At 37.3% G+C, this 120,332-nt stretch overlaps 2 protein-coding genes and 1 long non-coding RNA gene across 5 annotated transcripts in view; 2 read left to right on the top strand and 1 right to left on the bottom strand.

Moving 5' to 3' along the window:
* Positions 1–4,770: 4,770 nt before the first annotated feature.
* LOC140341380 (uncharacterized) lies at positions 4,771–45,706 on the bottom strand. Of its 2 annotated transcripts, none has more exons than XR_011922863.1 (5): positions 45,604–45,706; positions 38,496–38,630; positions 12,072–12,224; positions 5,103–5,303; positions 4,771–5,028 (listed from the first exon to the last, which is right to left on the bottom strand). It is a non-coding gene; the product is annotated as an uncharacterized lncRNA (long non-coding RNA). The 2 variants fall into 2 exon arrangements; XR_011922862.1 differs by having other exon boundaries at positions 38,546–38,630.
* Positions 40,900–68,638, top strand: IL11 (interleukin 11). Its single transcript, XM_072427088.1, has 5 exons — positions 40,900–41,077; positions 56,908–57,071; positions 59,149–59,235; positions 62,974–63,132; positions 64,203–68,638. Exons 2-5 carry the CDS (start codon positions 56,937–56,939, stop codon positions 64,368–64,370), a joined length of 549 nt encoding a protein of 182 aa, XP_072283189.1. The 5' UTR covers positions 40,900–41,077; positions 56,908–56,936; the 3' UTR covers positions 64,371–68,638.
* Positions 68,639–97,097: 28,459 nt separating this feature from the next.
* The window catches only part of LOC140340326 (C-Jun-amino-terminal kinase-interacting protein 4-like), a 58,590-nt gene continuing 35,355 nt past the window's right edge, over positions 97,098–120,332 (top strand). The window contains exons 1-7 of one of the 2 annotated variants that reach the window (XM_072425430.1): positions 97,098–97,407; positions 98,022–98,392; positions 113,339–113,459; positions 114,525–114,595; positions 115,131–115,222; positions 117,019–117,115; positions 119,587–119,731. In XM_072425430.1, coding sequence (XP_072281531.1) covers positions 98,054–98,392; positions 113,339–113,459; positions 114,525–114,595; positions 115,131–115,222; positions 117,019–117,115; positions 119,587–119,731 — 865 coding nt within the window. In that variant the 5' untranslated portion in view covers positions 97,098–97,407; positions 98,022–98,053. The remainder of the gene's footprint in view (positions 97,408–98,021; positions 98,393–113,338; positions 113,460–114,524; positions 114,596–115,130; positions 115,223–117,018; positions 117,116–119,586; positions 119,732–120,332) is intronic. The other variant, XM_072425431.1, reaches the window with a different exon arrangement.

Genomic DNA, 120,332 nt, shown 5'->3' with positions numbered 1-120,332 from the left:
TTTTTTTTTTCTTGTTTTCCCGTGCGGAAAACCTGGTGCGTCTTATAGTCCGGAGCGTCTAATGGTCCGAAAAATACGGTATATATATATATATATATATATATATATATATATATTATTTCTCTGTAACACTGAATAGATATTTCTTTAATCTATGTAATCTATGTCATAACTTTAACAGATGGTCTCTTCTTCAGTTCACGGTAAATAAAAGACAAGCTTGCAATAAGACAACCAGCAAATTCTCTTTGATACTTTACCATGATATTCGTGATAACACTGTCTGATGACGCTAAGGGAAGTCTGTAATGACTAAAAGAAAAAATCAAAGGCATTTTTTTGACAGCTAGTTACTAAACATTTGGACATCCTGCCTTATAAACCGGTTTGTTTTCTTGCTTTTTAGGAATCCAGCCAATCAGTTTAGATAATTTACAACCTTGTTTTTTTCAGATATGTTCTATCTAGTAATTTTCATCTTTTTTTCAAATAAACTGACATGATTAGCCTATGCTGACTGTAAAAAACATGCTTGATTTCCACAGATCATGAAATCCCCATCGCATAGATAAGTGGCTTGGGAAACTGATAGGAGATTTGGATTGGTTGTCAAACAATAAGCACAATGGGCCTGATTTATGAAAGCTCTCCAAGGCCTAAAGAGGATACACTTTCATCAGCGAACCTGGGTGATCCAATACACATGGAATGGATGGAAGTCATTTGTTAGCAAATGTTTTCAATCCTGGACCCAATCCATTTCAGGTTTTCCAGATCATCCAGATTTACTGATGAAAATGTATCCTATCCAGCCTTGGAAAGCTTCTATAAATAAGGCCAAATGTGACAAGTAAAGGTAAGTACAAAAAGGTGCCTTGTAGCCAATGTGGTTTTCAGGTATTGTGCAGAAAGCTTTTTCTACTCTTACTATGGCAAATCCTTCTAGTTCAAAAATATCCATCAGAGTTTAATTGTACTTACGTTTTTTAACTAAAAGGCTATTACAAAAACTTAATGTGTATGTAAAAGCAAAAAAAAAAAATTGGCTGTTTACACAGCAAAGTGAATTATTATTATATAATTATCTTATTGCAAGGGATAATTCACTTAGTTTAGTGAATGAGGTGAGGCTCTGCTTACTTTATTATCAAAACATGTGCAAGGAAAAATCTTATTTTTATACTTTTACTAATACTAGTGAATTATCCCTTGCAAGGTGATAATTTAACTTGATGATTGAACAACCTAAATCAGCCCTCACATAAAGAGATATGAAAAAAGTTATTTAGAAGGAGAACTCTTAAAGGAGACTTGGTGGATCAAGAAACTTAATACCTTACCATCATACAGTTCAATACACATGGCTCTTCACAGCCATGTACAGTTGGTCCCTGGGTTACATACGAGATAGGGACTGTAGGTTTGTTCTTAAGTTGAATTTTTATGTAAGTCAGAAAAGGTACATTATTTTATTAAATGCAATTAGTACAGATGTTTGTCTGCTCCTATTATTATTTTTACCTTTCTGGCCATGCACAGTAAATGCTTAAACATTTTCAAATACAGTACAGCCGTAAACAGTGTTGCTAGAACTTGATAAAGATGCACAGCACTGTACAGTACACACTATCACAGTATGAAGGCACCACTTGTTAACGCGTCTGGTGTACTGTACTGACGAGAGACAACTTCCTGCTATGTACATACAGTACAAGCACGCTTCCTATTGAGAATGAATGGGGACAGAGAGGGGTGGTTCACCACCTGCCCACCACAGTCGCCTCCACTGCAAGGCCGTGTTGTGGGCAGGTAGTGAAATGGCCCCTCAGACCCATCCAGCCTCCATTCAGCCAGAAGTAGCTGCAGGGCGTGGGTGTGGTGGGTGGGCAGTGAACCACCCCTATCCCCCCCGGTGGATTTATAACTTTTGGGTTGTTATTATTATTATTATTATTATTATTATGGGTTGTGTTGTAAGTGGTCATGATTTCAAATGTTAATTTTTTCCCAATAAAACTGTCTTTGGTGATATTGGTCAATGAGTTTAAGAATTGTTTCTTCAGGGTACATACCTTGGTTGTAAAATAAAACATTTTATTAGCATTTCAGATCTTTTGACCTCAGCTTCCCTGAAAGATGGACTTCAGATCAACAGGTACACTCTGATTTATACCTTCCCTCATTATGCCAATTTAAAAAATAATCTTCCCTGGCTGTCAAATACACTGGACCTACTAGTGCCTTCATCATAGTCACTAGGGTGTCTTCAGATGAATTGTATTTTTCTTTGTTGTAAAACATCCATATTATAGCACAGTTGTAAACTCATGGCAACCTATGCTCTCACCATAATAAAGACTTTTTTGGATTATACATGTAATAGAAAATGTTTTATTTATGCAAATATTTTTGAGAGAAGGATGACAATACCAATAATTTAGGATTTACTGAAATGAAATATTGATAATACAAAATACAGATTATTTACCATAACATTTTTAGGCCATGAAGGATTGTTTATGAAATTGTTTATTAGGCTTATTATTGTCTTGTGGTACATTAAAAAAAGGTTTTCTCCTCTTATTTGCTGTTATTTCAAGAAATACTTTGTAAACCTGATCGTGTTCTTTATGTTCAAATGATATCTGCATTTTGCTGTTCACATTCACTTGTTGTGTACAAATCACATTTTCTATTTTATTGATTAAAAATAAAAAAAAGTTTTCGGCACTAATTACAAAATATAATTGTCCATATTAGTTGAAACTGATCCATGTTTTATGGTGAACCTTTTATAAAATGATAAATGGTGAATGCTACTTAAAAGGACACTTAGTATATTTTAAGCATACAGAAAATTATCCCTGTGAACCTGCAAAAAATAAAATGTGCTTAATAAATAAAAAATGACATAAGTCTGGTTACACTTGTGGGATGTCATTGCTACATCAACTGTTTTGAAATCCCACAAAAATGGCCTTCTCATGGGATTCTTGAAGGATTTCAAGCCACTTGGACTTGTGGTTAAGTAATCTAGAGATATGAAGTATGTAAGTATTATTTCGATTTTTTTTAATGTTTAGGGAGAAGGTGCATAGAGGATGCATTGTGATGCACTATAGCATGGTTGCACTTCCAAAAAAATGCAGCATATCCTACTTTTACCCAGCAAACGCCAATAAAAGATTGAATGTTATTTGTTTTTGTCTTCGTCATTGTATTGCCAAACTGAAGAAGAACATAACTAATGCATTTGATATTAGAATAATGCATTAATATATAATTAAAAAAAAGGGGGGGGGGGTCCATATCTATATCCAGTACTACAGTTTATTTTGTATACAATAATATTTTTGTGCATCATCTTCCATCCAACTTGAAATAATGAGGCAGCACATCAAAGTCACAAGCATAGCAAACACACCCAAAATTAAGTTAGCAGACTGTGCAGGTTACTAGACTAGACATGGCCTGTAAAAGCTGACTTACTGTACAACAGGTTTAAACAGTTTAAAATGGGCACAGGGTGTGAACATTCATCTCCAGAGCAAAATTCATTAAAAACTGTTTTGGTACGGACGATCATTCACCTACCCTTCCAAGGCATTACAGTAGGTGTCTCTGTGTGTTCAGTAGTTTAATGAACATGTATTCATCAGATGCCAGGGCATGAACACTTGCCAACCTCCTTTTTTGTTTTTTATATTGGCTTCAGCTCGTGTGGAAGAAAATATGACACAAGTATCCAGCTGTTCCAAAATATCATATTTCCCTGCAAGTTCATGAAACACTTTTAGTTGTCCTAAACGTCTACCTAATGGCAATTAAAATGTGTTTCATGAAACATCTATTATGTTTAAGAGCTAGAGCAGTGCAATAAACATTTATACAAATTAATAAAAGCAAACAGAGAACATATGAAACCATTGAGAATGGTTTGATGCAACAAGAGCTACTCTTGCTAAAATCAATTTTACCTATATATAAATATAAATATATCAGATCTCAGGGAGTCATTGTTTTCTACCTGTACCTGTATTTGTGTTGTGCGGTTGTTTCTTCAGGTATGCTGAATAGCAGGGTACTACGGCATTCACTTAGTACAACTGGTGCATCCATGTGTGAACCTGTGGTGGCATTAACATTATAACAAATCCATCTGAATTCCTTGAAAATATCTGTAAAACCAATGAAACCTAACTTTTTAAATTAAGAAAAAAAAAAAAACATTGTGTAGCGTAGCCTTTCTATAGCTGTGCACCTATCCACATTGCTAGGACTTCCAGTTAAGAGATTGGGGTCCTACAATTGCTCACCAGCTACTCCGGCAACTTTGAGTGTGACATTGTCTCATCTGATTGATTCCTCCACCAGCTGAATCCAGAGATGAGACACAAGCACATTTGACACATGAAACAGATATTCTGTCCAGCAATTTTCATATTTAAACTGTTTGTATTTATTTATCAATTTTTCAAAATTTAGTATTACTGTAACACTGTACCAGATGAAAGCATCAAATAATGTCACTTATGTGTTTCATACCAAGTTTTCCTATAGAACGTCAAAACTATCTCTGAAGTGAGACACAAACAGCAGTAAAAACCTTATATATTCACCCTTTGTCACTGTTGTGTGTCACTATTGTTTGCCTTCATTGTTTCAATTTCCTCCCCCGTTCTGTTCTATTTGTCACACATCAGTTAGGCAAGAGATGAGAGTAAACTTCCACAATCGAGATTTAGCCAGCAATAAAAAGTTTGTTTCAAGTTGGATTTTAATATATAGTTTTAATCAATATTTAAATAAATGTGTAACCAATTCCAGATCCCTGTAAATGATGAGTAATCTTAAAATCAAGGTGCCACATTTCTCACTTAAATGTACAAGATTACTTTTCTCCCAAATGAAGGACCAGTTGCACAGGGATATGTGAGTACTCTGGGTTACTGGATTCTGATTGGTCATCACCGGTTTTCAGGTAGAAGACTGCAGAACAAAGCACTCATCACATCTTGTCAGACCACCCTGTGAAGACTGTGGAGATGATAAGGCATATTCTACATGAATGATTAGTGGATATGAATCGAAAAATAACTTACCTGTAGCCATTTTTACATCCCATCATCTTCTTGCAGACATAACATTTAAAGTCACAGCCTTCCCTGGGGCCCTTCGACTGTCGGGGTGCCTAGGAACTGGATGTTCCTCAGGATCAGGGGAGCACCACTTCCCAGTTTAGAAAGTGAGGGACTTTCTGTGTCGGACTGTTGTCCTCTGCCTCAGCATTACCTGTTGAAAAGCTAAATACACAGACAAGCAATATTTATGATATTGTATTAGAGATAACATCATGATCTGTGGGCTGTTTCTACTAATAAACTCTCAGAACACAAGCAGGGGAGATACTATTCAGCTTGATGTGCCAACTCACCAACATGCAATTAGTTTATGTTAATGTGTTAGCTAAACACGTTACTTTTTCCTTGTTTTATTGTTAATTCAAAAAGAAGAGCACAACTCACCTAAACCTGTACCTGTAACCTGTACCTGTACGAATGTCAGAGCTGACCTCAGTGATCGGCCACAGACACCCATTTTTGACTTCAGCAGATCGCATGTAGAATGTACCAGCTAAAGAAAGTCGTTCAGCACTTCAAAGCCTTCTTTCTTGCTGAAAGCTGCTGGTGACACAGGTGTGAAAATTTTCTGCCACCCACACTCAGTTTACACACGCTCAGGCTCCTATGTGTCGGGTCCATTTGGAAGCCGAATGTATTTTTTAGGACACATTTCACATTTTCCAAACTTTTTCAGCTTACCCGGATAGATTGTATTATTATTAATTAGCTATATGATTTCAGGGTTGTAAGTTGCACAAGTGTTGGAGCTTAATAATCTACAAATCTTAGCTGTAAATATTAACACTTTCAAGATTGATAGTTACATAGACTGGATGCTCTATTGCTTGCAAAGAAAAATCCCATTAAACCGCCTATGCCTTGGCTGTGGCTTTTCCATGGAAAAAATAAGCACTGATATAAAATGTTGTGTATATGATTTTTGAGGCTTTACATTTTTTTAAACCTATTCACATATTTTAAGGAGCATCTGTGAGCATAATCTCACATAAGCCATAAACCAGCTATCCAATGATTAAAAGTTACAAATCACTAGGATGAAGGCAAGGATGCTCTTTTACTAGTACAAACATCCGAAGAATTGCTAAATAAAGTCTTGTTTGATGAGTTATTGTACTGTTAGCACTGACAGGTCCATGTAAACAGATAAAAAAAAAAGAGTCTGCCTAATTGTCTGTGCAAGTCTTGTGTTAGCAGACAGTATACTGTCTAGGGAGGTTGTACAACAGTAGGAGGTTCATCTAGTTCAGTACATTCAGCATGAATATCCGTGTCCGACTTGCATGACTAATATGCAAATATCACAATGGATGTTTAATGAGTGACCTTCTGAGGCTCGTCCAAAATTTCCACACACTGCTGTGTAAACTAACCAGTAGAAAAACTTTGATGATACAGAGATTATTACATTCTGTAGCAATGAGAGGTGGGCAGGTGTACCCATTCAGAGTTTCAACACGTCTCCCCAATGCCCTCTGGTAGGGAATGCAGCCTTTTATGAAGCCATGTGTTGGTAGTGACTAAAGCCAGGCGGAAAATTCTATGGTTAAGCAAAAAGGCAAATCTCTGAGCGCATAAGGAAATGACAATCATTTCATCGAAGCGGGTGCTGTGCCAACTGTAAAGAAAAAAATGCCAGACATATTGCATATTACTAAGACTTGAATGTGTGCTATTTTCCTTGCTATATTTTAACACACATCATCCATCTTTTGTTCTCGTCTGTTATATAGATTTTATTCTCTTTTTATTACGTGATACAAATAAATCCTTGTCTCACTCATTTTATCCGTACAGCTTGCAGTTTGTTCCTACACGTCTTTTTTTTTCAGCTATGCTCTTTTATATTCTCTCTGTGATATCATCCATCTCACTCTCTATTTTGTCTATCCGGTTCCCTCTGTTTGTCTTCTTGCCTTCCCTACCTTTTTTTTTCTGTGAGAGGAATTTCTGATGGAGTGTTTACTTTGGCATTTTGGTGTTACTATGGAAAGATACTTTATGACCAAGTTAAATACACTAGAGCTATTCACGTAGCAGCCAGGCTGTGCAATGATGGGTTTTTATGGTTCGGTTCTGTTTAGAAAATGCTCTAGGAATTTTATCAGCGCAGTATGGTATGCAATTCTTATAATTGCCATCAGGAGTCAGTGTGAGTGTCACTGAGCAATAATTTACAACCACACAGAATTCTGTGACTTTCCACTTTTCGTGCCAGTTACAGCTGTAGGGAAGGTAAAAAGGTTTAAGAGAGGGATTTAAAACATTTGCAGTCCAAATAACATTTGTATTATTTATTGCTCAGATAATATTTTCCCTGTTCAATATTATAAAAGTGGCACGCAGGATGGATTTAGACTTCAAACATGGTTGCCAAAAAAATGACATCACAGTTTTACAGTAGATCTGCCACCAGCATAGATAAAGTCATTGGTGCATCTGCACTGGCTATGCAAGACATTTAAAGGGGACCTGTTCTTTTATTTAATGAAATCTTGGTTAGCAGAGGATAGCACATTGTATTTAATGCAGGGCTTGCTCTTATAAAGCATTCTAAATTGTTGAGTAGAGGATTCACCTAAAGCAGATTTTGCAGTTACAGTTCAATTTCTTATATTCATGTACTCTTTTTTTATTTGAAGTCTTCAATAAACACATGGGCAACCTTAGCAAATCATGTTTAGTCCACTTCTTACTGGCACTTTATCTCTGGTTCTTCCCCATTTTTGCTTCTGACATGATCAGCAGACAGCTGTCCCTTTCTAGATTTCAGTTGCCTGTTTGATAATGCAACATTGCCATGATGTGTTAATAGGTCATGCGAGAGGCCAATATCCCTATGGAACATTTGAACATGCTGCCTCTTGGGATATATAATGTTGGTATCCCAGGAGGCCATCAATTAAAGTAACCTAAACTAAAGAAGAGGAAGGGGTGGGTAGAAAAGAATGTTCTCCAATAGTTAAATACATCTCTAAAGTTTTCCCCTGAATCTCCTGAGGAAGCCATAGAGCGAAACGTGTTGGGAAATGAGTTTCATGAATGTTTAATTTGATCATATGTAATGTGCAAACACTGATCTTTGAAACACCTTGTTAGCATAGGAGAAGTATGTTTAGCAGAGGATATGTGTAAGCACTCCACTTTTCATTTAGGTAGTAAAAACTTTTATTATTATTGCTAAAAAGGCCATCTTTTGCTTCCTTCTCTTTTTTTTTACCTTAATAACTAAATCAGGCTTGGCAGCAGTACAAACTCTGTATCATAACAGTCCCTCCCTTGGTAAGCCACCTTTTAATTATCCTGTTGTTTCATAGTCCTGTCTGATGCATACTGCTGGCTTGATCAAACTCATTGCCAGAAGGACCACCAGTGATATCTATGTCTTCTTAAAAAATATTACAAATTTAACAAGGCATGTTTTTGTTATTTGGAATGGATTAGAAGCAAGCAAATTTAGTACTAGTAAACTGACATCAACCTTAAGAGTGCATACTTTGTAGCATTCTTCATGGAATGTCAGTTAAAATAGTTTGTGTTCTTTCATAATTATTACCTGGCCAGCTGCCCAGAACACAGATAACATTTCAATGTTGGTAAACCTTTTGAAACAAAATTTAAAAACTTTAAAGATGTATTTAACTATTTGAAATCATTCTTTTCTATCCACCCTTCCTCTTATATAATTTAGGTGACTTTAATTGATAGCCTCCTGGGATACTAACAATTTATATCCCAGGAGGTAGCAAGTACAAATGTTCCATAAGGATATTGCCCTCTCGTCAAGCTCTCACCAAGCTACATTTAGAAGCTTCTTACAGAGGTGTGATCCTACATACATTTGGCACCTGTGCCACTATGTACCTGCCCATTCTCCTTGGCCTCCATTCCATGTTTATGGACTAGAGATGTATTCTTCCATATTTTAGCCTCAGCGGGGATGTAATCATTTTATTGCCATATTCTACTACTGAAAGTCACTAAACCTGTTTTACACTACAAAAACTGTTGCAAGAAGCAAATGCAGATCTGTCACATCAAGCAACTAACCAGCTTTTAGGATAAACCAGAAAACCTTTTGCTCTATTTCTGGTCCAGAATCTATCACCAGTCTTAGCTCTTGTTAATTGCTTGACAATTAACACTGAGGATATTCAGAAATCTAAATAGTAACTGATTTTTTTTTTACATGGTGAACAACTAATGCATAGTAACTAAATTAAAACATGATAGACAACGCTGATCTAATACTCCTCCTGTAGTGGATTGGTTTTACAGCAGTCAGAAAACACATTGCAAACCACACAGTAATTCAACTCATAAATGCAGATAATTTTGGTATTAAAGAGAAGGTTATAATATTGTTACACGTGTGCAAAGTGCAATTTAATTAAAATTCAAACTCACATTTGGATGACAAACTGCCTAATATGTGTAATAAAACTACACGTGTTTAAATATTGTTCCTATTTATTGCTGTTTATGTATACTATAGTATTCAATTTTGTATTTGAGATTTGCATTTTAAGCTTTTGACCTATGCTTAATGCTAATTGAATAGAACTATACTTAGACCACAGAAATGATTATGACATCATTATGATTATTTTTGGCATACACAATGAAGCCAATGTATTAAATCTGCTTTCAGGCACTTTTGTCATCACTAGTGGTGTTTTTTTCCCATAAAACCGTGAAGTCATAGATTTGTACCCCTGCTTAATCGCTGCTACTTTGGTATGTGGGCTGTGATGACATTGGAGCAGATCCCAAAACTAAGGCTGTTATCCTTTGTTTTAAAGAAACAAGACAAAGGAGTGAAAAATTCAAGATCAGAAAAACAAGATGAGTAAAACTGAAACTGAAGGGACGAAAAGGTCTTGAAATCGAATTGCCCATTTGGCTAAGACAAAACAAAAATATGATTGAAAAAGAATGTATTCAATCAGATGTCCCAGATTATACTTTGCAAGGACAATCAAAAGCACCACGTTTGTTAAATAGATTAATTTGTGAACTTGTTAAGACATTATGTATTTTAACCATAAAACATCAGCATATTTTAAAGAATTAAAATGTCTGAGATTAAAAGGTTTTAAGTCAAAAATCATCAAATACAAAAGTGTGCATACTGTTTTATATCTATAAACGGCAAGCAAATCAACCCAACAATTTTCAAAATGGCTATTTTTACAGGCTTTGTATTTCTGGTATATACCTATAAAAAGTGCAATACGGGGTAACAAAAATGATGGACAAAATACTTGATGTGAATAAGAACATCTAGACAGGTAAATATAAACAAACTATGAGCAAAATATGCTGTCTCTGCTGTCTGTCATTAAACCCTAACTCATTTTTATGAATGACTTTATATAAAACGCATTACCCTGCATCAGTTTAAACAAAAAAGTGTGTTAATACACACTCTCCTCCATTTCCTACATCTCCTTTATGAAGTTATTTTGTAGTTGTAATGTACAATCATTTTTGTAAATTTGTAGTGAACCTTTGGTAGAGGACGTTGAGGGATCCTGTAACTGTAAACTGCAAACTGATAATCAGCTGATGGTATTTTCATTATTCCTGTACCAAAATCACTTTGGGACCAGCTTATACTTGTCTTCAAGGGTTGCTCTACAATTAACATGTTGAGAAATTCTGCTCTGTAGGGATGAAGCTCTCTCTTGATTGATGATAACTTGATCACAGCTACCCAATTTAGCATTAAGAAAGTACAGAATGAGATCTAACCATGTATGAGCGGTCAAACAACCTCCAACACCAATGAGCAGCAAAGTAATGGCAGTTCCAATTTCTGAAATATCTTTTGAAAATAGAGATGCACTACTTCTGGCATTTGTTGAAAATAAACATTGAACTTTGCATAAATCATTTTGGATAGGGTAGGAATGAATTAGAACTCAAAGCATTCAATGTTCTGTCCTCCACTAAGAAAATTCACTTTATATTTGTTGTAGTGCCTAGGTATGAAAGTATAGAGGAATCTAAAATTCTGTATTCAAGTGGGGACATTGGCCTAAGGCCTAGTACACACAAGCAGATATGTTGCCAATTTGGTAGTCTTAAGAAGTGTACATACTTCTGTTGTGTTTATATTGATGTCCTTGACCCTATTAAGGAGATTTTACCCTACTTCCTCTCCCCTTGACAACAAGACAAGAAATGAGTAAAATGAATCTCATTGAGAAGATACATACATTTATAGTAACCTGTTCTAATCCTTTCCCACTTTTTACTGAACTGGAGTTTTCTTTTAACCAGCATCCACATAGTACAAATTTTTCTTGTCCCCACTAATATTGCTTACCATAGAGTTCTGCTCTTATCTGCCAATGAAATTAAAAGCAATTCTTCCAGATTATTAACCCGATTATAGATACTGACTATATATATTTACTGACATGAAGCCTATCTCCAGGCAAAAAATCCCATCCAGCACATTTTACATCTAACCTTGTAGTCACCTAAATCCAATGTCCAGGTGTTGATTGTGTCTTTACATGGGTAAAACATTTCTGCCAGTGTTCATATAGTTTGCTAAAATCATTGTGCACCATGAACAATTGGCTTTTTACATATTATACAAAATTGTTTTTGTTTTTTTTTGTTGCTGCTCTCCCACAGCTTTCTGCAAACTCTAGTGTACTTGCATGCACTCTAGAAATGTGGCATTTCCTTGGTGGGTCCCCTGATGCTGGCAACATTGTAATATGTGACAGGGGGACAACAGCACAAACTATAAATAAACACTTCCAGAAACGGATGTGTATGAAGTAAGATAGCTGTGCCAGGCAATTGATTCATTTTAGAACAGTCAAAGTTTTATTGTTTTCAAAAGTTTTGCAATGTGTAGCAATCATTAGCATTTAAAGCAAATATTTAAATATTTGTGGCCAGTATTCTTACCTGCCTGATTGCTCTTATCTGTCTAAATCACTGAGCTCTTCATTGTCTGCCAGGATAGCCGGCACATCCAAACATCCTCTGTGGTTGCCAGGATTGATTGAGGTGTGTGGGAGTTATGTCATCCTGGCCTGGTCAATGAAAATGGCCACAGACCTAATCAAGAAAGAGATGAAGGAAAAAGATACTGGCACCAGCAGTGAAACAGGGAAAGGTAAATATAAAAAGGGTTTAGTTCTGCTTTATTTGCAGGATATTTAAGGAGGATGGTCACTAAACCAAAATCACCTGTGTGCACCAACCTTATTCACTAATGAAGCCCTTATCCTAAACATCATTTTATTAAGCGGTGTTTTTAATCTGCACTAGAAAAGAACCGTACTATCATTTATTTTTAAAATCATCTATGTGAAAGGTTAGAACATACAATAACCTACGGAACAAATGACCACTGCCATGAATATTTTGTCTACTATTTCACATTTTTCCCCATAGGCATTTCAGAGAACTCACAGTAGCCTGACACGTAGGCTTGTGAGATAGCTGAACCCAAATGAAGAATTTAAAACTGAGATCATTTATGCTTTGATGATTACACTCATGTAGACCATCATAATCTTTGTTTTTCAAAGTTTAAACACTAAAATGTTGGCATGTAACCTTTCTAAAGAAAAAGCACTTGTTGAATCGTACACAGTTCACTGAACTATAAATATAGATTTATAAGCTATAAATCTTTTAAAAATCAGTATCTATGACATCATTTAGAAATCTTAACACATGCAGAAAAAGTGAATACAGAATTGTTTGCCTAAAATGGACATATACATTACTTTTTTTTTCTAATATGAAACAAAATAAAGCTACAGTATAAAAAAGCAGTTATTGAGATTTACTTAAGATTCTGCTTGTGCAAATGACAAATTTGCTAAAATTGGAATAAAGGTTTGATTTTAGATCAGAAAGTTATAATTCTGACAATTTGAAAATATAGGAATTAATATAATCCCTATGAGAGACATCACCTGGCATGTGCCTGCACCATTATCTGGCAGAAATTAGACAACGTGGCATAGTTACACTTCAACTCAATCTGACATAAATAAGCACAAGGCCTTAACTGAGCTCTGTCCACTGACCCCACTTGAAAAATAATGTTTTTTAGCCTATTCTGGTAAAGATTAATTTATTTATCCTGGATCTACTCCTGTGGTGACAACTTGCCTTGAACCTGTTATCTACTCCTGACTTGCTTAGTGTTTGATTTTTCAGCTGCTTTTGGATATGATTTAGATTTGTTATTTTCATTCATTTTTCTTGCTGATGGTCTGCTACCTAAATTCCAGGCTGCCTGTACAATATATATACCGCTCCCTGTGTATTTGAAGGTGGATGTAAGCTATTCCCCATGTCTGCTTATTACAGTTTAAACAATAACTGGTTATATTTAATCATAGTTTTTAACACATATGGCAGAACAAAACTGCATGTGAGACAATTCCACAGTTACGACCATCTCACTCTACTTATATATGTTCATCATGTTGCTAATTTTGGAAATTTATGGATACCGTCATCTGGACATACAGAGACAAGCAACAAAATGATTGAATTACTTTAGCCACAGTGGTGCTCCTTAGTAAATTAGGCTCACTGATATTCTCTTCTCTCTGGCGGAATCTAAACATCAAAAGCCCAGATGTGGTGTATATGTCACGTCAGACATTATTTATGAGTACCCACTGGATTTTACAAGAACACCTACTGTTGCCCTATTATATCTTCTGAACACATCCATGAGCTGGTGTGGGCTTATCCCAAACACAGCAGATCATTTTAAGGATCTGTATATAGCCGGAGTATCTGTAACATTAAACAGTGGAACAAGGGATTTCCTGTTTTGCTATTTAAAGTGCGGTATGTTTATAAACCCCCGCAAACAGTGTTACCAGATCTATGAGAACATATACTGCATATTAACGTCTGTATATCAATTCATTAATATATATGCATGTATATGTATATACGCACACACAATTTAAAAGACAGCTCACTTCTTCCAAAATAAAAAAAACAAATCCAGTGTATCTATGCAACAAAAAAATGTTTTAACTGTTGGATATATCACCTAAAACTTCAAGCTGGGATATAAAAGCAGTATTGGTCATATTATAGTCCAAAAATGTAAACTTTTTTGCGATTTCTAGCAATCATACATTACTGTTGAACATTTTGCTTTAAAGAATTCTTTTTTTGGTTTTTGGTGTTGAAATACAGACCCAGAAATAGTGTTGCTCAGACAAGCCTCTGTTTGGTTCAAGCAACGTTCTGCTGAAGAGAGGCTAATGATCTGCTTTGGCTGAAGCGGAATAGAAGTTTACCTTGCCTTGGTGGCAAGGAAAGTAAATTTATTGGATAGCCCTTAATTGGCAGCTACTGCTTGCAGTGTACATTGAAGAACTACTCAAAGTTAGCTTGAACTGTGCTCAGAACAGTGAGTGGCTCAGAACCAAACTGAATGTTAGTTGCTTGGTCCAACTAAAAAATGTTTACAATTTGCCTAAATGCAAACACTAATTGAAACTAATTATTAATTACCTTGTGATTTAATAAATATTAATTTTCAGTCATACTGTTTGCTTATGTGTGCTTGTTTGTTTAATCCAGTTCATGCATTTTGTGCAGCTTAGCTTTGCTAAAAAAATCAGGTAAAGCAAAAAAAAAAAAAAAAAAAAAAAGCTATGTGTCTAATTTAAACCCCTAATAGTGTGGCATGACAAACTAAAAAAGGCTTATGCAAAATTTTTAGGGGTTTCCTGTAACTAAACATATACAGAGTGGGTTAGGGAAGCAGAGTGTCAAGATAGCAGCAGCTTACCCCCAGATATTTTAACAAAGTCAATACTGACAGCTGACCTTTGGTATCCTTGCAAAGTATCAGGTAAGTGTTCTTCCTCTTGAGTGAGTTCCTCCTGTGAATAACAGTGCCAAATTCAGCACCAACGGTATCCCATTCAAAATACTTCTCTTCAGGGTGCCATCCCTTAACTAATTCTTACTGAATCATAGCCTAACCAGACACCAGGGTTCTTTCCTGATTCTCATAGCTTCTTCAAAAATCCATAGTGAGGGCCCCTTTAGCTCACTCCTTCACACATTTACCTTGTGTCAGAATCCCGTGTAAAAAGATGCCCTATATTATAGACCCAACAAATGATACGCCAAGGTAGTGATTGGCTGTGCCCTTGCCATGGCTGGGATCCTCCTATACAACCGAGCGTAGTTGATCATTACTCCCCAGGGAGAACAAGTTCTAGAAGTGTCCAGAATGGACTAAGATTAGACTTGCAAACAATATAGGAACCTTGCTATACTTACAAGTGTCTGCCTGGGTTCATCTCTATTACATTGTGGATGAAAGTAATGGTAATTAAAGTGGAAGTAAACTTACCACCCCTTGCTCCCTATATGTCAAGATCAGTGTACATTCTAGAGAAACAAGGAGGTAAGTTTGTGTTTTTGCAGGAGAGATATTGTGGGTCTGATTTATTAAAGCTCTCCAAGACTGGACATGATGGACCATCATAAAAGAACCTTGGTGATCCAACAAACTTGGAATGGATTTCTGAAAAATTATTTGCTATTAGTTTATAAATATTTTTAATATTGGACCAGTTGTTGGAGAGCAATAATAAATCCAGCCCAGTATGTCTCTTCTGCAATAAAGAACCTGCCTGCAATTTTTTAAATTTTCAGTGTAAATCATCATGAAAGATAACAGTCGTATGATTTCAAATCAGCTCTCAAGAAGTAACAAGGACACTGCATTTTTGACAGGAGCAACATTGATTTTCTGTAAATGCTCTAGCCTGAAAACAAAACCCAAAACATGCAGCTACTAAACGTAAGTACTGGTAATATGCAAAATGTTGTGTTATCCTATCATATAACAGCAGCATGTATCAGAGTCCCCCAGAGGTGAATGAGGTGGCAAAGAAGGGGGCTTCTGTTCTGCTGTAGTTTAAACCATTTTGCACAATTCTTGTTGCTTTCTTGACTAAGCATGTTTTCTTGATTAGTATTCTTGTAATCAAAAGGAAAATCATCGCATTTGAGGAAAAGAAAGCTGCTAGGAATTTCCCAAGAAGCAGTTATAGCTTCAGCTAATCATGTTTGAAGACAACCAGTACTGGTTTGAGCAGCTTTCTGGTGAGCCATGTTCAGCATACAGTAAAAGCTGTAATCGTGCAACTCTGCTCAGCAATGACGGAGATCAGTGCTGCTCAGGAAGAGAAATTCACACGTGACAGTGAAAGGATTTCATGATCCTGCTACATTTATGATTTTGGCTTTTCTCCCAATGTATAGTCATGATGTAGTGTAACCAGAGACCCTCCTGACATCACATCTATGACGGGGAGAGTAAACAGTGTTTTGATGACTGAGATTTTACTAAGATTTCCTGGTGCTGATAACTGAAAATGAGCAGACTTTCAGACACTTATGAATAAGCATTTCTTAGTACATTCTGTCATGTCTATATTTTTGACAGACAATTCGATTTCCTAGCCTGCACTATTATGACAAGGTCTAGAAAAACTGCACTAAAACCTGATAATATAGTTTAGTGCAATCCTTCTGTAGGAAAAATTTAGTGCACCCATAGTGTTTTATTACTGCAAAATAATTAGCACGTTTAGCATCTATTCAAATGTATTTTTTACATAGTTCCGTTGAAAATTTCTAAACTAAACTAATTAAAAAAAATAAAATAATAAATAAAAATTTTTTTATGATGACAAAAATTGCAGAAATCAAATCGGGTTAAAAATAATAAACAAATGTCTTTTTTTAAATTAACCATGTAACTAAATTCACATTTACAGCCATGAAACAATGCTTGATAACCTTTTTTGAGTTCACCGGCTAATCTTAAGACAGAACTAAACAGAACTTCTGCTTTGAAAATTTACGCAAAAAAAATAAAAAAAATACTTTCCTGCCTGACCACTATCTTTTTTTAAAAAAAAGAACCTGTCTTCTCACAATATTTTATATGTTAGGATTTAGTTCTATTTTAACTGCTATAGGTAAAGCTCAGGAGCTGGGTCTCAGAGGATCAGAGGACTGAACCATCCTGCCTCCAGTGCCTGTTCCATACAGACTTTTAGGAACAATTTTCACATAGTAACTACAGACCAGCTAGCTGGCAGCCCATTTGCCTCCTTATCCTCATCTCTATACCCATCTCACATTATTTAGTGGGTAAGTACTTGCCATAGCAGTAATGAAGGGGGTGGAGTGGCTGCCAGAAAGCCGGTCCATAGCCACTCCTTATAAATTGTCTCTTAAGGTGCGAGAGACAGTGTGAATAGTAAAATGGTAAACACAATTATTTCAAAAACTAGGACACTTAAAAAAGTAAAACATATAAATATACCTATTTGGTTAAATGTATTAACTTGTATTGTATTTGGACATGTTGGCATGTTCCAGAAGACTAATCTTCTTTATGGCATTATGTACATTGAACAAATTGAATACAAATAAATAGTAAAAAAATAAAAAAATGTTGAAAACAAATTATATCAATCTTTAGGTAATAGATTGGTTTAACATACAATACGATGAAATGAATGAATACATAAAGTCCACAAGCAGCTCAGTCCACTGTGGAAAGAAACAGAAATCAAGTTTCCAGTGCGCCAACACAGTTGGAACAACTGGCAGCTGGAAGATTGATTTCTGTTTCTTTCCACAGTGGACTGGGCTGTTTGTGGACTTTATATATTCATTCATTTTCTCTTGTTGTATGTTGATCCCATTTATTATAGAAGGGTGTGTTTCATTTTTTACTTTTTTTCACATAATTAAGGTAATTGTGGCAACCATCTAGTCTTTTTTACGGCTTTCTTAAATGTCTTAAATGGTTGAAGAATATCCTTGTTTATAAATACATCTAAAAACTGATTATACTTATAAATATTCCAAAGGGTTAGAGATTCCAGTAAGTATTAAATGGCATCTCTGTTCCCTCATTTACTTCAGTGTTGTCTCCCGCCTGTCATCTGTACAGGAAGTAAGTACACAATCTTGCCCCTGTACAAAGCATTGATCAGACTGTATCTGGAATATGCAGCTCAATTTTGGGCACCAACAAGGACATTGTGGCATTGGAGAGAGTACAGAGGGCAAATAAACTAATAAAAGAAATGGAAGAGCTCAGCTATGAGGAGCGATTAGCTGAACTGAATCTATTCTCTCTTAAGAAGGGATGTTTAAGGGGAGATATGACCACCTTGTATAAATATATAAATGGTCTATATAGAAAACTTGCTTCTCAATGACCAAAGGTCATTACAAAAGACAAGAGGGCACTATTTCAGTCTGGAGGAAAATAAATTTAAACTCTGGATAAGGAAGGGATTTGTCACTGCAAGGTCTGTGAAAATGTGGAATCGTCTCCCTCAGGAAATAGTTTGAGCAACTACTATAGATTGCTTTAAGAAAAAGCTGGATGCTTTTCTAGAAGCACAAATTATAACCGGTATTAAGGCTTTAAAGACAACAGGAACTGTTGATCCAGGGAACATCCATTTGCCTCATGGGATCAGGGAGTATTTTTTTTTTTCCTGTTGGAGCAAATTTAACCAGTTTTTTTCCATCCTCTGGATCAACTATGTCTATAGGGTTTCATTATCTGGTATATTTTTATTTCCCTAGTAGTTGAACTTGATGGACTACCTGTTTGAAACACAATCAGTGGTAAACAGTGCCAGATAATCTATTTCCTACCCTACTAATATTTTCGTACCTTTGGGCTCACTTCCATGCACAACTCCAAAACTAGTCACTGAATTTTTGTACCAACTCCTTGCTTTCCTAAAGTGTATATACTATATGCATGATACATGCAAAAACATACTCATGTCAGAATCAGCAGATGAAAAATTGGTAAATATATAAAAAGGAAAATGCATCCAAAGTCTGGTTAGTTACAGTCCAAAGTTACAGTTTATTACAGTTCTGTTTTCTGTTTAAATATGTGTTAACACCTCAACAGTGTGAAATTACAGCCTTAAGGAAAAGGGAATCCCTACTCATCAGTTCTCATACACTCTCCCACAGTCAGATTGTTGCAACATTAGGAGAATACAGGAGTAGGGGTGTGTATAGGGTATGCTTCGATAGCAGGCAAGTGTTTCTTTAATGCATGCTTGGAAACACACGTGGCCTTCTGAAGTTTTGTGAGAGGCATCTTGTAACAACGGAGTGATGTAACTTTGATGGGATAAGAATATAGCCTGCATTTTTAAAAAAGACAAAAAAACTTACCGTATTTTTCGGACCATAAGACGCTCCGGACTATAAGACGCACCAGGTTTTCCGCACAAGGGAAAACAAGAAAAAAAAAATTGATTTGATTTCCCCTGAGATCCAGCGTGCGGCACTTGTGCCCGCCCACGAAGGCGGCGCCGATCGGCATTCATCAAATCAATCGGCGCCGCCTTCGTGGGCGGGCACAAGTCCCGCACGCTGGGACACAGGGGAACACAGACACTGGCTGCTGTCAGCCTCTGTCTGTTTTCCTCCTGTGTTCCCCTGAGATCCAGCGTGCGGCACTTGTGCCCGCCCATGAAGGCGGCGCCGATCGGCATTCATCAAATCAATCGGCGCCGCCTTCGTGGGCGGGCACAAGTGCCGCACGCTGGATCACAGAACAGGCAGAGATCGGCGCAGCCGGGGACCGGCGGGGACACAGGTAAGTAAAAAAATATGCCCCTGTACCTCTGCATTCGGACCATAAGACGCACCCTGATTTTCCCCCCACTTTAGGAGGAAAAAAAGTGCGTCTTATGGTCCGAAAAATACGGTAATTGGTTTCAACTGACGATGGCCAATATTATTGGTTTATTACCCAATCCTGGTCAATTTAATAGATGACAAAAGATCAAGATGAAGGAAATCTAATCCATTATCAGTAAAGTGAACAGGATCATGCAAATTACCTTATTACTGAATTGCTCACTTGTTTATGGTAAGTCATTCACATTACATTCATACACAGCCCTGTCATTACTGCTTGCAATGGTTGTATAACTACCAATTAACTTATGTACTGTGATTTTACAATAAAATAATCTACAGTGCTCCAAACACGAACACAGATGTGTACACTACTATAGACATTAACCTCCCTAGCGGTTCATTTCTGTCTGGATTTTTATGTCTAAAAGTGGAACGTTGTTTTTCATGAATATGTATTTTACAATATATTATAATAGTATGAGTATAGTAAAAATTCTAAACACAAAATCATGTCAAAACAATAATCAAAAAAATTAAATGTACCCATTTTACACATATAAATCTACTGTATTGCATTCAATACAGTTATTTTGTATTGAATGCAATACAAATAGATTTGAATTTCCCGGCCCGCCCTGAAGAAGGAAGAAGACGAGGATCGCGAAGGAGGACGTCAGCTGATCAGGTAAGCGCTTTATTTATCACTGTTTTTTATAGGTTTACCTATTCCAGTTACCGCTTCCAGCATCTTTTTTCTACCCCGAGTCACACTGGGGGTTACCGCTGGGGAGGGTAACACCCAACTAAATGATGACCGGATTCAGGTAATTCTCATAAGCCCTCAATACTATTGGCTCATATTACAAAGCTAACACATGAAGGTAAGGTTGGTAATTTAATAAAAATATAGGTGTAAGTTATTTTTAAGGAGCCCAATGGGATTCAGTTTGGAGATTGCAGTCACAATGTTTTATGAGTGTTTGGGTCAGATACACTAAGGCTCTCCAAGACGGAGACATTAGACTATAATGAAAGAACCTGGGTGATCCAGCACAACTGGAATGGATTTCCTAAAATAATTTCCCATGATTTGGTAAATGTTTTTAATCATTGACCAAATCCATTCCAGGTTTGCTGGATTACCCAGGATCTCCCATGATAGTCTATCTTCTTCAGTCTTGGAGAGCCTTAGTAAATCAGGCCATTTACATCTGCCAAATCTCTACTAGATCTCTACTTCTATTGAAAAAAGCAAGCCTCACTTCTAAAAAACATTGGTAAATAATTCACAAAGCTTTAACACACCTTTAGAAGGCTCAATTTTTTAAGCCACCAGGGACCTTTAATGGCTAGGAAGGAACAGAAATGCTTGCTGGATTGTAAGGCTTTGTGAATACAGACTGATCTCCATGGACACATCAAATAAATGTCATTTTTAAAAAAAAATGACTTGCTCTTAAATAAAGCTTTGTAAATTAAAAAAAAAACTGTTAGTCAATGTCATTGGTCTGTCAGCGTAGCAAACAATTGGCTAGGAAGGCACACATGATCACTGGATTGTAAGGTCTTGGGTAGACAGGCTGCGCTATGGAAATAACTGCCATTTTTCAAGTTGGGATTACTGGCCAATGGTCAGACAGCTGTGATGTCATGGTTACCATGGCTACACCGATGCTTTCCACTACTTGCTGAGGAGCCTTTCTTGGAGCATCTCCAAAGCATTTATCCTGAGAATTTGTGCAGATTGCAGATTTCTATTTGTTTTGTTTTGTCTTAAATCCCCTACAGGAACATCTGATACCATCTGAGTGCCAAGGCGGATTATCGGAGGCCGTTCACGGGCCAACATCCTGGAAATGCCCTCACATGAGGAGGTAGGCCCAACAGGCCAAAATTCTCCAGTAGCTCACAGGACAAGATCCAGAGTTACACTTCAAGGCACAGTTTCTGAACATCAGCTGCCTGAAAGACGAAGAAGAAGAGGACGTCCAGCCAACAACCAGAGAACTGAAGATCAGCCATTCTGCAGTATCTGCTTGATGGTGTATGAAGAGGGAGACCAAACTGAACAACTCTCCTGTTCACACCTATTCCACCAGGCCTGCATCAATACCTGGCTGAGGCAAAGTCGTACCTGTCCCCTCTGCCGGACATCTGTTCCTGAGATCATTGAAGGTATGCAGCCTGCTGTTATTAGAATGATCATTGAGCACACTGGCAATGAATCTACTCGCCGAGTTAGTATTTGGTCTGAAGTAATGCATCAAGAACAGTCATTCATCGTCTCTGCAGAAACTGAGAGCTCACGTCCATGGTATTTCTCCCTTACAGGTCAAGGTGATGACGTTTATATGCAATTGTCACCAGGGGTTACCATCTGGATTGCAGCTTTTCCGGCAATAGAGAGACCTGTTGGCTAGATCCCTTGCCAGCCTATATCCTATCCCAACCAGGTATGTGCTGAATTTTTTACCTAATTTACTTTTATCAAGAACACTAATAGGTGGTATCTGCAGGGCAAGGAAGCCATATTTCCATATCCCATATTTGGATATTGCTGGGCCCTGCAAAGGTTATTAATTAGTAGGTAATCTGCTTTTGCAAGAGGGAAGGAGCTACTGACTTTTTGCAATTTTTGCAAGCCGCATTCCAGAGGGCTATTCGTGGCTAGTAGAGGGACACACATGCACCCATTTCCTATCCAAAAAGGTCCCAAGCCTGTAAAAGTATTTTTAATTTTTATTTGTGGTAGTTAAGAGTTTAGAATGTGTAAAGGGTATTAGGTATTCCTGAACACATTCCACAGGGTGAAGGGACAAATATTTCGGGGCCACATGTGTAGGATTTCATATTAAACAACGCCGGAACATGCAAAGTAATTAATGGTAAAATGTAGCAATATAGAATTTTAAATAACCAATAATTTTTAATCATACTAGATATGTAGATAGTGCTAGATGGATACAGACAAACAAAAAAAACATAGAGGATAGAGTAGATAACATACAAATGCACACTTACATATCTACACACATAAACAAACGTACACATATAAACGCACATCAAAGCACCCACACACCTACATATATATAAAACACAAATGCATACACACACACACACACACACACACCTAGTTATTAGATGAGGTCTAATGAACACACATCCAACATTAGAAGAACGATGATTAGCATCAAGTAGGGTAGCGCAGTGTAGATTAGAGTAGGTCCTGCCCTAAAGAGTCTACCTTGTCGTGGTGGGCAGGCTTGTAATCATTTGGCCGAAAATGTGTCACAGATTGGGAGACAATCATTTCTCTCCAGTGACTCGTTTTTGGCCAGATGATTAAACCAAAGGACTCTTGATCAGGGCTAACACAAAATAGGATATGTTTAACATCCAGCAATAAACTTCTCAATATAACACGAAAGTAAAAAAAAAAAAAAAAAATCACATAAATTAATTATTGTTTACTATGTTTTTTTTCTTTTTTTTTAATTTGCTAAACTCCAAGCAAATATATATGGCACAGATTACTGATACTTTGTATTTATTAACCCCCCTAGCATTCTAATTCTGTCTGTATTTCCACGCAAAAAGCGACATTTAATAAATTTAATAGTAAATTTTAAATTAAAAAAACACAATAATAAAACACACTAGTAAAGCCTGTAATATAACTGTACAGTAGCATGTATAATATATGGTATATTAATAATTACCGGTATATATATATATATATATATATATATATATATATATATTTATATAAAGATTTCTTTTTATTGGACTCAATACAGCTATTTTGTATTGAATCCAATACAAAATTATTTGAATTTCCCGCTGCTCCTCCCGCTCGCACCGACGTCACCAGGAAACCCCAGAGAACGTCTCTGCAGTGGCCGACTAAAGATCGAAGAAAGAAGACATGTCCCAAGGAGCTGCTGGGACCAGCAGGACGCCAGGGGGACGACAACAGAACAAGGTAAGTTTGGGCTTTTTATGTTTTAATATATGTTATGCTAGACAGCCACATCCAAATACCAATGAATGACCAGTAGTGTGTAAAAGAACAATTGGATGAGGAAGTGCTTCAATGTCATGTAAATACAAAAACCACAACAAAGCAATGAGGATTGATACTGGGATTAAACGATTATCAATGTAGAAACAGACAGAGAAGAAACTGTGATGTCATAAATGAGCATTAAAAGAATACCATGTCAACTATGCAAAAAAAATGTATTCATCATTTGCACAATTTGTGGCTGCCATGATGAAATTCCTAATGCCCGCCATGATGAAATTTCTAATGCCCTATGAGGAGTCACATATCTGATCATTTTCTTCCACACCCTTAAAGGGAGAAATAATTTATAAGCTTTCTGATTCTGAAGAAAAATCTTAAAAATCTTGTTATTAAGAAAAAAATGTATGTACAGGGCAAAACAGAGCAGAGAAAATGTTATAGAAGCCAAAGAGTCATTTCTCTGATTATTTAGCCTTGTGCTTCCAGACCCCATGATTAGATTCTTGACATGTCACAATATACAGAAACAATATAGTTTAAGTAGTTGTGTTTTTTTTTTTTTGTTAAAAAAAACAGCCCTGCTCATTTGATAATAGCTCAATCTTGGCTATCACCTAATATGTATGTTATTATTCTAAAAGTTAAATTGGATAATGACCAACAATAAACTAACGTGTATTCCTAACACAAGTTTGATGATACTTGGGATCCTTGGATTGTATATTAGGCTTGTCCATAATGTCATTGCCTAGCAGTGGTTCACCTACCTTCCTTCCTATTTTTCTGTTGCCCCCTTATATGTCTTTGGACTTTTTTTCTCCTTAAAATGTTTTTCCATTTTTAAGTGTAAAACTGTCAAACTGACTAGTTAATAATCTTGATCTGGCACATTTTTAGTACCTGGACTTTTAGGATTGTTCTTCAACTCAAATCTTCTATGCGGTACTGCAAGTATTTGTACCATGTTGTTTCCCTTGTTATTTATAAGATTGATATATTTTTGAAATATTATATTTCTTTGTAATTCCCTTATTTCTTGAAATTTCATAAAAAAATATTAAAATATATAAAAAATCAGCCCTAATATACCACAGACATGTCCCTTTGTAATGCTATATTTATTATCTTCATATTCTATTCCCAATGAAGCTTCATATCCATTAGACAAAAGCAAAAGGACCATTTGGTTTGGTAACTATGGTAGCTAAAATTTGATTTTTTTCATGATTTGTTCTAGTTGTTTTTTTCTTTTATCTTTGTACCCTCTGTATCTGTACTTTTATGCATTTTAGTACTGTTTAAATAAAGCATAATTAAGATTCCTAGCTCAATTTATGATAGGATTTTGTGTTGTCTTTTATATATATATTTATTGGAACTCTTTATAAGACAGATCTACATTGTGGCTGAAAACGTAAATAATAAATAAAGTGTTCATATGCAGTTTTTCTGCAGTTTTTGTAATACTAAACATAAAGTAAATATGTACAAAAACACTGATTCCCAATTTAAACCCAAGAGGTTAATGTTAGTGATACCTAAGTGGGCATTGTTACTGGTTTCCTGGCTACCTACTTGGCTATGAGGAAATGTGACATTATAGGTTACCTCCAGTTAGCTAACTGCTCCCCTCCTACAATAATAATTAGTTTCTCAGTTTTATGTCCCTATGTGGAGGAAATAATTATTAAAAATCAACGAGGGGCTCCTAGTTCAAGGACATCACTGGTCTTGCAATGTCTATCAGGAATCACACTGATTGGTTTCCAATCATGTGATCTTCATGGCAGCCAGTCACGGTAATCACATGGAATTATTTCAGGTGTGAGTGTGCACAGAGATGTTTAGTAATATAAGACACAGATTGATGTTAAAACATGAAGAAGGTATTCCTTTAAATATTTGCATCCATTTGTAAATATACAATAAAAATATTTACTAAAAACAGTTTAGCAAATAAAATCCTAATTTGACCATAAAACATATGAAAACCAATATTTTGCCCGGTAAATTGGTTATAGCATAACAGTCAGGTAAGATAACTCATTCTAACTGCTCAAGTTTGTCTGTATTTATGGGCTTTAATGATCACTTGTCCTCACAGAAGGGTTAAAACAAATATTTAGTTATGTTAGAAAGTACATTGTGGAAATAAAGGGGCTTCCAATATCTCTAAATCTCAGGTACTTTTTAGCAGTCCTTGTCTGCCCGTATATTACGTACTTTAAAAGGCAGATGTTAGCTCTTTGATGGGAACCTTCCCCAGTCCTGAGAAGCACTCCTGAGAAACATTTCTGAACAAGGAACACAATGTGCAGGCGTTCTGGGGCTGCCAAAAGACAGTAGAACACACAAAGGATGGCAAGGAACGAGTGCAGCCTTCATAGTTATTTTCCAATTAACTAGAAAAGCCAATTAATGTGTGAGGGGTTAAAGGAGAAGGAAAATGTGGCTATAAAACATTAACATGAAAGAAAAATATCACGCACACAACCAGTGTGTGGCCAGGACATGCTAGTGAGCAATGGAACTCAAAATGTAGACATGCCCACATGTTTTGGCACGCTTCACCTCCTTTTCCAACAGGCCTCTACTGCAAGTGCCATTTTTCTGATACTAACTCTGTAGTGGTAAATGAACTGGAAAAATTATGGAATAAAGATAGAGGTATTTGTATTATTATTACACAGTATTTATATAGCGCCATCATATTACACAGCGCTGTACAGAGTTCATAGTCATGTCACTAGCTGTCCCTCAAAGGGGCTCACAATCCAATGTCCCTACCTCAGTCATATGCCTTTAACACAGTCCAAGGTCAATTTTGAGTAGCAGATAGTGTCAAACTCCATGCAGATAGTGTCCTGGCCGAGATTCGAACCTAGCACTGCAAAGACCAGAGTGCTACCTCTGAGCCTGTGCTGCCCAGGTATGGGATATATTACGTAGGACAGGGAATTGGATTTTTCTAATTTCGTTGCTTTGTTCACTTTTTACAAATTCTTGATAAATGGCATCAGATAATTCCCACTATTATCCTGTGTCACTGGAGGCTGACATAAAGATGAGCCATTGCCAGGCTCAATTCAGGCTTGGAAAATCCACATAAAAATTTTGAGGTTCCAGGCATCCCACCTATTTGTCCTCAATGCATAGATACACATATGTTTATCTAAATAACATAACCTTGAGGGGAAAAGTACCATACAGAATATTTCTTTATTTATTTTGTTTTTGGAAGGGTCTGCCTTGTAAAGTCCTTTGATGTACCAGAAATGCTCACTGAGAACAACTGTTCTCTACGCTGACCTATGCTGCTCTGTGTTTTTTTCTCACCTGCTTTTTGTAAATATGACGGAGCAGATGGGGGAATTATGCCTGTGTGAACATATCAATACACATTATAGTTCTAAGAATCTTGTTTGGGCTCTGTAGAAACATCCAAAATCCAAATCCTAGTAGATCAAACCACAAAGAAACATTTGGAGATTGTAGCCAACACTTGCTATAACATGCAATATGCAGGACATAGTCGCAGCTTGTGACACCCTTACCTCTGGGTCCGCTGAGTTTTGCACTCCTGTCCTGTATTTAGCCAAATTCCCACTGGTGTCATTTAATTTTCTTCTTTTTGTGTTTGATGATTTCTTAATTCTCTAGATATGCAGTGATAATGTAACCTATGAGAATGCACCCCACAGTTACTTTTTCTTAGTCCCTGTGTTCAAACTCAGCATTTGTTAGATGTTATGTGTCACTCCTATGCACTAGGTCAGGGGTCTGCAACCTGCGGCTCCAGAGCTGCATGCGGTTCTTCAGCCTCCTTGTTGTGGCTCCCTTCGGCTGCCGCGGGGAGATCTCTGATGGGGGATCCCCTTCCTCCCAAGACACTGCGGAGGAGGGGGATTCCCTATCCGGTGTTCTAATGAAAAAAATCTACCAGTGAAATAAATCTACCACGGGGCGTGTACAAATGGGTGTGTACAATGACATCCCCCTCCTTTGAACCCCAATTCCTCTGGAATGGGGAGGTGTACAAAACCAAAAATGTAGTTGCAAGTGGGGGACACCTGTGAATAACACCCCCTAAAATTTAATTGTTAGGCTATCATCAGAACATAAAGAACTCTGCCCATCAAAAAAATCTACCGTTACACATTGCTGGAGGCACTTGAACCCCAATTTCTCTGGAACAGGAAGGGGGTACAAGTGAACAAAATTAGAGGTGCAAGTGGGGGACACCTGTGGCTAACACCTCCTAAAAACTCCACCCATCAAAAAACCCCTACCCTGTTACACATTGTTGGAGGCTTCTAGCACCTAAACCCCAATTTATCTGGAAACGGAGGTTCAGGTGAAAATAATTTGAGGTGCAAGTACGGGACACCTGTGGCTAACACCTCCTAAAAATTCATAAAAACTCTGCCTATCAAAAAAATCTACCCTGTTACACATTGCTGGAAGCTTCTAGCATCTGAACCCCAATTTCTCTGGAACGGGGGAGAGGCGGTACAGGTGACCAAAATAGAGGTGCAAGTGGGGGACACTTATGGCTAACACCACCTACAATTGAATCGCTAAGGCATCGTCAGAAAATAAAGAACTCTGCCCATCAAAATAATCTACCCTGTTACACATTGCTGGAGGCTTCTAGCACCCGAACCCCAATTACTCAAGATTGGGGGGTACAGGTGAACAAAATTAAAGCTGCAAATGAGGGACACCTGTGGCTAACACACCTTAAAATTTCATCGCTAAGGCATCGTCAGAACATAAAGAACGCTGCCCATCAAAAAAATCTACCCTGTTACGTTAGAAGCCTCCAGCTAATGTAACAGGATGATATGTTAGAAGATGGAGGCTTCTAGGGGCATAGTTCAGTGTTTAATTTATTTCAAAGTAGGCCTACACATGCACACTTGTTGTAACAGGTAAAATAAAAAAATATTAAAACTTTTAAAAGTTTATAAACTGTGTTATGTTTTGTGGCTCCAGACTATTTTTCTTTAGTGGAAGAGGAGGCAAAATGGCTCTTTTGAGAGTAAAGGTTGCTGACCCCTGCACTAGGTCAATGCATCTCCAATAAGCAAATGTGCTGCACTGCATCACACACAATGCAACACATTACTATGTGTACATGTAATTTTTCATCTATTCTTGTGTGTTGCCAGCCATAATTAATTAACTACTTTATCAACACACACACTAACTTTTTACAAATTATACAAGAACAGCAAAGGGTGAATGGACCCTAACTGTTTGAAAGACAGTAACTGTATACTAATTAAGATATTCAGCTTTTATGTATTTTTATATATAAAACACAATACAACAAAACATACAGCACATAAAATGTTTCAATTTCCAGATTCCAAAGTTAACATTACCATTTACATTTTTCATGATGTAACGAATATTACATCAAGTTTTACGTTTCCTTTTAGATTCGTTATAATTAATCCAACTTCAAATGGAAATGGAGTCATTTGGAAAAATGGAGTCAAATGGAAACCCTAAACCATTGCCCAAAAACTTTTACTATACTTTGATTTTATAATTAGCACCCATAAAAATAAAACTAAATATTGATTACCAAGTATTCATTTTAAAACAATCCATGTGTGACACACCAAGTTGAATAGCTAAACCTATCATATATAATTCTTCTTTCTTGAACATGTAATACTTTCTCCTTAAACTTTTCTCACACCTTCCTTTTTGGGCAATCTCAATTTGGATAATGATATTCTAGCTCTCTTACTTTGCCAAAGGAACCTACTAAATGCCCTATCCAGCATTTGTATACCTTTATGTCTTAGTAACAGAGGTATTGTTCGCATAAAATAGAGCAATTTCGCAAAAGAGGCAAATTTTATTAAATGGCATCTGCCAAACAATGATAGTGGTAACCTGTCCCACCGATCTAATTCTTTAAGAATTTTCTGTATTAGCTATTCAGCTTTTGATTAGTATTAGTATTATAATCATACAAAGCCCTCCTGAAGTCACATAAATAAATATGCATCCATATTAACAAATAACAACCTCCATTCTCAGTCTTATCTCAACTTCCATGGTCTACCACACCAATTCTATTCCTATTGAAAGACAAGTATGTGTGAGGAATCCTGTGTGGAAGCTTGTGTCTGATACTTAGGTATGCATAAAGCACTGGAGTGTGAGTATTAAAAGCATATTTTTTACTAAGAAAGTAGTACTTACAGTGGTACCTAAAGGGAAACTAAACCCAAAACAAAAAAATCACGCTTACCTTCAATCCCGCAGATCAGTTTATCCGTCATGAGCTTTCTTTCATCGGCTCCCGTGTCGTCCCGGTCACTGTCTTCGACTTGGCATAGAGGGAGCGCCAGGTGCTGCCATCCTCTTCTATCTTCTTTCTACGTCACCCGATCTGTGCAGGTGCAAGATCAGGTAATGTAGATTGGGAAAAAACTTGCCGATCTCACGGTGCATGCGTGAGATCCGCAATTTTTTTCCCTATTGATGAAAAGGCTCCTTCTGCGCATGCCCGAGAAGGAGCAGCCAAGAGCCTCCTGAGATGCGTGACGTAGGTATCCTAGGAGGCTCTGCGCTCCCAATCATTCTTGATCACCTAGGCGATCAAGAATTAAAGAGTGCAGTGGTGCACCCTTTTTTTTTTTTTTTTTTTTTTTTTTTTTAAAAAAAGGGTGTTGCATTTAAAAATAAATCAGAAACAATTAAAATATTTACTTTAAATGAAAGGTTTGTCTAGGTATTTAGGTACGCTTTAAGGGTTTTCTTAAGCAAAACATGCAGAGGTAAAATACTATAATGAGATAAAACTGCACAAGGCTTTACTGAGGCAAAAGTAAACAATTGCACATACAATTACATAGTTATATAGTAGATTAGGTTGAAAAAAGACATAAGTCCATCAAGTTCAACCACTAGGTAAATAAACATATCCCAGATATAAAACCCTATAAGACATAGTTGGTCCAGAGGAAGGGAAAAAAAACCCTGGTACAATTTGCTTCAACAGGGGAAAACAAAATTCCTTCCTGATTCCATGAGGCAATCGGATGTTCCCTGGATCAACAGTCACTGATATTTTTACTTTAAAGCCTTAATACCTAATTTTATTCTGTGCTTCTAGAAAAACATCCAGCTTTTTCCTAAAGCCATCTATAGTAGTTGCTGAAACTACTTCCTGAGGGAGTCGATTCCACATTTTCACAGACCTTACAGTGAAGAATCCCTTTCTTATCTGGAGCTTAAACTTCTTTTCCTCCAGACGCAAAGAGTACAATCACAGTATAAAAAAGGATCAAACATATGTGTCACATATATATACACCCACATTATAGAAAAACACAATACACATTGTAATCCACAGCTACAGTGATGTCACATTTTGGGGTACAGTAATACAACTTGTTTAACCTGGAAGGTGGTAACACATAAACAAGTTCTCCACATTTGACACAACATGCTTCATTTTGAAACTTTAGTAAAATATTATTACTCAAATTGTTGCTACAAAAATAACTTTTAAACAAACAAGTATTTTTCTTGCATAAAAAGCAATGCCTCAAGCTAGCCATTGACTTGGATTTAAATAAGGAGTGATGATTTGTCTTTAATTTCAACTATCTGATATAGTGTATGTTTGTCATAAAACCTAGCACAACAATTAGTAAATGTGTAAACCTGAGGTCAGTAGCATATGGACCTGAAATCTATTTTGCAGGGATGGATATTTCAAATTTATCAGTTTTGCCTTTTTAGAATAAATAAAAAGGCAAAACTCTTCTCATCTCACTCATACACAACAGTAACTCTCTAATTTCTTATTTATGATGAAAATGCATAATCAGATTATTTAAAAAGGCAATATATATATTTTTTACTGGTTCACTTCGATCTATCTCTACAGTCTTCTTTACTATAATCTATTACTATATATATTTTAATGCTAAGATTTTAAATCTTTAGGTAGTACTCTATTCCTAATATACTTTAAAACATACTTTCTTATGACTTTTATTCATTGAAAGTGTTTTAAACATATAAACATGATTAAACATATCTTACAGTCCATTGGTACACCTTAGTTTATTTGCATGCAGTGATGCAATTTCAGTGTGTTATACCTTTGCTGAGCATTCCAAATGCTTTCAAAATAAGTCATGTATAAAAGTAACACTGCTACAACATCTCCAAATAGAAATGCATATTTTACATAGATTCATGTTACACACAGAGATGTTGAATTTGTAGTCTATATACACAATACTGAATGTACAGCCCTGGTACTTGGAATGCATCTTATTATTATTAAACAGGATTTATATAGCGCCAACATATTACGCAGCGCTGTATCTTGAAAATTCTCACTTTTAATATACTCTTTAATAAAGCACTACACAGTAGTATATTTCCTATTATCTGTGCTGTGATGCCAACATATTTCTGGTATATAGTCCTTATTTATTAAAACTCTTTAGGACTGCAGAAGATAGACTATCATGGACAAACCTGGGTGATCTAGCTTACCTGGAATGATTTCTTAAAAATCTTTTGCTATTAAATGTTAAATATTTCTAATTTTGGGCCAGATTTGCTGAATCACCCAGGTTCACCCACAATCTTCTAGATCCGTCTTCTTCAGCCTTATATAGCTTTCATAAAATCAGTCATAATGAGTGAATATGTGGTAAATGTAAAGCAAATGAGATTTACATACGAGAAGGAATGTGTTCTTCTTTTGAAGTAGCTATTTTAACCTTGTGATCGGTAACCTCACAAAAAGCAAAAAGTGTGGCTCCGGGTAAAAAAACACGCGCAGTGAGAATTTCAAATTATTTTGTATTGGATTCAATACAAAATAACAATATTGAATCCAAAGTAATCATTATAATATATATATATATATATATATATATATACCGGTATATATATGCCGGAAATCTTTAAGGAACTGGATTATCGATGGCCGGATTTTTGAATGTTAAAATTATGCTACTGTACAGTTATATTACAGGTTTCAGCATTTTTTATTTATTTAGGCACCCTTGTTTTAACAGATTTTTGTGTTTTTTTATTTAAAGTTTATTAAATATTGGATATATTTCAGTGAGTTATGGCTAGGAATTACAGGCCTACAATGTAAAATAAATTTTCATGAAAGACAATATACTGCTTTTAGACATAAAAATCCAGACAGAAATGATCTGCCCAAGAGGTTAATTTCCTCCAAGAAAATTAAGCTTGCCCTGAGACAGATAAGAAATTGTTAATAAAGCTTGCAATGAAATTAGTAAAATATCCCATGAATGCCTCTCTGTCCACTACACCACCTAAATGATAACATGCTAAATTAATCAACACCTATTTTAAACCAACCACACTGACCTCTCTAGCTGCTTGTACGTCCAATTAATCTTCAAAGATCAGAAGATTATTCAGTTTCAGTCCTTTCTAAGAGTTTAGAGAAGCTTCTTTTTGTTCACATTATGAGACTGACATGATTCTATGTAAAATATAAGGAAGGGAGCTTTGATTTCAGTATTGCTATGAAATGTAAGAATGACTGGTCTCTTGACCCCTGACCGACCACATAGTTTCAAATATCACATATATCTGTACCACTATAATTTGTGTTTAAGTTATATATTAAAAATGGTTGTCCAATTACATGTGAAGTTTGAAACTATGATCAGTCTGGGGTCAATAGACCTTGTCTGGAGGTAATGTATGTATATGATGGATACAACTTGTTATTTAGAGTCTGTATTTTACATCATATTATGTCATAAAGCAATAATAAAACAATTAGTATTTTAAATTGTTCTTTTAAGGAACCTAAAATATATGTTGATGCCTGAAAACTCCTATTGATTTTGAAGAAGTTTACTATACATATGTTGTGTTAAAAACATGGCATATTTAATAAATATACTTGATCTTTCTGAAAATTTATCTTACAAAATACACAATATTAGTAGTGCAAATAAACAGTATACATTTACATGATAAAGGATTTCAAGAGCACTATGCAATAGTTAAATAGGTGGAACAGTACTAGCCATTTGCTTCAATCTTTGTCTAAAGCAGTGGTCGCCAACCCTTTCGGACCTACAGACCACTAAACTTATGGGCCCCGGACCGCATATGTGCAGGGGGCCATGTGTCACTCAAAGGGGAACAGCCTAGTGACGTCATGATGCCAGAACCCGCCCAGGTCTGAGCCTGTGATGGGAGAGTGAGCTCTCCCATCACAGGTCTCCCAGGCACTGAGCCTGTGATCCAATACGAGGGTCATGGTCTGTGGCTCTGGTTGGTGCGGCCCCCCAGTGGGGTCTTTCTTCTGACACCGCTGGGGGCGCACCGGCCAGAGCTGTGGACCACCAAAATTTTCTTGCAGAATTACTGGTTGGCGACCGCTAGTCTAAAGGAAAACTGGGACTGATCAATCCTATAATAGATGAGTCAGTATGATAAATGCAGGCTGATGTACTGTTCATTGTACACAACAGATTTTTTTAAAAGGTTGCATGGAAATTGTATCACTACTTTTGAAATAATAAAAATGCTAGTCAGTGGGTGTCTCAATCTATCTGTCTCTACCTTATAGAGGTTTGGATTTTTCCCATGCTCTAAAATGTTGCTATTGCTGCATATGTCCCCAACAGAAAATGTTCCCCTCCTTGCTTGATTCATGATTATTGTAGGCGGGACAGAAGAAAAATCCTCCCCACAATACACAAAGAAGGCATTTAAAACCTTACAGAATATATCTGCACTGCTGGTTTACCAGACCTGAATTATCTGTAAAAATACACACGTATTAACTTTAGTGCATATAAACAAAATATATAATCACCAATGTTTCTGCAAAATATTAAAAATGAGGTTGTATAGCTCAGTGCCACTAGGTGAAAGTGTTATGTTAAATTTGTGTAAAATGTTCTTCTCAGTGGAACTCTATGTTTATGATGTCATTTTCTGTCCCCATGGGGGCTCAGCCAAGGTGAGTCTTAACAGGTAACAGCCACATATATCTGTAGCAGCTTCCAAAGCTAACTTTCATTTCACCCCCTGCTATATCTACAAGAAAACATGGATGCATGAATGAATTCAATAAATATCTAAGTGGATTACAGGTTTTTAAAAATACAGAAATCTTCTGTCAATGGCTTCTTAACCCATCTGGAGTTGTTCAGACTAGGGAGATCAACAACGTTAATAGGGGATTACTAAAGATATTAAAATTCTATAGCATTTTGAAGTAATAGAAAAAATACCAGGGTTTTAAAATTTGTGCAACAACATTTACTAAAATAAGAAGATCTGGAGGAAATAAATGATGATCCTCTGGGAAAAGTGACATATTTCCTTCCACCTAGTACCTTACCAAATTGTAAGTGTCAGTTCTTCAGAAGGTGTTAAGTGTGAAGTCACTGGGATGTGAGCAATCAGGATCAGAGATAGAACAGTGAATAATGTCATTTTGCAATGTTACTCGGGTAGTGAACATGACTGGAATACCATACCTAGGAATTTCTAGCATCAAATGAATCAACTACGGAAGATTTAATAGCAATCCTAGTTGTGGCAGTTTAGGCATTTTAGTTACAAAAGGATGTCACAAGAGGGTGTGATATTGCATTTTTTTTTCTATATTTATGCATTTGGGTACTAAGAAGAAAGAATATACTTTATATACATAAATCTAACCTTTTTGAATATATTTCAATATATATATATACACACACACATACATATATTTGTAGTTTTAAATAGTGTGGGGAACAGTTATACTTAGTTCAGGTTTTTTATTCCTTGTGAGTTCCCCCGTCATAAAATAGAAGTATCTAGGAAAAGGGGTACTGCTTATCCCCAGGACCAAAAAGCATAGATAGCAATAAAAATACCAGAAAAAGTAACTTACAAACTGTATTTAAAAAAATGTGTTTTTTCTCTGCCATAGTTGAGAGATTCTCCATCACTGAGGGTCCATTCTTTTACATGTGTGTGTGTTGGAGCTACGTTGCCATGGGGCGTCCTCACATCCTCACAATGCTAAATGGTGTCCCAAACAGAACCCTGGGAATTTAGGTTCTTCCAACTAATTAGTTGCCCTTCCAAGTCTTTTCAACAAACTGAAGACAGAGATGGACTCTCCCTCCACCTAAAAGTGGTAATTCTGTACTCTAGTCCAATAGGAACAACACATAATCTATGAAGCTCTTCATTCATTAATACGTCATTAAATTTATGTTTTTTCAATACAACTAGCATAAGTACCTGAATTTGTTTTAATATCATACTTATGCAATGCCCTGTACAGCTGTAGACTGGGAGAGGAATAAGCTTGACTAAAAGCCAGTCAGGTGTGCTGCAATGTTGATAAAGAACACGGCTAAGGTTATCTTAGATAATAAATCAATGTTCAGAAAAAAAGCAATTTGCATCATCATGATGTAATTATATACGCAACCTATACGCAAGCAGGTATGTTTTATTAACTTGCTCGGATCTGCAAGTTTAATGACGGCAAAAAATAGACCAAAGGAAATCAAACAACTAGCATAATATGAGGGCACATCCAGTAGGCATTACTGGAAGAGTGAATAAAAAGATTCATCCCAACACTATCATCCCCAATTGTTTTGATTTTTTATTCCCCAATAGTGCAGCAATTCATATACTTTATATATGCACAGCACCACCTAGTGGCAAAGCAGAAAAGATTCACATCTGCAGAAAAACAAGGGATGCCAATTTTCATCTGTTTTTTGTATGAGTCAGAACTGCACACAAGGATGTACAGAGGAGGAAGGGAGCCACTTAAATATTCTGCATGTTTGAGCATTTTTTCATCTCAGGGACTAATGCCAAACACAAAAAAGTAGGATTGGGACACATGTGAACACTGATTGCTGCTGTTCTTTCTTAACATTTTAAAAGCCAACAAAGCATTTTCATGCACAAAAGTCACCAGCCACCTCAAAGTAGATGTGCAGACAACACATCCAATACATTCCACCTATCCTTCCCATTAGGTCCCACTAACTCAAACTTTTGGGTGGTCAGCAGGCACACTGCCGAGTAAAATCAAATACAGTCCTACAACAGAGCTTTATGTAAACTGTTCTTTCTGCACATAGCTTTTATTTTTAGGCAAAACAAAAAAGGAAACACAAACAATAACAAAAGATAAGAAAAGACAAATTACCATTAACATAAAAGTGAAAGTCTTAGCATTCACTTTACTGGAGAAGTCTACCAACATATGATAAATATTGAGCTGTAACACATCAGTTTCATTTGAAGCCACCCACATGTTAACAGTTTTTAAAAGTCTACAAGACAAAATAAATTGTTTTATTGTATCCAGGAGAGGTCTGAGTCAGATTCTACTTTCTAGTCCTTGCAGCTTCTCACAGCCACAGCAAATCAGTGGTAATTAATACCTGTCTTTCATCTTCCAGTCTTCTTGCAGGCAATATACCGTCATTATTAACCAATAAAGGATGTCATCCACCCATGACTAATGCTCAAACTGATCACACCAATACCTATCCAATCAAGTTTCTTCTTCTAGATGCTTGCTCTGAAATCTCTTCAATGAATAAAAGATATACATTAGTTCAGTGAAAAATGCTGTTTACTTCATAAATAAAGAGAACAAATGTTATGACCATGCAGGGCAAAGAAACTGGTTTATTTTAAAGCCCAACTCCAGCCATGGGTCTCATCACCTAACCTTCCAATTAACGCACCCCTACACAAATCACAAAAGAACCTGTTTACTTACCTTTTATCCAGGTGTAATCAGTACAGAATTGTCATATAATGATATGGTGCCACTTTGCAGGATTCTCTTGGGAGCTTAGGATAATGAGAAGATAATTTGCAATCCTCTTCTGGGTTAAAAAGCTAGGCATCATTCTAACCAGAATTTGGATTGCTGCCCAGGAATAGGGCGACTCTAGTAGCTACAGCTGTTTTTTTTTTGTATGTTTCAAGATGTTGGGGAGCAATGTTTGCCATTCTTTGCCCAACTGGAAATAGGTATTCGCCTAGCACATCCTCCAACTGATCTGGAGTGCATTGAAAATAATGAAAGAACATACTGATGCTTTTAATCAACCTACCATTATTTACTGGTGTCAGTTCACTATCACCACCTTTAGTACAGGTACACTTTTATACTCAGTTCCATTATTAAATGGTCAGCAAAATCATTATCTTTATCCCAAAGATCCAATGTTTTTTCTGCTCTGGCTAACCAGAATTCTCATCTCTGAACATCCTGAGTAACCTAAAGTGAGGTGCTAATCTTTAGTGCAAGACTGTACTTGATGAGAGAGGATGATATGAGAACACAACACGTGTCAGATAACATGGATCTAACTGGAAGACAACAGGCAATATAATAGATTGAAATGGTTTACTTTTTTCTGGAGTTTCTCTTTAATGATATTTGTTCCTATTCTATTTGATGTTATATTGAAAGATGATGAATACTGTTTATTATGGTTCAAATTTGCAAAGCAGATTTTCTAAAATCAAGAAGCTTAATCAAGAAGATTATGTTGTACCCTAAATTAATACAAGGTAATGTAAGGTAAGACGAAGGAGGGGGCTATACCAGTCTTCACCATATCACTTCAAGCATGAACACCAGACTTCAGGTATGTCATATTCTTCAAGAACACAGCACAGCCAATTGTAGCCTAAAATGGAAAAATATATTAAAAACTTTAGACACAGAAGTGAAGCGTTATCGAAATGTTAACGAAAGTCAAACGTTTTGGAATCAAAGGACAGTGAAATCTGCAGCTGTATTACAACTCAAATATGTTAATAAATGTTATATAATAAATCAACATCACAGATAACAATTGGTCGCTTGGATAACGGTAACAGAATCAATATGTGTTTAAAGGGCTGCATTCTGGTAAGCTGACTTGGTATATTGAAACAAGAGCCCTAAATCACTGAGCCGTGTTACACTTAACGTGTAATAAAGTGGCCGATCAATATTTTCACATGTGATCATTGTTTGAGAGTACACTTCAGCATGTCTATAGCAGAATGATGAATAAGGCACAATACCAACAAGATATCAAGACAAATATGTTATTTGCACAGCAAGCCAAAATCAGTTTCTTTGATCATAATTAATATATACTATTGATCATAATAGACAAGTAGTGAACAACAGGAGACCAGGTGCAGACCACCTTTATCTGCAGACTTTTAAAGTGTAAGGAAGTATCTTCTTCAGTGCCAATGACATAACATTATTTTATAAATGTATGAATGTTGCAAATTATTTCTGTTTTAATTTCCATGCAGTCAACAAAAACCTTTCATTTTTTTATAATATATTTATATTTTTAAAATAACTAATCATAATTTATGATCAAATCCTTACTAAACATCAATGCTCTGAAGCACTAAGGAATAAGAAGTTCCTTTAGGAACTTTGAACTCAGCTTAAACTTTTTTTTTTGCACAATGAATATTTTCTAGCTGATTCGCTGATATAATTTGTGTATTTCTGTGTTCCTAAAACTAAATCTTCCTTAGAAAATGACACTAAATTTCAGAGAGAATCATGGCATAGGGACAGGGCAATGTATCTTCAATGACCTTATCAACCTCCCCCCCCCCCTGCTTCATCCCCAAGCCCCCCTCCTTTTCAACGTACGTACATCTTAAAGAGAGCAAGTACATTTTAGGAGAGTGTGTCATAGTTCTTTAATGCATGCCGCCCATGCAAATTTAACTTTTAGGAAGGAGGGGTCTGGGTAAGGGTATTTTTTTTTCTCAATGGAAAAGATGTGACTCAAGATGTGTCATCTTTTGAAAAAAACACACATACAAATAGTGCGACTTGCTTTCCTTCATCAGTGGTGTATATAAACCCCCAATTTGTAGTGGTGTAAGTTCACAAGCTCACACACACATTCCCACTAAAGTCACTCACACTCAGTGTCTCCCTGTAGGAGACGTTGTCACTAGTGAATGCAGGAATTCCTATCTGCTTTGGCTGCAACTACTACCTCAGAACTGGGCAGCAGGTGAATTAAAGTAGAACACTGATAGACAACTGAAACGCCACCAGAACGTATACCGGCCGGACGTATTGCTGAGATAGCCAAGAAAAACAAATAAAAACAACAACATCCAAAATTTAAACGCGACAACAAGAAATTTGCAGAAAACACATCACAAAACAGCGTTTATCAAGCAAGACAAAATATGAGAAGTAAGTAAAACTGAATGTATCTCTTTTATTTCTGATTTGATTTTAATGTTAATTATTTGTATGTAGAGTATTTTTTAAGGGGGGGGGGGGCTTTATCATTGCTGAAAGGTAATCAATGTAACTTGAGTGATTTGCTGATTTGGGTTTTAAAGGGATGCTTAAAATTTGATATTTGCCTTAGGGAAATTGTTTGGGTCATTATTCAGTCAGATGTTGAAAGGCTTCTGAAATGTTGTGATTTGGGGCATCATTAGGAGTACTACTGCTACATGGTACCCAGAGTGTCAGAAGTCACCTCTGCAGCTGGGAACACTTTATGAACTTGTAGCGCCTCCTACTGGATCAAGTGTAAATTCCTCATTGAGCTCTTTCCCTCCAAGGGAGCAAAGCCAAATGAATGTCCCAAGTCATTTAGTAAAATTGTAGCTTGCATATCTGAGAAAACCCCTGTTAATGAGATACATGACCCACTGCATTATGTGGAACTGTTTTCAGCAGAAACTACAAGCTGCAGTTTATGCAGATAAATTAGTTTAATTAGATATATTTATTCAACGCTGAGTGATCGCAGTGTTTTCTGATGTTACATTTGTCAGACATTGCCAAGTAGGATTCTGCAGAACTCAAATTCTATAAATGATCTCACTCTGGTACAAGAGTTTAAACTGCAGTGAGGAGTTATTGGCGTACATTCCTTAGCCATTATTTCTAAACATTTGCAGCAAAAACAAACACTTTGCTGGCTCCCTTATCATGTGGATGCTGGATTCTCAGCATTATCCCAAGTGGGTTTGAAGGATTAGCATAGCATTGGTGTTTTTTTCTGGCATGCTGATTGCAGAGAGAATACATTTTCTGCTCATTCTGGGCTTGCATGAGCAAGTTAAAGGGACAACAGCCATACTGGTAGGTGCAATCATTTAATTTAGAAAGATGTAAAACTAATACTATTATAATGTCAAGGACTGTACATAAAATTTAAAACCTTTTTTTAGTTTATTTATATTTTCTGTTGTATGTTACATATCTCTAACTATCTGATATAGTGCATGCTAATACTCTGTCTTAGGTACACACACATATATATATAGAGAGAGAGAGTTTAGCTTTGGGTATAATGCAGCGTGCTATACATTTTTGATGCAATTCATCTAGCTTACTCTAAAAGGGAAAGAGTAACTTTCAAAGTGCAGTAACCCTTAGAAACTTTCTTCATTCTGTACAGAACTAAATTATTTGCACTGCTTTAAATGTCTCTGTATCGGTCGGTATGTAAGGCATGCATTTTAAGGTTATATTAGGTGACTTCTTCTGCTAAGTACAATAGCTACCGCTATAAATAAAAGTAGATTTTCCACGAAATACATCATACAAAGACGTGTGCTCTAAAATCCACCATCTCGCTCCCAGTTTTGGAAGGCAAAAGTTCTTAAGCATCTGGAAATGCCATCAAAGTAGTACTGATGGGGATTTCACAGCCAATAAGCTACTTCAGCGAGGCACTACCTATCAGCAAGCAGATATTGCAATATACAGCAAGCAGCGATTTGCCTGGCTGGAACCTCCAAGATCCTCAGGGAAAGCACCATTAACAAATTAACACAGGGCAAAAAGCCATTCTAAAGATGAACTTCATAAAGTAGCTTTTCTCACTCGACTGACCTCTGGGCACTCATTTAAAAACACAGCACTCTCCTAAAAATATATTAATTTCTTTTTCTTAAAAATAATAGTGTAAAAACGGAACTTGTAGTCATTCATCCCAGCTAATTGACTTTTAGCCTTTTTTGTAAGCTCTGACCTAACTGCACTTTGCATATTGCTTCTTCATAAAAAAAAAAACTTTGGGATTGATTTATTAAAGGAGTTATTTTCTGCACAGCCCATAAACAAAGCAGTCATGTTCACTGAAAGTTCCAGTTTTAAATTCCATTGCACATGACTGGGTGTTTGATGCAAAGCCAGGACCAGTGGGGTAAGTAATATAAGCTACTTTTCAATCCCCCTATTTGTCTAGAAGAAGCATTTTATAAACATTCCAAAGTAGCCAGAGTAAAAACAGCAAAGCAGAGGTGTAAAGTAAAGATTTGGAAGCCATGTGTGACTCCTAAAGGCAGTAAAGGGGTTAAGTATGAACATCTCAGCATGTCCGCTATGCATGTGAGTGTTTTTGGAGTATTTTACAAGCAAATTAAGTATGTGAAGCAGATAATCATTATTTGGGGATCTTTAGAAGTTAAATGTTTACCCTCCCTAAGGAATTCAAACCACTGAAACTTTTCTTTTATCATAGCAGTAAAATGTGCAAAGGAAAGTACTTAAATACTGAAGACATTTGCTTTTAAAATGGTGTTTGGGAGACAAGCATCTACTTCTGTGGTCATTAAGAAGGATAATAGGAGAAATGTTCATTCCTTCCTGTGATTTTAATCAAAGCTACCAATCCAATTTTTTAGCTTTCATTTTTTGCATTTACACCAGGCTCTACCCTCCCATAAACCTTTTAAATGTATTTGATTTCATAATCTTTTTTAAAACATCTGAATGATTTTTCACGGGAATCCCATGGTACTTTATTATCTGTTCTATGTTGGCTGGTTTAAAATGCTTTACATGCTTTACAGCTTGTCACACCACCTATCACACAATATCTGTCATTGAAATTGGAAGTTAATACCTTTTTCTAAAAATGTTCAATACAGCCAGTAAGCATTGAACTAATTTGGCAAGAATTCTGCTCAGGCCTGTTTCAAATACAGATCTATCTAATGGTAACCTCTCATAATGGGAATGAAGAGACTGACATTGATGTACTCCCCTAATATGCTAGTTGGCTGGTGGTTATGTTGGCCTTATGGCTTTAATACTTTTGAGTCACTGATCTAGAGCATGTGCAAATAGAAAGATTATTAACTTGTTTCTGACTTTTCTGATTTGAAGGTCAGAAGCACTGAATACAGGGCAGCAAACAGGCAGGCACCTAGCATTTTTGGCAAGTGGTGTCTAGCAATAACAGCTCCAGTATTTCTCATATGACAGGTTTTCTTTCAATGAGAAAATTGAACAGCAGTGCTCTGTTTGCTTTGTTGTTTTCACACATATACATATTGCATTCTAAATACATATATGTGTGATTTGCACACACAGGAGGTATGATTATGCTTTTTATGAGCTCATATATAGCCATACATTACAATTCATATTACACACAGAGCTGAACTCTCATTAAGGTTTTATCTCTTACAACACCTGGGATAACAGCGATGATCCTTTGCATAGTATTATGCTGAGGTGATGGTATGTTGTTATGTTAGAAAAATTCTGTCAGCGGTTTTAGTGGAGGTGACACATGTTTGCATTCTGCTTTTGTCTTGTGGTGTATTCTTTCTTTGGCGTTAAAACTAAAACAATTTATTCTCTCTGTCAGCATGGTCAGTTAAGTATACCATACAACATTTGCCATCTACACTATATATGCCAAAAAAAACATGAATATTGACCAATATTTTAAAAAATTCATTTTTTTAGAACCAGTCCTGCTCCTTGTATGTGTGGAAATGTGTTAAAATGCCCTAGTTTGAGAAGACGGGGACAAGGTGCAGATAGTGTGAACGTACCTTGATAGCTAATTTTAGGAGATCATAACCATTGACGTGCTGAATTGTGTGTTCTTAGCTGCTTAGGCCTGTCTCCTCATGGAACATTCATAATAGGTACATGTTATAAAATGTAATAAGTACATTTTGGGTACCAATATAAAAAATAGTTGTATTTCAATTAATCTAATACTGGAAATTTGATAGAATTAGCCTTATGCACAGACTTAAAGAAATCTTATGTGGAGCCTCCAACATCCCGAGTGATATTAGGTGGAGAATTGCACTGGCAATTTTGGTTTTGAACCTCTCAATTATAACAAATTTATTAGGTAACAATTAGTGTATGACAAAATATTGCAAAAATGTTTACATGCTTATGAAAATTGTTGCATTCAGATGTTCTCATAAGAAACATTATTGGTTGCCAGAAGCCACAAGAGCCACTAGAGCCACTTGGTGTGGATCGGTGCCATATAATATGGACAAGCAAGATTTAGACACAAACTGGGGAAACCTAAAGTGAACAAAAGATGAAAGAACTACACACAGAGATGTAGCATTTAGTGGAAACTGCCCACCTACATATTCAGTAGACATAAATGCACAATAGCACCAAGTTTGGTACCAGCCTTTAACTTCCATACATTCCATAGATTTGGTAATGAGCTATGTGGCTTACTGACTTAAAGTGGAGTTTGTGAGACCAAAGATGGAGTATGCTGGTTTGGACAAGCAGTTTACATTGAAGCGAAACTTTGTTCAACGATAAATCTGAAATTGTTTGTGATACGTTTAATGAAGAACTCCAGGCACAGCACAGTTTAACTCCATTAAAAACTGATCTTTTTTTTATAAGACTGCTATATAAATTTACTAAAATGTTCTAACTATACTAAAGCTTGACTGCCATCATGTTTTACTGTGTTCAGTATCTAAAGTCATTCCAAACTAATGTGGTGAACCTAACCAATGACTATTGTAGTAAGGGTGTGATGCTGACGGACAGAACTAAGGCCTCTCAATGTTCCTCAAGTTTTAAAGATAGAGATTTGGAAAATTAGATGTGTAGGAAATTGAGAGGCAATTCATATCAACAGGAACGTTTAGTGGCAACCTCCGATGCTACCTGGAACTTTGTCAGAAGACCCGTGCATTCAACTCTCTCCAGAGTCTCTTAGTCTCTATTATCCAATAGTCCAATCAGATTATCCAATCAGATAGCTCTCTGAAACACCCCAATGGAGCAAGAATATAACTAATGAGGATCTAATTACATATAACTATGGGCTCTCTATATAACTAATAGGGTCCAATTTTACAGGGTCAACATTTACATTACTCGGGGGATGCCACATCAACAAGCATGGGAACCATCAGCATAAAGGTATCTGCGGTGCCCCCCTCTTGGCAGATATAACCAGTTAATCATCCTTGGCCCAGGGGCACCACACTGACAAAACAGGGGCTTTAAACACCATTACATCAAGCGGAAATATCTTCTTTCATTAGGTCTGTAAACATTTTATTGCCTAACTGGAGTCCTGCTATAAAATATATAAATATTTTATATTACAAATTGTGACCCAAACACAAAGCATACCAGTTCTTGTTTTGTTTTTATTATAAACGAAAACCTCATGCAGAACCAAAAACAGAAAGCTTTCTGAAAACATTTATCTGCAAACCACATTCCTCTCTTCCATGCTGCCTGGTGTCTTTTCAGTCTTGTCTGTATTGTTTATGTGACATCACCAGCCACACAAGACTTTTCTGGCCACTTCTAAGCTGACATCCACCCCAACAAAGTTGACATAATAAACTTCTTTTACGTACCTTTGAGAAGGGGCTTGCATTGAGTTTCTTTACAAAGGGACAGGAAGCTGTTGAGCCTGAAAGCAGTAGGAGAGGTGGAGCCCACCATGCAAACAGCCCTGTCCCAGCTGTTCTCTGCTCATAGTCAGCACACTCCCTTCCCTGCAATGTGTCTGTACAAAAAGAAAATCAGTTAGCAAACAGATATTATAATATATATATATATATATATATATATATATATATATATATATATAACAGGATATTCTTTACTGAAGCAGCAAGACATGAACCAAAAACATTAGAATTATGTTCCTGCTGCAGTGTAAGATTTGTGAATGATTTCTGTGGGATTCAAAACTGTATTCTTCAGAAGTTTTGCATAGCTTCAGCAGACTATGAAAAGTAAAACATGTGTTTGCCCTTTTTTTTTTTTTTACATGTTTATGTATTCAGGTCTGACATGAAACCTAAAAGAGAGACAATTTGGGGTTATATAGTGGCAGAAGAGTTTGAATTCAAGGAAAGTTTGAGTCTTTCCAAGTTAGAGATTGTTGGGAACTACAGACATGCCAAGTCTCCTCAATAAATTAAAAATCACTCATCAAAAATCTTTCTCAGTTTTCTACCATGTCTGAAAAAGGTGTGCAGACCCTGGACTTGGAACATGCAGTTCCTGCCAATTCCCCATTCTATTTTACAACTGCACAGTTGGGCTGATTTATTAAAGCTCTCCAAGATGGGTGATTCAGCAAACCTAGGATGGATCTGGTCCATGATTCAAAACATTTGCTAGCAAATAGCAAATTACTGTGAAGAAATCCATTCCAGGTTTTCTGGATCACCCAGCTTCACTGCTAAAAGTTTATCCTCCTCTCCAGCCATGAAGAGCTTTATTAAATCAGGTTCAGTGTCTGGGAATAGAAAAAGCACATGTTTACTTTATGCAGATCTGTCTGTCTGCAAAGATGCCACTGGTACTGCTCTTATGCTGCTGCATTAAAATATGTCTATAAAATTTGTCTATAATTTGGTGAAACACAATGATAACTCTTTCTGCTATTTTTTTCTATGTCATCGGTTAGTATAAACTGACACTCATCTGGATCCCTGAATAAAAGTTTTGTTAGAAAAGGGCAGTATGTTAATACCTAAGATGCCCTGACGTTGTCTCTGGAGTTCTGGAACACTGAGACTAAATGGTGATATATAGAATTGTTTCTTTTTCCACTATGGACAGAGAGCAAGCTGTACTGTGGAGCATACACAAGAAAATACATAGAGGTGTGCCCCTCCGTGATTTGTTCTGATTGGCCAGAAGCCCACTCCTGTCTTTCACTGGAGTTTGTGATCCAAGCCTGCTGTCATAAAAACTGCTACTTTGAGTGACTATTTATTTGAAATAAGATGGGAGAAGGTCTGTAGAGAAATAAAATAGGTATTTTCACAGACTTATAGACATAAAATTAAACATTAGAAAATAACCCTAACTAAAATGCGTCATAGCGGTTTTCAAAGAGAGAAACTTTTCCCACCTTTAAAACTGAGGCCACTGGGGGTAAACTAGCAGCCATTAGAACTTCACTGTCTGGATTTATTTAAATCAGTAAATCAAAAACCACAACATCAGTACTGCTCAAAAAGATTTTTAAAGAAAAGTTACTATTGCATAAGTAGGCACCAGGAAGAACTACACTGATAAGAATAAAAAAAGACTGGTAATGAAGAATTATAAAGTTCAATTTGGATTTTTGAAAGAGTTTATGCTTTTCAACAGTTGCATTTGTATAAGCCTGGGCAACTTGTTCCCCTCTTCCTGTGTTTTAGCATGTTGGCTTGGTGTCTTAGTGGCTCAGGCACCAGTAATATGTTGTAAAATGGCCACTTTGCCATGCTACTGTGTCTTTCAGTGGTTAAGACATGAGTAGTGAAGAAGGACACAGCACATGCTGGGTGTAATAGGCAGCAGTATGAGTGGTGTCGGGTGAAGACTGACGCGGCATACATTGGCAGCATGAGTAGTGTAGTAGTTAGTAGTAAGTTAACATTGCATGTTATAGAGTGTGAGTGTTGATGGATAAGGACTGACACTGCACGTATCAGATATAGGTAAAAAAATTAATATTTCATATGCATAGCTTTGCTAGGTAGGTTAACAGGTCAAACATACAAAACTAAACAAGGTAAACATAATATTAATAAATATAATAAAGAAAAATGACACTTCAGACACCAATGAATCAGCCTAGGTGTGCTTGGTGTGCAATCAAGATTGAATCTTGATTACCATGCAAAAGAGTACATGTGGTTCTTTATTTCAGAAGAAAGAAAAACAAAGTGTTATTTAATAAATCAGACCGTTTACTTTAAACCAGTGTTTATACATTGCTCTGCCTTTGTTTGCAAATGTATAAAGAATATGGTTCACAAGTACATAATGAATAGCAAAACTGATAATATTCCATGTTGAAACATGTTATTCATATACTCATCTCAATATGCACAGAATAATATAATAATATAATATGCACTACATAGAAATCTCTGTAATAACTTAATTGGCCACTTGAGATAATTAGCATAGCTGCTACTCTTTCTATCTGCAGGATATGGTCTAGGACTTATTGGGTCTTGAACATGAAGTTTTTGTGGTACTCTAATAGAAATCTGCTCTGTAACAATACAGGATGTTTACATATACCTACAATTCAATTACTGACAATCAATGGAAGAACTCTTGTCTGTGTTGCCTAGACAGCTGATTCATGACCATTCTATGATAAGGGATTACTAATCAATCAGAATTGCATCTTCTTTTCCATTTCATTATTTTGTAAACATTTTTTTACATTTTAGGTGATTGAGTAAAAAAAAAAAAAATGTCAGGAAGCCTCTTAGCATTGTTGGTAGCATCCACAGAGTTCCAGAACACAATGAATTATCTTTTCCAGGTGGATGTGTGGATACAACATGTGCTTAGTGACAGCTGTGCTTTCTTTTCATGATAAATGAGAGAACAACCCTTCTTGGCTGCATAGACATTTTTAGTAAAAAAAAACAATATCTTTTTTAAAAGCACCAGTTATCACCCTCGTGATAGTCTACACAGGGCGATAGTCTATATTTTACAGGGACCGTATTTCTGTCGCATTGATTGGAATCCATGCGCTGTACATGGTCAATTACACAGGAACTAGAAAGAGTAGTAAAGTGCATACATTAGTATTAAGGTACATAAAGTGGTTACAAATAATGTATAGTGAAGGAGGATCTGACAAATGATCTTGTCACAAAACATTGATCATATCTGAAACTCTTGGAAGGCTTTCTATTTATTTCAATAATTGTGCTGTCAATTGTCAGTTTTTGTGACAAATACGGAACATTTATCAGTTTACTGCCTATTGTAAGCCATAAGGAGCTTTAATTGGAGTATACGTTTATAACCACACAATTTCAAAATTTATTGAAAGCATACCCCCTTTTAAGGACTCAGTCAGCTGCCCAGTCTTTATTGTTATTATTATTATTATTATTATTATTAATAATAATAAACAGTATTAATATAGCACCAACATATTACGCAGCACTATACATTAAATAGGGGTTGCAAGTGACAGATACAGACAGTGACAGAGGAGGAGGAGTGCCCCGAAGAGTTTAGTTTATGCACATGAATGTCATGAACTCCAAATCACCTCCTGTTCTTTGTTAGAAGCTACAGGACAGAGAAGTGGACACAGAGAGAACATAATTCTCTGTGGAAACTGCATGGCACTGGTTCTGGCAAAGTGGGAAAACCTAACCAACAGTATATGCAGCCAGCAGCAATAACATTTGTGTGTATTAGCCTCTCCTTGGCCCTCCTGTCAAACACTTATCTATGTGTAGGCATTTATTTAAACACTGCCTTACCTCTTGAAGTTTCAGTTTAGTGCTGTAACCTAACATGACAGTAAACAAATCTAAGACTGCAAGCCTTGCCATTTCTGATCCACCCACTCTACCACAGTGATTTCACCTACCCCGTGAACTTCCCTATAAAAGCTTTCATTATATAAAAAGAGATTAACTATCATGGAGCACAGTGTAATAAAGGAATCCCTTAAACAGCAGAGCACTTAGCCTATGGCAGTCTACTTAGCTGCAGACTAGCTGTCTCTACCAGTGGAAGAAAACGAAGTGTTCCAATAGGTTTTTTGGCTTAGTTGGAAAAAGAATGGCCCATTCAATGGCACCTCTCTTTAAATGCCCTTTTCCTTGCTCTTAACAGTCCTCTTTCCATAAAATATTTGACTTCATCCAGCCTCGCCTCCTTGGAAAGCCTGAACATCATCAGTGTTTCCGAATTCCACTTTAGCCTTTCTCTGTCACTCTTTTTTTTCCTCCTTTACATTGCCTTATTTTTTTTACAGCGTGCAGGAATTGCTATGGAGACCTTAGAGATTGAATGTTCTCACATGGCAAAAATGTTTTTTTTTTTTTTGAACATCTGTGCTCTAAATGCAAAACCCATTCACAGGTCAACCTTATCCTGCCTAATGATGTACTTATGGCTCTGTTCTAATACGTACATTGACTGACTGCCTGAAAGGCATGTCTCTACCAACTTGGCTGAGTGAGGGGGATTGAGCTCTACTTTATTCTTTGTCCACAAGGCAGAAACACCTTCGTCTTCTATTTTTTTAGAGCTGAGCTACACTGGGCCATTTAAGGTTTCCATAACTCCCTGTGAATGCAGAATAATTGGCATAATTAATATATATGCGCAACTGGCAAAAGAGAAAGAACAACGCCCACAAAGCCATGTTTCTGTAACAATATTAGCCCAAAGTGTTCTATATTGAAACAATTGAAAATTAAGCCACTGAGTTTCTCCATATCTCTGTAGAGCAGGGAAAAAAATGTGAAATGTGTTAATTTATAGATATTCTGGCATATTGGGTTAGTCTTGCAAATATAACCCACCTTCACAACAATATTTTATTACTTAATTTTGCCCTTATATAAATATATAAATATGCAAAAAATGAAGGATAGCCTTACTAAACTGTCAAATTACAGTGTTGTGACCCCACACAGTGCTCTGTACTGCAATTCTGACAAATAGAGCTGCCTAACTGCCTGTCATCCCATTACCAAGACCACACACAGCCTGAATATGCATCTGTATCCCGGCCTTATACACTCCCTGCCTTGCCAAGACTCAGCCTGTGCTGCGCGCAGACAACACACTAGGCCTTTGTCGAATAGCATAGATTTCAAATTATAGTACATTAAATGTTCTCATCCAAGCCCAAGAAAACAAGTTTTCATGCTTGTGCATTTGTATTAATATTAATGGAGTTAGCCCACTGACAGTAAAAAGAAAGAGCAAAGTAAATAACTGCCAGTGATCCTGACTGAGCACTCTTGATTGAAGTGCAAAGGCATCTATGATAGACAGGTTTAGTAGCACTTAATAGTTACGATGCCCGCCGTCTTTATGAGGCTCCTGGGACAGAGTTAGTGAGTGGCAGGATGTAATGTAGAGGTAACTGCAATTTAATCCTATTAAGTACTGCATGTCAAAATGACAGCAGGCAACATGAAAAGAATGCATTTTATACCAATGGTTTACCCGTTACAGATCTATCTGTTTATAAGGAGAAGAAGGTTCGTATAAATGAGACCTAGCGTGCTGTACAACTGACAACATTGCCAACACAACATTGCCAGTAGCGTAGTGCAGTAGAATTAGAGTGACACAGTTATATATGCCAGTAAAATAAAATGACACTGAGTAATTGAAGTGGCGGCTGTATTTTTGTTTATTGCATGTAAAACTACCTAATGGCTGCTGGCATCATGAAGGCTGCCGAATAAAAGATGTGGTATAGTGTAGACATTCTTTCCACTGTAATGATATATTAAAGTAGAGCTCCAGACAGTAAAATATTACTAGTTCATTTTACATAACAAAAAGCTTTCTTTAATTTTAGGTGCAGCTATGTCCAGATTATGAGCATTAAACTATCTACATCAGTGTTTTTCAACCGCTGTTCCGCGGCACACTAGTGTGCCTTGAGAGATCTTCGGGTGTACCGTGGGAAATTATCCAATTTCAGTTAATTGGTCCCAAAATGATTTATTTACTGCAAAAAATTTGTCTTCATTTGTCTAATTTGTCTTCATTTGTCTATACCAGCGATGTATAGTGAAAGGCAGAACCAAAAAAAACTCTTCCACTAGATGGCAGCAGGTAGCTAATTTACGTGTCTGACTTTTTGGTGGTGTTCCGTGGGATTTTTCTAATTGTAAAATATGTGCCGCGACTAAGAAAGGTTGGGAAACACTGATCTACATATTCTTACCAATAAATCAAAGAGCTTTAGACTAAGCTTTTTTATAACTTTCTAATTGCTTGGACTGTGAAGTAATTCACTGTCAAGTCGCTTAGAGATCACAAAACTCTGAAGTTAGGTTTTAGTCAGTTTCAACAATTTAGAAACATCTGCTCTGTGTTTGCAATACATAGCTGGCATCCTGAAAAAGCAATAGTAAAGAAAAAAAATGGGTTCCTATGCTCTATTGAAAACTAATTTTTCCTTTATGACTATCACTACAGGAGTGAATAGATCCATCATATAAAATACTTTTGCTTTTTTTGTTCAGATTATATAAATACTTTGGTGTACATAGTTTTGGATGGGTTCATGTTGTAGAAATACCTCCATAAAAAGTCACTAATAATAATTTTTAGCAGGTGTGTGGGGTTTATAATTGAGTATTAGGGGCCAAAGATCACATAACTATCTGTGGACTGAATACAACACAAACAAACCTCATATATGGGATTTTGTTTCAACCACAAATGGAAAGGATTGCAAGGCTGTACATTACCCCCTGAATTTTGAATCGCAAGTAAACAGCAGCAGCATATTTATTGATAAATTATATTTTTTTACGTTTTAAGTCCCAGCTCAGACCAGGAAGGGTATTGACAACAGCTGTGGGTTGAATTCTTGCAGAAACAATTGGAAGCAGGTGGACCTTGGAATGGTAAAATATGACTTGCTTAAACTGCCTGATTATTCTTTCACTGGGCTCCTGCTGTATTTGTTAACATGCACAGGCACCTGTAGTACTTATTACAGTTGTCAAAGTGGGTGCTTGCTTATATTTTATTATAACTGTAGGGACGAGGAGGAATTGAGTTTGTAAGTACATTTAGGAGGGGATAGTGATGAGGTGCTGATAGCATTGGTAGGGTCTGGGGTCACTTGCTTTTATAAATCCAATTTTCAGTATCACAGCAACCTCATTTGTATACTGCTGCAATTAAATGATCATTTAAAATCCTTGCCCTTATCCTGAAAACAAGCCCATGCTTATCTGTATCTCATAAAAATTTTTATTTATTAAGGTATTCATATGCAATAATAATTGAGTAGAATCCTGATAATGTTTTTTTCTAACTTCAGTATGACATACATTTATAACCTCCTCAAATAGTTACTGTGTGTGGTATTGTCAGAAATATTAAGAACAGCATATTCGGAAGCACGTGCAAGTGGAAGGAAACCGTATATCTAGCCTGTGTACAATATATGAATAGTTGGCTCTCTTCCAATGTTTGAGTATGATTTAAAAGGCCTAGAGGGGATTCACTGATGTTTATAGCAGGGTTAGATTAGGGCTTGGATTTACTAGGGAAATTTAGGCAAACTTTTGGTACAAGTTTATTTCACACTGATCTGATTCAGGAAGCCTGATCGACTTTCTAAATAGGAAATGGTTTTTTTGTTGCAATCCTTTTTATTGAGTATTAATAACAAAACAGAACATGTACAGAAAATGGCACATACATAAACACAGAGCCTCTCAGCCCTCAATGGAAATGTTTTTTTTATATAATGTGATGTTGTTGAATAATTTTTTCTTTCATTTATGATGCAAGGTGTATGCACTGCCAAAAAGTTTTTTTTTTTTATATATATATATATATATGTTTAAAATAAAACATTACCAATGTGGTTGCACAATAGTCTACATGACCACCTGCAACCTTATCCTACCACAACTAAACAGTAAATATAATAGGTATTACAAAAACTAAATATGATAACAGAAAACATTAAAATAGATGCCTAGGTCCTGTATAAAAGTAGTACAATGAAATATTTTGTTGGTATTGTTGTGATACAATAGATATCAAATAAACAGGCATTCTTGCCATGATCACCATATTACTTATTGTTCTGTTTTTTTTGTTGTTTATTCTAAGTATTGTTTTAGTATTTTTTATGTCAATGGAATGTAATCAGTTTAGGATTTAGCATTGCAATGATCTATAACATACAAATACTGTAGAAGAGTAAGAGATGTTACACCCTAACATAATATCCTTTTAATTAGGAAGAAGTGGGGAAAAACTTTTAAGCTTTGGGCTTTAGCTGCAGACAGTTTCCATCTCTGAGATTTTAAGTGGCAGGTTTTATCTGTTTAGGAATGCAGGTTTGTGTTTTCTGCAGTATGGATGATCTGTTGGCAGTTCCTTAGAGTCGTTACAATCGTGTCTCAAGGCCTTATTTACCCATTATAGTAAACATCACTTTCAATGTAGCCACCTATGTCTATCTCGACCATTGAGGTTTTTGGCATTCCTCTGTAATGTTTTTGGGTAGACATTGGATTTTCTAAAATGACAATCGTGCATTTTTCAGACCTGCATGCATGTGTTTTAGGACCAAGTGTAAGACACACACAAAGTGGCATTGAGCACAATATTTGGGAGAACCTTTAAGTAATTGGAAATTTCTTAGAATCATTTCTGACCAAAAGCTTACTGATTCAAGCTATGTAAGCTACAGCGCAAATAGGGGTCAGACAGCAGAATGCACCAACTATGTTTTGTCGCAGGGTAAATGCTGAATTGTGAATACTGTCAGCTGTCTATCCGTAGGCGGAAAGGGTCAGGAAAAAAGCGTGGTTGAATAAATACAACAAGATCAGTGGATGTGATGGCCGGAATAACATCACATGAGCTTAATCATTGTTGCATAACTCATCCTAACTGGACAAGACACAAATAAATAAATAAATGAATGGAAAAAAAAAAGATTTTGCATTTGTTTCCTGTTACTGATGTGGCAGCTGAGCTTGAGTACTCTGCCAAAGTTGCCAGGAAAATACGTCATTAAGGGGGGGGGGGGGGGGGAGCTGAGAACAAAGCCATACAAAAGACTGTTCATTCATACATGTCTCTATTATTCCTAAAGTTGTGAAAAAATCACACACAATTGAGCAAAGAATCATGATTTGGAGAACAGTTAAGGATAGAATTATGTGCTATTTTTGTATGTTGCAGTGATGAAACATAAGGGAAGAACAGAAAATAGCTCCAATCTACAGCATTGTTTTTTATTTTTTTAGCTTGGCCTTTTGTTCAACTTTTTAGTCTTAGTTGTAATAAAAGTTGTTCTTGCATATTACATTTGTATTAACTAATTTATTTACCCTTATTTATTTTGTTCTAACAGTATTTTAAAATGCCACATATTACATGTTTAAGCTAATTCTCTTTTTAGGGTTTTGAGTTGAACAAAAAGCTGTTAGATCTTAGTTATAATGAGTTATTATATCTACATTGTAGATTGTCATTCTGTATGTCAGTTATTTGTCACTGTCATGCATTTTCAAAAAGTTGTTTGACCACTTGCATAATAAAATAATATTGTTTTCAACCTTTGTATTTGAACCAGTAATATGCTTCATATTTTAATTATTTGTAGATATTATATGATATTTTAAATTGTAAAAAAGGTTGGGTTTTTAAAAAGTGCAACCAGAAATGAAATGTCCTCAGTTGCATTTATGCCATTCCTGCACATAAATTACCTTCTATTGACCCTCTCTAGTAGACTAATTGTAGATGTAGATGACAAATTTTTCCTGTGGGCTTAGTGGTTAGCACTGTGGTCTTACATTTCTGGGGTCATGGGTTCAGAATTCACTAGTTCAGCATTTACTTTTGTATGACGGTTGTATGCTCCTCTGTGTTTGCATGTGTGGTGCTGTGGTTGTATCCCAAGAACATACAGGCAGGTTGATAATTATTCCTAAAATGTAGAAATTCTAATATAACTGTGATACAGTTATTACGCTACAATTACTCTAGGCTAGATATAGATCTACTCTATAGATGCGATAATATTAAAAGAAGTTTCACAAATCTCTGATACTAGGACCACCGGGTAGTAATAGGGTAAAACTGTTTTGACATCATTCTTTGTCACAATACAGACAGAGTGGTTGTAGTGGGAACATCAAATAATTATTTTATGTGTATATATGCATTTATTGGTAATATTATCTCAGAATGCCTTGTTACAGAAATTGGGTAAAACAGGTGCTTGTATACTGGGGATTTATTTTTTTTCTCCTTCATATGTAATGTAGGAATCATATAAGGTACATGCTATTGCATTTTGCTCTTTTAGAACAGCTGGCTTAGCTTGGCAGTTTAGAGAAAATGTGCCCTTTCTAGTCTGCAATTAAAATTTATCATGTTCCATATTTATAAGATTTTCTACATCCTCGGTGTTCCCCAGAATGTAGAAGGAAAGTTGCAATCTGAGTGGATGACAGCCAACATTCTGTTACCCAGCTGTTCTAGACCACTTAAATAAACAGCATGGCCCACACACCTCCTTCACTTTTAATTAGGTGGCATGTTTATAACAGTGGTTATGGCACAGGTCCCTTATTAGTTAGACCCGACCAAGTGAGACTTTAAATCTGACATGGTTCTTTTATCATGTTACTTGCCCGCAATATATCCGGTGGCTTTTCATTGGCTTGTACCAGAATATTTCAAAATTAATTTGCCCTAGCCATTATGAGAAAATATGTAATGAAAATATATTTGGTAATGTTATTTTTTTCTAGTGCAAATCAAGGCATGGCTAGATCTGGGATTCCATGGTTCTAGGCTATTTACACAGCTTTTTCCGGATGATAACTGTATATATTGGACAGCTAGCAATGCATAGATGAGAGCAGAAAGTTTGACTTCAGTGAAGATCCTGGTGGTATACATAAACCCATTTGATGTAATGGAAACCAATACTGTGACATTGAAATGAGACCATATGGACAGAATGTTTAGCTTCATAAAAATGTGTATAAGCATGCTTCCAGATCACTTATCAATGCTTTATTCTTGTGCACAATCCACAAGGTAATACACAATATAAAAACAAAAATGGATATGAAAAAATATATTATTATTAAATATTAGTGTATATACCTTCGACTAAACATGTATTTTTTTCTGTTGTGCAGGCAATTTGTACCAAATAGCTCTAGCTATTATGAGCGTGTGTGAAGGCGTATGGGCAGTTGCTCTCCCAAAACCAAAACCTTCAGATCCTAAAACAGAATTTGACAGCATCCTCCAAATGGCTAAACATCTTCTAAGTGATACCAAACATCTCTACACCAACTTTGTAAGTACTATGAATAATCTACATTGTAATATGTAAAGAGGTGAAAAAGGTCATGCAATTTTGTGAACCAAATTTTTGTGAAGTCCATGATGCTGTCTGTTATGTAGGGATTAATTTCGATTTTTTAGTAAGCAGCTAAGAATGGCCTAATAAACCTAAATATGGGTCCCAAAGACTTTATACCCATTTTTAAGGCAATCATAAAACAAAACTCTCCCAAATCTTACATTAGGGAAAAAAAACTCCAAACTCAGCACTATTAGGAAAAGAGTTATTTTCTGTGTCAAAGGTTGGTAACCAAAAGTTCCCATGTCTTTACATCCTGACTTTTACTCCGTTCTTCCTACTGAATAAATTGGTAATGACAGCATGGCAATTGACCAATGGGATTTTCCTGGAACCCTGTGGTCCAGTTGGAAAATGTGCCCAAAGGTTACCCAATGAATTTTTTAAAACTGAATAGGAGAGTTGCATATCTAATAGAGCAGAGATAAATATGGCATAAATATCACCAGTGCACATATATGTCAGGTTATGTGCACTTGGTATTTCTTTCTTATTGCACTTTGCTGCATTAAAAATCAAGTTAGTTCGTGAATGATGGGAAAGGATTCACTGCATCAAGTAACTGGACTGTTTATTAGAGCTTTTTAAGGCTGTCTGAGACTTTTGCCTATGGCAGTAAACTTATTAGAACAATAGTAATATTTGCATATGGTGCTTTCAAAAACACAAATACAGATAAACACAAGTATTACAGTAGCTATACACATATTTATTGCCAGACTACTTATTACTAAATTATGTGATTAGCCTGAAGTTCTCTTTTAACAACTCAGTGGGAACTTGGCTCGATAGACTTTGCAGTAAAAAGGACTAAAGCATCCCTTCAGGATTATACATAGATACTGTGGTGAAAAGAACCTCTATACAGTGCTGTTCACGGCAGGGATCTTAAAAACTTCTTTCTTTTCAATGCTGAACGAGGTGAAACAGATAACTATTCCTGGAGAGCCAGATGTGGCTTTTTAGAACATAAGGCATATTCTATGCTGTGTGCCTTTTCTCCATGCAGCAAAAGCTGGAATGCTACTAAAAGCCCTACTTCAGCCCAGACATTGCCTAAAGTGTAACTAAACTGGTCAAGTTCTTATTTTAGAATATATAAATATACATGTAGACATTTATGAGTACCCCATTACACCATGAAAACAAAATGCTGCATTTGATGTTTGGTCAACCTTTTATACCAACTCCAGCAATAACTTTTTTTTTAGTTTTGCATTGGGAAGGTTAAAAGGAAAATTAAACTGTAATAGGATGGGCAGCTCTCACCATAGTGCACAGCATGCTTGCACATTATGACACACTGCTGGGACTGTACCCTCTATGGCCCATGTGCAACGGGTTGCAGATTAAAAACCACTGCTAGCAGGAGAGTAAAAGAGTTTTTTATGCAGGAGGCTTAAACTCTACCAAAAGACCATACAAGCTGGTAAATTTTGGTTTTAAAGGTTTACTGACAATAACATTTTTTTATTTCTGTCTGTGTCCACACTGGGGAGATTTTTCCTCCAATCAAAACAGTCCACACAAAACATTTTATGTGACCAATTTTTGCATGGAAATACCCTAAAATACACTTTTTGTGCATCCTGCCTTACACTGCAGGGTTCTCTGCTATCAGAGCTGAGTAACAGTCACACCCCTAAACACAAGCTTTCTCACACAGAAAAAGAAAGAGAAAGGCTGTGTGTGATCAATTCTGTCACATTCCTAAGAGCAATGGTATTTGGGGCTTATTTTGGTACAGTTTGAACTGTCATACTTAGAAATCCTGCATGGCATCTTTACGTGGAGGCAAGGCTATAAAAAAAGAATACAATCTGACTGCATATCTTCTTCTGAAACATTAACTGGGCTTTAAAACCCAAGACAAATTCTAACCCAGCAGCCTAATATTCCCCATGTGTTGTAAACTTTTTACAATTCTGGGTTAAGCTTTATTGATTGTAATATTTTACTGTGATATTTCCAGTTTAATAAACACATGTCTATCTTCAATCTTTGTTTTTAGAAAGCCAAATTTCCATATGAAGGGGACCACAAGTTGGAAAGTTTACCAGTGTTGACCATAAATGCTATGGAGCTGTCTAGTATACAGGTAACTGAATTTACAATTTTATATATGCAGGGATTTCTGTGAAGTAATCATTGTTTAGATTTTTTAGATTTCTGTTTTTCAAATCAACACTTCATACAGAGAGCTTTTATGGTTTAGGGTGTACAATGCATGCTGGGCTGTCTAAAAAGAAAGACTAGCACTAGATCTACAGTTGCAGAATTCTATTGCAGACTGAACATATAGCTTGTGATCTGTAGGGGGAGGAGAATCTAGGATCTGAATAATTAGGTATAGTTATGGAGTACTAACCCAGCTGACGGCAATACCAGTCTTTTACTCACCACCTACTAGATGGAAAGGATACATATAGAATTGCTGAATACAAAATTTCCATGTTTACCTTACTGAAAAAAAATCATTTTTTTTTTTCTTTTATTTGGAAGCAAAATGCATAAAAGTATAAGGATAAACACTATGCATTCCTATGTAGAGGTAATAAAACAAATCTCCTTAAACAAATTGGATCTTGCAAGAAAGCATAAGTTTGTTGAGCTAGTGTAAAACCTAAATCTTAAATAGCGCACTTAATTGGCATTAACCATTGCTATAGTTTTTCCTGCACGGCGCTCATGTCCCAAACAGATTAAAATTTCATTTCTGGCACACAGGCCACAAAGAAACTCATTCAAGTTCTCTTGGATCATATGTGGCTGCTTTTCAAGTGAAAAGTCTTCAGCATTCACAGTTTGCCAAATTCAGCCTAGCCAAAGCTCTTCATGTTTTTTATGATGCAAAGGCATAATCACTAGCGTTATCTTTAGCATGGTCGGGTACTTCCTTTGTTCATATGATTTATAATTTCTGTGATTATTTGGCTCTGCATTATTCTAAGTCATAACCTGAATATCTCATAAACAGCACGAGTACATTGAGAAGAAGTGATATTTCACGTATGTCTGTATGGCAACAAAAAGCTGCCGTAAATAGTTTCTCTGATGCTTTTTGTAAGTCACACAAATTATCTGTGATGTGATCCTATTTGTTACCAGCAAATCACAGTGCTGGGAAAGAGGACATTTTGGATTTAGATACAGTTAAATAAGAAAGGAAAAGCTATTCTGTAATTAATCACTGAGTGCAAACACAGTTCTATTTTTGAAGATATTATGTCTGTAAAATGATATCATTCTTGGAAGAAAATGACCCTTCCAGATTAAGCTGTGTCACTGGAGTTTGACAGTAATTTGCCATTGGGGGCAACTTGTTTTGTGTAAGTGGATGATGTCACAGAAGCATGAGATATATATTGCGTGGAATATCATGTTCAAAGCCCTTGATGTCATCGACAGCTGGAACCTTTTGGAAACAACTTGCAAACATGGGCCTTCCTGCGCAAATCCTGACCCCAGGAAATCAATGCTTAGCAAACCTCCCACTATTCATAAGCAATGTTCAACTGAGGAGTAGAAATGATTTCCTGTCTCCGCTTACTGTCATCTCCGGGTGTATGAGGCAAACATGCATCCAAAATCACAACGGGGAAATAGTCAAAACAATACATCCCCAAATCAAAATAACAGCAGAATCTCCAGTGATGTGAACTTTGCCTGGACACGCACAGCTGACACTTCACAGTGAACGCAGTGCATTATACTGACATCTTGAGGACAGAGAGGTATTACACTCTATAAAGTACAACCGACACATTCTTAAAATTTAAGGTATTTCACGTTTTTGTTTTTTTTCCTCACTAGAGCAGTTGTGTGCATACATTCATGTATAGCCACGATAAAGCCAGCCATATACGTAACAAATGCAGCGCAAGCCAGAGCATTGAACTGCAGTAACCTATGGCAACAGATCACGTAAATTACTTATGCACTGTTGCTTATCTTCCCAAAAAGGCTGATTATGTTTATAGGTTTGATGCCTAAATTACATTCATGCTGGACGTCCTTTACACATAGTACTGGTTGTGTGATAAGGACCTTATATATTAGCATTGAAACTGCAGTTATCACTAGCAAAATTTCAATTTAAATAAATATCTTTATTATTGCTATGACCTATTTGCTATTTGCAGGTCATAACTGCTATTTTCGCTGCTTTAATATTTAAGCCTGTATTATTTTGCAGCCCAATTTTTCACTACAGGGTCTGCGGCTAGTTTGCTTTGTGCCATTTTTCCCATATTAGTCTAAGCCATGAAGAAATGCAAACTTTTTTTTTTTTTTTTTTCAAATAGGGCCCTGTGCCTTAAGATTTTCCATGCATTTGAGTCAGTTTCTCCTTGGGCCTTGAAACAAGGTAACCCTTGATCTGCCAGCAGTTTTCTCATTTCCACCAAATGAATGTACCACTGTGTAGACTTCATTTCCATGCGCACACTGGAAGCATGGGAATAATTCCCAACTTACTTTAGCAATTTCTAATGTAATAAAAGTGTTCCACACTCTGGCATCTTAGGAACTGGCCTCTCATCAAGGAATGTTTCAAAGTTGATATTAACACTGTTTCTGAAGCTTTTCCCTTAATGCATAAACATGCAATTGCACAGTGAATTTTAACCCTTTCAGGTCAGCTAAATGTCTGAAGCTTGTCACAAGTTTAGTGGGGCAAGTGTAGCCAAGCAGCACAATGCACAGCTGAAACATATTATGCAGCGCTTGCTAAACAAAGTCTATAGCTATGTCACTAGCTGGTCTTTAAAGGAGCTCACAATCTAATGTCGCTACCATAGTCATAGGTCTTTAATACAGTCTAAGGTCAGCCAATTAACCTAACTGCATGTTTTTGGAATGTGGGAGAAAACCGAAGTACCTCCAAACATGGGGAGAACCTACAAAGTTTATGAAGAGAGTGTACTGGCCGAGATTTGAACTTGGGACCCAGCGCTGAAACAGCCAGATTGCTAACCCCTAAGCCACCATGCTATTTTAGTTGCAATATATGGGTAAATGAATTGTTTTAGCAATTTTCTTACCCTGCCCTAAACAAGCCTCTTGAAGCAGTTTCTCCAGCTCCAAGCTAAATTTTAAAACCATGGTTGTGAAGCAGTTATTATAAAGATGAATTTTAGGTAATTAGACCAGCTAAATAGCTTTATTACTTTGAAAGGAAAGCATAAATAAATGGAATGATTGTTTAATATTTCAGGCTGTGGTTGTACTTTAAGAGAAGTGTTTATGGTAAATCCATGAATGTCGAAGATGCAAAACGTGTTACAATTTTATGACATTGGCATTCACCGGGAACCATAAATTGAAGGAAAGGATGACATAGAGGAGGCAGCTGACCATGGTAAAAGGAAAAAAAGGATATGATGTGATTTGCAGAGTGGCCTGTAGATGTGATAACAGATCAGCAAACCATTAACACGATCCAGCTGCCAACGTCTATCCAGCAGAACCATGACGTGGATGGATTATACCACGCTGTATCTTATAAACAAAGTTGAGGGATATATTCATTTGTGGGAGAATTTTCCTCTTGGTTTTAAGGTCTAATAGGGTAAAAGAACATGTAAATATATTTGGCAAAGATGTTTAGGCTTATGAAGTTACTTTTTCTCTCAAAGGAAAAAGGCTCGGTAGATGTGGCCTTTTCCTGTTTGGTGGTTGGAAGAAAAAATGACATATGAATTTAATAAGTCCTTTTCCTGATGTATGTTGTGCCGTGTAGAGTTTCATTCTCTGTGACATAGATGTAGGTCATTACATGGATGTTTTTTTTTAGTATAAAACACACTTGGAGCTAACATTAACCTTTTTTTTTTAGATTCCTGCTGGTCTAACTAAGCTTAGCTCTGAGCTCTTCATATATCAGAAGCATTTTGATTGGCTGAAGAAAGCTGCACATGTAGTTCGCCCTTTGGATCACGAGTTTACCAGCATTCATAATCGCATTGACAAGCTGGTGAAGAAAATTGATTCTTTGGTATGCAAATATTTAATACTGAATGCTTTAATTTTGGTTCATGTGGTTAAATCAGTATCTTTTTTCCTATGTCCAGCTTGGCTGAGGCTTGAAAGAGGTGCAAGCCATTTCTTTGAATACATTTTTATAGTGAAGTAGAGAGAAGTCTTTTCATTGGTTGTTTTCTGTAAAAAGTTTGGCATGACTAACAGACATCAGAAACTGTCAATATTTGGGAAAGTTGGTCTTTTAATTCCACTCTTGAAATAATAATATTATTACAAAGTATTTATATGGCGCCATCATATTACGCAGCGCTGTACAAAGTCCATAGTCATGTCACTAGCTGTCAAAGTGGCTCACAATCTAATGTCCCTACCTCAGTCATATGTCTTTATTACAGCCTAAGGCCAGGTTTGGGGGGAAGCCAATTATCCTAACTGTATGTTTTTGGAATGTGGGAGGAAACCGGAGTGCCTGGAGGAAACCCACACAGACACGGGGAGAACCTGCAAACTCCATGCAGATAGGGTCCCGACCGAGATTCAAACCTGGGACCTAGCGCTGCATAGGCCAGAGTGCTAACCACTGTCAAAACTTGCACATCAGTTTAGCTGAAAGCAATAGGAATCTGCATCTCATTTATTTATGCACCTCTTGGTTTACCTATTGCATACACTGCACTGGATACAAATTTTAGAAAATGGTGCCTTATGTATAGGAATCCACAACAAAATGTTAACCATGCAACCTTGTATGCAGTGAATTAAAACTATCATGATCCTAAAGCTGTCATGGGTCTCCACTTGATGCTTTAATAGAAACTTATCACAAAAGCAATTCAAACTGACATTTTATCACCATGTCCCAACCACCAAAGGATGTCCCCAATGAAATAATTCCCCATTACTTCCTGTTGCACTGACAAACCAAAACATTTAGGATTTTTCATTACGTTTTGTTCAGTGACAGTGTTCCCCAGGATAAAAGGGTAAATCAGTCCAGTGGGGGGGGGTGCGCATAGCAACACAAATTATATTCCTATAATTGTACTCCAGTACTGACCTAATTGCTATTCTTTTTTCTTATAGATGACAAGACTGAACATTGCTCGTGCTAGTGACCCACCTCTGCCACAGCTTCCCAGCGCAACAACCCAGTGGGCGGTTGTGCAAACCGGCCATGCCATTTTCCACCATTTTCATCTTTTTCTGGACTATGCAACACGTGCCCTGGTACTGATGAAAAATAAGTTGTGAAGAGGATGTTACTATTTCTATACATCTGCCTCAGGACTAGCCAATGTGCTGCAAAAACACCAACCCAGGGTGCCTGAAGCAGAGAGAGACATTCTGCTTGATTGTTCGTGTTCTATGGATCTTACAAGACACAATTGCCTAACTTCTACTGCACCTGATTTACAGGAATGTACACGGTGACACTACAAACTTTTTACATGTAATATGTTAATCTATAATTCCTATTTATACTGCCAACTATTTATTTATTTATTTATTTCCCAGGTTAATATTTAAATATTTTTTTTAATTTGAATTGGATGTCTGACCTCATTCTAAAGAAGAGTCTTGGCTGATTTCTCAACAAAAAGTTATTGTAATTATTATATATTTAAGTAGTGGTGTTAAATATTTAAAATGGTACTGGCTATATGGACACTTTAGGTTTTTAAAGCATATTGAATGACACCGTGCTTGTGTCCATTGATGGGCATATTCTTGTTTTTATATAAAAGATGACTAAAACTCTAGAAAAATGTGGGAGAGATGTAAGCATTACATTTTTTTATATGTATATCCTAATCCTTAACATTCCAATTCTACACTGTACTAGAATACTCATTAGGTATTTACTTTTATGATCAGGCAAACATTCTGAAATCTTTCTTTATTCTTTTGCATTAACTTTTATGGGACAGAACTTGTATTATTCTGTGTGGCTAAATGGAAATTTGGAACTGAATTGTATTCAAATGAACCTGTACATAGACATGGGATGGTCGTTTATTATGTTGCCAATTGTGTAGTCTTTTGTTGAGGGGTAAAAACACTGAGTTGTAGGAGAAATAATGATTGTACAGGTTAAAAACCATTAGGGCCCATATAAACCTCTGCATTAATGCAATGAGCAGTAATGCACACAACATGTGTTGTCTCGAGGCTCTGGCAATTATTTTGAATGGTCTCCTAACACATTAGGGCAAGGCACCTTAAGATGCATTGGCATTATTGCACTGCATAGGTCTAAATGGGCCCTAGTGTTTTCCCAAAGATAAGTCAGAGAGCAAACGGATCATGGCAGTGTGTGTGACTGCTCTGTGAGATCTGAGAACATTACATTTTTGAACTAATGGATGAGCTGTTTTTTGTCTTTATCATAATTAAACATAATATTACACAGATGGCAATATTGCACAGCTGGGGGGAGGTGTATATTCTATTTTTCTATCATTGTAAAAGTGAACCTTAAACAAGATAATGTGGACATTAGCTCTACGCAGTTGGCCCTTTAAATTTTTTTTTCAACAAAGTGCCTCTCAGGTTATTTAAAAAAAAATCTTTGGCAGGACTGCAACACAGTACAGTACAACATTTCAGACATCATTACATAAATGATTTTCATATACTTTATGCTTGGTTAATGTGCCTGACGTTTGGTTCACAGTCTTTCTATGTTTTTCCTCTTATTTTCTTTCTCCCTCTCACTTGTGGACTGTTCTAAAAGGGTGTGACACACCAAGCAGCCCAGCACTCAATCCTTCCACTTAGAGATGTGCAGAAATATTATGCCTTGTTATAACAAGCTGGCTTTTCTCAGCCAAGCTGTGTGACAGATCCACAATGCCAGCAGAACTTTATGAAGTGCTAGGGACACCTAGTGGCTACTTGTGTTATTGCACATTTATTCCAAAGGCTGTGAGCCTAGCATGTACATACTGTCCCTTTTTTTGTACTGATGTCCTACAGAGGCAGACAACTTGAATATTTAAATGTCCTTTTTTTCTGATTTGCCTTTTGCCTCATATTGTACTCTGGCCACCAACAGGCTCATTTTTATTCAAACCGATAAAGCAACTGGAACATTTAATATAGTAATCATTATTGCATTGGCTGAAACAAAATTTGCAGAAACTATCCATGATCCTGGAAAAGATTATTTGTAGATAGAGTTTGCATTACATTACTGATTGTTAGACAGAAAAACAACAATCCTGAGCTGTTAATTAAGATTTGGGGAAACCCATAGAGAGTTATTTTTATTAAAGGGGTAAAAAATGTTTATGTAGCAAAGGGAAGCTGGTTCTTTTCAAAGCTTCTATTACCAAAAAAGTAAACCTTTCCTAATAATAACATAGAGAATGTCTCCAAAGTGCTAGCTGGCTTCCATCTCTCGAGACACTAGTTTGTATAAGTTTGCAGACATGGGGTTCTGATTTTCCCCATCGGAATGATTGTTACATGATAGTGGCCATAGAGTCAATACAACAGCCATACAACAGCACCTACAGACTCCCTATTTCTACCGGCAATGGTTTTCCTATACTCCCCAGCAATTAATTGAAAAGAACAAAACACAGCTTACAGAACACACTTTAGTTCTATGTTACTTGAATTAGTTATCCCCATAGTATCTACTTGGATCTGTCACTTTGTTGCATAAAATACCTTCCTGTGTATACCCACCACTGCAACGTTCTTTTCACAGTTCTGACGATGATGTTCCTGTAAAAATCAATATTTCCTTTTTCCAGATTGTTTACAAAGTTGCCACCTAACATTTTCTCTAAGTATTGTGCTGGAGATATATTATCTAATTACAGGTCATATGATGTGGATGACTTATGGAATGGTAAATCATTTGTGTGTCTGAACAGTAACAAACATTTTTTTTTCATTGTCAGGTTTTTATATGGGTAAAGACAATACTCAAAATTCAATGCAAATATAATACATCTCAGAAAATGGTATTAATTCATGATAGTGTTTGAATGCAGAATACTGGTATACTGATCGGGAAGACTTTGCACACGTGTTTAGTGTCATTTTCATTGTTACTTTTCTGTTATGTTATTTATAGTGATAGTTATCTGTTTTCAGATTGGTTGGCCTTGCTGTAGTAATCTTAATTTTAGTCCTATGTATAAAAGCCATAGACACATGCAGATGTACACATGTACAGTGTGTTCAGGTATCAGTTTATTCATTACTAAACACACAAACGGCTTTATTTAATGCAAAAAGTAATCCTGTGTCATATCATGACAACCATTACAATGTTATTTTTACCAAGTTTAGTACAGCCAGGGAAAACTGATAAATTGGTGCATGCTGTTTCATTAAAGTCTTTAATATGATGTTTTCCTCATCATTTGATGCAGTATGTTACTGTATATAGTTTGGATGACATTAGTTTGAAAATGTGTACATCAATAGACATCCTAGGTCTTTTCACACAATATATATATATATTCATTCTGCTGGCTCAGTTGGTACATACGTTTGTGGAACTGGATTTACCTTTCTCACTGAAGAACATTTCAAAGAGAATAGTTATTAGAAAATTAGTTAGAAGGTAAAAGTTAGGAATAAGCCGTTGTGTGACACAAAACAAAACTATTTTCCTGCCCAGCAATCCCATAGATGAATAACCTGCCACTTTTAAGCCCCCTGTAGCTTAATTTGGGTACACAATACACAATGCTGAACATTGAATTTTTAGAAAGGTATTACTAATTTACATTTGTATTTATGGTTATTAGGAGCTCTCATATGTAAATTTGTTTGTTTATGTTTTATGGTCCTTTCATGTAATTTATATGAACAATGATTGTTGGCAAAAGGTAAAAATGAAATTATAAGCCACACTACTCAACCATATAGGCATACAATGTCACAAACCTTCACAACTCAGGCTAAGCATATGATGGAAAATGTATACAAAGCTGGTGCAGTGCTGGTACAGTAAAAGCTACATGCCAAAATGATTATAAGATCTTAAGGCATAGGCAGCTGATATTATGTGCAAATGTTACACAAATTCACTCTCCTGAGCTTTCCTATTGATCACAGAAGCCACCAGTCGCACTGAAGGACCCCTAGGTAGGTTTAGGAGGTGGTGGACCACTTGGCCAAGCTCAGCCTGAAATGTCAAGGATTGTGAGAGGGTTTCAAGAGTTCACATTGTTACCTACAGGCTGATAGGTGAAATCTCATCACATCTAGTGGTAGTAAAGAAGTTCTGACTGGTTGTTTAGTGGTTAATGTCTATCTTTTATATGACACTATTGTGTTGGTGTGTAAGAAGCATTGTACACAGGCATAACACAATTTCTCATTTGTACCAATCATAGAAGCTCTGTGTAGTAAGGAAACGTGGGGCTGCTTTAATTTGATCACTTTGGACTCTTTTGTAAATTATTTAATTTATTACATTTTGCAATACAATTATTTATTATTTGTAACAAAAAACATCTTTTTTTATATTGGATTGAATAAAAAAATTTGTGACATATTTGTCTCAGCTTTGTTTTATAAATCTTGATACTGCCCATGGGCACTGCATTTTTCTGCTGATCTCAACCACTTTTGATTATAGAGATGGTCAGATTGATAAATATCAATAAACCACAGCAGTTATAGCAGATTTAGGTTTATATTTATGTGTCAGGTTGATAACCAAGGAAATCCTCCTATAGACAACTAATAGGGACAGTCAAATCTGTAGAATTTGGACACACATATTAACAAGTTTGATTCAACCAAAATTTGATTTAACTTTTTGACCCATTGCATTAAAAGAGTTTGTAAAGAAACATGTTTAGTTTAATCAACCCTTTTTTTCTTTTTTTTGATCAAGATTTGTATTAAGAGTAGAAATATAAATACAGAATCAAACAGGGTAAGAAAATGCTAATACAATATAAGATACACAAAATGTTTGTCCAGTAAATAAACCACACAAATGGCAGTAAGTAGATCCATTCAATATAAGGAACAGAAGAACATCCAAGTAAGCATTATTAAGAGAACGGAATGAGAAGGGAAACAATGGTGGCATAGGAAAAAAGAGTGGGAGAACAGGGGATGGAAAGGGTTGGAGTTATAGATAGGAAGGGGGAAACTGAAGAAATAATGTATACAGGAGTGGGATAGAAACACCAGGTTGAGTGAAAAAGTCGATACCAGTGATAACATGTAGTACAGCAGGACTGATAAAAATTGGTTGTAACTAAAAAAATATATACAAATGGTATATTATCATGAAAGGAAACCAAACCATTTAACAATGGGTCATCTAAACATTTGTCACAAAGATTCAGAGCCTGATAAAAAAAATTAAAGTATTATATTTGAACACCAATCAGCACATCCAGATTTCTGTAAATTGAACAGAAGAGTCCCGGAAATCATGTGACAGTTCCTCCATGCAGGTCATCTACTGTGCAAAACCAGGCCCCCTGTTTCTATTCATTCTGCCACTTGAGTAAGTGCGGCAAGCCAAAGAGGTGACACCTGAGAGGATTCTAGGTGTAAATGAGTGGGGACATGATACCATCTAGTCAATAGTTTAGTTACACTCCTGTATCCTGGCACATAAAGAGGATCTATATATATATATATATATATATATAATATATATATATATATTATATATATATATAGGAGTTGGGAGACAGCTTGAGAAGGTCTCTCCTCCAAGCCCAACAGTAGGGATGCGAATAGGACAGGGGAGGGAGGTAATAAAGTGGTAAAGTTTTGCATACTGCCAGTGATTAATCAGGACAAGGGATTCTGATAGATATCTAATAGGGGACGTGTAGTATCATTAATCACTACTTGATGTAAGAGCAGGGGAGATTTTTATATTCACAGATGGTGACTTTTCCAGGAAAAAAGACCTCCGCCTTATCAACTAAACCATTGACTTGGGGAACAGAGATGGGATAAAATATTGTCCTGAAAGTGCCTAAAGTATCAGAGTGAAAATTCATCTGGCCCTGGAACCTTGCCTATTTGTGAAACCTTGATGGCAGCCTATAGCTCCCAGACTGAAATATACCTTTCCAGAGGTACAAGAGTATCATGGGTATCATGGGATTTTTGGGGAGCTTAGACCTTTGTAAGAGCTTTTCAGCTCCATATGCTCAGCCGTCTCTTCCGGTATATAATTTCTGGTAAAACTTGCTAATATCTGATGCCATCCAAGAGAAGAGGTGGACAAGATTCCCCAATAATGACTGCTTCTTGAAATAAGGGTAGAAGATTTTTTCTAGATCTAAGGGCATTAGCAAGAAAAATTCTGCGTTTGCTTACCCATTCATAAAATTTCTGGGCCACTAAGGAGATGGAATGTTTGGTTTTAAGATCCAAAGCTGTTTCAGCTGTACTCGCAGTTGAGTAAGGCACAAGCAAAGTCAGGGTCACAGGCAAAAGGTCAGTCAAGGCAGCATAAATGTACAGGATCAGAAACAGGCAAGGACAGCAACAGTAAATCAGATGAATACACACAAGCAGCAAGTCAGCCTAGCTTAACCCTACAACAGGCACTGGTGACTGGGGGTAGTGATGCTATAAAGTCCCAAAAGCCAGTGGCAGCACAGGATAGAGTTATGACTAAAAATCTCCTTTAGCTGTTCACAGCCTGAGAGTGTGGTGGGGATGCCGATAAAATACATCAGGCTGTACAGCTTAAGGGAAGCAAGGGCTTCTGCTATTTCGTTATTCTCTTTGCTTCTGCAAGTGACATTGCTGGACAAAATAGGCTGTGTGGGATACTGTGTTGGCGAACAGCACGGAATCAATGACCCAATAAGCATCTCCTAACACTACCATTGTGCAAAGTACTTTGAGAACAATCTGACATTGAAGTCAAGGGGAAATACAACCTAAGCATTGGTAAGGAGGACCCACAAAGTAAACAATAAAGGAAAGGGGAAAGCCAAAAAGGCTTTCAAAGACAAACATAAATTTTAATTAGTCCACTCAATTGGCCCTGTCAGAGTATGAGTTGGATCATGGGATGTGGATCATGACTGAAAAGAAATGTGCATAGTAAAAGCATTAGCAGGGAAAGCTAAATGTAGAGCTCTCCGCTTCTAAGCTCAGTGATCTGGCTGCTGGTGGTGCATATCATTCCACTACCATATGCTTAACTAGAGACCCCAACGTGATGCTGATCGTAATCACTCCCCACCCAGGGACAACAAAAAAGAAGTCGTGGGTTGACGAGGATGCTTGTGTTGAACCTTCTGCCATGATCGTTAATCGAGAGATACCACTGGTGAATCACCTTCCTGCCATCCAGGAAAAGCTGACATTTGTAAATCCAGGGCTAACCAAAAAGCCTCAAGATCCTCTGGAAATCGAGGAGTTGGGGTGTGACCAACCTTGAAAGCAATCAGTCAGGCTGGAATATAGGGATGGGTGAGCGAGATTTGTAAGTTCGATCTCGCGGTGAATAGGCCTTTCTCGGCTACCGAACATTTAAGCAAAAACGGCGATTGATTCGCCATGAGGTCGTGTTCTCGCTGAACAAACGAGGGAAAAAGCAGCGGTGGGAACGGCGATTAATTCCAGTGGGAATGGCGAATCATTTGCTCCCAGGATGCACAGAAAGGCCCAGCAGCCCAATCAGGAGAGATCTGAGCAGTGGCATATATACAGGGAATGAGGGAGGGGTTAGTCACTCCATCTTGTGTTCTGGGTAAAGGATAGAAGCAGGGAGAGATGTGGATTGTGACAGGGACAGGTTAGGAGCCTTCTGTACATCTGTATATTGTAAGATATTGCAGTTTTTGATGCTACCTGGTCCTATTTAGCAAAGAAGACTGTTTGCTGCAGAAAAATTTCTGTTCTACTTAAACAAAAATACAGACATTTCAGTCTTTGATACCTATTGCTATTTACCAAAAAAGTCATTTTGCTGAAAAGAAAATTCTGTCCTACTTTAAAGAAAATACAGATATCTCAGTCTGATACCCCTTGCTATTTACCAAAAATAGCACATTTGCTGAAGAAAAATGTCTATCCTACTCTAAAAAAAATACAGATGTTTCATTCAGTCTGATACCTCTTGCTATTTACAAAAAAGCCAGGTTTCTGCAGAAAAATGTCTGTCCTACTCTAAAAAAATACAGATATTTCAGTGTGATACCTCTTGCTATTTACAAAAAAAGCCATTATTCTGCAGAAAAATTTCTGTCCTACTCTAAAAAAACACAGATATTTCAGTCTGGTTCCTCTTTCTATTTACTTAAAAAACATTTCTATCGTGCTATAAAAAATAAAGATATTTCAGTCTTTCATACCTCGTGCTATTTACCAAAAAAAGCCATTTTTCTGAAAAAAAAATTCTGTCCCACTCTAAAAAAAGTACAGATATTTCAGTTTGCCAGTTTGCTAAAGAAAAATTTCTGTCCTACTCCAAAATAAATACTGATGTTTCATTCTGATACCGCTTGCTATTTACCAAAACAAAAGCCAGTTTGCTAAAGAAAACATTTCTGTCCTACTCTAAACAAATACAGATGTTTCAGTCTGATACCTCTTGCTATTTACCCAAAAAAAGCCAGTTTGGTACAGTAAAAATTCTGCCCTATCCTAAAAAAATACAGATGTTTCACTCTGATACCTCTTGCTATTTACAAAAAAAAAGCCATTTTGCTGAAGAAAAAAATTCTGTCCTACTCTAAAAAAAAAAAAAATACAGATATTTCATTCTTTGATACCTCTTGCTATTTTCCAAGGAAGACAGTTTGGTACAGAAAAAAATCTCTCCTACTATAAAAAAATACAGATATTTCAGTCTTGAAAAAAAAAAGATATCTCAGTCTGATACATCTTGCTATTTAACAAAAAAAAAGCCAGTTTGCTGCAGAAATAATTCTGTCCTACTCTAAAAAAATACAGATATTTCAGTCCTTGATACCTCTTGCTATTTTCCAAGGAAGACAGTTTGGTACAGAAAAAAATATCTTCTACTATAAAAAAAATACAGATATTTCAGTCTTTGATACCTCTTGCTATTTACTAAGGAAGACAGTTTGGTACAGAAAAATTTCTCTCCTACTATAAAAAATACAGATATTTTAGTCTGATACCTCTTGCTATTTACCAAAAAACCAATTTTGCTGAAGAAAAAATTTCTATCCAACTCTAAAAAAAATACAGATATTTCAGTCTGATACGTCTTGCTATTTACTGAAAAAGCCAGTTTGCTACAGAAAAATGTCTGTCCAACTATAAAAATACAGATATCTCAGTCTGATACCTCTTGCTATTTATCAAAAAAGCCATTTTGCTGAACAAAAAATTTCTGTCCCACTCTAAAAAGAAAATACAGATATTTCAGTCTTTGATACCTCTTGCTTTTTACCAAAGAAGCCCATTTGATACAAAAAAATGTCTGTCCTGTCCTGAAAGAAATAGAGATATTTCACTGTTTGATACCTCTTGTTATTTACCAAAGAAGACCGTTTGGTACAGTGAAATTTCTGGCCTACCTTAAAATGAATACAGATTTTTTTTAACTACATTAGCCATTTATTTGGAAATGGATAATAACATAGCATTGTACAAAATGCCCAATATTTAAAACAGTTGTATTAAACAAACCAAAGGAGCTTTAATTTTTACAATGATACATTTAACAGACTATGCACATTGAGTTGTTCTGTGGTTAAAAAAAAAACAAATAAACTCTAGCCAAGTCTTTCTGAAGTATTTTAGCAGACATACAACTGTATCATTATTAGAGTAGTTCTTTTCCTTACAAATGTTAATTATTTATTATGAATCCTACCAGTAAGCTGATACATGAGAGAACCAAATATTATATTGTTCTGTGGTTCTCGAAACAAAGAGGACAAAGTGTGTATGTGCTAAGGTGTCTCCTAGCACCAATCTTATTTTAGGAATGACCCATTTAGGAATCATGGCTTTGTTTTCTCTTATCTTACAAGAAATCCATGGCTGGTAACATCATATTCTTTTAAAGCCTTTTCTCTTCTCTTTTGCTGTAGGACACAAAACTGCTAAAGTTCTTTGGGAAGCTCAGAGCATAAGTTCTCAGTCACAGCTAAAGCATCTGCTTTTGCCAGGCGAGGAGCATTAAGATAGTTGTCAACTAACAATGTAAAGTCAGCGAGCATGCCATCCAACATAGTTTGATGCAAATCTAGGAGGTGCGATACTTCCAGAGCCAACACTTTCAGCAAAGTAGCAGACAATGGACGGTCGGAAAACACATATTAGGATTTTGCTCCATCAATTGTCAATGTTTGATATTCAAGAAATGAATTTGTGCAGATGGCATATTTAGATACCGAGTCAAACATTCCTTCACAGTAGATGTTCGATGAGGAAGAAAACCACCAGTCTCCATGGAAAACAAGTACACATCACCCACCTGTGTATCAAAAACATTATTCAAAACCACACCATATTGGTGGGCAAAAATATCTCCTAGCCAACAACAGTCATTGGTGACCTTTAGGATGCCTTTGTCTTCAAGCACCACTTGCTCTAGATGCCAGTTACCAATGTGGTCCCCGCTCATTCTTAGGGCTCCCCGCCTCCTCCTCCTACTGTTGCTGCTGCAGCTTGTCAGTACTCTATTCACAAAAACGGTTTTACACACTTCTGGGTGGCATTGACGATGCACTTCACCCAGCTCTCCATGACACTTACCAATGAGGTATCCCTGGCGATAGCTGACCAAGGGCCACTCACTGCTACTGCTCTTGCTAACCCATGCTTTGTCTCTGGTCCTCCATCCTTTTGTCTAATGTCACTGCGCTAATTCTCCACAACTTTATGGGTGGCATGTCAACACATGTCATCCAGGTCATGATGCCAGCTAGCAATGCGGTCTCCTACTGTTTTGACGGTAGACACTGCTGCTAGTGGGTTGAGTTCACACCTAGTGCCACCCTTTCTCAATGTCCTAATGTTTATGCTGCCTTCTGTACACTGTCCATCATGCAAAAATCCTATTTGCCTGCTGTCATTATGCGTGTCATTTTCTGGTAAACCACAAGGTCTTTTGGAACTTTTGTATTTTTCCCTTGTTTCCACTGTTCTCCTACATATACCTAGCAAATTTGATGGTTCTAACATGTATAGGGGTTTTTCTATTAATGTTTAAAGTCAGCCTATTGACTTTAATGGAATTTGCGAAATCGGTTTGCCGAAATTTCGCTGACCCGGAAGTTGGAGGAAATTTTCGTAAGACTGTCAGAGGCCTTCTTGCTCATCCCTACTGGAAAACCTCAGCGGTAAGGAATACCACCATATTGTAATAGGGCCAGTAGAGGGCCTAGCGCATGGTGTCTATCCAAAGGTAGCTTTAGCTAGGTCTGGAAAGATGGAGATAGATGCACCATCCAAATCAACGGTTGAAGATGACTTGAGCTTGTCGTGAGTTGCTGCCTTGTTTTTGTGATAGTGGAGGCAACATATGATGTCTCTGAGAGAATCTGGGGGTGCTGCTCTTGCCCCGGGTACCCCCTGTGTACCTTATCAAAACAGAGGTGAGGTAAGGGAAAAACCCATAATGAGGTTTAAGACCTCCAATAGTGTCCTTTATTTATTCAGGGCCCGTATACTCTGGAACCCCCCGTATCTGCAGATTATTCCTTGTTCCCTGATTTTCCATGTCCTCCATTTTGTAAAATAAAGAGCGTTGCATAAATGTGGACTTGAGTGTCTTTAAGATCTCTGCTAGCTTTCTCATGTTCATCCAATCTAGACTCTGCATCCTCTACTTTATGCAGGGCCTGTATGAAGTGAGAGTGGAGGGAGTTCACCTGCTACTTGAAGTACTGCTTAATGGCAGTAAACATGGAGGTTAAATCCTCTCTTGTGGGTAGGGCCTTCACATAATCCACCAGGATATCAGGGAAGCTGAAATCCGGGTCAGAGGAGCCCTTTGAGGCAGAAGAATCTGGCTGCATAGCATGGTGATGCTAGCTGTGGGGAGAGGGGCTCTCTGAAAATGCAACAGGAGACAGCGTGGTGTGCTCTAGCCCTGAGGACCTGGCTTCAGCCGCAAGTAAGGATGCGATTTATTGTGCCCAGTTTTGCTCTGCTTCCAGACCATGGTATGGCAATCAAGAGGGGTAAGTAATTAGATAGCCATGGGAATAAATGGAAAGGGGACACAGAGCTCTTTCTAAGCACGTCCTTCAGATCATGCCCCCAATTAACCCTTTTTGGCCAAATTACAGTATAAGTAAGTGACTGGGGTCTGAAATTAATCTGTAGAATTTGTCCACTTTTAGGTACATAGTTACATAGTAGGTTAAGTTGAAAAGAGATATAAGTCCATCAAGTTCAACCACTAGGGAAATAAACATATCCCAGATATAAAACCCTATAGGACATAGTTGGTCCAGAGGAAGGCAAAAAAAAACCTGGTACAATTTGCTTCAATTGCAAAAAAAATTCCCTCCTGATTCCATGAGGCAATCGGATGTTCCGTGGATCAACAGTCAATGTTATTTTAACTTTAAAGCCTTAATACCCAGTTATATTCTGTGCTTCTAGAAAAACATCCAGCTTTTTCCTAAAGCAATCTATAGTAGTTGTTGAAACTTCTTCCTGAGGGAGTCGATTCCACATTTTCACAGACCTTACAGTGAAGAATCCCTTTCTTATCCAGGGCTCAAACTTCTTTTCCTCCAGACGCAAAGAGTGCCCTCTTGTTCTTTGTAATGATCTCAAAGTAAATAATGGGGAAGAGAGTTCTCTATATGGACCGTTTATATATTTATACAGGGTGATCATATGTATATCTAAATGTCTCTTCTCAAGGAAGAATAGATTCAGTTCAGCTAATCTCTCCTCATAGCTGAGCTCCTCCATTCCTTTTATTAGTTTAGTTGCCCTTCTCTGCACTCCCTCCAATTCCACAATGTCCTTTTTGTGAACTGGTTCCCAAAACTGGACTGCTTATTCCAGATGTGGTCTGACCAATGCTTTGTACAGGGCCAGGATAATGTCTCCATCTCTGCAGTCTTTTCCTCTTTTAATACAAGAAAGTACTTTACTAGCTTTAGATATTGCAGCTTGGCATTGCATGCTGTTATTACGTCTATTATCCACCAGAACCCCCAGATCCTTTTCCATTTCTGACCCCCCCAAATGTATTCCCCCTAGACATTATAAAGCATGCATGTTGTTAGCTCCCAAGTGCAAAATTTTACATTTATCTATATTAAATGTCATTTGCCAATTGGCTGCCCAATCAAACAGTACATCCAGGTCTGCTTGTAGATTATGGACATCCTGTATGGACGTAATTCCATTACATAATTTGGTGTCATCTGCAAACACAGAAATGGTACTTTTAATCCCAAACTCTATATCATTTATGAAGATGTTGAACAGTCAAGGTCCCAACACTGAACCCTGGGGTACACCACAAATAACCTTAGACCATTCAGAGTATGAATCATTAATTACAACTCTCTGGATGCGATCTTTAGGCCAGTTCTCTATCCATTTACAGATTGACTTTTCTAAACCTATTGACCCTAACTTGCATATTAACCGTCTGTGGGGTAAAGAGTCAAATGCTTTAGCAAAGTCCAAGTACACTATATCAACTGCTACTCCACTGTCTGCCTGTTACTTACTTCCTCATAATAAGAGAGTAAATTTGTTTGACAACTGTCTTTCTTGAAGCCATGCTGACCATCACTTATAATATTACTTTCTAGCAGAAACTCCTCTATGTGGTTCCTTATCAAACTCTCTAGGACCTTTCCAACTATGGACATTAAAATAACGGGTCACGGGTAATGACTTTGCTCCCTTTTTGAAGATAGGAACCACATTGGCCTTACGCCAATCCATCGGTACCTTGCTAGTGACTAAAGAGTCTCTAAAAATTAGAAACAATGGCTTTGAAATTACCAAGCTCAGCTCTTTGAGGACACTTGGATGTAATCCATCAGGTCCTGGTGCTTTGTCAACCTTAATTTTTCCCAGCTGTTTCTCAATCATATCAATTCGGAGCCATTGTGACTCATTTAAGGCAGTGACCTTGATATTTTGGACTTGAGCTCTGCCATTTTCATTTGTGTACACAGAGCTAAAAAAAAGTGTTTAGTGTTTAAGTGTATAGCCTTGTCTTTATCCCCAACCAACCCAGCGACATCCTTTAAGGGGCCTACATGCTCAGATCTGATCTTTTTGCTATTAATACATTTGAAAAATGTTTGGGGGTTTGCCTTACTTTCCTTTGCAATCTTTCATTTTGAAGTTTTGAACATTTTATCTCCTTTTTTCATACTTTGTTATATTCTTTATAGGTTTCAAATGATGAAGGTGTTCCTTATGGTTTTTTTAACATCAGCTGTAAGCCACATAGGTTTTAATTTTATCCTCCTAAAATTATTACCTATTGGACTATATTTTTCAGTTTGCTTTTGTAGAACAGACTTGAAACATTCCCATTTCTGTTCTGTGTTCTTTGAGGACAATTTTGTCTCCCAGTCCATGTCACAGAGAACCGCCCTTAATAATGGAAACATTGCTCTCTTAAAATGAAATGTTTTTATCCTTCCTGTTTTTGCTTCCTGTTTACAACTTACATTAAATGAAATCATATTATGGTCACTGCTACCCAGATTCTCTTTTATTGGCACATTTGTTATAAGCTCTGTATTGTTAGAAAGAACTAGATCCAACAGAGTATCATTTCTAGTTGGGGCTTCTATAAACTGTACCATAAAATTATCTTGTATTAAATTCACAAATTTCCTCTCTTTTGCTGTTCCTGTGGTGCCATTACTCTAGTCAATGTCAGAGTAGTTGAAATATCACATGATTAAAACACTTGTACTTTTTGCTGCTTTTTCTATCTGTGCAAATTTGCAAGGTACAAATTTGGTAGAATTATTCTACTAAAAGAATGATTGGATAGTTGTTAGTAGAAGACCAGCAGCATAAATATTTTACTATGCAAAAAACAGTCTACTTGAATTACATAGTTACATCAAGTTGAAGCCAGTCAGGTTGAAAAAAGCGACCCACATCCATAATTTTTAATCACTAGAGAAGGAAACATACGATAACCACCAAATAACAGATAGATATGCACAGGTAATACAGAGGCAGGCAAACAAAAACTCCATATAAAACATGGTGCGATTTACTCCAACAGGAGAAAAAATTATTTCCTGATTCTGTGAAGCAATCAAATGTTCACTGGATCAGCAGTGTCTGGTGTCATTCTCTTTAATCTTTACTATAGATATATTCTGAGCATCTAGAAAGGATTTTTCTTAAAGCAACCTATTGAACATGCTAAAACTAATTCCTAAGGGAGCCTATTCCACAATTTAACGGACCAGTTACAGTGAAGAATCTCTCTGCACACAGGGATTACTTTTCTTCTCCTCTTCTTCCCAAGAGTGCCCTTTGTCCTCTGCAATGACCTAATCAAATATTTCAGTTTACAGTGCATTTGCATGGTAGAATTAGGTCATTTTCAAGTAGAATTCGAGTAAAATCAGGCTTTCTATCTTCTATCCAATATATAGAATATGGTAAATATTCTTGTAATTATCCTTTTCTAATATAACCATACAGATTCCCTAAATCTTTGCATATCCTGTGGCATGTTAGTATCACTTTTTTTGATGTTGTGAAACAAGCTTTGTTTTAATACTTTAGATTACTTTTTCTGATCACAGATTTTTAATGATTGACAATGAATAGTTAAATGGATGAACTTTTATCTTTTTCAATTTCCGTCATTGAATGAATTGGGCAAGAAACATAAAAAAAAAACAAAAAACACTTAGGGTGTAAAAATAGTAATAATACATTTAATGGTGTCTTGGGCAACTGAAGACTAAAACATACACCCAGCTTTTAAAGAAAACATAAGCACACTTTTTACATTTGCTTACATGCTTTAAAATGTAGTATTTTCAAAATATAATATTAACTGGCAATTATGTAAAAATATTAACTGGTAATTATACAAAAATGCACAGTGCAGACATTCCCTGTTGTTGGATGGGAATGACCTTTCCGCAATTTGCATTTGTACCTATTGTCATTCTGTCATTTGCTCTGTCAATACACACATCAATGCTAAAAAAAAAAAAAAAAACAGGCAATGACAAAAAAAAAAATCCAGTGAGGGTTTATATGTGCTCTAATAAAAATTGGTCATAATAGGTCATAGGCTAAGTCCTCTGGATAAGGCACTTAAATCAGCCTGATAACCACTTTAATCAGTCACGGCTTGTGGACTACCTTTCTGTGTATAGTTAAGTTTTAGGACCAAATCCATCCAACAACAACTTCTTCAAAATTTCAAAGCATCAGATTATTATATATATTCCACATCTACTTGCTATCCAAAATTACCTAAGCAATCAACTAAAATATACACAAATACACCAACACAAACTACCGTTGCAATAAAATGATATTGTGACCAGCTAAAACATTTTGTTTTTAGATTGGGAAAAGATTACAATCTTTTCTGTCATCCTGAGCTTCCTTAAGGCTGGGTCTACATGGACGGTTTTAAAAACGCATATAAACATTCCTACCACGTTTATATACGTTTTTATGCACTTTTACAAGCGTTTTAAAGCTTGACTTTAAAACGCTTGTAGCGCTAAAAAACTTTTATAAACGCCTATGACGTGTTTTACCGCGATTTTACATTTTACATTACTTTTAACCCTTTCAGGGAATGAGTACAGGGGTACATAAAACCCCTTACTCATTCCCTGAAAGGGTTAAAATATGTGTGAAAAATTGGACGAGGCTTTAATGTTAAAGTATTTTATTAAATGCGTGTATTAAATGTGTCTCACAGAGCACTAAAGGTGAATGGAGAGCCTTGTCCTCATTTAACCCCTAGTGCTGGGGATCCCTCACTGTCAGCAGGAGTCCCATGGCTGTGCTCATGTCATGATTGCAGCCGTGGGAATTATCCTGTCTATAGGATAACCTGTAAAAAAAAAAAAAAAAAGTTTAGTTACACAAACACACACACATTTAATAAAATACTTTAACATTAAAGCCTCATCCAATTTTTCACACATATTTTAACCCTTCCAGGGAATGAGTAAGGGGTTTTATGTACCCCTGTACTCATTCACCAGGGTGAGGTGGCGGAGACCTGGGAGTCTCCTTATTAAAGGGGGCTTCCAGATTCCAAAGTCCTGCTAAAAACGCCTATAAAAGCCCCCATTGTTTTCAATGGAAGCTTTCATAAAAAGCTTAAAAACCTTTGTAAAATCTTTCCTTGAGTTCTATTGGAGCATTTTCAAGCATTTTCCCACGTTTACCCTGCATTTTAATTTTTTAAATGTTGCAAGCAACATTTAAGATAAAGCTTATAAACGTGCCTGAAGGAAACGTCCTTAGTGTAGATTAGCCGATTGATCGAAATGCATAGGGATTTCAAACATGGGCTTTAAAAGCCTCAGGTTAAACGCCGGGGAAACAGTCCGTGTAGACTAAGCCTAAAGTCATTTTCACAGTAGTTTTAACAGATATGGATTGAGGTAAAAATGTGCAATTGAGACACAGTCTTCCTTTTATCTACCTATCTAAAAAAATAGGTCATTTTAAGTGAGCTATTTTTTTTTATTCAGATTTTTTTATATACCAAAAATTCAGATTATTTTTCCTTTATGCTGCTTTAGTGCATTACCACATGCACAGTATAAGGTTTGTTGCAATCCCAGTGATAGCTTTGTGCAAAAAGCTTATCAGTCCAAGTTCCCCCATCTAACCCAGGAACTGACTGAGAGGGAACCAGGATAAGCAGCACACACTGGACTACTAAGAGCTGGGCTGAGGATGAAAGCTGCAGGGAATTTGGGCATCAACACTGTGGAGAACCAGCCAAATACCTACCAGACCTACCACAGTACCAACAGGGCCACCTCCCATAGTTCCAACCCGAGCCAGACTACGCACCAGTTACAACTCAGACAGCACCCTGCAGGGGAAGTAAATGTGACAGTGACTGGTGCTAATGCTAGAGACAAATGAAGGAGCAATTAGAGTGGATGGGCAGCTTATGGCAGTACAATGATCTTGCCTGGTAAATAGGCATGTGTGTGGCATCAGAAAGAAAACAGGATCTTGTTGGTTTTGTGAGCATTAATATTGTCGTGATGTGCCAGTTTGTTGTTAAGAAGTCTTTTTGGGTTGTAGGTGGCCAGAATTTTTTCTCTATAAAAAAATAAAAATTAGGTTGGTAATCCTGCTAAGTATAAGAGAAGGTTAGGTTTATCATTAACGTCTCTGTCTCCCTATGGGCTCTAGTGACCATTGAAATTTAGAGAGAGGGATTTTTTTTTAATTCAGAGAGGGATAAGTTGATGTACAGCTATAGTCTCTACATCAGGTTGTAGACAGCAAGAAAAAAAATCAGCAGGGGTCCATCTCTGTGTAAATAATATGTTTGTATTTTTTTGTTGTGTTGTTGTTTGTAGTGTTGTCAGGGGTCTGGTGTGTTCAGAACTATTATAACTATCATACTTATTATACTTACCAATAAATTCAGTGGAATTGGGTTAAAGGAGGCATTTCCACTGGAAATGTACACAGAAACATGGAGTACATTGTCTCTGGTATGGAAAGTGACAGGAACAGAGGTGCAATCCTCTAATTTTGGCAACTTTCTTTTTACTTTTTTTATCCTTATGAGAAATCAAAGAACTAATTAAAATGGGATAACTGTCAACATCAAGGATCACTTACAATAGCCCTAAAATCAATGATCAAGGTCCAGAGGTAATTTTAGAGGTCCCACATATTGCTTTAAAAGATTGCTTTAATGTATAAGGATATTTACTGCTTTGTTTGATTGTATGCACAGCACAACACAGAAAAAGCAGAAACTTTCAACCAGATGACCCAGAAAGCTGAACACAGGATAGCCTTGAAGGCTGAGAATAGACCCTTGTGGTTAGAACTAGCTATAATTAGAATCCAAGATGGTGGACAGTCATTTTTGTGCCAAAAATGTTAGCCACGTGCTTTATCTACCCAATTAACTGTTTTACTTCAGATCATTATTTAAACTGTTAATTGGATAATTGTTGCTACCCACACAAATAAATTTCCTCCCCTTATACTGCTTTATTACATATATTTTTGCATAAGTAGAACTTCTCCTTGCTACCTTTAAATGAAGTGATGTTCTCCGTTGCAATGTTAAAAAATCTAGTAGTTCTTATTTTGATCCACTGTCTCATCACATTTAAGATCCCCAAAGAATTTAACACTACAAATGTGAACAAATGTTTGTATATGTGGAGCTTTAAATCTAATACTGAATAAAACCATTCATATTTGAAAAAAACAATACCAATATTTCTACTGCAATCCTGCTGCACTTAAAAAATGCTAAAACATAAATGAGAACTTACCTTCCTATGACAAAACATATCTTTGGGGATTCCTTTGGTGGCAGCAACTTTACTATGTTGTCCTGTGGGTGACAGATATGCTTTCAGCATAAACGTTTAAATGGTAGCTATACTTTCAGAGAAATACTCCCTCCCCCCCTCCCGACCTAAAGCACTCAAATACATTTCTCGGGGCCTAAGTAATGTGGTTATTTTTTTTTTTAATAATTTTTATTGACAAGAAATGGGAATTACAAAATACAAAAGAAAACAGCCTCACATATCAAGTAACCACATAGGTAGGTACTATACAAAATATGCAGGTCACTAATGATTGTTGGCTCATTACCATTTCCTGTCACGTTTATATTTTATTTTTAAAGTAACATACAGACTCTGAGGAGCTTGAGACAAAGGTATCTGGCATCAAATACATCATAGTTATACTCCTCCTTTATCCATAACCAAACAGATTCCCACTTAAAAACAATAAACAAAACAACAAAAACCATGTCAAACAGAAGTGGAACCAGGGGGGTAAATATCTCTAGAACGTTCCTATACTAGTAGACGTCACTACTCCAGGGGATGATCAGGTAAATGTGTTTAGAATGAGGCAACTGATAAAATGTTAAATGCTTACAATCTGAAACTATCTCCTGCTACAATCATATGAACTAAATGAAAAAATAAATGAATGAGTTTTCCAGCCATCTGTTTATGATCAATGTGAGGAAAGCATTCTCTGATCATACCAGGTTATGTGTTTGAAAAGATCAATCAGCTCCTCTAATTGTGTCGGTGAGGGTTGCAAGTATGACATCCAGGTCTTAAAAAATCTTAGGAGATGGGTGTCCATGTGCTGGAGAGCCTAAGTTGTTACTGTAATGTGGGTATTAATGGTTATTTCACTTGGATAAGTTATTAATTTCTATACTTTTTAATCTACAAAGTTTCGTAATATGTTGGCCCTGTATAAATTCTGTTTATTAATAATATAATAATAATCATAATACTAGATGTCTGATACTTGATTTAGAGCTAGGTTACAAATAGAGGGTTCAGGTTTTACACTGACTTCTCTTGTTGTAGGCTTGTTCTAAATATTTGACTAAAATAGATGGGTAAAAGCCAGACATTTTTTTAAGAGGTAAGCATTGATAATCTATGTACTTTTGTTGGTGCAAATTTCCTACACTTGTTATATAAATCAATTTATAGGTCAATATTAAGGGCTTTTGTACTGCATTTACCTTAAGGTAGCCCCTTTATGTAACCTTCTAGTTTAGACATTCAAACATTGCTGAATTTCTATAAGACAGTTTAAAGTGGAGCTATTCCAAAAATATGCAGTTAGATTATTTGGACTCCCCCCACAATTGACCTTAGAATGTGTTATTGACATATGACAGTAGGGATGATGGTAGGGTAATGAGATTGTGAGCCCCTTTGAGGGACAGCTAGCGACTTTGTAAGGCGCTGTGTAATATGTTGGAGATATATAAAGACTGGATGATAATAATATTATTATCATCATATTTTTAACATTATATAAAAGGGTGGCTATTCCTTTTACAAAAAAAAACCTTTTTGTAACTTTTTTGGAGAGGTTCTCTCTCCTTCTGTCTTTACCACCGTAGCCTCCTGACAGATGGGAGTGAGATGTATTGAAATGATCACTGTCCCCCCATTTATTATTTTATTGGGCTGCTGCAGGTAGAAGTTTCTTGTAGCTTCTCACTCATTGTCATGGGGAAGAGATAACCACACTGCAACCTCACCCCGGTCTGACCTTTTCTTTCTATAAGGTACAGGGACCTGAGGGGAACAAGACCAGAGCCACCAGACCTATAGTCTGACTATAATCCCATGCTAAAAATTCCCCAACATTCCTCCCTCCTACCTCCAATCTAACACTCATCCACCATTGCCACTTTCACAGGATACTTAGATACTGACATCAGCACATTTGTGTAACCAAAACCAGCAACAGCAATGTAGTATTATAATAGCAACTAAAGGCGTAACCAATGAACCAAATGTCATATTCTTCCTGTCCTGGGAGCTAATTATACATTGTCCCCACAATCCAGCAATAAGAACCCAATACTGGACACTGCCGGAGAAATGTCCAGGCCAGAACTTTCAGCTTTTCCTCCACACACATGGCGGGCCTCACCTATGGAATTTAAAGGGAGCCATTTTGGATGTTTTTTTCTACAACAATGATAGCAGGTTTCTGGTCACAAATAAAAATACCCCCCACTTTATTAGTGTTATGGGTAAAAAAAAAATATCAGTGGGTACAAAGAGGAAGTGGGTGCAGTAATACCCCTTGCTTCTTCACTGGGGTCAGTGGGTACATAATACCCCCTTTAATGCTGTCATTTGATAATACCCCCTGTATTGATGCCCACAGAAACTTAATACCCCCTTTACATGTGTTAATGGTTAATACTCCCCTTTATTGGTGCCTGTGGGTAATATAATACCCCTTTTAATGTTAGTGGGTACAATATAACCCCCTTGCATTTGTGTTAGTTATTACAATAACAGCCCCTTCATTAGTGTCAAAGGGGGTAAATTATCACCCCTTTCACTTTTGTTAGTGTCTAATACCCCCTCATTAGTGTCAGCAGTCCCCTTCATTTGGTGTCCATGAGTGGATTAATACCCCTGGGCATTGGTGTGTAATGGTGACTTGCCTCAGCACAACCCCCCCCCCCCCCCCGACCTGGCATACCCTAGGTTACATGAGGAGCTCCCAGGCTCTTTGGCCTTGATATGCCATTTTTTATACATGTACATTTAATGTTAATAACAGCAGCCATGTTTGTTCTGATTTAATGTTTACAATGAGCTATACAAAAAATAAAATCTATGTAACATAACATAATTTTTACACTTTTTAATGTAATGTTGCACACTCACGAGGAAGGATGTGTAATGTGTTTTAGTAATAAACTCCATGTTCATATATTAGAAGCACAATGTGATAAACTTTCAGTTGTGTTCTTAATAATTATTCCTTGTTTCAGTGAACACATCCAATACCTGAAGAGAAATGTCAGTCACAGCGGAGGTGTGTTGGGCTCAGTACTGAGGGAGACCCTCATTCAGCAAGGACTCTGCTGCCCTCAGGTGGTCATTATGGAAGTTGCAGCCATTATACAAACACATCCATAATGGAGAAAGGAGAAAACATGAGATAGTGAGCAGGTTCATATTTCTGTAGAAGCATTATTATATTTTATGTGATATGGGGAACAGACAAGACTATGAATAATATAAAAGACTACATAAAGTTTTATTTTCTTAATTGCTGAATGATTAAACTTTATTGCTACCTAGGGCTTTATTATAGACTTTTAAAGATTTCTCTTTCCCAGTGACACTCATTTAACCAGATAGTAAGAGAAATCTTTAATGGCAACACAGGTATTTTTTCTTTCAGTGGATAAAGCCTAGAATCCTATCTTTATTCTCGTCTGCATGTCTGTTACAGATTTGCTTTGACTTCCTGTCTAGAGATACTGTTGTCATCGCAGGGAAGGACAAGTAAAGCTAATGGTCCATTCCATGAAAAGAGCTGGACCCAAAGCCATTTACAAGCTTACTACCCGTTCAGACCTGAGGTCACACTAGCAGTCCCTTGCAGATCTGTAGTTTGGGGTGGTTGAATGCCAAGAACTACAAATGATGGTGGGAAACAGCTACTGATTAGGAACAATCAGCTTTTACTGTGTCCACTATATGCAGCATGATAGAACTTGCATGGGATGCTTTTTAACCCACAGAAATTTACCATGAACAGGGCCACTTGATTATTGTCTCCTCCTAGGTCTCCAGTTCTCTCCTCTGTCACAGTGACAGGAAGTGAGGGTAAATTTCCCTAGAGAGTACAAACAGCAGATCTACCATTACCTGTGAGCGTTGTCTTGTATTAACACATTGTTACATTCTGCTACTGGTGGATCTTCTACAGCTGCTTGACTTTCTGCTTTGCCAACACCTGAGAAGTAGGGATGATAGCAAGATGGAAGCAATACCTGATGTGGTCACTGCACATGTGTTCTGTGCTCAGCATTGTTACAGTTCACCACTGGCCAGGCTATGTGACTCCCAGTTCAGACACTTCGGCCCCTGCCAGAGGACATGTTTGCAGAAAGTGATAATTGGACAGTAAATGCCATCTTCTGGGGATGGGTGAAGTGCAGCAAACAATCAATCATAAAAATTTATATATATATGTATATGTTCCACCCATGTTCATAGTTTCAAATGTTTATAGTATTTTTGTTCGGTATGCTCCCTGTCGTATACATGAAACATTAGCAGTAGTACTCATAATAACTGCGTTTTCTACAGTTAGGGTGCCAGGCAGCTCAAAGCACTGGTGAAGGGCCAATGCAGCTGAGGTCCCAGGTTTGTGAGCTAGACAACTGGTAGTATGGTAGTACAGTGTGCATGTGCTACTTATTTGTGCACTGTCCAGCCCCTTTTATTACATAAAGAGGGTTTTACATTTTAGGAAAAAATGTGTTAGGCAAGCACAGTGAGAATTAAAACTTTGTGTACTAAATGTTTCAATGTAATAGATGTAAAGACACAGTCACATTGACCAATCCTGATCTGGCTTCTTCACTTAGAATGGGCAAGATGTTGCGTGTAGATGGCCATATTAGGTTGAGTGATTTTCAGTTGAGTGACTGTGTAATGAAAGTTGGCCAACAGAAACTTATTTGGAATACTAGTGTTACAATTAACCACAATGGTGAATGCTGCAAATCCATGGGATCACAAGCAATTGCTGAAATATTTTAGATTTTATTTTTATTGGGAGGATGGGAAATATATGCAAGTTAAATACCCATGATTAATTTCTCGAAACTTCCTTATCAAAACTTATTTAGAGACTTCCCACAAGTTTCCCCATTGCTTCTAGTGTGTACTTTTTTGCATAAGGCCATCGGACATTGTCCTCAAAAATATAGAAACATACAAACGTTATCTAAATCCTGAAACTATAAATAACAGCAGTGCACTGTAAACTGCAGTATAGTTCCTACTGCAAATGGATGACCCCAATATTTCACTCACTGACAATCAGTGTCTTTGGCTGAGGTGAATTTGTAATGCTTCTCATCTGCTGTAATGGGATTCTGTAGATGGGATCAATCAGTGTCTGTACCATGCTTTCACAAAGTGTTGAACCAAAAATAATACAATGCAAGACAGGACAATGTAACCATAAAAACCTCTCACAATGTGGGGTAATATACTAACCATTCAGAAATACAAGACAGAGTGTAAATATGAGGAGGGTATATAACTGAAGCAGTGACAGTTCCAATGTTTGCAGACTGCTAAATAAAGAGAACAAACTGGAAGAAAAGGATATAACCAGACCACGGTCATCCTTAGTAAAGGAATGATGGCTGGGTCTGGAAATTGATGTCTTTTACACATAGTGCAAGGTTTTAGATATTGCATCAAATTTGAAACTGGCTACCAATATAGTGAAAAGTGCAGAGGACACGATAAGATATGAAGGGAATAGCACATATTGGAATATTTACTAATTACAATGAAAGTGAATGTATATTTGAAATCATGCCTTGCTATATATAGGTTTCATAATTTGTAAAAATAAACCAGTAACAGTTCTTCCTGCATGCAAACTGAATTTGCTGGTAAAACCATTGCTATGCAATGAGCAGTAGTATTTTAACGTAGTGGAGGAAATTTCCTATTAGCTGTCCCTTGGTGATAAGAGGTCTACTGCAATGACACATTTCTCCTGTACTAGGTTCACAATCTGGCTTCTATATAGAAACAGAACAGTGAACAAGGAATGTCACTCTAGGAAGTGTAGGCAGGATTACCATGTGTTGCAAATCCTTTCCAATTTGTGAAGAGTTTTGAATGGCAAGTTTTTGAAAACCTCAAGGGAAAAACACTGCAACTTGAATAATATGGTGGATGACTACCGCTATCTCTGTTGTTGTGGTTTTATCCCTGCTTTATACCTGCCTCCATACCAGGTGACAAAGTGCACTTGTAGTTGAATAGCTTTTTGTGCTGATAAACCTTGTTTGCTTGTACTAATTACATCCCTGAGGAAGCGGACCTAGTCTGCAAAACGCGCTGGATGATCCCTACATATGTAATGTGTACAATGTACTCAGCCTACCGTATTTTTCGCCGTATAAGACGCTCCGGAATATAAGACGCTTCCAATTTTAAAGGAGGAAAATCTAGAAAAAAAAGATTCTGAAAGATTATTCCCCTTCTGATCACTCATGTGCCATTCATACCGTATTCCAAGAAAAAGTGCGTCTTATACGGCAAAATATACGGTATGTATGTTACAATGTTATTTAACTTCTCTGAATTGTTATATGGGGAGAGGCATGTACAAACTTCTTTTAAAATGATGTAAATAAAGTGCAATAATTTTATAAGATTTAACTGCTGTAAAAGTCCCATATCTTGATATTTTTGGATATCATATTTGAACCCTTTTAAGGATGGTGGCAGTTTCAATTAAAATTGAAATCAGGCTAAATAATACATAAATCCTTCCCAATTGCTACAGTAAATACTAGAAGAGGATGTTTTACCATCCCAACCCTTTTCATTTGACACCTTCAATCACATGACTCAATCAATAAAGTTTATCTCAGATATTACAGCATCCAGGTGATGAACATATAATTAGTACAGAGGAGTTTATGTCTCGCATCCAGAGATGGATTTCTCACTAGTCTACCTATGGACTAGGGAAACACGCCACTAGGGGGCAACATTGCACCAGTCAAAATAACAGATATCCTATTATCCCAAGCACAGCATCTCATGTTGCATCGAGTGCCCTGGCTGCAGTTAGCACGTTGGCCACAAGGTGTCACGAGAGCACACAGCAGGGTGTAGTCAGTAGTGCAGGTGGATTCACAGATAGAGCTGTGATCAATAGAATGAGAATTGGGAGGGTGCAGCATACCATCTACTCTGCCCTGGTGCACAGCAGTCCTGCTGGGGGCGCCCCTGTGCCTAAGCCTCAGGACATCCCCAGCACTCCTATAGATGATGTTACCCTGATCTCATCCTGGCTGTCCTGCAGGTGTATTGCTCCTCTGGTGTCTAACAACAGCCTGTCACCTGAGGGAACTGCTAGCACAGAGTGTCAAATACACAGAGGGCCAAAACTTAGACAAAGTCCACGGGCCAACCTTGAAATTTATTGAACAAATTGAGGAAGTTTTTCCTTCTCATTAGATACAAACCCTTTTCATATGGAAACAAAGAGGTTTTGCTTCACATTCAATCTGGAACAAGCAAATAATAGAGAATATAGAGGCTTAAGAATTTTTTAAAATTTCATTTAGGAAAATCTTATGCCTCTTTGTCTATTTGTAGCCTTCTGAGTTAAATTTCAGTGGTAACGTTTAACAATATTCTTCTATGAAAATCCAACCATTCAAGTCCATGCCTGGGAGTAGCAATAAAAAGTACAGCTGAGGGGGAGTGCTGGAAACGCCAGAGGCGAGCAATGCGGGGCTGGAACTCCCTCTTCATTGAAATAGCGTCGCTATCAAAATTCCTGCATTACTTGCGTTTATAAAACAGTCCAATGCGGGGCCACGCAAAGGGAGGGAGCCCGCTGGTCTATAGACGCGAGTGATGCTGGGAATTGTAGTAGCAGCGCTTTTTCAATGCAGCCGCGTGCCAGCTGCATTTCATATTTAGGATGCCTTTGGGGGCCAAAAAAAGTACGTTGAGGGCTGATTTGGCCCCTGGGGCCTGAGTTTGACACCCCTATCACTTCTTCTAGCTCTGTTTTAGTCATCATGCAGGTTCCCAGGCAGCCACTTGTACTATGCAGGGTACAGGGTTCTGGAAAAGGCAATGTACTACAGCAAACCTAGAGTTCTTGTAGTTTACATGCACAAATCAAAGGATTCTGCAGTCTTTTGTTGTATTATACATCATTTTAAATGGCACCCCAAAGCAATAAGACAGCGTGCCTGCAACACCACAACTTATTTTCTCCTTTGAGTGGTGATGGGTTACAATAATCTGTTCTAGTAACAACTGTCCTAATGTGAATTCTTACTTTAGAGAAATGTCCTTTCACTTTTTGTTGCATTTATAGGACAGGAAATAAGGGAAGACCTCTCTAATAGGGACAGATTTAAAAAAATAAAATACCATATGACAGTTTTGTTAACTCACTGCCTGACCAATGGCCTGTACACTATGGACAAATGACAACATGGTTGCAGGAGGCTGAGTTTACACGTGGTGTGCAGCCATTACAGCACCAGTGTATAATCATCCATATGAACAAGCTTCAAGGGGCTTGTTCCAATATTTGGGCACTTTCAAAAAAAGTATTGTTTATAATAAGTGTTTGTGATTATTTTCTTCGTGGGGAACAGATCCCATGGTGCATGTGTCAGCGTCAAAGGCTGTGACTGGCCGGAGAAGGGGGGAACAGCACAAGCTGGATTGGCCTAGGAGAGAAAAAATGAAATCTGGATTGGATTTTTTTTTATGTTACCCCAGACTGAACTTCTACTTTAAGCTGACTGGGTTAGCCATGTTACTATGAATGCTGACATATGGTACTGAAAAAGCAGCCATCAAAGAATGTGTAGGCTGTGATATTTTAAATTTTTTGCGAAAAAGTCAAGTTAATTGTAATTATGTTTTTTGCATAATCTCAGTGGGGGTGGCATACAGGGGGTGTCATAAAAAATAAATAAGCCGGGCATGCAGCACTGGGCATACTAGATGCTAGAAATAGACTTTACATAAAATAGAAAACTTCTTCTGAGCCTGTATACAATGCATTTTTCTAAAGTAAAGTTATTTTACAGTCTTGGCCATTCAATGTGGTAATAATTATTAATTAAGGGTATTATGCTTGCCTGCGCAGTGTGAGATCAGGTGACATAGAAAGAAGAGGTAAGTAGATGGTGGCGCCAGGTGCGGAGACAGACAAAGAGATGGTGTGGGACCCAATCCAGAAAACCTCAGCAGGGATCGAGGAATCTGCATAAGTAAAGGTGAGTGAGTTTTTTTTTCTTTTTGTTTTTTTTTTAGTTTATTTCCGCTTTAAACACCAAAATCCTTCGTAGATGAGCTCCTCCATTCCTCATAATAATTTAGATGGACTTCTGGCACTCCCCCAAATATATTCCCCCTACACAGTATGAAGCATGCATGTTGTTAGCTCCCAAGTGCATAACTTTACATTTTTCAATATTAAATATCATTTGCCACTTGGCTGCCCAATCAAACAGTACATCCAGGTCTGCTTGTAGATTACAGACATCCTGTATGGACGTAATTCCATTACATAGTTTGGTGTCATCTGCAAACACAGAAATGGTACTTTCAATCCCAAACTCTTTAAAAAAAAAAAAAAAACAGACAAAAGATTTGACAACTTTAGTTTCAGTTTTTCTTAAAAACATGCCATTTTTATATTTTTTTTCTAGCAGAAACTCCTCTATATGGTTCTTTATCAAACTCTCAAGAATGTTTCCAACAACATAAGTTAAACTCACAGGTCTATAGTTACTTGCTCCATTTTTAAAGATAGGTACCTTACGCCAATCCACTGATATTATGGCATTGATTTAATAAAGCTCTCCAAAACTGGAGAGGATACACTTTCATCAGTGAAGCTAGGTGATTCAGCAAACCTGGAATGGATTTCCTCAAAGTCATTTGCTAGCAAATGTTTTGAACCCTAGGCCAGATTCATTCCAGGTTTGCTGGATCACTTAGCTTCACTAATGAAAAGTGTATCCTCTGCCTTGGATAGCTTTAATAAATCAGGCCCAATTGCTGTAAAAAATAAATTCTGCTAATAGAAGACATATGAATGTAATCCATGAGGTCCTGGTTCTATACAACCTTATTTTGTCCAACTGTTCAAATGCTTAATCATGTCAGTTTTGAGCTATTGTTGTTTGTTTAGAGATTTGACACTGCTATTCCTATTTTGGACATAAAATCCACCACTTTCCTTTCTGTACACAGAGCTGAAAAGGTGTTTAATAAGTTTGCTGGCTTCCAATTCACCTAACAATCAAATTCAGGTTACTGTGGTTTGCTTTTAAATCTTTCCACAGCTCTTGTCCCAGCCAGCATTCTGGCCTGATACACAAATACACCCCCAGCTGCCCTCCCTGCTCCTCCAATGACCTACTAATGACTTCTTTACTCATAACCTCTTCCTATGCATGGCTCCAAGACTTCTCCAGAGACATTGTCACTTTCCAGAGCTGCCTATTAGGCTTGCTCTTACTTTCCACACACTCATAAGAGCCCACAAAACCTTGCCTAGCCATCTTCATCTGTCTTCTAACCATTCACTAATTAGCCTGTATCACTGTTTGAACTCCTATTTGTTTGCAACCGTTATTTAATGTACAGCGCTGTGTAATGTGTTGGCGCTTTATAAATAAATGTTTATAAATATATTAGGTGCACCTGTGCCCAGATTTTGGAAATACAATTATGTGCATATTCTTATTAAGCAGAAAAAACTATTAAGAGGCAACCCCTGACCTCTCTAGCTGCTTGTACCGTGGAGTGATTTCTTCTCAGATTAAAAAAAGTCTCCCCTTGGTTTTAGTGGAAGATCAGCATTGAAACAGCTGCTGAGTGTTTATTAGAGGGCTGGAATACTCCCTGACATAACAGAAAATAACAGCAAAGATATCTGTGCCTCTGGTAAAAATATTTAGGATGAATTTCCCATTAATGCCTACAGCTCTAGAGATGAATGGGCCATGTTTTACAGCTACTCCGGGGAAATTAAACTTTTACCCCTGTTATGGGTCCTTCTCTTCAAAGCAAATGTTAACTGTTGTTTTAGCTAGAGGATAATAAATAGGAAGATAAACACAATGTATGCCTCCTTCCTACAGGCTTCCTCTGCGTCATAAGAGTCATCTGAAGACTGTCAGCATTTCAGAGGATTGAACAGAGGAGATAGTTTCTGCCCCCTCTTTATTATCCTCTGGACAAAGGGAACACCTAACCCTTGTAGTGGGGTAAGGGAGCCACTAAAAAAACAGAAAGCTGTTTTTCTTTAAAGTTCAGTTTCTTATTCTGTAAATGTAAATACTTTTATGTGAATTGTCTGAGCACAGGTTCCCTTAAACAAATTGTACTTAGAGAAACTTAATACAATACAAATGTTTAACTCAACACTGCTTAGGCATGGCTACCTCTGGGGCTAGAACTTATTCCTTTGCATGTTCGCCTTGCGTTTTCATGATTTTCCTCCCCCATTCCAAAAACATTAACATGGGTCAGGTAGTGACACGAGTATGGTCTCTGTAAAGCACTAGGTTATATGTTACCCTTATATAAATACAATATACAGGTAGTCCCTAGGTTAAGGACATGTGACATACGGACAACTCCTAGATATGAACGGGACTTCCCTGCTCACTAGTGTGCAGGACAGAGGCTGGATGGAGGGGGGGACTTTCCATGGCTTGCAGAAGAAATCTTTTGCTAAACCCAGCTGAGGTTGTGGGTCATTTTAGGTAGCTGAGCTTTTTCTGCAGCTTCTTGTAACTCTTTAATGACCAATACAAACTCCGCAGTTGATTCTTTTTGCATATCAAAGCAGTTAATTAATGTCTAGGCTCAAAAAAGATTTTTTATTCTTTGGCTTTCTTTGTGATTAACTCACAGTGAGGATTTTATACAGTAACTGACACCACACTGCCTAATAATATGATGAGACAAACATCTGTCCTAATTGTATTTAATAAAATAATTTACCTGTTCTGACTTACATACAAATTCATCTCAATTAAGAACGAACCTACAGTCCCAATCTTGTATTTAACCCGGGGACTACCCGTAATAATAATAATATACTATTAAAATACTAACCAGTCTGGTCTGTGTTGAGGCCAGAACTAAAACTGAAGATGAAGATCTGATGCACTACAGGTGAATGTCATTCAAAGCAGGGTTGAGTTCCAGTTTGCATTGTAATGACAGCGTCCCCTAATATTAAACATTTTATGATAAGATGTGGAGGCTGCCACCTGGACCCCCTTGTAAAATGCTATTGGCCAGGCTGCCATGCTGTGCAGTGGTATTACAGTTCAGTGACCAGAGCAGATAAGTACATAGGGCAGTAGTGGGGATTTCTGCCTCTGCCCTGGGCCAATAACATGAAAATAACTAAAGCCAAGGTGTTTTCATAACAAGGTCAGCACTGGTCATTCCTGTATTTCAGTAATGTAGGGAAAGGTTTCATCAGGATTTTTACTGGAAAATAAACATTTCACCCTCTGAGCACATCCAATCATTATAGCAGCGATTACTTAGAATGCGGCCACAGAAATGTCAGCACCCGAGGGAGAACTACAGGTGTGACATGCTTAACATTCTACACTACACTGCCATTGTCTCCGCTCCATCTGGGTTATTAATATTATAGACAGTATTTATATAGCGCCAACATATTACACAGCGCTGTACATAAAATAAGGCCTGCAAATAGAGAGATACAGACAGTGGAAGAGAGGGCCCTGCCCCGAAGAGCTTACAATCTAATATCTTGCCCCCTCTCTGTTCTCACCATGGATTTTGGAGGGTGTGATGCATTAGGGAACACATACGCCAGAACTGAGGACTACACCAGGAAGCTATCGAGGTGATCGGCAGTCCTGGGAACAGAGCAGCAAGGAAAACATAACAAAATATAACATTTGCTGCAAATTTCCTGACATGACAGCTGTTACTTGCTTACTAGTTGCTAAAGTCTGGCTGCACGGTTTTATACACAAACCTATTAAGGTTAAACGCCAAGAGAACTGCTGGGATTAAACACAATAAAGGAGCAGTTTTATGTACTAAAGGAGTGTTTTCTCTGTTCTTTTGATATTTGCACAGTTCTGCCCCATTGCAGGGTGTTGTCTAGCAGAAGACCAGAGTTTTTATCTGCTGCAGTTCAGGAACACCTACAGGTCTTGTCCCTCCCCCAGTCTGTGATTGAAAGAAGTACTGATAAGCTTGCCCTTATTATCCTTATTCACAACTGATTAGCCTTTTGTGCTGCTTCTCCCTAAACCTATTCTGGGCTCTGCTGTATATGGACCATACCAAGCTGACAAATGCTACTTGCATAATATAATATTTGTAGATGAGTTAATAAATAGCTGCATTGATTTCTGGCTCTTCTTTCTGCCTGGAGTTGTTTTTTTTACCTGTAGCCCTATGATCCTACCGTAGTAGGGAGGGCTGTACATGAAGAATTAGTGCCTCTCTATTAGAGCTATGCAGTGACCTAAGCTCTCTGCTGTTCCTATTCCTGGCTCGCTGGTCACAGCAGCTGCTCCTCTGCAATCCACCAACACCAGGAAAGGTTAGCAGGAGGACGGCATTGCCACACTCCGCTCACCAGGTGTCCAATGCCAAGCGCTGGTCACGTGAGCCGCCCGTCACATGACTCTCCCATAAGGTAGCCTCGAGCTCCTCCCCGTACCTCCTAGACTCCGCACAACTCAGGAAGGAGCGCGGTCTGTCCAACCTGGAGTGCTCTCCTATTGGCCAATACCTTCCCGGGACAGGATGCTGATTGCTCAGTGCTGCCGCCACTCTTCAGGCAGACCCCGCCCCCTTCCTTCTCTCCTTTCCCCCTCCCAGATCAGAGACTCCTGTAAGTTACACCACAGTGTCAGTGGATCTGCTGCAAGGGATCACAAGGGACGGCTATGGGCAGGAAAACCAGGAGACGGGGGTAATGTCAGCCATGGCACTACTGAGCTGTCACTGAGTCTTCTACAATGAACAATCTATAGGAGATCCTGCTGAGAAAACTTTACAAGGAAGCTAGTGTGGGTATAGTGAGATCATTGTGCCAGGGATCAGCTGGAATGTATATGGTTATCTGTGTTTTATTGTTGTTATTATTTTTATTATTATTATTTTATTAATAAACTGGATGTATATAGCGCCAACATCTTATGCAGCGCTGTACATTAAATGGGGATATGTACCCAGTCTAATGGTGGCTGCTCACCTAACAATATGATCATTGATTGAATAAGATCTCTTTAAATAGATCTCATAACTCTTTGAGTTTTGATAATTGGTGCCGATCGCTCAAAAATGTTATGTGTGTGCGCCAAGAGAACCAGTCATTCTACAAATCAATCACATGATCAGCATTATAGATCATTAACATTTTACAGATTGATCATATTTTCAGTTGATTGCAAGTTTGCAGCAATCCATTGTATCATTTGATAACTTAATAATAAATTGCTTGCTTGCTATCATTTATACCTTGATTGGTCAGAGATCGCTGGTGTACGGCCACCTTCACTGCTACAAAGTTTACATTGTTTTCTCATGACTTTTAATTCCGAGCACACCTGGTGGGATATTCTATACCTTGTATATAAGCTGGTTATACAATGGCTTCTTCTTACTTGTATTTATATGACAGGGTTCTTCACATGACGGCTGCCTGAAGCGTCAATGCCCAGAAAGTCGGAATCGCAGCTAGCCATGGATGACAAATTGGAGGAGATCTTTGGGGATGATGTGGAGGGAGGAAACTCCCTGGAAGTCTATGATGAGATGGTGACAGTCCTGGCCGGTAGTATTTATTCTGAGCTGGAAAAGCTGGTAGCATCCTATGGACAAGAGGCGGTCACAGGCCTGATGCCACTTATGGTGTCCGTGTTGGAAAGTTTGGAATCTACATCTGCCAGGGCTCGGGAAAGAGACGACCAATTGGAATTGCTGCAGGAAGATAATCAGAGACTGCTGATCCAGTATGAGAGGGAGCGAGATGGACGCAAACGGGCCGAAGAGGTAAGAGTCTTCTGTAAGCACTGACATTGCCTTAAAGAGAACCTGTGCTTTTCCCATTTTCCTGAGAGACATAGGTCGCCATTACCAAACTTATCTGAGAATTCTGGTGGAGTTCAAGGTCTGAGTCACTGACTTGGAACAAATAACTAAAGTCAGAGTAAAGTTTGACATCTTGTTTGCATGTAAAGAACACAGTGTTGAAGCTTTGGGATAAATATGACAGCCAGAAAACTAACATGACATAACACTGCACAAAGAGATGTAGCATTAGCAGTCTCTCTCTGTAAAGAGTTCATTCATTGGAGGCTCTACGGACCCTTTTTGTTGTTTGGCTACCGGGGGCCAAGAAACTCATCACACGATAGTGGCCACCCCATGTGACCACATGACTGGCCAATGGTCACTTACCAGCGTGCACATGTGAGAGGTAGGGTAGTGAGTCATGTGATCTCCTGTACCATGCAGGACCATCTCTCTATTTCTGGTGGTAGGTGATCGCAGGGAACATGACTTTTGGAGACCGCCATTAAAGTGAACCTATTTCTTTGCACAGGCTATTCTTCTGTTTCTCTTTAATTTAAATCTGTCATGAGACAAATATTGTGCTGACTTTGACTTTCATTTTGGGTGGACAAAATCTCTAATATAAGAGTAACAAAAAAAGAAAGCAGTCCTGTCACATGACCCTTTGGATTGGAAATATTTCTAAATCTGTTCAAACAGTTCTGAACCCAAGATGGGAAGTATAATAAAATGCAGTTTTACTTAGATGTTGTAGTTATTCTTATTATTACTATTATCATTATTATTAATATTATTATTATTATTATTATTAATAATAATAATAAACAGGCTTTATATAGCGGTAACATATCACGCAGCGCTGTACAATAAATAGTTGCATTTGTTTTCTTTTTAAAGCTTTTCTCCCGTTTTATCAGTAACACACTTCCCTAGGGTGACAACACTCTATCTGTATCTATGAAGAAGAAAATTTCTTGCAGTAGAGGAAGTGTGTTAGGATAACAGAACACCTCTTCCCCTCCTAATCTTCATAACATGAGGAAGGGATGTTATTCAGGGCTGTTATCACTGCTCAGAGAGGTAACTAAGTATCCCTGTCTGGGGATTGTGCGATCCTGTGTGGCTCCCCACTCGAACATTTGCACTGCAGCACTGGTCCTTAAGGAGAACTATAATAACCAGGAGTACTCATTGCCCCCCTATTCATTCTCCATGGAGCTACCACTGGAAGAAGCTACATGGAGCGTCTCCCCACTAGCAGTGGCTCACTGGCATGAAGAAGTGGTGAACGCACCACAACCTCACTGCCAGCTTTATCATAGCCAAAAGGTTACAAGCTCCCTGGATTTCTGGCAGGGTTAGTATGTATATACGCTGAATATTTATAAAGAGAGAGAGCAAATTAGAGAAGCCCACTGTTAGGGTTTACATACACATGAATGTAAACTTAAAATTCATGGGTCTGTAGGCTGCTATTGCTGATCACTCATTCTAAAATGCTTTATGCCTGGCTTTATTTCAGTCGTGCATTTTTTAAATCAAAATTTATTGTGTTTATTGTATATACAATGTTTATCCACATCAGAGAAAATGTCTACCTAGCCTGGCACAGTGCAATATCCATTTAGTAATACTAAACAGCTTAAAATACACTTAGTTCAAGTGGAACTAACTTTCTTTTGGCATTGGTGAGTTTTGCCATAATTAGTATGCACAGCACACCGTACTTGCTGATTATGGCACACACTTATCTTGTTGTAGGCTGCTTGAAGTGATGACAGGTCCAGGATGATGCTACCCCTGCCTCTCGTGAAGCCGCCATCTTTACCCCGGCTCTTTTGGATCTGTGGTGATCCTCTTTAGCCATTGGATGGCCACATATTAGGTAACTTCTACACATGTGCAGGAATTACAATGTCCCTGGTATGGCATAGAGCCGGGCTCTTCACTGCATATGCTGTGCATTTTAAACAAAAAACTCACCAGGCGCAGGTTAAAAGTATTTTTTTTTTTTTTTGGTACAATAGACCTTGTCTCTTCTACCAAAAATCTCTACCTCCTGGTGACTTTTTAGTTTCTTTAAGTACAATAAACTTTTATCAGATGGGTTGGTACTGTGTGTATTATATTTAGATTTGTTGGTTTAATTTATCACACTTAATCATAGCATAAAATCTGAAATGTGTTTGTCAGGGAAGCCATGTGGCATGTTGAACCGTCCTCTGGGAATAAACCATGTTGTTGTAGAGTTTGCTGCTTTGTTAACCAGATGACTACCCTGGTCTTGGCAGGTGATGATCTTTTCCTATATGCATTGCTTTTATTTAACTTCAACACAGTCCAGGCATCTGAGAAGCTGCGAGCCATGTATTGTTTGTCAGAGTATTTATATATATATCCTGCTAAAACTGCTCATAAAGCTGCTGGCGTAATTGGATGGCTGCTGTCTGTGGAGCATATCTTGATCTGTATGGTGTGCTGAGGTCATTTAAAAAGTAAACCAATGTTACGACTAATCATAATGAAAGGAAGTCCCGTACATGTGCTCTGAATGTGCTCATTCATTGAGAAAAGCAGTAATGAAATGAGATGCAGAAGTCACAGTCATGAGTGACTACTTAATACTGGGCATTGCCCAATTCTGCATTAAAAAAAAACAGCAAACAAAATTCTCTCCCCAGTGTGGACTGGGTGGGCAAGGAGGGAAGAGCAAAAAGCATTTTGATTTATTTTTATTCTAAATATTGTATCATAAATTTCAGGAGCTTATAGGGTCCCGCTTCTTTAGGCCTTAGTACTGTTGAAAAATGTGTGTTCTGGACTGATAACACTATCAGGCCAACATTTAGGCATCACTCCTGGGAGAGCTACCTAAGGGTAATTATTCTCTCTACTTCATTGATACTACTTTAATAGATTCCATCGCCATACCTTTGTTCAAGTTTCTAAATGTCTATGTTTCATTAGAAGATTTTACTTCATCTCATCAGACACCAGAAATCTTTCCAAAGTCGGGAAATTTTCTTACACACTTGTCACTGTAAGTGCTGTTTCCATCAGAGTATTTCCCCTTTATTGTTGGTCTGGTGATTGCTGTAACATTTTGATTCTTACTTTAGCAGCGACAATACTAATCAGCACGTCTAGCAGCATTAAAAAATCAGTTTCTGTGCTTCACTAATCTATCCTAAACATTTAAACATGTCCAATACATAGACTTTGACAGCTCTGCATTTTTGCAATTAACTGGTATGTTGTGGTATCATAGTATATTATTATTATACAATATTTATATAGCGCCATCATATTACGCAGTGCTGTACAAGTCCATAGACATGTCACTAGCTGTCCCTCAAAGGCGCTCACATTCTAATGTCCCTACCATAGTCATATGTTTTAATACAGTCTAAGGTAATATTCGTGGGAGCTAATTGCATTATTTTGGAATGTGGGAGTAAACTGGAGTGTCCGGAGGAAACCCACACAAACTTGGGGAGAACCTGCAAACTCCATGCAGATAGTGTCCTGCCTGAGATTTTAACCTTGGACCTAAAGCTGCAAGCCAGCTAGCCAGAGTGCTAACCACTGAGCCACCATGCTGCCATGTAAATAAATAACTTCTACTTATACTGTGGGGTTGTCACTCGTCTCCTTGGACCAGGAATTTTCTCATCCTTGCAAGGACTCATTTACTCCACAAGCACTGGAATGCATTTTGCTCCGATGTAGCTATGTTTCCCAGTGGAAGATTTTCAATTTGCCCAGTTACACCAAGGTGCTGCAAAAATGATGCATAAAGAATTTGTGCCCTGGTATGCTCTGTAGTACATAATTTAAGTGGTTCTTCAATGCAGGAGGTCCATCTGCTTCCCTGTCAGCCATCTGCTGTTATTAAAAATTAAAGAGTAAATCAAATTAAAAAAAAAATTAAAAAAGACTTTTCAAATTTCCATTAAGGTGGAGTTGATGTTAGCACCCCAAATTCCAGATTTATGGTACATTTCAGCTACCTTTCCATTGGCTGGTGGTTATCAGGGTTTAACTACCAATGAAGACTTCCAAATCCTGGTTAGAAGAGTAGATGGGTATAATATAAATGCTGTATCATTGTGCTCCCTGGCTGAGTCCACATGAATAAATATCAGGGTTTTAAAGTGAAAATTTACACTCGTATTATTGTGCCTGTGTTTACAGTGGTGTGTAATATACGCAATCCTCATACCTGTACTGTAGTGTGGTTGTAAAACTCATTCTCTGACCATTCTTCTACCACAGCTAGATAAGGATTGCCATATCACACAGGTAATAAATACTATATGGGATGTGACACGCAGATCAATAGGTGCCTCTACATATCCATCCTTATCTTCTTAACTATGCTTTGCTTCTCCAAGATAGGGTTATTCAGTACTCAGCTGGCAGCTTCCTCTTCAAGGTCTGTCATCACTCTCCATTCTGGCGTGTATTCCTGCAAACCACACTAAGTTATAGAGAAAGTAATAATGAGCAAGATATGGTATGGTGGGGTTAGAGCAGGGGTCAGCAAACTCTGGCCTTTAGGCCAGATACAGCCTACAAAGTAGTTTGCTCCGGCCTAACGACCCCTCGCCGATCGGCAACCCGCGGCAAAGCTGGAACAAACTACCGTAGCCACCGGAGCCGCATGTGGCCTTTGAGCCTCCCAGTGGTGGCTCCCTTCCCTATTTACCGCGGCCGGTGTTAACACTTCCGCTGCCGGGGTAAATAGGGAACATTCCCTCTCCTCCGTATCCATTGCATTGAGGGTTTTCATTTCAGGGGGCGTTCCTGGTGGGGGCAGAGCCATTGGGGCGGAACTCGAGAGAGAGTCCGGCCTAGTGTGCTCCTGCCTACCCCTGAAATGGCCTAGTGGCCAAAAAAGTTTGCTGACCTCTGGGTTAGAGGAACCAAGAAGCCATTTGTTAGCCTATTGTGAAGACCAGCAAAGTCATATCCTATAGAAAGTTTATAAATAAATATATATATATATATATATATATATATATATATATATATATATATATTATATTGGCTATGCCAGGGGTCTATTTGCAGGATGGAAATCAACATTTTCATGTTGCGTGTCTAGTGTTAGGGCCTTGTGATGTTTCTGAGACCCATAACACACGTGGTTACAGATCATCAAGAAGGGTCTCCAGCTGGACAATACAGGAGATCTAATCGAGTTCAAAAGCCTATTGCCATTCTGGCAGAATATTTATTTACTGGATGTCACAGAGCAAAGCTTACATATTGTGCCTTGGAAATACTTTGATATGTCATTTATTCATGTAAATAAACACTTGTATATATACTGTACAGTAAAAACATAAAACATTAAGTTACAAACTTATAAACAAGAGGATACAAAAATATTATGGTTTCCTTTAAAACACCAGGTAAAAACCGTTAAGGACTAGTATCAGCAGAGTATACCCACTACAGGACTTTACACCCCTCAGTACAATCATTTGCATTGAGTCATTTTGTGTTTCACTAGAAAGTGTATGTGGGAAGTCACAAATTTTACATAAAGGGTTATATTTACCAAGAGGATCTTTGGGGGCAAAATGTTTATAGTTTTAGTTCCTCTTAAAGTTTAAACACCGGCATCTTCTAATTGAAACCTCTGAGGATTAAAATTTGTAAATGGGCATGGAAAGTGAAGTGCTAAAAAGAGAAGATAACTGACTTAGGGCTCATTCTAATCTATGTTCTGCATGAGTAAGTCTGTGTTCCCCTGTGCTTAGGCCATGCTGTATGCTGGTTATTGACTTTTGTGCTGGGTTAGGCAGCCTATTTATGTAAACGGTCCAAAAGTCAGACCTGCATTATTTTTGGCAGCACACCATAATACATTTTAATGCAAAGCAATATACTGGAGAATTGTGCACACTTTTCCATAAGTCCTCTTTCTTTTTTTAGTGCAATTTTTGTATGATGCAATGTCCTAAAATAAGAGTATCTTAAGTAATTGTGGAAGAAAAGCACAATGTTAGTGTGGATCTAAACTTTTTTGATTTTGGATAGATTAAGGAATTGTATAAAATCTGTCCTTTTTATTTCCTGTGCTTGTGATGCAAAGGGAAGTAAGAAGATCTCTCCAAAGTTGGCAGATAGTTGCTTTCCGGTTCTGTGACAAGAATAATGTTTTACACTTCCTATCTCCATCTGTCCTGTTTTTTTTTCTGACATATATACTGCTCGGATCAGCTGAATGCACCTAGTCATCTGGGTCAGAAATCTGCCCAGACAGCTAGTCCGTCACCCAGACCAGAATGCAACCCCTGATAAAATGGTAGCATGAGTTTATATTTTTAAAGTCTATTTGGCCTTGTATTATTTTTATTCATTTTACCTTAAAACCTTTCTTACTTTTTTTGGGGTCTTGTTAGGATATCTCCTTCAGTATCAGCAATGTGATTGGTGATACAGATAGCAGATAGCAGAATAGGCTTAGTACCGTTTTGGTGACCCTCTGTGGTGCTCTCTTGAGTCTTGTTTCTGTGAATTACAAAAATTAGTGTGCCTCATGTTTTTTAGTTTTGCTTACCTTGTGAAGGAAGACATATTCCCATAAATCTGCTGTCCAGGCTCCAATTCTAGGTGCTTCCAAGGGTTGATCCTGCACCACAAATGCACCCACACCATCTGGTCCTCTATTTTCCCCTTTACACTGATGTCCTTGCTGCCTTTCCTAAATTCCAACAGCAAATAGGAAGTTTACATCATTCAGCCAAAGACGGGGAAGAAGGTATACAAGTGTGAGAAATCAAGAGTGTCACATGGCTCTAGATGGGTAAAAGGGGCATTTACATTGAGTGCTTTTTTCTTGTGGCAGTAAGAAGGGTCGGGGGATGTTAGAATCCCAATTTCTGCTTTAAGATTGCACCTTTGGTGTTTGGTGAATTGTCTGATTAATTTCACTTGTTGCCTGGAATCCTTTTTTTTTTTTTTTTAACATTGAAGCCCTAAATAATATTTAAATTAACTCCTGTCATTACAGGAATGTAGTTTGCCAATTATCTTTCATTTGAGCGACACATTTACTTTCTTCCATTTACTGGCAATAATTGGTGTTAGAACCTAGCATTATATATATTTTACAGGCAGCATAGGTTGGCGTCATATAATTGCCATAAAGGCTGATGGCCTTGTGCCATGTATTTCAATACATGGCACAAGGAAAGGGTTGACTTGTTTCAGTTTAGCGGTTGACATGCTAAAAAAAGTGTTAAGGGATGGTTTGAGTGATTACTTATCTGCCTCATGATGTCAGATGAGACTGATCAGTGCTTTATTCAAGATTATGAATCCTAAATTCACTGAAATATTTCTTGGTAGATAATCTTCCAGGTCCATTTGTCTCAATGGCAGAATTTGATTCTTCACCAGGGAATGTTTCTGTGAATGTCAAATTCCCTTTGTGTCTTAGAATGGATGCGCACACTCACGCACTGTGTCCTATGACCAAAACAATAGTTTTCAGCTAGGCTTGATTTCAAACTTGCCTTGCTTTTCCCATATCTGTTACATGGTGATGGTGGTAGGGTGAGGTTAATAGTTAACTTTTTTGTGTTTTCAGTTTAGCATAGAATACCAAGGACAGATCAGCAAGTTCATTTTTTTACTTATGTACGTATAATGAAAAGGGCTAGTCTGTAGCATTACATTTCATAAGTATTTGCCCCTTGATGATGCCAGGGGCCACACTTAAAACTTACGTATCAAGAAAGTTGACCAAAACCTTTCCAACTTTTACACACTTGAGTGTTTCCAGTCACCAGACATTTTACATGGGTTACTTGCATGATTATGTGGACCAGAAAACCAGACTGACGTCAGAAATCTTGTACTGCATGCTCCTATTATTGAAGCAGGACAACCAGGAAATCAGAATTTTTAAAAAAGCTCACCCCTGTGTTCCTCCCATGACGAGCTTCCTTTTAAATAAATGGTATTAATAGCCTCTCAGTCTTGTTGGAAGCATTATGCCCATGTCACACATGCCATTTTATAGCAGCTACAAGATTGCTATTCTTAGCTTTTATTGTTGGCAGCACAAATGTAATGTAATTGCCCTCAATGAAATGTTTGTGTCAGTGATATCAGTTACCTGTCGCTTTGTCACTGAGCGTCTGAACTATGGCATGGCAGCATTTGGTACCGGCGGCAGAATGTTGTCCAATACAGCTGCTTATGACCATAACTCAGCAATGATTATATACTATAGGGACATATCCTATGGATGTATATTGTGGCCAGTTACAGGCACTGCTTTGAATATTCTTACAAAGTTCAAATATCTTGGAGGCCTTTGTTGTTAGGAACCCATCTGGGCCGTATAATCTTATGAAATGATCTACCAGAATCCGCTATCTGATTTAGCTGATCAGCATTCTGATCAGTTTTCTAGAATTGAGGTCACCAAGGAAGATAACAAAGTGGTAATGCTCTATGCTGTTTTTTGGGGGATTTTTTTGTTTCACTTCCTCTTGCATCTTGAATATGAAAGTGGAAAATATATTCATGATGAACAACTGCAGCACTCCGTGTGTTCTGCCTGGCCACCCACTCACAGTACAGCTAAAATTAGACATTGAAATATTTTCTAGTTGCTTGTGTTACAGACTATTGACAGGTTCACCGGTAGTATCAGCAATCTTGAATTAAAATGATTCAATGTTACTTAAGGAAACAAAAGTTTATTGATTTAGTGCTAAGGTATACTTATGTACTTACTGATTTGTTACAATAATTAGTATTTTGTCTGTTATTTATTCTGGGTGTTTAGTTATTGATCAGATATTTATATATTAATAAGCCTAGGTCTATAAAGAGGACATTTCTGTTCCCACAACAACTTCAGTAATCTCTGACTTATCCCACCCTGACCCCTATGATATCTAATTGGACAGAAAAACATCTTCTTGCATTTGGGGAGCAATAGAGAGCCTTGGGGTTGGGGGGAATTGGACAAATGTTGGTTTTGGATCCTGTGGTTGATGTTTTCATATGAATCAACTCTGAACATGCTGGCTTAAACAAAAAGGGCCTAGGGTGAGGGTTTATTTAATGAAAGACTGCTTAGTCAGACAGTCTAACACTGAGAACTTGCAGGAAAGAGCTTGTCCGGGTGCTACTGTTCCTTATTGCCCAGTCTGGGGACTGAACATAGATAGGTGACCAGGATAGAAAGTTGATATCATAAGTCAGATTTATTAAAGCTCCCCAAGGCTGAAGAGGATACACTTTCATTAGTGAACCTGGGTGATCCAGCAAACCTGTAATGGATCAATTCCAGGATTCAAAACATTTGCTAACAAAAATCTAGTGAATTTTAGAAAATCCATTCCAGGTTGGCTGGATTACTCAGCTTCACAGATGAAAGTGTATACTCTCCAGCCTTGGAGAACTTTAGTTATTCAGGGCCAATGTGAGCAGGGTGTCTTCATCACAGTACTGGACAGAATTCTAAATCTTTTAGCATGTAAATCAACTTGCATATATTTAGTAGTTTGGCTGATGTTCAGTTCTAAAGAATGATATCTTGACCCTAAAACCTAAAAAGGTAATAGGAAAAAAAAAAACAGGGGCCCAAAAAATAGATACACACGTCAACATGAAAAATACCTGCAATAAAAGCTTTATTATTAGATTTATATGGACATCAAAGGGTAGCTTTAAGTCATGTTTGACTTCTGCAGTCGTATTAGGCACTCAAAGTGGTCATCATTAGGACCTAGACACTTCTGATCTTAGCATATAGAGATAACTGCTATTGAAGTGTGCAAACAATTTTTTGCCCCTTTTTTAGATCTTGTATACCAATTTTGATTTTGTAGTCTTACTGGTACAGCGATGATTCCATGTGTTTACATAGACTATGTAGTCTAATCAATGTTCAGTAACAGAGTACAGGTTGAAATTTAAAAATCCGGCAACCTGCGGACCTAAGGTGTGCCGGATTTTCAAAAATTCTGGATTTTTGAAGGTTATACTTACCTCCACACACAGGCCAGCCTTCCTCTTGTAGTACCGGACATCTGGCACAGTTTCAGGGAGCAGGGACGTCTCATTGTGTATTTAGTGTAGCAAGCAAGACCTAACAGCTTTTTCTGGAGAACAGTGCCAAAACATAAATCAAAACATCAGTGGCCAGTGTACTCCAGTCCCCGTATTAAAAATGCTGTCTGAAATTCATGCTGGAAAACTAAAGGAACCGAATTATCGATTGGCAGATTTTCGATTGTCAACTCGAAAAGTTCTGACTCAACCTCCTTCTCTTTGGCTGCTTCTATGTCACATTGCAGTAAATAAACCAGGTGGATTTTTATAAAACATTGCAATGAAATTTTGGAAAAAAGTCGTCCAAATTACAATATAGGCAGAAAATATAACCATAGAAGTAAAAAATGGTTGAGAAAATAGTATTGTAAAAATCTGTCACAAAACATGTATGTGGCGTGCGGGTACCTACTCCCCTAATTTGTGCATTCATTTACTATTTGCAAACTAACTGGGACTTAGTTGATACTTTTTTTAAAAACAAAATAATTATCAGTGGTTCTACGGTAAAAATAAATGGTGTGTTTGTTGTTTTTGATACTGTGGAACTGTCCCCACAAAACTCAGTTTGCATTTTTTTAACTTAATTTGGTTAATTAGGGGCCCCACAAGATTTCCTTTTGTCACCCTAGGAACTCTCTTTTTGAAGGTTCCCATCCCCCTGTACAGTGGAAATAGCTTCAGAAATGTGATTTTGTGTTGTTCGCACAAGTTGTATGACTTGTTCCTAGTTGTGTGAGTGTCAATGTACTGAACTCTTTAATCTTGTTACTGCAGTCATAAACTAGGGCATTCAGTAAGCTACTTAGACTTGTACTTGGCTGTCTGACCGTCTTGCAAACCAAGGGCTTCATTTTAGAAATTATCACCCAAAGTATGAATAGGTTCTGTGTTTGGAAGATGCTGAGGCTCAAAAACTCAAAGCAAACTATACTAATAGAGGCCTACACATGTTTATTGAAACTAGACTAGTTGCATTGTAAAAATTGCTATAAACAGCATCCATGTTAATTTGGCCTCTGTATCTAAAGCAGTAGGACAGGGTAAAACCCCTAATGTTAAAATGTACTGCAGTCTGTGACCCTGTTTAGTTTTTATTGTGACCCTGCTGAGAATATTCAACTTTTTTGTTTGCCCTGGTGCCTTCTGTCATCAGTACTGAAATTATTGGGTAATGGACTATTTTTAAGTCCAAATAAAAGAAGAAAATATCCTATTCATATAAAAAATGGACTTACTGTAAGGCTTGAAACAGTACCAGTGTTCCCAGGACACCAGTCCCCCAATCTATAGCCGCAGTCTTCCCCTATGGCAGCCCCCACTCAGCCTTGGCAGACTGGTTGCCTCTCCCAGCACTCGGTTGCCCCCAGGGCTTGGTGCGCAAGAGATGGTGTCTGGAGATAGGCTGGCAGGAGCCTATAGGCAGGAGCCCACAGTACGGAGGACAAAATGTCAGGAAATCCAGAAACAAGCCGAGGTCAAAAACACAGGGGATCGGTCCACCAAGCGAAGTACAAAGGGAAAGGCAAAAACAGAGTCGGGGGTCACAAGCAGAGTTCCAACGGATAGTCGGGAACAGGCACAGGTCAGTAACAGAGAAATACTCAAAAATCACTCCAACACAGGTAAGCCCAGCAGACGCTATACCAGGCACATCTGACGAAGCAGAGAGGCTATTAAGCCGCAGCAGCCAATGATAGCATGGGATTGATTAGGAACCACCTTGCTAATCGGCTGTACATGGCTCCAAATCCCCTCAGCTGTGCGGCCTAGTGCAGAGGATGTCGAGGAGAAACCCCAGCTACAGGGATGCTGCAACCCTCAGGGCACTGATCCTGAAACCCAAGTGTTACCGTGAGCGCAGCCGCCAGAGGGAATAGGCTGCGCACGCCCTCCTGTGGTGGGGCATCGCCTGGCATCGTAAGCCCAGAGAGCGCCTCGTAACACTTACAGTGGGACTATCCCAGCACTGCAAGGGTTAAATGCTTGTGTTTTTGTCTAAAGCTGTGTATGCATGCCAGATAATTGTCATCTGGGATGTAAAATTCTGATCATGTTAGGTACAAATCTAGCATATGTACATCGCTCCTCGTGGTATAGCGAGTGGATGCATTGGGGCGTGCTCCCTGCTCATCCTTCTCTCTTCTTTCTCTAAAGAACTGAACATTGATGTGTGCAAAGCGCTTGTTTGGTTTACTGTCATTGGAATCGGACATGTTTTCAGTGACAGAATCTTGACGTCTCTATGCAGCTAAATGGGATGTATAAGGGACTTTCAGTGTCTGTGCATATTGAAGGCACGTGGTGCATGCAGCCGTCATTGTACATTGCCCCTAGCTAGGTTAGGGTAAGTGCTCGCAGCCAGGGCTTTTTACGGGTAATGAATGTGTAATACACAACATGCCTTCAGTGTGGGCAAACACCTATTTGCCCTATTGCCTCATTCAAGCCGGCTTCTCATCCGTGCAACTGATCCCCAGAAGTCTTGTATTGTAAGTAAAAATGCAGTGGTCCTGTCTACAGCCCAGAGCAATCAGATGGAGGAAGAATTTGTGGAGAATGTGGAGTAAGGTAAGTAAAGTGATTTTTAGACCCCACTCCGACCTAAACATTGAAGTGAAGAGGTGCCTGACTGGAAGTGAGTTCAGCTTTAAAATTGCCACACTGATGGTGACTTTCACTCCTTGGTCCTCCAAAATTTAAAAAAAAGTTTAGGACTCATATATTCTTTAAACTGTTCTTTTTGGACAACATTATTAAAGAAAAGTGGGCAGAACTGAGAAATGCAAAAAGTATTTCAGCAGCCGGTGCCCTGGCAGATTATGCATAAAAAACCTCCTTTGCACTACATTAAAAGGCCCAAAATAGAATTACATCATATATAATACTATAAAGAAGTACAATGGCCATAAAGTCGCTTTAAAAATGAAAAACTATAATGTATAATGTAAAGGCACACAGCAGGTACACATTACAGATGGATTCTTTAAGGAGGACATCCAGGTGACATGACCAATCACAGAGGTAAATGGATACCTTTTTCAGAGGCCCTACAAATACTGAACCTCATAATTGGCAATGCCTAGAGGAGGAGGACATTGTTCTACATGTTCCTTGTTTCTTAACAGTTCTGTTCTTGAGGCCCATTGTTGCTGACTTTACAGATGTTTCGTAGTTACACTTTGTCTATTCTGGCACTGACTGTGTGTACTGATTTTTGATGTGAATAATGTAAGAATAATATATTAATATGTGTTGTGTATGTACTGCAGCATGACACTAGGTATAGTGGGTGCATTAAAGGAAAGCTTTGCTAAGGGAACACACAACAGTTTACACTTTCACACTGATTTACAAAAAAATCCAAAACGGTTCCCCCTTTTGACATTCTCATTACCCCCCCCCCCCCCCCTTAATACATAAATGGGACATTGCTCCTACTTTACTGGTTGATCCTATTCAAGTCTCTAGACTGAGGAATCGTTAAGTGCCTGTCAGGTTTTACTTTAGTCCGTTCCTTGGGAAGATGTCCTTTTTTCGTTTTTCCTGGTGACCACAGCAACCTATATTATTGCAGGTGTGTTTAGATGACCACTTTGGCATGGCACATATGCCCTGTTGCTCCATAGGCTGTAATTGGTTTCGACCTACAGGTCAGTGGGAATAATGACTATGCCTATGGGGTTGCATGGTTTAATGGAACTCCAATCACTTACTTGCTAGGCCACCTACAACAACTTCTATGGAGGAAGTTTAGTTATCTTTTAAAAATTACAATTACTGCCCCAAAATTATTAGGTAATGTATGATTCAATAACATTTATATTGGACTTGGTTTTTTAACTTTATTATTTATTAGTGTTGAAGATGATTCTTCATTTGAAAACACTATAGTATATGTTGGAATCACAACAAAATGAAACACTTAAAGTGGAGATCCAGAGAACCAGAGAAGCGCCAAAAACAAGACACTATACACATGGGCTGGAAATGGGTAGTGTACGGCTGCCTGCTATTAGTTCTCTTTATTTTGTTGTCATGATTGCACCACCAACATTACCTGGCTGGCCCTCATAAATGGGAGATTTCTAGGCTGTCATCTGTTGAGTCACATCTTGAATAAATTAAGACATGGCAGGTGTGGTGCTTACAAGATGACATTTTTGTTTTAACTCTTTAATGGGACCTGGCATGTGAGGTTATATTTCTGTATGGTATGGACTTTGGTTTTATTAGCCCTGGGCGAAGGGGATTTTTTGTCATGGCGCTATTCATTTTAAGTATTTCAGTGGTTAGTTTTAAGGCAGGCTGACTGTTTTTAAAATAACATGCACATTGTTGTTTGCATTGGCATACCTTGTGTTAAGATCCTTCATTCATCTCAGTAGGCTGCCCAACACATCACAGCGCACTAACAAGTTGTGTATTCTGCACTTATGAAAGACAAATAATAGGTTCTTTTTGTAGGTTAAGGTGCAATTTTCTTCACTTTCTCTTTAGTCAGTTTGGTGTCATGTGGACTTTATCCTGTTAAGTAATATCTGCTGACATAAGTGCCAGTGAAGTAAGTATTGGTCTCCAAGAACTTATTTGAACTTTGAATGATCCACTATTGAAAGTATTCATGGCTTAATTAGCAACTTGTCTTTATTTTATGTTGTGCACAAAATTTATCAGTATTTCACCAAACTGGATCAGCCTAATAAACCAAGAATTTCAGATTTCAAAGTTCTGTGAAGTCAATACAAACGCTTATAGTATAACATCTGTAACATATACAATGGATGTATTATCATCATGTTTGTGTTTACTTTTTGCTGATTTTTTTTTTTGTAGAGATGTATAGAAATGGAAGATGGCATTGAACAGGAAAGAAAACTTTTTAAAGCCAATTTGCTAAACATGGAAGCGCAGACTAAAAACATGGAAACGAAAGCACGGAGCTGTGCTGACCAGAGTAAGTAATAACTCTACTCTAGCTCTTTGTTTTTTTTATATTTTAAAGCCACAGACAGTGTTAAACCCAGAAATAATTATTTAAGCCGGGTGGGAAGAAATTGTAGGTGTGTGGCAGCCCCTGTATTGTGACCCAACCTAGAAACAGCCAGGTGGTTACTGAAAAGTTGCTGGGTGGTGCACCCGGCTAAAAGGGACTGTTGAGAACACTGCACACACAAAAAAATTAAACACATGTGTAAGATACACAAATCATTGCAACTTTGTATTCACTGTAATTATACATTATTAATAATCCTAATTTAGCAGTGTAACGTACGGGTTAAAGAAAAGCAGCAAAAGGAGCTGATCAGTTGTGCTGTAGTGGAAGGATTAAGGCTGATTGGAGTCAACAGACTGCATGATTCTGAGTGACAGACTAACAGACTAAGGCTACGTACACACTTGCAATGGTTCTCATCCGATAATCAGCTCAGGGCTGATTTCAGACGAGAATCTGGTGTGTGTACAGAGCTCATCGTCCAAACGACCGTCGCCGACCGGACGATGGACGGAGAACGATCGTAATGGAAGTGAAGGGGGAGAGAGCGCAGCGGGTTGCTGCTCTGTCGTTCTCCCCTCTCCATGGAACAGAACAGTGCTGTATGTATAGCACTCGTTCTTGCATCGTGCAGTTGTTAGTCATTGGAAAGGATCTTTCATGATCGTGAAGGATCCTTTCCAACGACAATTATTGCATGTGTGTATGTAGCATAACTCATCAGTCTGCTGTGTCTCCTTTCACTGTCCAGTCACAGGCCAAGTGAAAGGACAAGACCTCTGAGTGTTAAAAATAATTATGGTGCCCTTTTAAACGAGGCAGAGCTTTACGACTGTATTGACACAAACACAAATCTTTTGGCAGATAAAGCCATTCCTATATAAGTATTTAATCTGCACGTTTAGCTGTTTCCTGGGATTCATTATTAAGCAATAGTTTTCTATTTGTTTGGATAGAATATATAGGAACCTATAGGAATGTGTAGCCACTTGTGTGTTATTCAATGCTTTTGTTTGTCTCTTTCAGTTCTTAGTTTGGAGGAGCAGAAGACTCAACTGAATAAGGAACTGACTTCACTTACCCAAGTACATTCTAAGGTAAACAATATGAACTGTTACCTGTTCATCATATACATTTACTGTGTTCTTAGAGTTCAGAGCTCAGTAGCATGTGTAATCTATGTTCATGGTACTTAACTTAATATTCCATGCTAACTTGCAAAGACCATCAGTCTATGTAGAAAATTAATTATTTTCTTCAAGGACTAATATATGGATTTTAGGGAAGTTGAAACAGGAGCATCTGAGATTGGATCTCGGAGGAGGTTTGCATCTGAAATTGGGTACTTGTTCTCCCCAGAAATACATTTTATACGATCTTTGCTGCAAAGGCATAAACCACATTTAAACAAAGTGTGAAAGTAGGGATCACAGTCATGTGTTTTCAAATACAGTACATCTTTTTATTCTGGTACAGTTTGGAGATGGGAGAATTGTATGATGATCATACTGTACAGTTGCACCTTTAACTACACTGCATGTCCTCCTAGAGAAGATGGACAATGGCTGGAGGAACCCAGGACATATATAAGACTAAAAGGTGCTTCAGAGGCTATACTATATTTTCTTACAGATACTGAAGAGTTACAAAGAATTAAGGTACCAAAGATCCCTTTCATCAGAAGCTGTTCGACTTTCTGGTCGGAATACTCCTTTACAGGGCATGTGAGTAGCCTTATAATATGTTTTGTGTCTTGTACTATATTTTAATAATTATTTTGTTTAAAATGTAGGATACCTTTAATATCAATGTGAACAGTTATTTGAAGAGTTTAAATATTTCTTACCAGCCTGGAATCGGTTGATCTAATATAATTGAAGGGTCTCCACTACTTACCACCTTATTGTGAGCAACACAGGGACCTGTGGTGATGGAAAGGGGGTTGTTGCAGGCACTCTAGATGGTAATACCAAAGCCATTGGGACGTGTAAGCTCATGATGCTAGAAATTATTGGGCCATGTCCCATTACAATACAGAATTTGTGGTTGAACGGTCCACTATATATATGCCTGCCGCTGGGTATGGCTTTTGTGGATGGTCCTGTTCTACATTTAAAACTCAGTGTGACTGTGAATGTGTAGTAACAACAAAATGTTATTACCTATCTGCTGCTACTTTATGTGAGGCAAATGTTGTCATTTTAGATTATCGTGAAACTCTATAATAACCCCAACCAATGCTAATCTTCTCCTTTAACAAAGGCCATTGGAAAAGTGCATAAAAGCAGCAGTGTCAGTTTTTGGATAAATGGCCTTTTGTAGGTGTTACAAACTGTTGGTTGTTAATTGTTACCAGCCACACTGATAGCATGACTGAGCAGGTCTGTAATTGTTGTGTTTTAACTTTTTGAATGAATAGGGACTTCAACAGAACAACTGTGTGTAGAATATATCTTTAATAAGTAGTTATTATCATCCCTATCCCCCTCACTGTTCATGAGAAGCGTTGTCTCTCTGTGTTTAGTCAGGATAATGAGACGACATTGTCATTAATATACACCAGGGTCATCTGACACAGAATCTTCTATTTAAGTACCTTTCATGTGGCTGCCTAATCATAGGTTTGGAGCAAAAACATCTGCTGGGCAGGAGACAAACTGGCGAACAAAGAAGTTAATGTATAAAGTTTTGTGTTTAGGTATAGACTAAAAGATGGTCATAGAAAATAATAATAAAAAAAAAGCAAAATAATAGTAAATGAATAAAATCTCTAAATAAATAAATCTTCTTGACTAAAACTTCTTCTGATTCATTTGTAATTTCACCCTAATGCAGTGGTTCATCCTTCTACCTTGCACGTCCTTACAGGGAGTATAAGGTGGTAGAAGGAACCATTGTGAGCGGCAGGAGTTGCAGGTATTCGACGAGTTTAGTACTTGTGATATTTTAAGATGTGAACCCACTAAAAGGCAATTGCAGAGCCAAAATAGTTTGATCTTTGAAGGTGTTGTGTTTCACACTTAGAAGTTATGGAGATCTCTAAGCAGCTGAGTGAAAATATAAAATAGTAATAAACTGATTTTTATTATAAAACCTATAGGCACATTTCATACATCCCAGGGCATTGCCACTGCGAAAGCAAATTGTAAGCCATGTAGCTGTGCTGCAACTCACAATGTTATTCTGAAATGCTCCGCATCTGCACAGTGAATATTTGTTCCCAGCAGGTTTAATAACTTATAACTAGTACTTGACTCACCCAGTTTCCTTAATAATTTCTTACTAGGTGTCTATGTTTCTACCCATTATTCCATGATTTATTATGCAAACAAAATTTGCTTAATTTCTGTTTTATCTTTTCAATGAATAAAATAGCTTTCTCTTCAGAGTGCTAAATTTAATTTGTCCTGTATTTGTACATATTTTTTCTTAATATATAATTTAAAGAAATGTTTTTTTTTTTGAGTTAAGGTGAGTTTTGCTCTGGGATTTGAGTCACATATCATGTTTTTTATTTTAGAGAAAAGAAAGTCATGCTGCTAGATTTCCAAGAAGCGCCATCATCTCTAGAGAGTATTTCAGACAGTGGAGGCCTAGAAATCCCTAACAATGAAAAGGTGTTTATTTTATTCTGAATTATTATTGTGTTTATGATTTGCCAAATAATTTCTTCTCTTGAATTGGGATAGGGGTGTGGTTTGGTTGGCACACTGAAAAAGCAATCATATGATGACCACTTACATGAACAGAAGTGACTATCATTTAAATAAATTATATATTTTTGCATATTAAGTTTATTTTGCAATTAGAGTAAATGTCTCACCAGGCAAATCATTTTTTTCACATGAACTAAAGTAGAACTAAACGCTGCCTGTATGTTCCGTTGTGGGTGCCAATATCTTCTTTCTTCTTTGGGATGACAAAATTCCTGCATTCATTCAGTCCTAGTAGCCACAGGAGATTTTGACATATAAAAAGAGTGATCAGGCAGGTAAGTATGTTTTGTTATAGAAGGGACAACGCCTATCTAATGTGGTTTGTCGGGTCTTAATTGGCTGCTGTATGGACACTTCTAATCTACATTTTTATTAAAGTTTTCTAATTTATAAATTTACAAACTACTTCTTAAGTTTCAAGTTTCTGAGAATCACAAACTTTCCTGGTAGATTCCACCAGCCTTCAGGATAATGGGTGTATTACCATGGCCAATTACAAATGGCTTCCACACCTCATCCAGTAGATGACCAGTATGCCATTGGGACACTCCTAATAAATGGGATACATAGGTTTTTCAATGACTGAATGATGATCTGTTGTCTTTGATGAATCACATTTTAATCTTTTGCTTCCTGTTAGTCATCTGCTTCTTTTGCAGGTAATGTCATGTATACTAAATGTTGTATCTGACAAACTATTTTTTAAAAGGTATTTTACATAATAAAACTAATTTATTGTATCAAGGAATATAACCATTTATTTAATTTATCCTCAGTCAGACGATCAGTAAATATGTATGTTTGGGACTCTTTTGCCTCCTTAGTTTATTTAAAGAAGAAAGAAGCCGAAGAGAGTGTACTAGGTCAGATCTAGATAGTGGTAATTTGCCTGCATTATAGCAGTGTGTGGAATCCTGTGGGCTAAATCAACCCCTGAATACCAATAAGTCTTGGGTACTCCAATCTCCCTTCTATAAATCTTGTTTACGTTGCTGTCCTCCTGAAAGTTTTAGAATCTCTGTATCTTTTTTTCTGTTTTCTAGTATCTCCTATTACTCTGCATAATTATCAATGCAAGGGTTCTGACTCAGGAACACAAAGATATAAAAATCGTCGGGGTGATTAAGTTTATCATTTAACAAAAAGTTACATGTTCGTGTTGGACAGTTTGCTATATTTGAACAATATAGCTCTCTATATTTCCATGTCTGTGCTTTACCCAAGTAAACTGACCTTTACAGGTTTAATTATAACATAGCTGACACACTGTAATATGAATATTTATCTTGGTCACATATTCATCATATCCTATTGGATTTTGCTGAAATTGACTTCTACTTTTTAGATTTAAAGGTATTTTTCCTGATTAGCTTTGTGAATTAAGCCTGTTGACTTTGGTAACACGAAGAAGGAAGCTAATTGGTAATTCTGGATTATAGTCATTTATTCATTATCATTGCTCTTTGCTCTTCATGCAGTGTCACCTATAGAGGGGAATAAAAGTGCAGGAGTGGAATATTAATGATTTATGATCTAAGAGACAATTAAAACAGGATGTGTTAATTAAATTTAAAATGTAGCAGTGGTAGGGAAGAGCCAGCTATAAAGCCGCTTCCATACTAATATACCTCTATCATGGTTGGAAATGACAGCCAGTAGCAATATTGCTAATAAGCTTCTCTCTAAGTCATTGAGAGAAACGGCTGTTGGTGCAGAAACAAAACATCAAAGTTTCAGCTATGAAGCCAGCTGGTGGTTGGCTTCATTAATGATTCATTAAAAAAGCATGTTTAAAGGTACATTATAAAATTAGGAATATTTTTCAGTTATACTCCGAGGACAAAACCTACCCGTGGAATAGTTAATAGCATTTATTTTATTAGCTCAGTAAATCTTTACTGTTTAAGATTTCCCTATTTCTGAATAAACCATTATTCCAAAACGGTGGGAAAGCAAGCCAAGTGTACTGCCTTTTCTAGTGCACAATATGGAATCACACAACATATTCTGTTGCATTTATCAAAAACAAATATTTAATTATTATGAACTTCAAATGAATATACAAAGTCAAGAGATTCTGATATTGACACAGTGTTCAGTTATCAAGAAAGACATTATTTATTTGCCTGTATTTATTCATTTATTTGACCGTACACACAATTGATAGCGAACGATAGTCACCCAATCAGATCAGCCAGGACGGTCGTTCATTTCTAGCGACATTCCTTGTTCATTGGCGTTGTTGTGCACTTTTTTGTTAGCGATTATCGACAATTATTGCACGTGTGTACTTAGCCTAAGCTCCTAAGCTCTGTACAAATAACATTACAACAACACATCCCAAGAATTTTTTTTTTTTCTACTTCATTTAGGTTCTGCCTGAAGACACTAAAGCTACAAACATGGAGACTGGTTCTCCAACATGCACAGAAATTTTGTCTAAAATGCCAGAAAGTAATGATTTTTCACTGAAAGATGAGCTGCAACCACAAGATGGATCTGGAGACAAGGACCCAGGTAAAAAAGTAATATGTTGGTTCAACATTATGGAGGTGCCTTTTAAAAATACTTTTTAATAGTATTACACATTTCCCATGTTGCTTTCTGGAATGCAGACTCCAGCCCTCTACTAATTAGTTTGCAACCCAGATTTCTTGCTTTGCTGGTTATCAGATATTTGTCAGCTTTTTTATTTTCTCTCCACAGAGGTTAAACTAAAATGTGTTCATGTAAATTAATAAAAGTCTTTAGTGGTTATAAGCAAGTTAAAGCTTCAAAATATGGAATATGAAGCTGCTCAGAGATTGTAGCCCCATATGATAACACATCAGATATAGCTGGACTAGAAGGTAGGATTATGAACTCTGGTATATAAATATGTCAAATTAGGATATTTTTACTATTTACAAATCTCTTTTAAACTATGATATTTGTAGGGGTTCCTACCTTAAAAAAAAAAAAAAACAATCATTACCGTATTTTTTGGACCATTAGACGCTCCGGACTATAAGACGCACCAGGTTTTCCGCACGGGAAAACAAGAAAAAAAAAATTCATTTGATTTCCCCTGAGATCCAGCGTGCGGCACATGTGCCCGCCCATGAAGGCGGCGCCGATC

Source organism: Pyxicephalus adspersus, chromosome 11 (genome assembly GCF_032062135.1).
Source record: "Pyxicephalus adspersus chromosome 11, UCB_Pads_2.0, whole genome shotgun sequence".
NCBI lineage: Eukaryota > Metazoa > Chordata > Amphibia > Anura > Pyxicephalidae > Pyxicephalus > Pyxicephalus adspersus.
The sequence above is the reverse complement of the archived record's forward strand: the minus strand, read 5'-3'. Positions and strand labels throughout refer to the sequence as shown.

Excerpts from the sequence above, each read along its gene's own strand:
- IL11 (XM_072427088.1), top strand. The coding sequence starts at position 56,937 with ATGAGCGTGTGTGAAGGCGTATGGGCAGTTGCTCTCCCAAAACCAAAA. Across the intron at positions 57,072-59,148 it reads AACATCTCTACACCAACTTT|AAAGCCAAATTTCCATATGA; the intron begins GTAAGTACTATG and ends CTTTGTTTTTAG. Across the intron at positions 59,236-62,973 it reads TGGAGCTGTCTAGTATACAG|ATTCCTGCTGGTCTAACTAA; the intron begins GTAACTGAATTT and ends TTTTTTTTTTAG.